This window comes from Psittacula echo (genome assembly GCF_963264785.1).
Source record: "Psittacula echo genome assembly, chromosome: 15".
Lineage (NCBI taxonomy): Eukaryota > Metazoa > Chordata > Aves > Psittaciformes > Psittacidae > Psittacula > Psittacula echo.
The window spans coordinates 2,530,086-2,669,583 of NC_137751.1; the positions used below are offsets into that span (position 1 = coordinate 2,530,086).

At 45.3% G+C, this 139,498-nt stretch overlaps 11 protein-coding genes across 12 annotated transcripts in view; 6 read left to right on the forward strand and 5 right to left on the reverse strand.

The window, feature by feature from the left end:
* Window positions 1-5,115: 5,115 nt before the first annotated feature.
* On the forward strand, window positions 5,116-14,517 carry LOC308227568 (argininosuccinate lyase; the record flags this gene model as incomplete). Its single annotated transcript, XM_080630255.1, has 18 exons — window positions 5,116-5,294; window positions 5,410-5,471; window positions 7,246-7,331; window positions 7,448-7,642; window positions 8,538-8,621; window positions 8,933-8,989; window positions 9,514-9,611; window positions 10,225-10,302; window positions 10,586-10,663; window positions 11,058-11,110; window positions 11,522-11,584; window positions 11,803-11,917; window positions 12,572-12,656; window positions 12,829-12,888; window positions 13,150-13,233; window positions 13,497-13,577; window positions 13,827-13,933; window positions 14,367-14,517. The coding sequence occupies 18 exons, from the start codon at window positions 5,116-5,118 to the stop codon at window positions 14,515-14,517; spliced, it is 1,716 nt and encodes a 571-aa protein (XP_080486381.1).
* A 7,485-nt stretch (window positions 14,518-22,002) lies between these two features.
* Window positions 22,003-33,323, forward strand: GUSB (glucuronidase beta). The gene is made up of 12 exons (XM_080629745.1): window positions 22,003-22,149; window positions 23,756-23,944; window positions 24,387-24,568; window positions 25,090-25,232; window positions 25,738-25,925; window positions 26,800-26,952; window positions 27,594-27,772; window positions 28,165-28,311; window positions 29,415-29,499; window positions 31,040-31,216; window positions 31,811-31,946; window positions 33,150-33,323. The coding sequence occupies exons 1-12, from the start codon at window positions 22,018-22,020 to the stop codon at window positions 33,305-33,307; spliced, it is 1,869 nt and encodes a 622-aa protein (XP_080485871.1). The 5' UTR covers window positions 22,003-22,017; the 3' UTR covers window positions 33,308-33,323.
* Window positions 33,324-36,059: 2,736 nt separating this feature from the next.
* On the reverse strand, window positions 36,060-52,128 carry VKORC1L1 (vitamin K epoxide reductase complex subunit 1 like 1). Its single transcript, XM_080629746.1, has 3 exons — window positions 51,841-52,128; window positions 40,234-40,343; window positions 36,060-39,551 (listed from the first exon to the last, which is right to left on the reverse strand). Exons 1-3 carry the CDS (start codon window positions 52,032-52,034, stop codon window positions 39,325-39,327), a joined length of 531 nt encoding a protein of 176 aa, XP_080485872.1. The 5' UTR covers window positions 52,035-52,128; the 3' UTR covers window positions 36,060-39,324.
* Window positions 52,129-55,132: 3,004 nt separating this feature from the next.
* Window positions 55,133-57,433, forward strand: CHCHD2 (coiled-coil-helix-coiled-coil-helix domain containing 2). The gene is made up of 4 exons (XM_080629758.1): window positions 55,133-55,295; window positions 55,774-56,011; window positions 56,561-56,720; window positions 57,183-57,433. The coding sequence occupies exons 1-4, from the start codon at window positions 55,246-55,248 to the stop codon at window positions 57,191-57,193; spliced, it is 459 nt and encodes a 152-aa protein (XP_080485884.1). The 5' UTR covers window positions 55,133-55,245; the 3' UTR covers window positions 57,194-57,433.
* Window positions 57,434-58,147: 714 nt separating this feature from the next.
* On the forward strand, window positions 58,148-64,857 carry PHKG1 (phosphorylase kinase catalytic subunit gamma 1; the record flags this gene model as incomplete). The annotated part of the gene is made up of 10 exons (XM_080630089.1): window positions 58,148-58,650; window positions 60,276-60,406; window positions 60,644-60,819; window positions 61,099-61,153; window positions 61,692-61,757; window positions 61,919-62,082; window positions 62,701-62,791; window positions 63,642-63,795; window positions 63,883-64,008; window positions 64,606-64,857. The coding sequence occupies exons 2-10, from the start codon at window positions 60,324-60,326 to the stop codon at window positions 64,855-64,857; spliced, it is 1,167 nt and encodes a 388-aa protein (XP_080486215.1). The 5' UTR covers window positions 58,148-58,650; window positions 60,276-60,323.
* An 808-nt stretch (window positions 64,858-65,665) lies between these two features.
* SUMF2 (sulfatase modifying factor 2) lies at window positions 65,666-69,838 on the reverse strand. The gene is made up of 8 exons (XM_080630139.1): window positions 69,645-69,838; window positions 68,518-68,632; window positions 67,911-67,955; window positions 67,552-67,702; window positions 66,996-67,051; window positions 66,571-66,655; window positions 65,929-66,094; window positions 65,666-65,848 (listed from the first exon to the last, which is right to left on the reverse strand). The coding sequence occupies exons 1-8, from the start codon at window positions 69,779-69,781 to the stop codon at window positions 65,743-65,745; spliced, it is 861 nt and encodes a 286-aa protein (XP_080486265.1). The 5' UTR covers window positions 69,782-69,838; the 3' UTR covers window positions 65,666-65,742.
* Window positions 69,839-71,295: 1,457 nt separating this feature from the next.
* CCT6A (chaperonin containing TCP1 subunit 6A) lies at window positions 71,296-79,119 on the reverse strand. The gene is made up of 14 exons (XM_080629776.1): window positions 78,968-79,119; window positions 78,641-78,704; window positions 76,608-76,742; window positions 75,870-76,043; window positions 75,618-75,721; window positions 74,970-75,080; window positions 74,259-74,418; window positions 73,914-73,996; window positions 73,406-73,502; window positions 72,859-73,006; window positions 72,408-72,541; window positions 72,195-72,297; window positions 71,831-71,903; window positions 71,296-71,653 (listed from the first exon to the last, which is right to left on the reverse strand). The coding sequence occupies exons 1-14, from the start codon at window positions 79,099-79,101 to the stop codon at window positions 71,581-71,583; spliced, it is 1,593 nt and encodes a 530-aa protein (XP_080485902.1). The 5' UTR covers window positions 79,102-79,119; the 3' UTR covers window positions 71,296-71,580.
* Window positions 79,120-79,353: 234 nt separating this feature from the next.
* Window positions 79,354-93,433, forward strand: PSPH (phosphoserine phosphatase; the record flags this gene model as incomplete). Its single annotated transcript, XM_080630121.1, has 6 exons — window positions 79,354-79,442; window positions 88,387-88,545; window positions 89,230-89,364; window positions 90,910-91,055; window positions 91,840-91,988; window positions 93,323-93,433. The coding sequence occupies exons 2-6, from the start codon at window positions 88,406-88,408 to the stop codon at window positions 93,431-93,433; spliced, it is 681 nt and encodes a 226-aa protein (XP_080486247.1). The 5' UTR covers window positions 79,354-79,442; window positions 88,387-88,405.
* A 3,935-nt stretch (window positions 93,434-97,368) lies between these two features.
* NIPSNAP2 (nipsnap homolog 2) lies at window positions 97,369-114,270 on the reverse strand. Of its 2 annotated transcripts, none has more exons than XM_080630305.1 (10): window positions 114,189-114,270; window positions 107,273-107,412; window positions 107,149-107,194; window positions 104,285-104,379; window positions 102,220-102,290; window positions 101,681-101,821; window positions 101,236-101,267; window positions 99,938-100,032; window positions 99,019-99,102; window positions 97,369-98,463 (listed from the first exon to the last, which is right to left on the reverse strand). In XM_080630305.1, exons 1-10 carry the CDS (start codon window positions 114,212-114,214, stop codon window positions 98,399-98,401), a joined length of 795 nt encoding a protein of 264 aa, XP_080486431.1. In that variant the 5' UTR covers window positions 114,215-114,270; the 3' UTR covers window positions 97,369-98,398. The 2 variants fall into 2 exon arrangements, with proteins under 2 accessions (XP_080486431.1, XP_080486430.1); XM_080630304.1 differs by lacking the exon at window positions 114,189-114,270 and adding an exon at window positions 111,442-111,539.
* Window positions 113,648-115,517, reverse strand: MRPS17 (mitochondrial ribosomal protein S17). Its single transcript, XM_080630306.1, has 2 exons — window positions 115,377-115,517; window positions 113,648-114,326 (listed from the first exon to the last, which is right to left on the reverse strand). The coding sequence occupies exons 1-2, from the start codon at window positions 115,497-115,499 to the stop codon at window positions 114,036-114,038; spliced, it is 414 nt and encodes a 137-aa protein (XP_080486432.1). The 5' UTR covers window positions 115,500-115,517; the 3' UTR covers window positions 113,648-114,035.
* Window positions 115,518-121,511: 5,994 nt separating this feature from the next.
* The window catches only part of LOC308227440 (merlin-like), a gene marked incomplete at its 3' end in the record, with an annotated part of 19,088 nt that continues 1,101 nt past the window's right edge, over window positions 121,512-139,498 (forward strand). Inside the window, exons 1-17 of the mRNA XM_080630037.1 lie at window positions 121,512-121,526; window positions 122,954-123,071; window positions 124,898-125,023; window positions 125,385-125,507; window positions 129,226-129,309; window positions 130,096-130,164; window positions 130,375-130,457; window positions 131,732-131,807; window positions 132,254-132,391; window positions 133,902-133,976; window positions 134,701-134,814; window positions 135,255-135,377; window positions 135,958-136,175; window positions 137,020-137,122; window positions 137,849-137,976; window positions 138,549-138,699; window positions 139,383-139,498. The exon at window positions 139,383-139,498 is cut by the window's right edge and continues 94 nt beyond it. Of these exons, the coding sequence (XP_080486163.1) occupies window positions 121,519-121,526; window positions 122,954-123,071; window positions 124,898-125,023; window positions 125,385-125,507; window positions 129,226-129,309; window positions 130,096-130,164; window positions 130,375-130,457; window positions 131,732-131,807; window positions 132,254-132,391; window positions 133,902-133,976; window positions 134,701-134,814; window positions 135,255-135,377; window positions 135,958-136,175; window positions 137,020-137,122; window positions 137,849-137,976; window positions 138,549-138,699; window positions 139,383-139,498 (1,853 nt within the window). The 5' untranslated portion in view covers window positions 121,512-121,518. The remainder of the gene's footprint in view (window positions 121,527-122,953; window positions 123,072-124,897; window positions 125,024-125,384; window positions 125,508-129,225; window positions 129,310-130,095; window positions 130,165-130,374; window positions 130,458-131,731; window positions 131,808-132,253; window positions 132,392-133,901; window positions 133,977-134,700; window positions 134,815-135,254; window positions 135,378-135,957; window positions 136,176-137,019; window positions 137,123-137,848; window positions 137,977-138,548; window positions 138,700-139,382) is intronic.

Here is a 139,498-nt window from a genome sequence, read left to right on the forward strand (position 1 = left end):
TGAATGCTGTGTTCAGTTCTGGGCCCCTCACTACAAGAGAGACATTGAGGTGCTGGAGCAGGGCCAGAGAAGGGCAATGGAGCTGGTGCAGGGCCTGGAGCACAGTGTGATGGGGAAGGGCTGAGGGACCTGAGGGGTTCAGTCTGGAGAAGAGAAGGCTAGGGGGGGACCTGATCGCTCCCTACAACTGCCTGACAGGAGGATGTAGTGAGGTGGGGATTGGTCTCTTCTTTCAAGTAACAAGCGACAGAACAAATGGAAATGGTCTCAAGCTGCACTAGGGGAGGGTATTAGGAAAAATCTCTTCACCGGAAGAGTTGTCAAGCACTGGAACAGGCCTAACCTGGTTTCAGCTGGGATGGAGTTAATTTCCTTTCTAGTAGCTGGTACAGACCTGTGTTTCAGCTCTAGTCTGACAACAATGCTGGTAACACACCAGTGTTTTAGTTGTTGCAAAGTAATGCTTACCCCAATAAAGGACTTTTCAGTCTCTCATGCTCTGCCAGTGAGGAGGGACACAAGGAGCTGCGAGGGAGCAGAGACAGTTCACCAGACCCAAACTAGCCAAAGGGGTATTCCATACCACAGCACAGCATGCCCACTATAGAAACTGGGGGGAGTCACCCGAAAGGCTCAGGTCGCTGCTTGGGTCGGGCTGGGTATGGGTCGGCAGGTGGTGACCAATTGTATTGTGTATCACTTGTGTTTATTGTTGTTTTAACTTTTCCGTTTTAGTTTTATATCCTCTCCCCTTGTTATTTCCCTTATCATTATCATTATTAGTTGTAGTAGTATTAAACTGCACTTTAGTTATTAAACTGTTCTTATCTCAGCCCGTGAGGTTTTCATTCTTTCCATTCTCCTCCGCATCCCACCCCATGTGGAGATAAGGGGGGTGAGCGAGGGGCTGCTGGTACTTAGTTACTGTCTGTGTTTAAACCATGACAAGGCTGCTCAGGGAATCACAGAAACATAGACTCAGCTGAGTTGTAAAAGATCTTGAAGATCATCAAGTCCAACCATTGCCCCAGCACTGCCAAGGCCACCACTAACCCATGGCACTGAGGGCCTCATCTGCACGGTTTGTGAACACTTCCAGGGATGGTGATTCCACCCTGGGCAGCCTGTTCCAATGCCTGAGCACCCTCTTTGTGAATACATTGTTCCTAATATCTAGTCTAAACCTCCCCTGGTGCAGCTGTGAGGCCATTTCCTCTTGTCCTATCGCTTGTTACTTGGGAGAAGAGACCGACTCCATCACCCTACAACCTCCTGTCAGGCAGTTGTAGGGAGTGATAAGGTCCCCAGGTCCCTTAGCCATTCCTCATAAGACTTGAAAAGTGGTGGAGCCCCTGGAGGTATCTGACAGACATGTAGATGTGGTGCTTAGGGACATGGTTTCTGGTCAACTTGGCAGTGTTAGGCTTACAGTTAAGACTCAATGATATTAAAGGTCATTTCCAACCTAAATGATTCAATGATTCTATGATTCTATGGAGCACAAGGCTGGATCCAGCAGTCCCGAGCAGGCCACATAATGTGCTGAGGGAGGCTTGTGGTGTGCCCAACGTGCACCTGATACTGCATTTATAATACACGCCACAACTCCAGCTATCACTGCCCTCCTTCACAGGACTATGCTTTCTGCTTGTCTGCCAACAGGGGAGATGAAGCGGCCAAAAGAAGTCTCCTCACCACCTGGGACCAAACTTGCATAGTGTTAGGCAGGATGTGGCCAGCACATCAACACACAGGTCGACACAAAGCCCCCTTTGGCCCCAGTTTCCTCAACATCACAGGGGTTGCATGGTCCCAGGTCAAGCTTTTTTCTGCGTGACCTGGCCAAGCTATCTGTGGCAGAGTGCTTGGAAAGACACTGGCATGGCTGGCTGCCTCTTATGAATCTTAATGCTATTTTCCTTCTGTCCTTATAGGAATATGATCAGAATAAAGACCAGGAGAAGCCTGACTTGGGGAATTAAATATTTGATTAAACAAACACCTGAAACATCATTCCCCACTATTGTTCTGCAGTGATTTCTGGAAGGAATATGTCTGCAACTTGACTTGAAAGGCAGAGAAAGAACAGTTGTTCAGAGGGAAAGTGCTGCAGTTTTCTTTAAACACTGAACCAGCCTGAACCTGGGACCCACAGCACAGTAGTGTTAGTTTTGTCATGGACAATTTCTTTGCTGTCACAGCATTTTAAAGGTGTTTTGCTCAGCACCCTGCACTCTGCTGATGCAGCAATGCATTAGGACTGCAAGACTGTAGCACAAACAGGTAATGGCAGTAATGCAAGCATTGCCTCACCATGTTTAGATTAAGGGCTACAGCACGAACACTACAAACTGCCATGAGCTAAATCTCCTGCCATTAACAAAATACCCCAGGACATTCTTCTCCCATGTGCTTAAAGAGAAAAATCAGCAACTGAAAACTTCCCTTTCTTCAACACTTTACCCTCAGTGTCCCCGTATTCTGATCCTGAACCTGATCTGTTCTGGCATTTAAAGAACAGCATATTTCAATCACCATTCCATAAAATTCCTTTGTGTTTGCTCTGTTACTTCCTGCTGTGTTTCTGTTTCAGCACTTGTGTCTCGCTCCCCAGACAGGTTAGCTGTGGCCAGGAAATCACTTCTGCACTCTTAGCTGATAGAGGAAAGGAGCAACAAAGGGAGAGGTGACACCAACACTGGACACCAACAGAGCCAGACGAAGGGATATCTCCTCATTTCGACTTCATAGTTCTTTTCCCTCCCATAAGTTTTCTTGACCTGTGCCACTCTCCCCTCTCTTTCCCTATTTGTACCTTCTACCTCCTTCTCAATACCTTCAGAGGCCTCAGCTGAACAGATTTTCTCTTGCTCGCAGCAGCAAATGTTTGGCATTGTTCCTCAGGGCCAGTGCTGAGTGACGCAGAGCTCTGCCAAACTGAAAGAGAAAGGGAGGTATTAGCAGATTATCACATCTCAGTCTCCTATTTAAATGAACAGTTCACAATCACTGCCACTTCCCACTCATCCACCTTCTCCTTAAAACTGTGAAATAATTGAGATTGAAAGAGACCTGTGGAGGTCTCCCAAGCCCTTTTTACAAGGGCCTGTAGGGACAGGACAAGGGGGAATGGCTTTAAGCTAAAAGAGAGGAGGTTGAAATGAGCTATTAGGAGGAAATGAGGGTGCTGAGGCGCTGGCACAGGGCGGCCAGAGGAGCTGTGGCTGCCCCACCCCTGGCAGTGTTAAAGGCCAGGGCTTGGAGCAAGCTGCTCCAGTGGAAGGTGTCCCTGCCCATGGCAGGGGTTGGAACTGGATGAGCTTCAAGGTCCCTTCCAATCCAAACCAGTCTGGGATCCTATGATTATAGGAGTGTGTGGCCCACAATATCTTCAGACTTCCACCATCATCCTATTACAACCCATTGTGATTTGGGTTTTTAAAGCCCTGACCCTTCCCAGACCCTTATCACAGGAAGATCTGTATAGACAGAAGGCTCAGCAGCTTGGACACTACTCTGGACTTGCTCTGGTCTGCTCCATTACAGACCACAGGAAGGCACTTAAACCAAGAATTCATGTAGGCTGATCATGAAGTATTGAAACTCTCAGCAGATGGCTATGTAACTCTGATCTGACGCCCAAGTAGATAATAAACCTACAGAAGAGCTCTTGAGACATTCCAAAAAGTAGTGAACTCTTCTTTGTCTCACCACCACCCCCCACCCCCCCCACCCCCCCCCGAAAAGATCTCTAACCTGCTTTTACACTTGGGAAAAATCCTGCGGAATATTTTGTCTCCTAAGCAAATTCCTGTGCCTGGTCCTTTTGTCCCCTAGCTCTCTATTGAAGAAGCTGAGCTAGTCATATTTCCCTGCCACAACAAGAGAACTGTGAGAACAGATGCACTGCGTGACAGCAACATCCCCTGCAGCCACCATGGATGAATTTGAGACAGCAACATCCACACGTGTCCATCTACACTGGACTCCTCTTTGCCAGGCAACACAAACCAGTTTCATTGGGATTCTTCAACCATTTCTATTCCTCACATTACAGAGAGATGCACATACAGATAAGTGGAAAAAATTACACAGAGGCCTGGAACTAATAGAACTGAAAGTGGAGCTTTCACTGGCATATTTAGCCATGGAACTGTTTAAATACAGGTAACATTTAGAAATCAAAGCTATCATGTAGCACACATACATAGGGTTAATAATGTGAAAACACAACTCTCAAAATAGATACAGGGCAACTCTGCAAGTGCCACAGAGATCCTATCTTCCACTTCTTAGCTCTGGGTCACAACTGGTCTCTGGAGGCCAATCTTTGAACAGGCTGTGCGTGTTCCACATAGCGAGCCCTAAGCCCATATCACAAACACCCCGAGGTAAAGCCTCTTCCTGTACATGCTTCATTCTAGATGTAACTCTAGTGCTTACTGGTTTTCCAAATCCTCAGCAATCTCTTGTCAAAGCTCAGAATAAGGACTCAGACATTCTTAAATGATGAACATTACAAGAGAAGCATTAAAAATGAGGGACTTCAGAAGAGGAAGGAACCTGACAACAAAATGATCTAAAGAGGTTTCCTCAGTGCAGCCAGTGTGATGCTCTGTGCTGCTTCAAGCCTAGAAGTCTGAAAGGGAACAGGGTCATCCCCAACCCCCCCCCCCCCAAAAAAAATATATATATATAAGTGGAAATGTTTGAGAAGCAGTGAATTAATACTTGGATCCAGATACAGACTTTGAGCATGTTCTGGACTGATACTGAAGGTGGCACACTGGAAATCCAGCTGCAAAAGGTACTTGCTCATTCAGATTTGGTAGCCAAGAGGCAGTCTGATAGTCACCCTGCCCATGCCTTCTCTGCTACAGAATGCAGCACACCCCAATCGAGCAATCCCATTGTGCCCTAGACTTCAGCTCAGAAAGGGGATGAATAGTAGGACAGAGAAGAACGTAGGAAAGACAGCTGGACCGGTCCCTTCCTACCTGAATTATCCTACGGCCCTGTGCCAACAGGGCTGGCTAAAGGTCAGGAAACCCAAAAGGGGACAAGAAAAGAGGGATGCACTTCCTGCAACCCTCAGAGGCCTCTGGCAGCGCACACATGGGACAAAACCCCATTGCAGCACATGCAAAGCTGAGCCCCCCGGTGCCGCAGGGTGGTACGAGGGGAGGGAGGACCGGAGCGGGGCCGGCCCCGCGGACACCCCGCCCCGCCGGGGCGGGACGAGCCGCCAGCCCCGCGCACAAGCGGGTAAAAGCGGGCGGCGGGGCCGGGGAACAGTGGGCGATCGGGGCTGGGCTGTGGAGTAGGCGAGAGGGGCCAGCGCTGGGACCGGCCACTGGGACCAGTATCAGGACTGGGCCCCTCATCTCACCTCACTGCGCTGTCCCACAGGTCGCATCAGCTGCGGGATCGCTGCAGGAACCAGCAGAACATCGTTCACAATGGCAGGCGAGGTGAGGGTGAACTTTGCTTCTCTGGAGGGGTGGTCTCGGGGTGCTCTGGCAAACACAAACTCAGATGAGTTAAAGTGTAAGTCGCAGGCCGAGCAGCCTGCCATAGCCTGCAGGTTCTTCCTTCTACCAGGGCAGGACTAATAACCCGTGCAGTTCATTCCTGATGACTTGTGTTGAGGCAGGAGGTACTGCACAGCCGGTCCTGAAAACGTTCCTCCGTACAAAAGCTGCATTTTGGGTTTCTGTGCTTGGTAGGGGAGACGTGAGCAGTCATCTCAGTGAGTCACGCTCTCTGCGTTCAAATGGCTACTACAGCCCTGGCCTCCTCTGCTCTGGGTTGCAGATGAGTGTCTGTCAACTCTTGGAGTGTAACAGCCACCTCTCAAATCAGAGTCCTGCAGCCAGCTAAAGTTAATCTTTCAGTTTTAATTTCCTGATTGCAAATGTACGTGTTGCAATGCTTCTGCTGACCCACTTCTCACTTTGATGGAAACCTGTAATACTGAAGTTACATCTGAATAGTTCTGTTCCCTGCTGAAGCACTCGGCCTCCAGTACTGGCCTTTAATTCAGCACCCCCTGTGCCATGCTCCTGTGGGCACCAGATGCACACTGAGGTCTCTAATGCTTTTCTTGCTCAATTCTGATTCCCCCTCTGCCTTCCCTCAGCTTTGTGATAAACCTGCCTTCAAGATGCCTACACCCTTACCTGTGTAGGCTCTCTCCTGCTGCGCTCTCAGCCACGTTGTTTCAGCAGGAATCAGCAGAAACATGGAGACAATCACTAGGAATCAAGTTTCTGAGGTTACTCAACAGTGCTTTGTCTGACTGACAAAGCCCTGACACAGACCAGCTTGCAACTGCCCCACCAGCTTCTTGCTGTCCATGGTAGTTACAGTGTGAGAAGAGACTGGACAGGGGTGTCTGAAAGAAAATCAGGTACATCAGTCATTACTACCTGCTCTGTGATGGTGACTGGATTTTGGCCCTTCCTTTAAATGACTCCAGTTTCTTTTTTGTGCCTGTTAGCGCTAGAGAGTTGCTTTTGAAATCTTGGATAATTTGTAAGGCCTCTGCACAAGTGAAATTCCATTTCAGTGCAAGTTTGCTAGAGTTTTGGGTGTCCTACCCAGGCAAGCAAAAAGTGACATATAGGTCTCTTAGCTGGTGAATCCATTCAGTTGCTGAGTCACTGGTGAAAAAGCTTACACACAACCAGCTGTGATGCATAGATAGAATTATGTACCTGTCTTTGGTCAGCCAGTGCAGTAGTTACGTAGATGACACATTCAAGTGTGTGAGGTTACTCTATGACTCTTGGTTATGGGTAGAAAACCAACTTTCATTTCTATGCATTTTAAAACCTTCCTGTTGATCTATTTTCCTGAACATTCTTGATGCTTGACTCCCTTTCTGGAGTCTGGACCTCAAGGAGTTTTATGCTAATTCTATGCCAAAGCTTGCAAGTGCATTGTGGACTCTGGAGATACCCCAAACACTTCATATTGTGGTTTGTGCTGGCCTCCAGCTCTTTGTCAATCAAAGAAACATACCTGTTAGCTCAACAGAACAAAAAGACCTTTGATGACACTGGCTTTCACTCTATTTGTTAGTGACTGCTTTCCTTGTTTCCCCCCTTTAAAAGGCTGTAAAAGGGTTGTTGACCTGCAGCTGCCTTAAAAGAGAAATCCATGCTGATCTTGAACCATATGCCCAGATAATAATTTCAAGGACTCCCTGTAGGGGTAAATTATCCTGGCGGATTCCTGAGCCAGACCTCACAGCCTGGGAGCTGAACATTAGTGACAATGACATGCTCTCCATCGCTTTGCCAAAGGTCCTGAAGTCCAGGGCTTTTCTGGTCAGTGCTACCACCCTGCAAGGACATAGCTAAGCATGGCCTCAGTACTGCATAAACAGATCATTGGATGTTACAAGTTATTTGGCCACTTTAATATGCTGCTTCCTTTGTCTCAGGGAGATAAACTTTGGGGAGGAAGATTCAGTGGAAGCACAGATCCAGTCATGGAGATGCTCAATGCTTCCATCAGCTATGATCAGAGGCTGGCTGAAGTTGATATCCAGGGGAGTATGGCTTATGCCAAAGCCTTGGAGAAGACAGGAATCTTACCTAAAAGTGAGATGGAGAAGATCCTGAGTGGCCTGGAAAAGGTATTTGTTTCCCTCACTGTCATGTGTGCTGGAATGAATGGCTCCTTCTCTGACAGCATCTCTAGTAGCATTCCTGAGCTGCTGTTCTGAAGAGAATCTTTGCATGTCCTCATGTCCTGTTCTTTGGAGCTAGGCATCTGCTGAAGTGCTTTCCTGAAAGGGAATGCTGCCCTAAGTCACAGACATGACAGGCCCACATGTACTGCACATAGGTCTCTTGGAGACATTCTGGGCAGGAGGTGGATGCTCAAACTGCATCCCACTAAAGGCACCAAAGCCCAACACAGTGGGATGTGAACCAGCTGAGAAGCCCCCAGTGAGAGCCTGAAACCCTGAGGAGCACATTGCCAATGCTCATCATGACAGCCCCAGTACCACGGTGAGGTGTGCTCAGTGTGACCTGCCCAGCCTCTTCACACTGCAGTCACCAGGAATTGTTTCCCTATGAATGAGGAATATTATTTTCCTGCTGGCAGCTGGGATCCTGCTGAGTCTGGCTGCCCGAGTCAGAACAGGTAATGCATAGCCTGCATAGAAGATATCCCATTGTTCTTGTTCACCCACCATGGACAATGGTGACTCTATACAATGTTTGTATAGGAAAATCCTGGTGGACAATGAGCTCACATTTGCTGCAATGCTTAAATCCTCCTATAGCCATAACACTGCAGAATCATCATGGGGAGAGAGAGGAATCCCATCAAGTGCAGTATAGAATATTGGGATAGTGCAAGCAGCCAGCCTTGGCCTGAAAGAACAGCAATGCCAGAGCTCACGTGAGACTTCACACTTTGACATCCACTGGGATGGCAGAAATTGGTATTTCCTGAGGACACTCATGCACAGCACCAGGGTAACTGTAGAGGCTGACTGGTGTTTCTGCTGATGTTTGTAGATCTCTGAGGAATGGTCTAAAGGAGCCTTTGTGGTGAAACACACCGATGAGGATATCCACACTGCCAACGAACGCAGACTAAAGGTTTGGGTCCTCTCACCTCTTGTTCCTGCTCCTCTGGAGCTGGATCTGCCTCACATGAAGTGCTTGTACCTCTGTTCCACTGGGAAATTCCACTATACCCCTACTGCACAATCAAGTGGCTCCAAGACCCCCCTTTTGTGGAAGAGGCACTGTACAAGTATAGAACCCAAACGTGCCCTTCCTCAGAAGGGATCCCATGGCTACTCACAGGATCCCCTAGAATCCCTTCCAGGCAGCGATGAGGTCTGCTTATGTGGAGTCTCCTGCTTAGAGTACAGAGATACTGATAGAGATCCTCTTCTTGCCCTCAGGAGCTGATTGGAGACATCGCTGGAAAGCTGCACACTGGAAGAAGCAGGAATGATCAGGTTTGTACAGAGCTGGTTGTTTTTTCTCCTTCTGTATTCCTCCCCCACCTCAGTTCCTTAATCATATTTCTTCATGCCATCTTTTACATGACCTGACAGTCTCCAGCATGTACTCTCTAAGGCTTTAAACTAGTGGCACTGCAGTGACTCATCTGCATGGGAGAATGGGCACTGCAGCATTGCTTCCTGGTGGTAAAAGCCCACAAACTTCCACTGACATTGCTTTGAAAGCCTATAGAAACCATGACGTTACTGGCTGGGTGCAACTTGCAGGAACAGACTTTCTAATGAAGACTGACTTGGTTTGGGATTTTCTTAGGCAAGGTTGACAATACCTGAGGAACCACTGAAACGAATGGGCTTTGGTTCTGTTTATGGAAAGCAAGATACAGTGTTTTTCACAAATCAGTGATCCCTTCCCATCACACAGAACAAGGAGGGGATAACTCTGCCAGGGATTTCTGCTGAACAATTTCATATTATGTCACATTCTGCTTTGTCTGACTGTGGCCAATCTCATACAGGTTGTGACTGACTTGAAGCTGTTCATGAGGAATTCCCTCTCTGTCATCTCCAGTCACCTCCTGCAGCTCATTAAGACCCTGGTGGAACGTGCTGCCATGTAAGTCCTTTCCAAATCCATGACCTCTGCCTTGCAGGACCAGGAGACTTCCAGGCTTGCTCTTTGACTGGCTCCAGTGAGGGCAGCAGCAGGGTCTCCTGCAGAGGAAGATACAGACAGACAGGCAGTGTGTGGTAGCACAGGGAAAGGCAATGGACCCTCTTTCCCCACAGTTCACATCACAAAGACCTTCCTCCTCCCCCAGTGTATCCAGGCAAAGGAATTGAGGTGGGAGGTCCCCACAGGACTTCAGAGCACCAAATCCATCTGAAGGAGTGGGGAACATGTTTCAGGTTGCTAAAGATGAGAAAAGCTCAGCTGTGTAAACTCCCTGTTTAACTCTGCCCCTTACACACTACACTCCAAACTGGTGGTGGACTGAGGAATCTTTGCCTGTAGTTTTCCAGAGAGGCCTATGGCAGATGCACCACTCTGGAAAACTGGGAAATCTAAACCCCATGTGCTTAGGTAGCAGGTGACAGGGAGACAGACCAGCTTCAGGACAAGCTAAAGATGTTCTCTTTGTGACCTTGCCAGAAAACCCTGGAGTGTACCTGCCACTGCTGGTATCCTCACAGCTGCTGATCACCTCTTTCTCTCCTTTCACATGCAGAGAAATTGATGTTATCTTGCCTGGCTACACCCACCTGCAGAAAGCTCAGCCCATCAGATGGAGCCAGTTCTTGCTCAGGTAACCACCTTTACACTTGGCTGCAGGGACCCTTCTCCTCACTTGGGGCCATGCTCAGCTGGAGCCTAGAAGGGCATCATCCTCTGAGGGTGCAGGCAGGGGTGGTGACAAACAGAGATAACCTTGCAGACTGGAACAGGAGCTCCCCATGTGGCCCTGACCCAAGCACTGAGGGGGCAGTGGAGACTGACTCCTGCATGCTCCATCCTTTGGCCACTCTCACCTCTTGGGTTGTGTGACACTTTCTGACATCAGGTGCTTCACCTCTCATGTCCTTTCCCAGCCACGCTGTTGCTCTGACCCGTGACTCTGAGCGCCTGGGAGATGTGAAGAGGAGGATGAATGTCTTGCCTTTGGGGAGGTATAAAGTTTACTTTGTGTGTAGTCCTTGGGTCTCACTTTGCTCTGTGAAATGACTGAGGCAGATCTTTGCATCCCTGAACCACTGGGGTTTGTATGATCTGTTCACTAAAGAGCTGCAAGGCTGCAATCCTTGCTTCTCTTGCCAAATAGAAGACTGTCACCACAGAGAGACTGTTCTTCTCACTTCCTGAAATTAGGAACTACAATCTTTTATCAAATAAACCTTCCTCTCATTCCAGAGTTTGTCAAGCTTCAGGCCACATTGTATGACACCAAAATCAACTGTGAGAGGGAAATCTTCAGAGAGGTGTCATCAGTGGGTGCCAGAGTTCAGCTTTGGTTTGAGTATGCAGGATGTCATACATGACTTCTGTTTCTTTCTCCCCTGGCAGTGGTGCTCTGGCTGGTCACCCACTGGACATTGACAGAGAGTTTCTACGTAATGGTAAATGTCTCCATATGACTGAGAGGCACAGGTCTGCTCATAATCCCTGGGACATAGGGAAGTTTTGACACATTGTCCTCAAGTTGCAATGTCTTAAACATGGACATGGAGAGTGTTAATTAAACAGAAATAAGTGTTATCTGATGCTCAGTGAAAGAGGAGGGAGGCAGCTCCTATTGACTTAGTAAGCCAGAAGAATTTTTACTGCAGTGAGCAGGTGCCTGTAAGGTAAGACCATAAACAGAACCAACTCTACTGCACACTGCCTGCCTGGGCTAATAACAAAGCAAGTTTGTGTTCCTGGTACTACTCAAGGGCTCACGGTTACGGGCATGCTGGAGCAAACTGCTATATTCTAGCTCCACTCATACCAAGCCTGACTTCCTTTGTCCATCATCACCTTCCTTACAGAGCTGGACTTTGCCTCCATCAGCCTGAACAGTATGGATGCCATTAGTGAAAGAGACTTTGTGGGTAAGCACAACTCATTCGCTTTTTCACACCACCATTCTAGAAGTAGCCTCCTGAGACCTTTCCAGTTAACTTCCCTTCATAAAGGACTGAAATCCTCCACTAGGAAGTACTTATACAGAAAACCTATTTGATAGTGTTTAAACTCTAGTCAGGGCTCCCTGGGTTATCAAGCAAACAAGCACCTGATTTCACATCCTGATTTCCTGACTTCTCTGCAGTGGAATTCCTCTCCTTTGCCACCCTGCTGATGATCCACCTGAGCAAGATGGCTGAAGATCTCATCATCTACAGCACCAGTGAGTTTGGCTTTGTGACCCTCGCTGATGCTTATAGGTAGGTCTCTTGACAAAGAACCCTTCCTTCAGCCTCTCCTCTTCTGCTATCCTCACCTGAAAGAGTAAGACAGTGTTTGGGGTCTCCCTGTTGCCGCAGGCTGACACAGCATTAAAAGGCTGGCAGAAAGGCAGCCACAGGGTGAATACCCCTCACTACTGAACACTTCTTTCTGATTCTGGCAACTCAACCAAGTCTGCATTCAGCACTCGCTCCTCCCCAGCAACTGCTGGCACAGACAACTTCCTCCTCTGCTGGCACTGCCTGCCAAAGCCTTCCCTGCCTGGCCAGCTTTGCAATCCTAACCGATTTCCTGTCTCTTGGGGCAGCACAACACAGCCCTCCCTCTGCGTTGTCAGAAGGAGAGCTGACCTGCTGATAGCAGCCATGGGGATGCTTGGGGGCAAATCTCTTCTTTGCTGCCTCTTTGAGAGGTGGAACTGCATGTTAGCTCCAACAGGACTGCAAAACCAAAGGCTTTGCTGTGGGAAACATGAGAAAGTTGGCACACTCGGTTCACTGCTTTCCTAGAGCCTAGAAAGAGAAAGGGACAGATGTGTTGCTTTTGGGGGGCTGTACCAGGATGCTGCATGATCTGTGTCTGTACGGGCTGGGGTCCTGCTCACCGTTACACTCCACACACCTGTCTTCCAGCACTGGCAGCAGCCTGATGCCTCAGAAGAAGAACCCTGATAGCCTGGAACTGATCCGCAGCAAAGCTGGACGAGTGTTCGGACGGGTGAGCGGGCTCCGGAGAGAAGGGGATGGGGAAACTGCTTATCCAGGGCTGAGGAATGTTCCTCCTTCTTGCCTCTGCTCAAAGAAAAGTGCCCAGTCTTGGTTCTTCACCTCTGCTGGGACAGTGTGCTTCTCCTCTTGTACCTAACCACCTCACCTGCTTCTCTCTGCAGCTGGCTGCCATTCTCATGGTTCTCAAAGGCCTTCCAAGCACCTACAACAAGGATCTGCAGGTAAAACACATGTTGGCTTTTACAGGGTCTCTCAAACACACAGATCTCTTCTACTCTGGAGCACTTTGCTAGTCCCTGTCCCTGCACAGGCCCTGCTTATGTGTAGGGGGTGAGGAAGGGGCTGAGGCTCAGCACAATGCACTTGGCACCATGGCCATAGAGGAGCCCCTGCTTTGCTGGCCAGGCTGCTCAGGCTCTTGGTTGGGCTTTTGGGCCGCAGCAGGTTGACTCACAGCAGTTTCCATCCTTGTTCTAATGCAGGAGGACAAGGAGGCTGTCTTTGATGTTGTGGACACCCTGAATGCTGTGCTCCAGGTGGCCACTGGAGTGATTTCTACCCTCCAGGTAAGGCTTCAGGCTCTCACTACTGAACATGGTTGGGGTGCACATCGCGTAGATAACATGGGTAAATGAGCTCTAGATGGGTCCTAAGATGAAGGCTCTTCAGTAGCTCACCCACGTTTCTCACTATGGCCAGCACTGTCAGCTGCTCAAGGGATCAGAGGGTCCTTTTAGAGCAAAGTCCTTTCCAGATTAAGTTCCCTCACTGTGACCACTGACATCCTAAAGGAAGAGGTGATGATGCCTCCCTCTCGCCCTTTCTGCAGATCAACAAGGAGAACATGGAGAGGGCTCTGAGCCCTGAGATGCTGTCTACTGACCTGGCTCTCTACTTGGTCCGTAAAGGGGTAAGTATCAGGGGGAAACTTGGAACTCTAATTCCTTTGGATGCAGAATACTGCTCAGCAAAGGCCTGAGATGAGGCCTTGTGTTCTGTCCCCAGGTGATGATCAGTCTGGGTCAACAACCCTGGATTCACATGGCTTTTTACTAAATGAAAACAAGCCAAGCAAAACAGAGAACACATCTCTTTTGTGTCCTTTGAGAATCACCCCCATTGCCTGGTCACTGACTGTGGCCTCTGCTTCTCACTGCAGATGCCATTCAGACAAGCCCACATTGCCTCTGGAAAGGCCGTCCACCTTGCTGAGTCTAAAGGCATCCCCATCAATAAACTCAACCCTGATGAGCTGAAGAACATCAGGTGTGTATCACTTTTACCTTGACTTCCCTCAACAGGGTGTCCTCCAAATCACCTGGGCCAGACAATACCTCAAAATCAATGCTGTTACTGCTGGCCCTCACAACACAGAATGGGAACAACATCACAACCACTCAGCTCCAGCAGGCTATGGGCAGCAGCTACTGGGAGGGAATGGATGAAACTCATGCCCTGACCTGGAGGCACCAGCCCTTCAGAAGGCTTTGGCTCCAGACTTCTGCCTGTGGAGCTGACTCTTTGGTCTCCCACAAACAGCTACTGTCAGGAACCAGAAGTGCCAGGGCTGCAGGAGGCCTTTCCCTTTCTGAAAAGGCTCCATGTCTACTCCTTCACCATCTCCACAGGCACTGAGCACTTAAAGCCAGGCACCAGCACCCAGTGCTCTCCATTGACACTCTTGTCTTTGCCTCCCCAGCCCCCTGTTTGGCAGCGATGTCTCCCAGGTCTTCAACTTCTTCAACAGTGTGGAGCAGTACACGGCCATGGGTGGCACTGCCAAGAGCAGTGTGAGTGCCCAGATCGATCACCTGAGGGAGCAGCTCAAGAGGCTGAAGGAACAGGCTTAGAGTGTGGGGAGAGATCCCGTGGATGCAACGTTGTGCCTATATCACTAACCTGGAGTTAATAAACACTGTGCTGTATGTAGCTCACTGAAACTCCTGTCTTGTGTCTTCCCTTCTTAGAAGTATGACTCAGTTGGGCTTCGGGTAGGCAGAGAGCAGCAGGAGCATCAGCACATGTTTGTTGTAGGCGATTCCCTTCTGAGAGGAACAGAGGGCCCGATATGCAGAGTTGACCCTCATCATAGGGAAGTGTGTAGTCTGCCTGGAGCCCGGATCAGGGATATCACCAGGGCGCTCCCCAGCCCGGTGCACCCGACAGACTACTACCCGCTGCTGGTCTTCCAGACAGGTGGGGGGGAAGCTGCTTCCTGCAGTCTGAGGAGGATGAAGAAAGACTACAGGGCCTTGGGGCGGATGGTGAAAGAGTCTGGGGCTCAAGTGATCTTCTCCTCACTTCTTCCATCTTCCAGTGATGATGTGGGACTGAATGGGAAAATTCAGTCCGTAAACAGTTGGCTACGAGACTGGTGCTTTAGGCAGGGCTTTGGGTTCTTTGATAACAGCTGGTTTTATAAGGCTCCAGTCCGGATGATGGCACGTGGGAAAGGTTTAACTCACAGAGGCAAAAGGATGCTGGGGCATGAATTAGCAGGGCTCATTTGGAGAGCTTTAAACTAGATTCGAAGGGGGATGGGGTTGTAACTGGGCTTGCCCCAGTGGGGCAGCACTCTAGGATTGATGAAGACTGGGAGGCCTCCTATAATCCTAGGGTGAAATCGGTGAGCTCAGCTCCCTCCTTGAAATGCCTGTACACCAATGCGTGCAGCATGGGAAATAAGCAGGAGGAGTTGGAGACCTGTGTTAAGTCAGGAGATTATGATCTGGTGGCAATTACAGAGACGTGGTGGGACAGCTCGCATGACTGGAATATAGTCATGGAGGGCTATGTCCTTTTCAGGAAAGACAGGCCAGCCAGGCGGGGTGGTGGGGTTGCTCTTTATGTGCGAGAGCAGCTGCAATGTACTGAGTTCTGTCCAGGGACAGGGGACGAGCGAGTTGAGAGTCTGTGGGTGAGAATTAAGGGGCAGGCTGGCAGGGTGATACATGATACATGATACATGTATCACAGTATCACAGTATCACAGTATGTTAGAGATTGGAAGGGACCTCAAAAGATCATCTAGTCCAATCCCCCTGCCAGAGCAGGAACACCTAGATGAGGTTACACAGGAATGTGTCCAGGCGGGTTTTGAATGTCTCCAGAGAAGGAGACTCCACAACCTCCCTGGGCAGCCTGTTCCAGTGTTCTGTCACCCTCACTGAGAAGAAGTTTCTTCTCAAGTTTAAGTGGAACCTCTTGTGTTCCAGTTTATACCCATTACCCCTTGTCTTATCATTGTTAGCCATTGAGAAGAGCCTGGCTCCATCCTCATGACACTCCCCCTTTATATATTTATATACACTAATAAGGTCCCCCCGCAGTCTCCTCTTCTCCAAACTATAGAGACCCAGCTCCCTCAGCCTTTCCTCATAAGGGAGATGCTCCACTCCCTTAATCATCTTTGTCGCCCTGCGCTGGACTCTCTCCAGCAGTTCCCTGTCCTTCTTGAACTGAGGGGCCCAGAACTGGACACAATATTCCAGATGCGGTCTCACCAGGGCAGAGTAGAGGGGAAGGAGGACCTCTCTCGACCTACTGACCACCCCCCTTCTAATACACCCCAGGATGCCATTGGCCTTCTTGGCCACAAGGGCACAGTGTTGGCTCATGGTCATCCTGCCATCCACTAGGACCCCCAGGTCCCTCTCCCCTACACTGCTCTCTAACAGGTCGTTCCCCAACCTATACTGGAACCTGGGGTTGTTCCTGCCCAGATGCAGGACTCTGCACTTTCCCTTGTTATATTTCATCAAGTTTCTCCCTGCCCAACTCTCCAGCCTGTCCAGGTCTCGCTGGATGGCAGCACAGCCTTCTGGCGTGTCAGCCACTCCTCCCAGCTTAGTGGCATCAGCAAACTTGCTGACAGTACACTCAATTCCCTCATCTAAATCATTGATGAATATATTAAATAATACTGGTCCCAGTACTGACCCTTGAGGCACTCCACTAGATACAGGCCTCCAACTGGACTCCGCCCCATAGACTACAACTCTCTGGCTTCTGTCCTTCAGCCAGTTCGCAGTCCACCTCACTACCTGATCATCCAGGCCACACTTCCTCAATTTAGCTATGAGGATGCTTTGGGAGACTGTGTCAAATGCTTTGCAGAAGTCAAGGTAGACCACATCCACCGCTCTGCCATCATCCATCCACAATGTTATTTCCTCATAAAAGGCTAGGAGGTTGGTCAAGCATGACTTCCCCTTGGTAAAGCCATGTTGACTGCCCCTCATAACCCTCTTATCCTTGACATGCCTTAAGATGGCATCAAGGATAAGGTGTTCCATCACTTTCCCAGGGATGGAGGTGAGGCTGACCGGTCTATAGTTACCCGGGTCCTCCTTCTTGCCCTTTTTGAAGACTGGAGTGACATTTGCTTTCCTCCAGTCCTCAGGCACCTCTCCCGTTTCCCAAGACTTGGTAAAGATGATGGAGAGTGGTCTAGCAATGACTTCCGCCAGTTCCCTCAGCACCCGCGGGTGCATCCCATCTGGACCCATGGATTTATGGATGTCCAGATTGCTCAACTGGTCCCTAACCCATTCCTCATGGACTAAGGCAAACTGCTCCAGTGACCTGACTTCATCTGAGGTCTCAGGAGTACAGTGCTCTTCAGGACTGCCTCCGGCAGAGTAGACTGAGACAAAGGCGGCATTCAATAACTCTGCCATCTCAGTATCTTCTGTCACCAGGGCACCCATCCCATTCACCAGTGGGCCAACCTTGCCTCTGGTGTTAGTTTTATCAGCTATGTATTTGAAAAAGCTCTTTCTGTTGTCCTTGACCCCTCTGGCCAGATTTAATTCTAAGGAGGCCTTAGCCATCCTAGCTGCCTTCCTGCATCCTCTAGCAGCAGCCTTATATTCCTCCCGAGTGGCCAGCCCCTCCTTCCATGACCTATAAACTCTGCTCTTCCACTTGAGCATACCCAGCAGTTCCTTATTCAGCCACGCAGGTCTCCTGGCCCTCTTCCTTGACTTCCTACGTGTCGGGATGCTCAGCTCTTGAGCTTGGAATAAGCAATCCTTGAATGCCAACCAACTATCTTGGGCCCCTTTACCTTCAAGCAGCCTTGCCCATGGGATTTCCCCTAGCAATTGCTTGAAAAGGCCAAAGTTTGCCCTGCTAAAGTCCAAGGTTGCAATTCTACTTGCTATTGTACTGGTCCTACCACACAAGATCCTGAATTCCACCATCTCGTGGTCGCTGCAACCAAGGCAGCCCTCAACCTTTACTGCTTCGACCAGACCCTCCTTGTTAGTGAGGATGAGATCCAGCAGCGCTCCTCTCCTGGTTGGCTCATCCACTATTTGGATGAGGAAGTTATTATCCATACACTGGAGGAACCTCCTGGACTGTGGCTGGGTTGCTGAGTAGTCCTTCCAGCAAACATCAGGGAAGTTAAAATCCCCCACGACGACCACGTCCTGTGACTGTGAGGCCGCTCTCAGCTGCCTGTAGAAGGCCTCGTCAACTTCCTCACCCTGATCTGGTGGCCTGTAACAGACACCCACAACAGTATCACCCCTGCCAGCCTGCCCCTTAATTCTCACCCACAGACTCTCAACTCGCTCGTCCCCTGTCCCTGGACAGAGCTCAGTACATTGCAGCTGCTCTCGCACATAAAGAGCAACCCCACCACCCCGCCTGGCTGGCCTGTCTTTCCTGAAAAGGACATAGCCCTCCATGACTATATTCCAGTCATGCGAGCTGTCCCACCACGTCTCTGTAATTGCCACCAGATCATAATCTCCTGACTTAACACAGGTCTCCAACTCCTCCTGCTTATTTCCCATGCTGCACGCATTGGTGTACAGGCATTTCAAGGAGGGAGCTGAGCTCACCGATTTCACCCTAGGATTATAGGAGGCCTCCCAGTCTTCATCAATCCTAGAGTGCTGCCCCACTGGGGCAAGCCCAGTTACAACCCCATCCCCCTTCGAATCTAGTTTAAAGCTCTCCAAATGAGCCCTGCTAATTCATGCCCCAGCATCCTTTTGCCTCTGTGAGTTAAACCTTTCCCACGTGCCATCATCCGGACTGGAGCCTTATAAAACCAGCTGTTATCAAAGAACCCAAAGCCCTGCCTAAAGCACCAGTCTCGTAGCCAACTGTTTACGGACTGAATTTTCCCATTCAGTCCCACATCATCACTGGAAGATGGAAGAAGTGAGGAGAAGATCACTTGAGCCCCAGACTCTTTCACCATCCGCCCCAAGGCCCTGTAGTCTTTCTTCATCCTCCTCAGACTGCGGGAAGCAGCTTCCCCCCCACCTGTCTGGAAGACCAGCAGCGGGTAGTAGTCTGTCGGGTGCACCGGGCTGGGGAGCGCCCTGGTGATATCCCTGATCCGGGCTCCAGGCAGACTACACACTTCCCTATGATGAGGGTCAACTCTGCATATCGGGCCCTCTGTTCCTCTCAGAAGGGAATCGCCTACGACAATGACTTTTCTTTCTTTCTTGTCAGAGGCAGTCTTGAGGTGCGAAGTCGACCGCCTTTTCCTATGTGACCTTGTAGTCTGGCCTTGCACCACATCCTCACTTACCTCTTCATCAAGATCCAGGGCCTCAAACCTATTACGGAGGGGCACCTGGGGAAGCAGGGCAGGAAGGGAGGAGGGTTGCCCACGGTTCCGAACTGGAACTCGCTTCCAGCCCTCATCGTCTTTTTGGTCCCTTACCTCTGCGCGACAGCTACAGGGCAGGGGCTGTCTCGGGTCATCCCCCTCTGTCTGAGAGGACAGGGGGTCCATCCCCTTGTGGGGGGTATCTCCCTGGAACCGTTCCTGCTGGCACGCCAGGGAGTTACTCCACCAGTCGATCTCCCTTTCACAGTCCCTGATGGTCCTCAGCGTCTCGACCTCCTCCTTAAGTTCTGCCACCAATCTAAGCAGATCTTCTACCTGCTCACACCTCACACAGGTGGAATGCTGGCCTCCCTCCCTCGGCAGCAGCAGGCTCTGGCACTCCCTGCAGCCAGAGACCTGAACAGCCACGGTTTGGGGCAGGGTCTCTGTCTGAGTTGCTACAGTCTCCTTACTGCAAGCTCTCCTTCTGGAGGCGACCATATTGGTCAGCAGTCTGGGACACCAGCAACAGAGTCCACAACACAACCTGCTTGTTCCTCCCTGCGCCCGGTGGGCAGTGACCGGTCGCTGCCCTCCCAAAGGCTCTTTCAAGGCAAGGGGCAGGGGTGCGGTCGCCGTTACCGCGGGAACGCCCCCTGCCACGTCAGCCGCTCTCTCGCAAGGGCTGCTGGGGCTTCGGGGATCGGGAGATGTCGGGAATCGCGATGTCTCTGCGCTGTTCCCTCTGATTTTCCTAATCTCTTCTGACCCTCGTGGTCTCTGCAGCGTGCCGGCTCCGGCTCTAGCTGGGCTAGCTCCGATCAGCTGACTGACTGCTAGGATCGAGTTGCAGCCGCTTTTAAATCTCCCGCCGCCACCGCGGGAACGCCCCCTGCCACGTCAGCCGCTCTCTCGCAAGGGCTGCTGGGGCTTCGGGGATCGGGAGATGTCGGGAATCGCGATGTCTCTGCGCTGTCCCCTCTGATTTTCCTAATCTCTTCTGACCCTCGTGGTCTCTGCAGCGTGCCGGCTCCGGCTCTAGCTGGGCTAGCTCCGTGTCTAGCTGGGCTAGCTATGTGTTGCAGGAGGATGGTGTATGTCCACAACGAGGGCTGCTTGATGTAACATCTGTAACACACACCACATCTCCAGCTATTGCTGCTCTCCTGCTAGCATTATGTTCCCCTGCCTGCTTTCGGGTAGGAAAATAGTCTCCTCACCCCCTGGCACTAGAGCTTGCATGGCCTTAGGCAGGTTGTGCCAACTCATGGGTCATCCCAACCCGTCACCCAACTACCTGTACTTCTTTCCTCTGTGTGCCACATGCCCTGATTTGCCTTCAAGCTAAGTTGGGACAGAGTGCTTTAAAAAGAAATCTAAATAATCCCTGGCATTGCATTGCTGTTGCCTCTTACAGAGATCATTTACCACCTTTTGCCCTTACAGAAGAAAAACCAGAACTAAGAGCAGGAACTTGCGGTATGAAGTGCCAGGACATTCCCAGGTCCTCTCCTGCTTACTGATGCTTCTCTCTGATTTAGTACATGTGTCTCACCTTCCAGGTAAGTTAGCTGTGGCAGGGAAATTGATTATGTACCCTTAATTCAGGTGGAAAGGTGACAGCATCAGCCAACACCAAGACTCAGAAGAGGGATTATCTCCTCCTTCCCAGCTCATGGTTCTTTCCTTTCCTCACATGTAAGAAGCCACCCAAGTGAGTGTTGTGTAAGGGCAATGACAATTAAAATTAAGCTTTCTCCCCACTGTTTCATCTCACATGTCTCAGCCAACTCAGCTTTCCCTTGTTCCCAGCTGCCATTGTTCAGCACCTTGGGGGGCAGCACTGTTTGAAAAAAGGAGGTGGTTTAAGCAGATTATCACACCTCGAGCTATTGCTTAAACAAACAGTTCATCATCATTGGTACTCCCGTTTGACCATCCACCTTTCTGATACTCTTATGTGTCACCAAACCGTTCATTGACCTGCAATAAACGAAGCCGTTTGTGCTTCTGTGATTGAATCAAATACAGCATGACCGACGACTGCTTAACTGCATGGAGGTACATGTTGTCATCCAGGAAGCAAACACAGGCTACAAATAAATATCCTACAAAACTAAAACCCGTCTGATGGCATTGCCTCCCTCCCTTGCCCCTGTGATACTTTTCTCCTTATTCCTAATGAAGTTCTTGGGGTCGTGGTCTGAATAGGAAAGTGTTACCGTGCTTCACAGCCGAGCCCTGACCTGGTTTTCTAACGCAGCGATCATCCTCCCGCCTGTCCCCACGATTCCATCCGGTCATCAGCGCTCTTCTGTGCCGTTTCCAACAACTTCTTGCCCTCCCGCTCCAACAAGTGACTCTGAGAATAAAGACGAGTGACTCAGAAAATAAAGCGACTCTGAGAATAGAGGAAAGCGGGCAAGCACATCAATAAAGACACAAAACCATCCTCGCCGCGGGAACCCAGTGAGCCTGGCCGCAGCCCAACGCCCGCAAGCGTTTTAACGCCACGCTTTGCCTACAGGCGGCTTCAGCCAAGACCGACGGCTGCGGATGCGCTCGAGCTCTCCGCAGGCCCTCCCGCCCCGCTGTGCCGGGGCAGGGCCTGCATCCACTGGTACCGCCCCGCGGCCGGGCACTGCCCATAGCGGAGATGGCGGCGGCAGCAGCGTGCGGCGGTGGTGCTGGAGCTGGGCTAGCGGGGGGCTGCCGCTTGCTGCTGCTGCTGCTGCTGCTGGCGCTGTGGCGGGCGGCGGCGCTGCCCCGCGGCATGTTGTACCCGCGGGACACCCCGTCCCGCGAGCGGAAGGAGCTCGGCGGCCTCTGGAGCTTCCGCGCCGACCTCTCGCCGAGCAGGGACGCCGGCTTCGTGCAGCGCTGGTACCGGCAGCCGCTCCGGCAGGTACCGCGGGGTGCGGGCGGGGGCTGCCCCGGGGCAGTCCGCAGGGCAGGGTCGCTGCTCCGCCGGGAGCACCGGTTCCTCTTTCCCTCCCCACTGGGCCTGCGGAGCGGCTGCTCTGTGCCTGCTCCTTACCGCTATGCAGAGGGTTCTCTTAAGAGACCTGCTGATAACCGACCGCCTCTGATTACCCCGCTTCGGCTCAGAGGCCTGAAAGCATTTGAATGAACTACAGCCACCTTTAGCGCTGCCTTGCACAACGTTTATCTATGATCAACAGCATCGGATAAACAAAAACGCCTGGAAAGGGCACTCGAGTGATTTTATTCCAAAGTACCTGAGTGCTGATAAACAATGCCAGTGTAATTGCAATCAGGTGTGGAATTAACACCATGACCTAAAAGGAATAAGTAGTCTATGTGTAAAATGTACATGTCCATAATTTCTCTTTTAGCCCTTTGGCCAGCTTTTTTGCCCAGTGGTGGAAGGAGAGGAGCTGAAAGGCACTGTGCTGCTGGAAGGATAGTGAAATGAGGCAGAGGGATCCTTTACTGTGCCCCCCCCCAGAGGGAGGCTTAGCCATGTACGCTTAACCTGCCTGAGACAGCAGAGACTCTCCCTGAAGGAAGTGCACATCATGGCCATTCCAGTCAAAGGATTTCCTGTATCAGATACAGGAAAAGCCACTTCACCATCCAAGGATTCTACTGCTAGGATTTTTTGATGGCTGATAAGGGTGCTGAGTTTCTCTGCAGCACTGGTGCAGTTCAGTGCTGAGTCAGCCACACACATGATGCTCACCCCTGGGCAACCAGACCTTCCTTGTTCCGTTCTCCATGGAAGGGCTTCCTGAGGAAAGGGGAAGCTGCTGCAGCAGCACTCTTCTGTGAAACATCATGAGCACAGCAGGTGCTAAAAATGAACAGCTCTATGTCACAATAGCATGCAGTTACCTCAATGTTAAATGTATTCCAACACTGCCTGCCTGTGATCCTTACATGAAGTATAAGTGAGTGAATTCACTCCATTGTAATCCCAAGGAATCTATTTTGCTTTCAGGGAATGAGAAAGGCTAGACTCATCCCAAACAGTCTCCACAAACTGTGGAGAATCTGACCCAAAATATCCATGTCTCGTGTCACCCTTCTACTCTTAGCCCAAAAAGCAGCACCCCACACCAGTGACCTGGCACCACACCACCAGCCTTGCTCACCAAACACCTAGAGCTGTGCAAGAGAAACTACTGCTTGTGCCAAGTCTCAAGCTGAAACAGTGACCTGGGCATTTTTGCCCCTCACTTCTCTGATTCTGCAATACCAGTGTCATTAATGAAAGCATTTCACTATACATCATCAGGGGAAAAGATATGAGCAGCTTCTTCCTGTAGGAACAAGCAGGTACCTGGTCCTAGTACTAAGTAGGGCTTGTACAGGACCTGAGACAGAGCACACTAGTTTCTAAACAGGTTTTCCTAAGTATTTCCACTGGACAAAGGGACTGTAAGGCTGTCAGTGGAAGCGGACAACTCCAGCAGTACAGGTTGGACACCCAAGACAGTAAAATTTCTTTAACTGATCTGTTTCCTCCCTTTCTGTTCCATTCCTGCCAGACTGGCCCTGTGATTGACATGCCAGTGCCTGCCAGCTTCAATGATATCACTCAAGACCCCAGCTTGGAGAACTACATCGGCTGGGTTTGGTATGAGAAAGAGGTGCTGCTCCCTCTCCGCTGGCTTCAGGATGACCTCAACACCAGGGTGGTGCTCCGCTTCGGCAGTGCCCATTACTACTCCATTGTGGTACGTTGCATGGGAGATGGTCCCTGTGTTTCCAGAATTATGCTGCACTAAAATCTGTCTCATGGCTTGTTCAGCGGCTACACCTCTGCCTAGATTTTATGTCTCAACTCTTGCCTGTTTTCCTCCAGCCGAGAACTTGGCCCTGTCTCCAGGTCTCTCTTCTTTGATTCTCCAGTATCAGGACTAGTAACTAAAACATTTCCTTGCTACAGGATCTGCCACTGTCATCTCAGTGACGCTTGCTTGTACATGACCCAGGCCTAGCACCCAGCAAAGGAAGGGCTGCTAAACTGATCCCTCAAGGAGTAAGAGCCCAGCACAAGGTTCAGTGTTACTGGGAATCCCAACTGCCCTTTGCTGGGCTCCTTCCCTTTGCCCTTCTACGCTTGCCATAAAAACCCAATAACCTGCTTCTTGGGCTCATGGGTGTCTTCTCTTGCAGTGGGTCAATGGAGTGCAAGTGGTGGAGCATGAAGGGGGCCACCTCCCTTTTGAAGCAGATATAAGCAGCATCATCCAGGACAGCCCAGGGATCCCCTGCCGCATCACTGTTGCGCTCAACAACACTCTCACCCCCCATACTCTGCCTCCAGGGTCAATTCTGTACATGAATGACACAGCAAGGTGAGTTACTTACTTACTGTACTGCTGAGCTTATCCCAGGACTGAGAGAATGGGACTTGATTCAGCTGCTGGTTCATAAGACCTTCCAAGCACCTTAGGAAAGCATGGGATTGTATTTATGCCAAAATTCATCAGTTGAGCAGGGAGGTGTTTAAGCTTTGCTGTTATGAGGAGTCTGCACTGAGTTATTACATCTGTTCTATACACAAGGAACTGAGATTAAGTGATTTGCCAAGTTGAATAAATGGCAGATTTGAGAAGCTTGAATTCAGCTGGAATATACAAGTACCAGCTAGCCTGAAGGACCAAACCTATTCGGTACATTAGATGTTTGTTAACTGGGAGCCCCCTTCAGTGCAGCAGCATCAGCACTACTGAAAGATAGATCCATCCTGCTGTAAAGACTTTTACCAGCCAGCATTTGTTATTACATGACAATTTACATTGCTAGCATCCATAGGCTGCCTTCAGTTCCTGTAATGAAACATAATGTAGCCTTTTCTCCTATCTTCCTCACTCAGGTATCCCAAGAACTATTTTGTACAGAACACCAGGTTTGATTTCTTTAATTATGCTGGAATCCATCGCCCGGTTGTGCTTTACACCACTCCTTCTGTCTACATAGATGATATTACTGTGACAACTACTTCATCAGACAGTGTTGGTAGGTCCAAAACAATTACAGCAGCTACCTGAGGCTCCAAATGGAGATGACTGGGACAGCAGAAGAAAATACCCTGCAAAAGTCTGATTCAGTTTGTTTCATAGTGGCTTTCTCTTGGACCTGAGCTCATCCATTGCACAGCTCAGCAGCTGCAAGGACATGGTAAAGAGTTCATAAGCAGTAGGAGAAGAATTACTTGCGAGAGACAACTGTTAAAGTGAAAGGATGAGCACGTGTTTCTTGAAGTGGAATTTCTCTGTAGGGGCAGCCTTCCTGCCATTAAAGCAGGATTATCACTAGCAGAGTTGTGTGATACACATATCTTGCTGGATTGGGGACCTCAGGACAGACAGTCTTGAGACTTTACAGCCAAGTCATGCCACTCTGTTGTTGTTCTGCACCTCCCTCTTTTAATGCTGCTCTGTGTGAAACCCCTCCAACGTTTGCTGCATGTATTTTTCCTTTCATGGCAGTTTCTGATTGTCTTTTCTTTCCTTTGAACCAGCAATGGTGCAGTATCAGGTGTCTGTTGTTGGCAGCACACTCTATTCCTTATCCCTGAGTTTATATGACCAAGAGGGGAAAGTGGTTGCTACAGGCGATGGGCCAGCTGGAGAGCTAAAAGTCCTGAACCCAAACCTTTGGTGGCCTTACCTGATGCACGAGACCCCTGGATACCGCTACTCCTTAGAGGTAACATGATGTTTCCTCCTTTCCATGTGCATTCACTCTGACTGCCTAATAGGGTTAAAGAACTGCCACATGGCCCATCTTCTGTACTCACCTTCTCACACGGGTGCTGTTCATGTAACCAGAGTGGCGTTGCTGATTATGCAGTAATCCAGCCAGGCTCTGCCAGCTTCTGGATGCTGAACTGAAAGGTCTGTTGGTGAGAAGGGCACGTGGGCACTCTGAGATACTTGCTCTTCACATTTATGGCCCAGCCCATTCATTGCAACAGGAATGTTTGAGACAGCACAGGGGAGGAGATACTGCGAAAGCTGAGTGTCTGAGGAGCAGGGCGCTGACCTCTTCCCCATGCTTTGCCGTGCAATGAGCTTTCTTCCCGCTCTGCAAGACAAGAGTTCAGTTTCAGCAGCACAAGGATCAGTAGTGACATTTAGATACAGAAGTTGGGGCAGATGAGTTTGCAGGGGCCCAGGTCCGTATCCCTTGTGAGCAGATTGCACTTCAGTCACTGCCTGGCGTCAAGGTGTGAGGGCAGAAGAGCTGTGCTGCTGTACTGCTGCTGTACTGCTGCCTTGCCTTGGGGGACGAAACAGCCCAGATGGGTAAGGGGAAATGAAACTGAATCTCTTGGAGTGAACAAGTCCCAGGAGAGTGATCCAGGATTCATCCTTCAGCTTCCCCGGCTTGGATTTCTATTGTCTGTTTAGTCAAACCTTGCTCCATCTCTGAGGACCGCAAGAGGTGGCTGAACCAGCAGTGAGGAGCAGGCTGGGGAAAGGAGGGGAGGTCGAGGTAGCCCTGATAATGAAGGGGAAGGAGGACAGGGCATCCTTGCAGGGCTCATCACGTCACTTGTGTCCTCTCCTTGGAACTCCAGGTGAAAATGCAAGCGCAGGTGAATGGGGCGATGCTGGAGGACGTGTACACGCTCCCGGTTGGCATCCGCACCGTGCACACCACCAGCACGCAGTTCCTCATCAACGGCCGGCCCTTCTACTTCCATGGCGTGAACAAGCACGAAGACGCAGATGTAAGTGCGCGCCATGGGCACCTCGCGTCGTGCTGCTGAGGTGGCGGCCGCTTTCGCCTCCCCTCACTGCTCACAGGGGCCGTGTCCTCACAGCCTGCGCCAGGCCTTGGGTTAGACGACACCATCCGCACTCCCGCCATAGCTGTAACACCGCTCGCAGGCGCGGGCCCGGGGTGTGCTGGCAGAGAAGCTAAACCAGGTCCCGGCCGTGGCTTCCAGTCACAAGCAGCGGTTCCCCGTGGCTGCAATGCCGGGATAACGTCAGGAGGGGCGGTGGGAGCCGCGGGGCTGCGAAGCGCGGCTCGGCCACGGGACGGCGCCACAGCCGCGCTGGAGGCTCCGTTCCCGCCCTCGCCGCTCACCTCAGGGCGGCGGCAGCTCCGGCTCCCCTGAGGAGCGCTCTTCCCGCCCTGCCCTGCCCGCCTCAGGGATAAGACCCGTGATGGGGAGGGAAGGAGCAGGCGGGCCGGGCACGGCGGGCAGCGGCAGTGCCCCTCATGAAGGCAAACACCGCATGGGGAGGCGTGCGGTCGGCTAGAAATGGCACCCAGGGCCGGAGGTGCTGTGGGAGTGAGCAGTGGTGCCTGGCTAACATGGCAGAAGCAGTGTGATGGGCTGCAAGGTCTCTCTCCCTCCCCCAGATCCGTGGCAAAGGGCTGGACTGGCCCTTGGTTGTGAAGGACTTCAACCTGCTGCGCTGGCTGGGGGCAAACTCCTTCCGCACCAGCCACTACCCCTACGCCGAGGAGATCATGGACCTGTGCGATGCCTACGGCATCGTGGTGATCGACGAGTGCCCAGCCGTGGGCATTAAAATGCTGTAAGAGAGTGCTCAAAAGACCCTTCCACTTGGCTGTGTGTGCCTTCAGAAGCATCCCCCTCCCAGCCCACGGCGCCCGTTGTCCTGATAATGGCAGTACTTTGCTCTGTGTAGCAATCAGCCCCTTGTGCCACGTGTGCCTGGTGGGGTTGGGCAAGCGGAGGGCGTTCTGCCACACGGCCACCGCGTCATCTGGATTCATGAGCCCAAACCGTGGCCCTGAACCTTTGGGTTCATCTATCTCCTTTGGGGAGATAGGGCAGAAGCCATACGCAGCATCAAGGCTCAGTTGTGCTTGTACATCCCAGGAGCTGGAGTTTCCACAGGGAAGGGCAAAAGGGATGGATTTTGCACCCTCACCTCACCAGGTCTTGCTTCCTTTTGTCTTTCAGTGAGAGCTTTGGGAACAAGTCCTTGCAGCATCATCTGGTGGTGATGGAGGAGCTCATCCGCAGGGATAAGAACAGGCCATCCGTCGTGATGTGGTCAGTAGCCAACGAGCCAGCATCGGAGCTGCCCCCAGCAGCTTATTACTTTAAGTAAGTGCATCTGCTTGTACAGAGAGGTGAGGCTTGGCTCTTGGCAGATGGTGCATCTTCTTCCTTGGGGGTGGCACAGGGAAGCAGTAAAGAGAGGGCAAGCGTTTTTTGGGAACCCTGAAGCAGTACCCACAAGTTGACAGTGTAACTGCTCATGTGTTGAACTGATGCTCAGCACAACACAACAGTCTCAACCTGCTGCTTTGGAAAATGTAAGGCTCTGCGGAATTAACAGGGGTCCATTTGCTTTGAGCTAAAGCAGACTTGCTGGGATCAGCATATTCCTTGTTACCAGTGGAAGACAAGTGCTAAATTCTTAGAGGATTACAGAAGAGCTGTAAAATAATTGGCATTTAATTCTAAAGACAAGGTTCTTCAGTTAGTGCTGGTTATTTGTTCTGCTGGGGATCATGATGCCCCCTTCAAAGCCACTGCTTTGCGTCTCTACAGCTCTTCCCTCCTCCTCCCCCGTTTAAAGAGATTTAAGCTTTGGTTTGCCAAGAGTCACCTCTAATGGGACAGCAGCCTGTCCCTAGTAGCTTTAAGTGCCTTCAGAAGTAACCATGAAGTTTCATTCTTCACAATGACACCACCCTCCTGCAATATCAAGGCAGCAGCAGAGCTTGACCCTCCCATTCACATGGACATATCCCCATTCCTCTACCTCCCTCATTCAGGGTTTCCTCAAAGGCTGCCAACCTTTAACTGCTGTGGCCTTGTGCTTTAGCAGGAACAGAGCTGTTGAGGAACTTCCCATTACCTTTCTTATGTGTTTGTCTTCAAACTCATCTCCATTTTGTCTTCAAACCCATCTCCAACTCCTGAGCTGCCCGTGCCTGGTACACTTCCACTCTCGTCTTTTTTCAGGTGGGATAACAGCCAGCTTTGTGATATGACATTTATACTCCTACAGAATGGGCTACATTATAGGCACTTGATAAATGATCACTAAGTATCCTCCAGTATTGAATTAACAGTACTCTGTCTGCTAAATCAGAACCAGCTCCAAATGTCTGTGAGGGTGGAAGGACAGAGAGCTTGGGGAAATGGGGCTGTGCTTCTCCATGCTGTTGCTGAACTCTTGCTTTACTGTTTGCAAACAGGACAGTGATAGCTCACACTAAAGCTCTCGATCCCTCCAGACCAGTAACCTATGTGACAGAAGCTCATTACGCTCTTGATCATGGTGTAAGTTCACTTTATTTTCTAGCCTTTTTTTTATTAATTGATGCATTAAATTTCCTCCTCTTGTCATTTCTATTGCTCTCCTTTCCCCCCTTCCCCCCCAGGTTTACTGGAGATATTTAATAGGGAGAGGCAGAAGAGAACTTACATTTTTGTTTCTAGTATAAAGCACCTTATCCTGTAGTTGTAGTCCAGCTGAGGAAAAAAATCTGTAAGAAAGAACAGTTCTTTGTCTTGAGTGAGGTGTGCAGGATCAGACCCCTGGATTCCATTAACATTGTCATGCTTTGCTATTCCATTGATTGTGTTCACTTGCAATTAAACCAAAGCTTAACCCTCTTTAAAATGCTTAATAGGCTTTGTGGAAGTCTAAAGGAAGGCAGCTTTGCTGTAATTCCTGCTTTAAAGTGCTCTAGATCTTCTTGGCAGATGTCTATTAACATTGAATAATCTATAAACTCTTCCAGCTTCATTATAAGTCTTAGAGCTGTATAAATATCCAAAAGGCACTTTCCTTGGATGTCTGTGCCTTAAGCTGGCCATAACATGAACCAAGGATCTTTAACACATACATTTGTTTCTGGGGTCGTTGCTGTGTCATTTTTAATTGTTCCAAGATGCCCTTATAGTACTTGTCACTACTGTACGATAAACACTTCTAGCAGGCAAGTCTGTAGGGATGTGATTCTACCACATGTCCCCGCTACAGGTTACACTTTGTATTTCTTTCAGGCTGTCCTGACATGGCCTCCCGTAGCTCCAAGAGCTCTCTTCCTCCCCACCCCAGGATAAAACCTGGTGGCCTTAGTATTGCAGGAACCCAGCAGGGATCTGCTCTTGGATATTGCTGCTGCATCAGGCACACACATGCCAATTCCTGACATCTCATCCCCAGGAGTGTGTTCTGAATAGCTTAAGGACACAGGAAAACAAAAGCAAAGAATAGATCTCATACACTGATGTGATATTAGAATTTTTTGCTTTTATTACAAAACATGTTAAGAGAACATTGAACAAGTTACATACAACATCACTTTATCTTTAGTGGGCTTTGTGCCCTTTTTATTGTACTGTCCATGTGGTAGAAATGGCATATAACTTGCAGAATGCTTAGTCCTAGTATTGCACTGATGCACAAATTTAGTTGCTAGTCAAAATATTTGACCACTAACTTGATAATCACATTCCAATACTCAAGAAGTACATCTAAATGTACCAGCAAGCCAGAGACATCTTGGAAACTCAAAAACTTCTAACAGACCTGAGGATGAAATGGGTTGATCTTGTCTAACTTTTTGCTGTGACTTCCTAAGTCTGTAAGAAAAATGCCAAATTAGTATGCTATTATTAAATTTAATAACTGCTTTTTTCCAGGGAACGGTTTTACGTCGGGAAGGCCTGAGTGATGGGGGGAAGACTTTATTCTACATGTAATAAAACTGGATTGCATTAAATGAACCAAACGGAGGATTCAGCTTTACAAGGGAAGGTTGTCTACTTTGAGCTCTGTGATAAAACACTCTCACCCTTTTCTTTTTTATAGGCTCCTTATGTGGATGTAATTTGTGTAAATAGCTACTTCTCCTGGTATCATGACCCAGGCCATCTGGAGGTTATTCCACTACAACTCACAGCACAGTTTGAGAACTGGTATAAAACCTACCAAAAACCCATTATCCAGAGTGAATATGGAGCAGACTCAGTCCCTGGACTTCACAGCGTAAGTGCTATAGATGCTCAAGATGGAAAAAAGCACTGCTCTTCTTACAGGGGCAGCAAAGTTTAATTAGAAGAGGTGGGTACCATTGAGCCTGACTTAGCTTTGAGAGCTTAGAAGTGTTTGAAAGACTCCAGAATTGTAATCCTGCTCCACTGAAATCAATGAGCTGTGCTACTAACAAAGATTAGATTCTACCTAGAGAAAAGTTTTAACTTTGACTAAAAGCACTGAGCACCAAAATCTGCACGTTAGCATTCACAGAAAATGCTTAGTTGGAAAACAGGACACTGGAGAGTGGACATTCACTTCATGAGGCTGTCACACAGGGAAGGGGTGGCACTCCTACATCTATTGCAAAGCACCAAGCAAAACCACGACTTCCCCCCAGGCATCCCTGGTATTATGTTTGTACTGTGCTTCCCCTTGCGATTTCAGTAGTTGCTAATTGTCACAGTTAATGCAGCTGCAATGAAAAGACCAAGCAGTTGTTGTCTTGAGGAAGCAGGTCCCAAGTAAACAGGGAGTAAACATACAGAGCTTTTGCTGAGATTAACTGTCACTTCATTCAAGGCCACCTCTTTTCCTTGGCTGTAGGATCCACCTCTGATGTTCAGTGAGGAGTATCAGAAAGCAATGCTAAGGGAATACCATTCAGTTTTTGACAAGAAGAGGAAAGAGTATGTGATTGGGGAGCTCATTTGGAACTTTGCAGACTTCATGACCAATCAAGGTAAGCTTATATTTATACTCTAACCAACTCTCCAGCCTCCATTCAAGCTTAAAATGGTTTATGACACACAGAGAATATTGTGCTGTAGGGTATGACAAAAGGGCCCTCTGCTTATCAAGCTGGTTTCTGTGACAAAGCCAAGAGGGAAGGTCCTGCCTGTACTTAATGCATCCTCCCTCCACATCTCAAGCTCCTAGATGTCCCCTCTGCAGAGATGCTCCCCAAAACGCGAGACAACATGCTAGGGCAGAATGCAAAGGAAGCTTGTGAGCAGACACAGATTACTGCTATTTCTTGGCTATCCTCGATTCAGAACCTCAGTCAGCTGTTAGGGACATGTCTCACTTGCTTCCTATTTCATCTACAACTGCCCCTGGTAACAGAGCACCTTAAATAATGTATTATTAACTTGGTAGAGGTTTAAGCACTAGAGGACCAGATGCCATTCTGGTAGACCCTCCATCCACTATTAATGTGCATTCACAAAGTACGGGGCATTACAGTGCAGACACAGAGAAATTAAACAATTACAGCTCAGAAGGAGACCTAGTAAGAAGGAACTAGTTGTGCATATGCCACCTGCAGTGAGTTAGGGTGGTGAACAGTCAGTGTTAATTTCTGGCAGAGAAACACCATTCATAACAACCTGTAGAGCACCAATGTAGGTATTAGAAAGCTCAATCAGCACAGAGCAGCAATTAGAAAAGTGCTGTTTCAAATAGGATGGAGAAAACACAGACAAGTTCACATACACATAGGCAGTTCCAGGCTTTCTACATGTTGCAGTTGTATTTTCTAGTTTCCCATGAAAAAGAGGCAAAAAGGACACAAACACTACTAAAGACAGCACAGTCAAACAGCACTCAACATTTTCACTGTCAAATTCAAGGTGGAACCAATGGTAGAAGGAATATCTGCTGTAAATACAATACTGATCAAGTTAATGGGCACACCTGAATTAACTGTCATCAACTTACCAGTTGTAACTACAATAAACTGCAGCTGCATTGCTCAGTTACACCATTAGTCTTGCCAAGATAATGCAAGTTACGTCTGCCAAGCTCCTCGTTGTACCTGACTGTGTGGAAGAAAGTGCATACATCTCTTCCATTTAACCTGATTTAGTACATACACTGTAACAGTTCACAGTAGGGGATAAGAGTATTTTATGTATACTTGCTTAATTTTATAACTTCTCTACAGGGACCACACGTGTTTTGGGGAACAAAAAAGGAATATTTACCCGCCAACGACAGCCCAAAGCAGCTGCATTTGTTCTTAGAGAAAGATACTGGAAGATTGCAAATGAATCAAGCTGTCTTCCTCCTGTAATAAAATCACATACCCTCTTTCTAGCATGACATCAAAAGGTATAGTGGATGAGTACTATGCTGAACTTGTTCATTAAACTTCTGTTTAAATAATATTTATGCCTGACTCAAGTCTTGCAAGTCTAATGCAATTTCTAGTCCACCTGAAGTAGTTACTATGATACAAAGCAGATCAGAAACACTAGTTTCCTATGCTTAGCCATGTCTGTAGGCTTCCTCTTTCCAGGTAGTAGAATGAATATTCAAAGTTTCAAGGAGCTGAAGTTAGAGATCCTGACTGAGGTATCTGGTTATGGCAAAAAAAAGCATTACATGTATTATATGATACAAGTCAATGCTGAAGACTTAAAATAATCCAAGTTACTGCAAATGAACATCACATCCCTCCAACGGAAATGAGGGTCTCCAGTTATACTACCCTAACAGTTACACTACTCAGATCACAGCAGGCTGTCTGCAGGATTACCAAAGAGCACTATATATATATATATAGAGCTTCTCTTGTGGGACAGAACATATGCGGCTGGCTGAGAAATTCTGAGAGTTCACAGCATTCAGGAATTGTACATAGTACTACTGTGAGGATACCCAACATACTCCAGTACAGTACAGAATTCACACTACAGCAGCAAGGTAGAATATGTTAGGTAGGTACTACATCAACTGAACTTTGCCTAAAACCATTTCTTTTACTCACAGTACCAGAAGAGCCATTAGTAGATGTGTTTTATCTTCCAGCTTGGAAGGAGGTCCGTCATGTTAAATTGTCACTATGTGTTACAGTAGTAGTAGTCTAGAGGGTAAGTTTGTTCTAAACCTTTTTGATACTAGCCTGAAGCCTTGTGGGGTAGGGCGATGTGTAAATTAATGTGCACATGCTACATTAGACAGTAACGTAGTGTAGAAACATCTCTTTCACACTGCCCAACAGGCTTAGAGGACTCTAAAGACCAGGCTTCAGACCGCACATGATGCCAATACTCAGAAAAGCTCAGAATATTCTGCAAACTTCTTATTGCAACATGCCAGGGTTGTCCTAAGAGCAGGGTCACCCACAGCAAAATGCTGGACTGGAGGCTGCCTGCAGCGTTTTGGAAGCTGGTACAATTATGTAGTTGTTTTATTCTGAAGCGCAGATACTTTGTGAAACTGTTGCTACAACTGTTCCTGCAACTGGCTCTTCTCCCGAATTCTCTTTCCTTTAGATGCAGGACGTTAGAAACCAGCACCACTGTCCACACTGCTACATGCAGAATAAGGACATACATGTTTACTGCAGACTTCAGAACAATTTTCTTTTTAAGGGAAAAGCAGCAGCATAATATCAGCACTCTCTACTGTGTTAGGTCTACACATTTTCTATATAACTAAAACTCCAGAATATAGAAGTCCATCCACAGTGTAAAGAAACTTGCTCAAACGTACCATGGTACAACAGCAAATACCATACCTCAGTCAACAATGAAAGTCATTTGACTACTCACTCTCTAGACAGAATTTCCTTTAAATCATTTTCTTCCCCATTTCAACAGACGTGACACACCAACAGCTGCCACATCAGAACACAGATAAAGGTCTGACACTGTTAACTCATTACAAACTGGGCCCAGATCCCTGTGGTTACACACAGGGCTTGCAGTTGCGGAAGGAACTCTGTTACTTTCAATCCAACACAACAGATGCAAAGTTTAATACCCACACATACAGTAAGCACACATTTCAGTCTTAGCTCCTGCTTGTTCTCAAGAGCTCAGTGCAATCAGAACCCCAAGCCACCTATCCAACCCTTCCCAGCAGCTCCTCCCCCCCCAAGTCCAGAAGAACACACAGCAGTTTCCAGATACTTTGTCATCTTGCCGGAGCAGAGGTAAAGCAGACCTACAGAACCAAGGAAAGCAGGAAGGGATAACAATAACACACTGAACAGGAAGGGGTTTTGCACATTGCTTAAAGAACTGTAAACAGTTAAAGCCTCAAGTCAATGCTGCTCACCCTTTACACACCCGTGTGCACACAACATTCAGCAAGACACGATGAAGCTGCAGAAATGCTCTGAACTGGTATCGCTGGGCACCCGAGTGCTTTAAATGTTCTGCTGCTAACAGACAGTATCTCTGAAAACAATCACAGCTTAGTGCATGTCTACAAACAGAATTACAGTACTGACTTTAAAAAACAGTTTCTAAGGCTCAGACTGAGTCCAAAAAGGCCTCCAATTGGGTTCATTCAAGCTCTTATGTTTGGAATGAATGCAGCATGATTGCAGCAAGACATCCACAGGTAATTTCTACATTTATTCTTTTTTATACCAAAAAAAGTTATGTGCAACAAATAGAATTCGTACATATTTACACTGGTTTACCTGTTAGCAAAATTGGATCCTAAACCTCCAATAGAGAATCTCTCAACCTATACTGATAAAAGGAACATCTGCCCAATGACTCCATTTCAAGGGATGTTTAATTTGGAGTTTAAAGCACTAGTAATAAATAGTCGATGGAACATACTGTACAGAACAAACACCTAATATTTAGGCCATGCTTAATACAGTTTTATGGTAACAGAATACATCTTTTCTGGACCAGTTTTGTCTAGATCACATTTAAACGATGTTGGCAGAACCAAAGCTATTAGATCTCTTTAACTTTAGCCCACATAAATTTAGGAGCATCAAGTGCTGCCCGAAGCACCTCACCAATCTTTTGGAACCATTGAGAGATCTGTACAGCAGAGACAAATGCATCCTATGGTATGCAGAAACCTAAGAAAGAGATTTATTATCACTTTAGATAGTGAAGGTGGTAGGGAATGTTTCATTGGCCTTAGCGTTGCAAACACTTGACAGTAAGAAACTTCCAAGAACATTCATTTCCAAAACGAGACTTGAATGCTTCGCTGGCCTTAAGAGTAGCAAGTACCTTACAGTAAGAGGATTTCAGGAATGTTTAATTCCTAAGCAGGTTTGGGGATGAGGTTTTTTGCCTTTCCAATCCACCCCACCATGGAATTTCTAAGAGCCAACTAAGAGGGGGGGAGGAGAAGCCCAAATTCAGAACCACTGTTTGTATATTATGATTTCCCTCCCCCCCATTCTCTTTGAGTGTTGAAACATAACCAGAATCTGTGTAACACCCTCCTGTCCTGCCAGACCAGGTATTAGTTACTGGCTTTTCCCCATAGTATCCTCAAGATTCCTCAGAATTTGCCTTCAGATTTGTAAGGGTCAAATTAATGTCAACTACATGTTAAATATTTGCCACAGCATTTGTTTTGGCTGAGGGCAGGCAGGGGGGCAGTTGCATGAAGCACTCCTCTGATTTCCATCACATTAACTAATCATAACCTGAGCCACTTTACTGGAAGAAATATGCTGGTCCTATCATTGGAAGCAACAAGGAAAGAGTCAAAGAACTGGAAGCAGAAAGGTCCAGATTTCTACTGCTAACATTATTTTGCCCTTTATTCAGGCCAACTGCATTTCTGAAGTACAAGGGAGGAAGTAGAAGAGTTAGGGCCATTTCTAGCAAATCACTTCCAGTAAAAAGTAACTACAAGAAAAGCACACAAGACAAAAGAGTTCACAATTAAGGATCAGACTGGCAAGTTTGTGCACAAAGTGTAGCTGCAAATTCTTCCAGACACCAAACTCGGTTTCTATTTGATCCCTATGGCCACACACACAAGGACTGCAGACACGACTGCGCAAAATCTGGCCCTAGACAAGTTTACTAAGCAAACTGAATTAACAGACTATGCCCACACAGACAAGCACAAGACACAGTGAAGTTAGTCAACACCTATACTTTCAGCTGATGGGGCTTTTCTCCTTTGTTTTCGGTGTGCACTACACCCAGAAATTGGACCAAGTAATCACTGATGATACTTGTCTCCATTGCTGCTTGTTCTGAGGGATCAGCGCTGCAACTAACCACCGCAGGCAGCACATGTTCACCTCTTCCTCTGATGAAAAAGATGCCTTAGAGTAGATCACAGGAATGCATCAAAATAAATCTGTACAATGTAATAAACAGTGATAGAGCCTCAAGGCTTGTAAGAGAACAAAGTAAAGCCTTGAAGGACCAGTTTAACATCATTCACTCCCCTCATATCAAAGTTCAAGGCATTTGAGAGACAGAACTAAACATCAAGACAAGCTTTAACTATACTCTGGTCAATACAAAACTCATTTAATGAGTTGTCTAAAACTGTTAGACAAGAGGGACAAGTAGTTTAGTGTTACATGCAACAGATGTTACTCATACCACAAAACTCTATACATAAAAAGCAGTTTCCCCCTACATCCTCGATACAAACCAGAAAATTACTTTAGTAATTTAAATAGTATTTTGTGAATTCAATCTAAAATGTCTACTTTTCTCTCTATGGAACACTGCAGGTTTCAGAGTCAAGTTTATCCTCAACAACTTAGTGTTTAGAATCCACCTAGCCAGACAACGTACGTGTCTCTCTGACATTCATGTTTAAGCAAAAATACCCTGAAATTAGTTAAGCTCATTCTTTAAATAAATGGGTACACAGTTGGAGTTCTTCATATTTAGAAGCTGGCAAGGGCAAAAATCAGCACAGCACCAACTACAGAAAGTAGCTGAACCGATACATTTTGGTGTCACAGAGTCTGAAACACAAGTACTTTAATTTCCCAAATTGCATCATCAACCTTCAATCACATTGATTTAAGCTAACTGAAACAATATTGCTACCACTTCTCAGTCTAAAAACTAAAACAGATCTCTTAATACTCTTCTATCCCCAGCAAGTTTGCCTGGGAATTGGTTTGTTTGTTCATTTTTAAAGCAAGGACACTTCTGCCTGCCAAGTTCAACACAAAGTATTTGGTTTAGGATTTTAAGACAGAAGGCACTTTTAACATTCAGCCTTAGCATACTGAGTGCAGAAACAACATTTATGATTTTGTTCCTTTGTTTAAATCTGCAGTTTAATTTTGTTTTATTCCCAGTTAGTTATTAGAAAGAGCAATGATAGCACTAGATCACATTTCATTTTCAGGAACACAGTTCATTTTCAGGAACACATTTACTTACTTATCTCACTAAACAGTGTGCCCTTCCAAGGGATCTTATGTATGTCAGGCCTAAAGTTCATTTCCCAATATAGCACAAACCAAAGATCCTGACGAAGATCAATTAAGGAACTGCTTCTTGGTTAAACTATTCAGTCAGTGCTTTCCACTGCAAATTGCAATTCTAAACTGCAGCATTCATATAACATCAAACGTTAGTAACACCAGCTGGCTGACCACAGGTTAAAAATGAAACAGCTTTGCATGGAAATTAAGTCCTTCCAAAGAATGTTGTACACCAACCCCCAATCTGCATGTAATATCCCGGTGGCAGCTTTCTATTGACCACATTAAGCTATTTCATTCTATACAGAAATTAATGACATTGTGTGGTTTAACAAACGTACTTCAGGTTTCAGCTTTAATTCCATTTCTTGTTACTGAAGACAAAGACAAAAGAGAATGGAACAAAACCCAACCATCATTCTCACGACAGCACTAGCAGCGAGTGCAGCAACTCAGTGTTCTACAGAGGTCACTTCTTCCATCACGTCAGTCGAGTATTAGCTGAACACTCTGACAGCTCCTAGGCTAGCAAAACTGATTGTACAGTGAGTTCTCCAGGGATGAAACCAGTATCTCTAGTTTTATTTACAGTATAAATCCTAGTCAAATCTAAGTCCATCAGCTAAAAAAAAGAAAAGTAATATGCATACTGTAAACATGGCAACATTAAATATGGTAAATCCTAGTCTAGAATATTTAATGTCATGATCACATCTTGTTATACCTGAATTTATATACAGGATATTTTATAGCAAGTGTTACCCACTTCACAAGTGGAGGGGGGACGAGAGTCTAGGTTTTGCTGTGGCTAAAACTCCTTCAAAGTAAAGTTAAAGCTTGTCTTGGATTGTATTAGAGCTTTATTTCATAACCACATTGAAGATTAGCACAGACTGTCTGAAGAAAAACACAGACTGTCAGTCAAGAGTTCAAACAGGCCTTAGTCCTGTTTGGGTTGGAGTTGCCGTTTCCAGGCCTCATTCAAATAAACTAGTCGTTTGTAGTTGATGATAAAGAGAATGAAGTTCAGCAAATATGTGATGATGCAGACAATGCAAAATTCCTTCAGCACGAAGTACAGAATGTATGCCAAGTACAATGACCCTACTACAGACACTATGGAGGATGTCATGAGGATTAGAGCTGCTACTGCACTTGCTGTCATACCTGCAACAAGAAAGAGAAAGTTACTACTGTTGCTCTCATTCCCCCCTTCCACACAGAGCAAAAAGACTAGGCACTCTAATTTAAACTGAAGGCTACTCAGCAAGTTGGTATTACATAGAAGTTTGTTTAAAATACCATGAGTTCAAGGTGGCTCCCAAATCACTATTTGAAGGGGAGCTTCTAGGTTCTGTATGACAGTCCTTTGATAAGAAGTATGTGTATTAACCATCTTCTGTATTCCTGAGTTATGGGAAAGTTACAGGTTGGACAAGTTATGTCTATCAATAGCTTTATAGCAGACCATATAGTTACAAAGAAATATGTAAATATTACACTTCATGCACTTGTTTGCCTGCTATCTCTACTAGTCCTGCAAAACTTGTGAATTCCATTTTTATTTCCTCTCTCTTCTGTCATGCAAGACAACGCTGAATACACTGAAGTGGGAATACCAGTGCAGCAACTGTCTTGATGCTTATATTAATAGTATAACAGGAGAAAAATGCAATTGCTTTGGTTATCAGTTGGGGTTTTAAGCCCTTTGGACAGATGTGTCATTAGACTGGTGCTAAAAAAGATAAAAGTCACATGCATTTGTCTGGTCTCCTGCAGATTACACAATGTGTAATACACTCACCACCACAGAGCTTTACTTTAGCCTCAAAACTGAATTAATACTTACCAAGTAGCATTTGTAGTATATAAAACACGAGTCCAAAAACACTGTTTGACTGATTTACTGCACTGTCCTTTCCAAAGACGGAACCCAACAGACCGAATCCTCGACCCCATCTGTAAAACAATGAAACTAATTAACTCGTATGCGGGTACCTGTTGTTTTACATCAGTATTTTCAGTTCATCACTGTTGAGGAATCAAGAAAACCCAAACCCCCACACCATATATTCTGACATGACAACCACAGTCCTATATAAAGTTCAGAGTTATCCTGGAAAACCAAGCAGCTTGCAACACGGGGTGCACTACATAGAACTTTATCCCGCACATTGCAGGCAAACATTATTTGACACACCAGAAACTACCAAAATCACACAGTTGCAACTTCACCAAATGCCATGTCTGCTTCCTAGGGTTGGAGTTTAAAGCTCTTTCATCAAATAAACACTTCCTTCCTTCAACGACAGCTTTAGCAGTACTTTCCAGCACAGTAAGTTGGACACCACTCACTATACAGCTGAGGGAAAATAGTACAACTTGGTAACTAGTTGTTACCACTCTACCAGCACTTCCCTAACTGGCCTCAGAACAAGTAAAGCAGAGCATGTGTTTGCATTCAGCTGTTCCTAATCAGTCTAACACCTTAGGAGGAACCCAAATCTGTCAAGCAAACACGCTGGAGATGGTACCATATAGGATTCACAGACCTCATGTGTCAGAGCCCTTGCACAGTGTGACATCTTGAACTTGTACCTTAACCACAAAGTGACTTTCAACTTTTTAGTGGTAAGACAGAAAGCAACACAAGCCCTATGAAACTGCTGCAGCAGGAAGGGGATAAGAGATTAAATGAGCAAATGTGCAACAAACCATTAATTCAATGCCCTAAGGCAGATCATGCCATTATTTGTTAAAAGCAAAGAGGAACATATTTATTAGTGCTTCAACACGCAACTGAACTCATTTACAAGAGAATGTTAGGATATTTGCCAGCACATCTCTGGAGCACCAACTTAATGTGAACCTAGCCTTTTATGCAGTACTTATCAGGTGAACTGTCACATATCTATGTAAATAACAGCACAATCCCTCCCTGCTGTTGCAGCAGCAAACACCAGCGTGCTACATGTATGCTCACACAAGTGCCATTTCCAAATAGCTTCTTGTACTAGTTAGAGGCAACAGCTCTAAACCAAGACACAGCACAGGCTTGCCCTCTGCATGCTACAGGAATGTTGCTGATATACTTTGCCATACATCTGAGACCAGTGAAAGGCTACCACCACATTACGAGCAGTTTCCTCACATGAGAAAGGTATCACAGGTACCTTTAAGATAGTCTCCAAAACACTTCATGATCTCACAACCATCTGTGGAGTATTTTCAAAATGTATTCAAATTGATCATTTTAGTTCAACCTTAGTAATTGTCTGGAATTAACTATTACACCCAAGTCTTGTGCTCTTCTCACCAAGAAACTGAGCAGAAACTTCTCCCCTAGAAAGCACGCTTACTGCATAGCATAAACAGTAAAAAAACAAACCTACTTTCAACCAGTTTGGTCTCAAATCTCATAAATGACTGAAGTGAAACCTCTGTCCAAATATAAAGCTTTAAGCCAGCACAGAGAAGACTGACACTGCTTTACCACAGGACAATGTCTTGTATCCTAGAGCATCAAAGGCTCAGAAAGACATCAAGTCTGGGGTGAGCAGTGTTGTGTGGCCTCGCTCCCTGCAGTCATCCCAGTGGAAGCCTGAGGCTACACAAGGCTGAGTGCACATCCTCCCTCCAGTACATGGCGGCAAACAGTCCCGCTTAGCATCTAGTGTAGTTTGTGGGTGAAGCAGCATCAAGGATGGATACCAAAGATCTGGGAAAGCAGCTGTAGAGATGCGAGTGCAGCACTTGACAGCTAAGGGAGCCATGCTTCCAAGAGGGAGGGATTTCAAAGCAGACCAAACACTGTGCAACAACAGATAAGCAAACATCATAAAGAAATATGCAAGTTCCAAAGAATCTTCGCTATGACAAGACTTTCCTCCCACACACTGAAGGTTATCTGGATCTCCAGTGAGAACTTCGACAAGATGGTCACAGCACATGACAACTGTCTTGTGTTCAGCTACCAAATGCAGTATTAAGGAGCCAAATACATTAAAGGCATCATCATTGTGCAGTGAATGGCCTGTTTTTACTGTTCTCTATTACCACATTTATAGGTGCTTCAAGTTACTATCCACAGGTGCATTTTCTTGTTGTAGTCTTCAAGTGAGAATTCTCTGCAGGGTGACTTTAAACTTTATTTGAACACACGCAGGCTTTCCTTATTGAGAGACTAAACAGTAGAACACAAAGTGTGCCTAAGTCTGCGGTTCCACATTAGCCAAGCTCAAAGTAATTGCAGGATGCTGAATTCCTACCCTCTCCCTGCTCTAGCTGTGTGCTCACCTCTTCTGTGTGCTCTTGAGATCCTGTCATGTTCGAGAGCAAACTCAAGCTTAAAACATCAGAAACTTCAGACTGCAGAATCTGACCCTTCAGTTATTCTACAAGTGAATAAAATGGGGCTAATGGAAAGATAATGAGTTCTGAGCCCTTCCTGATGGTCAGGGTCCCCAAGTGAACTGCTCACAGCTGCAAGAAGGTCAGAGCATGGTGAAAGCTTTCTCCACATGCAATAGCTCATTAAGTATCTCATTGGCTTTGCAGCAGTGTTAAGAACACAGAGTATTAAATTTCAGTCCATGGAGTACAACAGCTCTGATCCCACATCTTATTCCACACACTTGAAGACAGTCAAGAAGCCTGTGGTTTAACACGAAGCACTTTTTCCAACCTCACAAGCTTTGAAGTGGGAGGAAGTTTTCTGCATCAATCTGAAAAGCAAAATATTTTGACTTTGTGTATTTCCATTTCCATCTAATTTCTTTCCTGAAGAGGTGAAATCATCTCCTAATTCTGTCAAGGAGGTCCCAAAACCCACTTGGCACAACAAGCCAAGTACTTTGCAAGCAATTGGAGGAAGGTAGAACACTGAGTACAGGAATCTTCCTTCTCACACCTAAATCATGCAAATCACACCTGAGTTGTATCTTTGAAAGTCTAAAAACATGGCAAAGAAATAGCAAGAAGATTGCAGTCCTAACCACAAATTCCAAGTAAAAGATCAGTAAAAAGGACTAGAAAGAGCTCAGAAGTTCCTCACAGAACTTGTGTGTCTCACAAGGAATATGATTTACAAGACCTATTGTTAATTGAGATCAGTTTGTTGGCTACAGAACGCTAAGTAAAACAAACTGCACCAATTCAAGAGCTGTTTCCACAGCAAGATGAAAGCTTAGTCCAACACCGCTTTTTCCTGGGACTGACTTTGGCTCCCTGTCCCTTTCAAGTGCTGTTGTGAAACTCTTGCTGAAGCCTGTGTGATTCAGAGCACTATGACAACACAAGTGGCAAGACTAATTCTGCCACACCCCAGTTTCGCTCCTAGTAAGAAAAAAGCAAACTAACAAGGAAGTTTTAAAGTAAACCTTTTAGCCATCTTCCTGCATGTCTGAAGTAACTCCATTCCCATCTGTTCAAGATGACACTCCCCATGTGCAGGTACAGCTTTGAATGGGCTCTACAAATGCTTCAAGAAATCCAAGGCAAAGTGTTCATGTAGTTTGCCAATGCTTAAAATTGAATACTATTCACTGTACTGTAGTCAGTGACTTCTAGTCCAGTGTGCATCTCACTCTATCAAGAGGAGGAAACACACTGAAAATGATTAGTCAGCCTCTAAACAGTGTCCCTTTTGGGTTGTGCTATTTAACCAAAATCAGAAGTATCGCATTCTCGAAGTTTCAAGCTGCATTTGCATGCACTTGACACTTGTTAACAGGAAGAACTGAGGTCATTTTGATCCACAAGTGACATCTCTCAAATAAAATCATACTCTGTTAAATCATTACCTCTTCTGCACAATTATAAACATCCTCCATGTTCCAGAACAACGGATTGTGGGAGTACACTTAAACTCTATACATGTTACTGTCATTTAGCAGAGACAATACCATTGGCAGAAAGGCAACCAAGAGAACCACATGAAGTACAAGTCTCTCAGTCATTTTAAAGAACAAGTAAACAAGCTCCATCTTTAAGTTAAAAGTTGTAAGTTATCAGTCTTAGCTCAAAAAGCAACAGAATTTCAAGCCTGCCAAACACAGCAAGTCAAACAAAGTATATATGTAGCTATGAGTCAGATTATTGTCTTATCCTCTCTCTGTAAGAAATACTATACTGTTTGCTCTAGCCAACCACTTCAGTGCTTACAGTTACCTGCAGGAGATGTTTTTAAGGACTTTTACAAAGAGATCATTCCCCAAGATGCTCTTCTTAACCTCAGTCATCATCAAGAATCAGCTTAAGAAACTTCTGAACTGGGGTTTCCCCTGCACTAACATGTTCATTCCATCCTCATCTGCAGGTACAACTTTGAATGGTCTTTACAAACATTTTCAGAATTGTGATTTAAGAAACCCAAGACAAAGTGTTTAGAACTGTTCATGTAGTTTCCTAACACCCAAAATCAAATATTACAGTGACTTTTTGTCTTGCCTACCCTGAAGCATTCCTGAATGCACCTCGATGCTTTCTGAACACACACTTGACCTCCACAGCATCCTCCAGTGATGCCAGGATCACATCACTTCAATTTCACTTGGCAGCCCATAGCTCTCATGTCAAGAAGAGAACTAACCACTGTATATTCATTTTAACATGAAAATAATCATACTAGATCAGGTCGAGGCCAGCTAGCTTCAGAACCACGTCCCTGACACCAGCCAGTAGCAAATGCCTTGAACAAAGCACATGCACTTCCCAGTTCACATTCTAGTCTCCTGAACATTTAGTTGAAAATCCTCTCAAATCCTTCAGACCAGGTTATTAAATGGAGTGGATGATTCAAAAGAACTGCAAGTAAAGAACTCAAGTTTTGTTTTCCAAGTAATAGCAGATTACTTAAAGCCCCTCATTTCAGGATTGTTTTTCATCCCATAAGCATTATTTTACCGACAGCAAGCACCATTTACCACTTTGTAACCCTGAGGAAACAATAAATATCATTTCCTAAAATAAGCCTACATCTGGTAAGTGATGTGCCCATTTCCTGAAGTGTCATTTGACTTCTGAGGTTACAGTACAGAATGGAATTTCTCAGGAGGGAAGTAGAGTTGGCCTATGCTCACACATCATCACACTCAGTGAAAAGCTCATATAAAGGTCAAAGGAGGTGGAGCAATGTTAAGAAACTTTGGTTGCAGCTTCTTGACAACTTCATTAGAGGATTGTGGCTTAAACTTAGACCATGGTTACGAGGTTGCTTAGGCCATTCTAAGAGTTTTAATAAATTAAGTAAAAGCCTTCGATTAAAGCCGTAAGAAAGAAATGAGATTAAAAACTCCCAATTGTGAACTTGCCAAGAGCACTGAAAAGTTGTGATACTTTTCATGTTTTAATCTATGAGCAGGATTAGCATAACCAAATAGGATTTTGTTCTGTATCTCCTCCAGCTCTACCTCAGAAACAGTCCAAAAACCTCTCAGTGTCTAGATCAGCAAGTCTCAAGCAGAAAGTGGTTAATTATTTTATAGCAGTTTTCATAGAAACACTGGTTATTCAGGCTACAAGCCAACAGCATTGTTCTACACAATCTCATCTATTAAGCTATCATAAATGAAGCCTGAATTTGAACTATAGGCGCTTTGTTAAATTTACTTTGCAACAGGCAAAATAATTCTCAGCCCTACTGCAAATTCCAGTCAAGCTGGAAATGATGTATTTATGAAAAGCCAAAATATACATGTTCATGTATACACTGTAAGGCTGGAAAGATGTGAGGGTACTGCTGTATTATATAAAACATGGACCTCAGCCACTATGCATTACAGCAGCCTGAAGTGTTAAGTTACCAATTTTCTGTTAAAAAGATAAGGCAAAACTCACTTGAACTATCAGCTTCTGCTGCTTTGGGAACAGCCTCCTTTAGAGCCAATGAAACTGGTTTTCTGTAAGTGTTCCTGAAACGCCTTCCTCCCCCCAGCACACGGAATAACCTCTGGATCCCTCCCAGCTCACATCTTCCACAATCAAGTCCATCAGCTACCAGTTCTGTCCAAGTCCTGCTTGCACAAGTGCTGCCTGCCTGGCTGGCAGACCAAATGGGACAGGCAGCCTTAGTTCACATGGCAGGGTTTTTCCCTCCGAAGTTACTACTTTGAGTCTCTCCCCCTGCCCCTTTAGCATGGAATCTGTTTCTATAAAACTTTAGTAACTGAGAAACACAGAATCATTTAGGTTGGAAGAAGACCTTTATGATTGAGTGCAACCGTTAGCCCAGCATTGCCAAGTCCACCACTAAACCACATCATTAAGTGCCACATCTGCACATCTTTTCAACACCTACTTTAAGTTTTGCCATTAAAAGATTAAAAAATACACAATAAATTATTAGTACAGCACAAAGGCAAAATCTCCTCTAGAAACCAGGCTAAAAAAGCAGAATAACACAACCTACCTTAGCCTCAAGTTGTTTGCGCTATTTGGCTCACCATCCTTAGCTGTAAAACTTGTATCATACTCTTGTACCTACAGCTATGTTCACCATCACCCTGAACCTGCAGCATTCCAAATGCTGCTGAAACAAAGGCCTGACATACTAGATGGATTCTGCCTACACTGATTTCCCTCTGCCCAAGCTACAAGCTAGAGATCTTCAAACCTTCCCTCAGACAGCACAACCAATGAATCCTTGCTACAGAATAACTGAAGCAGCATCATTACAGCTGCTCTCTAACAATTGTAATCCTCAGAAATGAACAACCATCAATTTTATATGACAGGATAGATTATATCTGAGTCTCAGGAGGCAACATTTTCATGTAAACTATTTCAGTAGCATAAGAACCACAAATATGATTCCTGTTGAATGTAACACCAGCTGCTCCACATGCTGCCCTTCAGCAGTTTAATCAAACTCCTACCTTTTCCTATACAGAATGGAAGATGCCCAACAAAAACAATCTGGCTCAGGTTAAAGACATTGCTGACTAAAAAAGAGCAGAGACTTGCAAAACCAGGGAAGTTTAAAAAGCACATAGGTCTCATTTGTGCACACTGGTTCACAAAAACGGACTACACATGCTTTTCCCACTTCTTGCATAAAGCTTCTTTTACCCTTTCTCACCTTATATCAGTCACTAACAATTGTAGCTGTCAACCTCAAATAAATCTGAATGCTGGCTTGCAGGTACAGCAATAAAAAACATGCTGGGACATCAGGAACTTACTATTAATATGAAAGATAACTGCTATCTACTGTTCATAACCTGGAATCAAGCAAGCTTTACAAGACAAAGTTTATAGGAACTGCCCCACAACAGAATTGAAGGGGATATAAACATCATATATTCCATATCCACTCTGCAGAGAAGTGATCTCTACACCAGTGTAATTCTACTCACACAACATAGCACCACAGTACTGTGTTGCAAAGGCAAGCAGTTCAAATATAACATTTACACTAAAGTCTAAACTCACCGCTTGAAGTGATTGATGAAGGTGAGCAGAACAATACAATAATATACAGTCGACACAGGCTATGCATGGCAAATCCAGGAGAACAACTGCACGTCTGCACAGATCAGTCCACAATGCATGCAAAATGTTACACATTTTCAAGAAGCACCAGATGATTATTTTGGTGCACCCACTGGAAGACATAATGCAGACATGCGTATCAGACTTTCAGAATAGGCATTTCAGAGTGGCTCAAATGCACAATGACAATCTAAGACTCTGCACATTAGCATAAAGTTCAGAAGAAGGAACCCCTAAAACACATCATCTGCCACATTATATCCAGGTGAACACAGAACCTTAATATACTGTAGAACTTCTTCAGTAAGTCAGCTAAAGATGCTAACCTAGATCAATACTAACCATTTCCAAACCTCTTCCCTTACACAGCTGCCAATATTGCCGAAGATATAGTGGCATGTGCCCTTTGCTCATTCATGACATCTGTCTTCCTCTGTATTGAAGTTGTTACAGCATGAACACATACCAGGCTACAAAACTTGCTTCAAACAGAGCCATCCACTAAACTGCTTTGCAGGAACCTGAAATTAATCAAGACAGAAAGCAGAAACATAGTGGAAGGCCTAAAAGTCTCCCTAGCTCTGGGTCTGTTACTACTTCAATGTCATGTTTTCTTTAAAGCCATACCACTATCCATATTACTTGAAACTTGTCTATTAGCTTAATTCCCTCTGTGAAACTATTGTAACAACAAGACCAAAGGTATTTATCATGAACTGCTGTTAGCCAGTTTCATTACAAATAAAGCTATTCTTGCCACTTCATCATTCTCAATTATGAGACAGCAATTCACTTAAAACATCTACAAAACTGTCAAATGAAGGTATTAGGTGTTTCCCTCACACCTTCCCTTATATACAGTCCTTAGCTGGTTTTAAACTATTTCATGAACTTTCTCCATGATAACAGCTTGAAATATGCTGACCATGAGTATTTTGAATAAGGAATACTAGGGAGGTATCTCTCCAACACAATCTTCTGGATGAGTCAGACTCTCCTACAAGATTTTTCTATGCTCCTCCCTTTGCATGCTGGTAATCTTTACAACATTTCTGTTCTTGTTGTTGTGCCAATACCAGATTTGGCTTAAAAGCAAGACTTCGAAATGTTAACAGTTTATTAGTGGGGAAAAAAAAAAAAGCCCTCCCTAAAGGCCAGAATTTGGTTCCAAAGTAACTCAGCTCAGGCAGGAGTACACCGATTTATTCTAATTATTCTATACAGTTAAAATTAGATCCAACACCATGAGGTGCTTTTCAAAGTTCCACTGTTGGAGTCAACACTCAAAATGTGAAGACTGTTATATTACAAGTTCCATCACCAAATCTAGCTTAAAAAGTCACACAACCAGATGAATGCTCTAGAAGCCTGGTAAAAGCCACAAAGTACAAGTTTGTCACCCATTTAACTCTGTAGTTAACCTTGCCAATCAAAAACCAACCGATTTCTGACTGCCAGTGTTATATTTTAATGAGAAAAGAAACAGATGAAAGTTAAATCTGCATTACATGTGAAAATGCTGGACGACAGTATTTGCAACTCTACTATCCTGGTGAAATCTACACTGCAGTTAAAAGTTCCTTTCAGTAATCAAGTTTCAGAGAAACTCTGGTGACATGGTAACCAGGAATACTCTGTTGGAGACAGAATGACTGATGGATGGGGAGCTGTGGCAACATGGAAAATAAGATTCATTTCGTTCAGTGTTATTCTTACTTCAAAGTTCCGTAGCTTGCCCCCCCTGACTTACTTTTACAGCAATAACCTTCTTCTGCCTGTGCTGTACAGCATTGAAAGCACGTTCTTCTTCTCCAAATAAGGTCTGATTGAACAGAACTTGCACGTTCCTTTTCCACACAGTCCTTTTCCCACTTGCTCTAGTTATCATGAGCTGCAATACTTCAGTCTTTCAGCACGATTCTCCTAGCAACTGCTAGTGAGGTTTTAGCTGATTTTACCCCCAACTGTTCATATGATTATATAGAATTCCTACAGTAAGGTTTTTACAGGTCTTACCATGGCATACTCAACATTTCAGCTGCAGTGTTACTAATGAACACTGTGATTACCAAGCAGCATTCCATAATTAAAAATCTAAAGATATAATTGGAATTGTTTTACTTCTTCAAAGCATTTAGTAAACATCCATTAAAACTGTTACTTCAAATTCCCTATCTCAATAGTAGCATTACAATAACAATATAAAGCTAATGAAGAAACAACTCTACACAAGAACAGGAAACTTATAGAGGCTACTTAGGTGCTTAAATCCCTGTTATTCTCTTTTTACCATGATAGCTATGGTAAAATTTACTCATTTACAGATTACTGATGGTACTCATGTGGTTTAATCTCAGTAATCTATGCTCAACTTTAACAAGTTATCTAGCAAGCTAACTGAAGTCTTCTTCCTGTTTAGATTGAAATGTCTCATTTCAGGACACTTCTCAAATAGAGACATGAAGAAGCACCTTCACAAACTAACGATTACCAGATGGCAGACAGAAAAGCAGAGTTAAGGCCCCTGTTCAATCACAAGAGCCTCCTTTCAGGCATCCAGACACACACATCTCTTTGTAGCGTAACACAATCCCACTTCTGCCACCACAGAAATGGTTTTAAGAATAAGAGTTCCCTGTATGTTTTGCCTAAACAATTTAGCTGGCCTCCACCTTGACAGACAAGGGGCAGGTCCTCCCTCGCTGCCTTGTTATGATGATACAGCAAGTACCTCTATAAAAGCAGTGAAAGATTTGATGCAGGTTACACTGAGGGGGGGGAAGTATCTCAAGGCAGAAGTATTACACAAGGGGGAAGTATCTCAAGCACTCATTCAGCTGAAAGCATTAAACATGATAACTAAATTCTAACTAAAAAATGAAGCATTTGCTGAAGAACCAAACCCCTCCCCTCCCCAGCTCCTTACTTGTAGATGCCTTTGTGTATGTCTTTATATGCCTATATGTATATATATACACACACATATACACGCAGACACACATTTGCACAGAGCAGCTCCGATGTTGCTGAACAACTCATCTTACTTCTTTAGTTGAAATACTTGAGAATATGCTTTTAGGAGAGTTTCTTGGCCAAATTGCACCTGAAAGTATTTCCTGTACCACGTTCATCCTGGTAGCACTTGTAACTATACAGCAGGTTAAGTCTTTTCATTATTGCTATTCATTCAACTAGTGACTTGACAACAGGCCAAACCACCAGCATATTAGAACTTATGCATTGACTCTCTTAATAGAAATAAGAGCCACTGGCCTTTAAAAAGCAAGTGCTAAAGTAATTATTGACAGGAAGCCTGTAAAATAAAACAGGGCTTGGACTGGCCTTTTGCAGCTCTACAAATGTCTCTTCAATTAACACTCCTCCGTACCACAAAGACAATCTTCTGTGCTGCCAGGTGACATCCTCATGAAAACCCAATTCAGATACTTCAATTAAAGCAACACAAACCCAACCATCTACAATCGTACATGTTTATGTTGGCCTTAACCACCAGTCACACCTGCAGCATTTCACTGAAACACATTCACCACTAAACCGCCTGTCGCTCCAGCTAATTACCGGTGATTACAACACGCAAATTGCGGGTGCCTCACCCTCCGGCCCGCGGTGATCCTGACAAAACGCCGTTCCCACACCAGCCCTCCAGCGAAGGGGCTGCCTGAACCCGGAGCTCCGACCCCCTCCACCTCGGCCTACCCGCTCTGCACTCCCCAGCACAGGCCCAGCCGCTCGCCCCCCTTAATGCCCCAAGGAAGCGCTTCCAGTGATGGATGCCGGCTCCTGCCGCCCGCTCGAGCCCCCCTCACAGAGCTGATCCGGCCTCCCAGCACCCCCCACCTTAGCCCGCAAAGTACCGGAGGCAGCGCTCCGGGGCCCAGCCCCGCCGCTCCCAGCCCCTTCCCCGCACGGCAGCCTGAGGCGGCGACGCGTCCCATCCCCGCCTCACCTGGAGGTGATGGCGGCGGAGCAGCGGACCCGCTCGCTGAAGTCGCACAGGGCCTGGTAGTGGATGTCGTGGCCCTTCTCCCGCTCCAGGTGGCAGGCGTAGAGGGAGAGCAGGATGCCGGCCGCGCACACCGCGGAGCGGGCTAACCGCTCCCAGCGCGGCACCGACACTCGCAGCAGGACGGGCGTCGCCATCTTACTCCCTCCCTCCGCCTCAGCCCGCGACGCGCAACCGGCAACGGCCAGCCGCGCACGCGCGCACGAACCCGATTGGCTCAGCTGGGCGGGCGCGCCCCTCTCACCCCGCCCCACTCGACCGCGCCGGACGTGGCGCTTCGCGACGACGTCACGTCAGGCCCGGGGGCGGTGGAGAGGGGAGTGTGGCGCGGCGGGCGGGTGTGGCGTCGCCTGGCGGCCGTCAGGCAGAACTGCAGGGCGCCACGGCGGCCCGCCCCCCCCCCCCCCGTCTCATTTCAGCAGGAAAATGAGGTTTTCCACCCTTTTTCTTATGTCTGGGCTGTTCCGGGCAGTGGAACCCTCGCACGGCTGAGCGGCTGATGTGCCATTCGCTCTAACCAAGGCGGGGTCGGTGTCTGAGCCACAGGGTTTGGCCATGACTCTAGAGAGAATAAGTCAAACCCCACAGCCTGCAGACAGACAATCCCCACTTGGTGCCCCCGGTGCAGAGGGACCTTGCTGAGGGCCTGTTATGGTCCCAGAGTTTACCAGGACACTTCCTGGGACATGGAATTTGGGCAAGAAAGACCCAAAGCACATGAAGTTTGGTTTTCTCAGCACACACCACGGCCTCGTGCTCTGCCTGGCTCTGGAGCAGATGCCAATGGATCCTCCCAAGCCTCATCTTTGGAAGAATATGCTCCATCGTTGAGCAAATAGATTTCATCATCTGTTTCACAGACCTAGGATTACCCAGGTATCCCAACTCTAAATATAGCCATATGATCCATGAGCCAATAGTGCTGCTTGGAATTAGATGGATGCAACCAACAGCAATTAGGCTGGATCTTCTTTCCTTTATACCTTTCTATCAGCATTAGCATCAAGACCCGTCTGGCTGTAGTTTAAGAACCAGTGAGTGTTTCTGGTCTGCCAACACAAAAGTGGATGCAAATAACGGATCTTTGCTTGCTCTAACCCCCCATCACCAATGTTATGGTTTTACTTTGGGGTGGCTCCTTGCTCTCCATCCCTTCCCTGTTTCCATTGTATTGCTGGGCATCAGCAGATCCCAGATCAAGTTCAGACCAAAGCTCTGCTCCTTTTCCCGAGGAAGGCAGGAGGAGGAAAGACAATGGCAGCATTCACACTGCCCGTCACGCCATCCCTGCATGCATTGTTCTCCCAAACAAAATGCATTCAGAGAGAGACAGTTGCAAAATCACTTCAAGCCACAAGAATCCCTCCGCCAGCAAAGGGAAAATGAAAACTATTCATTAAAAAGGAGCTAATAATTATAAATAGTAATAAATATTAATTTGATATTAATAAATATTAATTTTAATATTAATAAATATTAATAAAAAGGAGTTGAGAAAACCATTCATTAAGAAATGAGTTGTCTGAACTCTAGCTGATGTATAAACTGCAGTAAAAACCTGCTCCCTACGCTGTGTTCTGCTATCAGAGTGAGCCAGGGAGGGGGACAATGGGAAGGAGCAGAGATGGCTGAGATAGAAGGGGGCAACCAAAAGATGTGCTAAAGCAGCAGAGAACTCAATCACCCTATCTCAGATGTTTGTGGCTTGGGCCTTAAATAAGATGAGGTCTGGGCACAGAATCATAGAAGAGTTTAGCTGGAAAGGACCTTAAGATCATCCAGTTCCAATCCCCCTGCCATAGGCAGGGACGCCTCACTCCAGACCATGTCTGTCCAACCTGGCCCTGAACACTGCCAGGGGTGGAGCATTCACCACATTTTCCTTTCTGGACACCAACCAGACACCATGGGATGTCTGGAAGTGTTGCTCAGAGGAAGTGCCAGGTCTGAAGTGAATTAATGACTGGAGTGCAAAGCTCATAGAGCCTCAGGGCATCTGACCAAACCCCAAAGGCAGAGCTGCCCAGGGAGAAGCCAGGATGGAGAGAGGCCAAGAGTGAAAGAACCAGAGAGAAGATGCATGCAGAGATGAGCTCCTGCATTGGCACCAGCAGCTGGAACTTGCGGATGCCGCCGTTCTGAGCATGACAGATCATTTGTATTTATCTCCTAATAATTTTGACATTAACAGCAACTGCTTTTCTGTGCTTGCGGATTGCCATACTCACAGTATTAATGCTTCATTCATGTAAGGGGATGTAACTACTGTCTGTTGAATGAGGTTGAAATGGCTGGTCTTGCACAACTCCCTTACAACAGAAGAAATGGTGAACAAGATATGTTTTATCATGACAATGGCTTTATAACCAAGTGACAACATTACAGTGTCATTTTGTGGATGAACGTGTCTATATGTGCTCTAAGGACAAGAAGCAAAATGCTTGCTCATAATGGGAAACAAAGTTGTTCAATGTCATAGAATCACAGAATGCTTTGGGTTGGAAAGGGCTTTAAGATCATTCAATTGCAATCTATTGAGCCTAATTAGAGAGATTATTAACTAATTGGAGAAATTATTAACTAATTGGGTCCAATTCTGTGTATGTTATATTCTTTCAATGAGGTTTAGATCATGAAAAACCAAACTTGTGTGCTATATTAACTGAATAAACAGGGATTCAGAACAATTTTTTCTCTGGATTTAGGCAGTGAACTCTACCTGGAATATATCTTGATTATATTCCAAGTTATATAGCATAACTTGCATTTTACCCCTTACCTTATTAAATAACTTACACCTTTCTAAAGCTCTAAGGCCCATAATTAACACCAGGTTCCAAAACTCATCGTGTTTTCTCTAGAGAACTCCATTTAAGCAGCGTTCCATTAACTCCATTTAAGTAAGTGCAGTGCTCACCTCAGTGCAACAGCTCGGGATCTAGTTACACGACTACCTTGTGGAAGATCTGACTTTTATTTCTATGAGCTCCTTCGCGGTGCCCCCGGGTTTCTCCATAGGGACCGATCCTCCGTAGGCGCACGCTTAGACACCGTTTAACCGTTTAGAAACCGTTCAGACACCGTTTAACCGTTCAGAAACCGTTTGGACACGGTTCAACCGTTCACCTCCACAACGGAAGGCTCCGCCATTACCCCCTAGCCACCGTTTCCCGCCAATGTGACCGGAAGTGGGCGTGGCCTGCCCAAGCCCCGCCTCCATGCGTGGCGTTACGGCGTGACGTACGCTCGCACGGCCAGTGCCGGGTGACCTTCAGAAGCGGTTGGACGCGGCCGGGATCCGCTCTTCTCCTCTGCGCTCCTCGCCTCAGCCCTTCCCTCACCGCCGCGATGCCGAGGGGCGGCCGCAGCCGCACGTCCCGCGTGGCTCCCCCCGCCAGGTGAGGGCCGCTGGGCCCATTTCCTCCTCTCCTCACCCGCCCCCCAGTGTAGGCCGCGGGCTGCGAAGGTCTCTCCGCCATTGCGGGGTTGGGCGACGCGCCGGGGTGGGAGTAACGGACGTGGTGGGGAGCGGGGCCCGGGTGCTCTGGGCTCGGTTAGCGGGGCACGGGGATGGATGTGGAGCTCCTCAGCGGTCGCTCGGCGATGGGGCCTGGGCTTTAAGGCCCGATTTAATCGGCTCCTTTCGGGTTGTATCTCGTTAACCGCAAAATAGCGCAGTGCTTTGGGTGAGGGGGGTGCTGCTGGCCTTTAAAACAGGCAAAAAGAAGCTCGAAAGCCTGACCTTGATGTGCATAAATCACTCGCCAGGACATTGAGTTCTTGCCGTCAGCGTGCAGGGTGTGATGAGGAGGAGCTTGTGCCTCTGCCCGGTGTGTTTGGAACCATGACCTGAGGTTTCTCTTCATGTCCTTGCAGTCGGGGGCCACAAATGAGAGCTCCAGCTCCGGCACAGGCGCCTGTCCCAGCAGCGGCTCCGGCTTCTGCTGTGGCCGCTCCTGCGCCGAAGCAGCCTGGTCTGATGGCACAGATGGCTACAACTGCTGCTGGAGTAGCCGTAGGCTCTGCTGTGGGCCATACCATAGGCCATGCGCTGACAGGAGGATTTGGTGGAGGAAGCAGCTCTGAAGCTGCGAGGCCTGATATTACTTATCAGGTAAGAGAAAGCACAACTGGACACCCACTAATGAGGTGCAGGTAACTTGGCAATGCAGTTGCATATAGGCTCAGGTAGTTGCTGTAAACATAAATGTAAACATACACAAGTCATATCTTGTCATAGAGACTCAACTCTCCAAGGTGGTTATCACAATCACCATATCCTAAAACTAGCTCAGAGGGATGCGTGGGTGATAACATGCTTGTGGCAGGGTTTTAGAGTTGTTTACTACTGTAGTATTCTGATTCAGGCAGGACTTCCATGTTCCAGATCTTATGATGGCAAGATCTAATGCGAGATCTTCTTGTGCTGCTCACACATTAAGATAATGATGTTACCCAAGTGTTTGTAATGTAGAAAACTGTTCAGAATGTGCCAAGCCAGTGCTGGAAGCCGATTTTGTCCTTCAGCCCATTGTTTTACATTTATAAAGCAGCACAGCATTTTGACTGAAATGCAGGGAAGAAACACACAGCAGCACCAGGGTGGTCTGGCCTCACAGGCTGGAGCTGTTGAAGGGTGCTTATGGGGTGTCTGCTGTTTCAGGAGCCGCAGGCAGCCCAGCCTGCCTACCAGCAGCAGCAGCAGCAGTTTGCTCCTTGCCAGTATGAAATGAAGCAATTCCTGGAGTGTGCCCAGAACCAGACTGACCTCAAGCTGTGCGAGGGCTTCAGTGAGGTGCTGAAGCAATGCAGGTTTGCTAATGGTAAGTGAGCAGTGCTCCAGGCAACTACTGAAGGAGCTGATCAGTAAAATGAATGTGAGAATAATGTCCTGGTTTTTTTTCAGTCCATTCAGTAAAGAATGGGGATACTTACAGCACATGTACAGTGGAGTCTGTTACAGCAAGCTGCTGTCCTGTTTGGCTTCCTGTATTGGTCCTGTCCATGTAGCTGGAGGTGGTGTGGTGTGGGGAAGATGAATTCCCAAAGCTTTTATGCATGGACTGAAGTTGACAGTGTGGGAGAGTGGTGGCAGCACACTTGGAGAATCAGCATTGCTGGTGTGTGGCCAGCACCTGGTGGCACCACAGACCTGGGTGGGAGAAAGGAAACTGCTGCTCATGTTTGCAGCTTACCAAATAGATGAGGGAGAAGAAACACCCCAGCAGATCTGTCAGGGATGCAAACCTTACTACCACTAACTTTGCCAACTCCTTACCTTTCAGGTTTAGCGTAAGCCTTCAGAACAAGGCTGCTGAAGACCATCTTGCAAGAACTGACCTGTGAATGAAGAAAAAGCTTCAGTAATAAAGCCTAAAGTTGATACTTTTACTAGTTCATATATTCACAGTCTTGTTCTCCTTGTGGCTTGATTCCTGCCATAGCTGCTACAGCTGCGCTACAACTTACAGCTGCAAACTGATTTAGCACAAAATGGAAGAATGAATAAAGTGAAATGAGCTAATTAGTGTTCACTGGTTTGCTGATTGTTGTGTTGAAAGTGACACGGTGTATAAATAACCTGCTCTCTCTGTTCCGATGTGAACACTTGAACCCTGGAGGCAACTTCTGCTGCTTAAAATGTGCAGTGACAGAGAGGTAGTGTCTGGCCCCACACACATTGTTCCTCATGTTGTGGGCCTTGGCTCCCCAGTAGCCTCCTGTTGCTCCTCAGAACAAGCTCTATTCAAGAGGTTCTGAGAAATCCCTCCCCTTGGCCAGGATCCCTGGTAGGATTACCTGGACAGCCCATAGGCTGCCATGCAGCCGTGTGCTCCAAGAACTTGCAGCAGAGCTGCAATTCCTGATGATACCAGCTGAGGTTTTCTCTTCCTCCATGTTGTGACAGGAGCCTGATAAACGATGGGGTGCTCCAGCCTTCTCTTTGCACCTCGGACAAAGCTGCTGCAGGAAGAGAACAAACCACGTCCGTCTAAACGGAATTTACCGATGGAGGGTGTGAGCCCTCCTTTTCCCATCGGAGGGAGCAGCCAGCTCATGCCCTGCTGAGCCCCTGCAACTGGTGGAGTAAACACTCGTGTGCCTCAGCTGGGCTGGAAGGTGCACGGAGGAGGGACCCTCACGGGGAGTGCGGTGGGAATGACCTTGCAGATTCCTGCTAAAAATACTTACACAGCGTGGCCTGGTTTTCCCGAACTGCTCCTATCCTCCATCTCGGATCTGCCGTTTCTGGAAGCGAAAGGATAACATCAGTGTTGGGAAGGGGGATAAGGACAAAACCACCTTTCCCGGTGTCAGCAGCCGCTTTCCTCCTGCGGCTCAAGCTCCCATCCCGGCTGCTCGGTGTTACCGCCCTGAGGAAAAGAAAGGAAGGGAAAAGGAAGAGCAGGAGCGCCCGCGGCGGACAGCGGGGAGGAGGCACCCGGACACGCAGGGGCCGGGCGAGCCGAGGCCTCCCCTGCACCGCCGAGGAGCAGCTCGGGGCCGGCTCAACGCGGGGTTTAGCCCCGGGACGGCGGGGGGGGGGGAGCCTCATCCGCGGCGCCGCCGCCGCTCGGCCCCGGCCCGGTCTCGCTGCGGGGTCGCTCCTCGCTTCCCCCCCACTCCGGGCCGCGCTGTATTTTTGGCTCGGCGGCCGCTCCTCGGCCCGCCCCGGCCGCTGCCCTTCGCCCGCCCGCGGGACGGGGACGGGGCGCTCCGCGGCGGCGGCGGACCCGGGCTGCCCGCGACGAGGTGAGCGCAGCGGCAGCGGGGAGGGGGTCCTGGGGGTGCCCGGGGACGTGGACCCCGGCATTACCTTGAGCGCTTTCTGCCCGTGTTTGCTCAGCTCCGGCCGGTTCCGGGGCCGGCTGCTGGGGGGGATCTGGAGGGGGAAATGAAAAGGTCTGGGGGGGCACTCCCGTTCCGGCCTAACCCCTGCCTTAGCCCGAGCTCTCCAGCGGGATCCCAGTGGGTATTTGCGTGTTATTGAGGATTCACCGAGGCAAAGACGCGAATCCACAGCAGCGCGGCGGACATGGCCAGCGCCGCCTCCATTTGCGTTCCTCCATCGCTGCCTTAAGACAGAAATCTCCCTGTGCCCCCCCCCCCTTCTTTTTTTCCCCCTTTCCACTCCCATGGAGCTCGCACAGTTCTGGTAATAAAACCGGTTTACCCTGGTAGTGCCCGGAGCAGCTGCTCTTCTATCAGGGTATATATATCAGGATATATATAATATCAGGGTATTATAAACGAGCTCCTCGCTCTTTCCTCCCCAGCCTCCAGCCCTTCCCCAAACGCCAACCCCAGGACTTGCAGTTTTCGGCTTCAAACCCATTCAAAGCCGATGTTTTTCCCCCACCTCGGAGATCTTTTCTTCTCCCGGCTCCTGCCTCTCCGTTGGTTTCAGTCCTGATTGCTCTGGCATTGCTCACAACACCTAAAACGTTATTAGAGCAAACCCGGGGCTGTTTAGAAACGCTCCAGCTCGCGTTAGACATCGCCCATAGCTTCGGTCCTTACAACCGGGTCAGGGCACTGATAAGATTTAAACTCAGAGGTGCGAACCTGCCTGGCCGCGTCCTGGCAGAGCTTTTCCCCCCTCGGAGATGAAGGCAAAGGAAAACCTGCGCTATTTGGGCTCTTTGCCCTCCTGCTGTCACCCCAAGGGGACAGTTTTGCTGCCCGAGCTGCTTCCCACGCGTGCTGCTTGGTCTCCATGTCCTTGTGGAGCAGCTGGACCTGGAAAATTGGGATTTCAGCAATGCTGGACACGGGAAGAAGCTGCTCGCGGAGCTTAAAGAGGAATGCCAGTGAACACCAGGGATCGGGAGGACTGGTTATTCCCCCTCCTCTGTCAAAGCACTGTCACGGCATTCCTCCCCCAGGAAGAAGGAATGGGACGGGAGCCTGGCGGGAGCTCTGGAGGCTGCTAGCAGCTGAGCATGAGAGGGAGCTCACTCAGCCTCTGCTCTCAGCCCCGGCTGACCCCGCAGCACTGGCTGTCCCCAGGCACCCTGTCCCCAGCAGCACCTCAACGCCCCCAGCTCCTCAGGCTGCTTCACCGCCCCTCGCACCCATTTCCCTCCTCACTCCTTTTCCCAGGTTGGAGGAACCAGGAGGAGTGTGGCAAAGCCCTTGGCACAAGGTAGGAGCCGGAGGACGATGCCCCATGAGCTGGGTGCGGATGCTCTACAGGAAGGGATGGGGTTTTGAGATGCTGCAGCACTTCCCAAAGCCTTGGTCCCAGCCAGGCTGCTTCTGTCCCCAGTGGGATCTTCCTTTTGTCTGCGGTCCAGAATCTTTCCTCCTCCAGAAGGGATCAAGGGTCTCTGCCTCATATGCAGCGAGTGCTCATCCTTGCTCTTTTCTCCTTGCAGCTCCTTTCCACCAGCAAAGCCCAGAGTGCCACCAGACAGGAGCCAGAGATGACCAAGGAAGAAGATCTGCCCGACTGGAACTCATCCAAGGAGTTCTATGAAAAATATGAGCCGAAGGAGGTTTTGGGCAGGTAAAGCTTGGGTTCGTGTTCCTGTGTGCTCCAGTACAGCGTTGCCTGGGAATCCAATGGGAACAGGGCCCGTGGCAGCAGGGGGTTAAAAATAGCACGAAGCAGCATTTTCCATCAGCTCAAAGTCTTCCATCCCAAGGGAGGGAAACCTCTTGTGCCTGAAAACACCGACCAGCCCCGGTGCCAATGGGCTGGCTGGGGGGCAATGGGAGCCCCCACTGGTGCTGTCCCTGGCAGGGGGGTGAGCAGCGTGGTCCGTCGGTGCATCCACAAGACCACACGGCAGGAGTACGCTGTGAAGATCATCGACATCACCGCAGGAAACATATCCCCCAAGGAGGTGCAGGAGCTGCGAGAGGCCACCACCAAAGAGATCGACATCCTCCGGAAGGTCTCGGGCCACCCCAATGTCAGTAAGTCCGGCTCTGAGCATCAGGGCAAGGGGGGGTCTGCCCCCTTTACCCCAGGAAGGGTTTTGGGATGAAATCCTTGAGGGTCAGACCTCCGATGGTCCTAATGCGATGCGGGGCACCCACTCAGAGCAGCGTTTGCTCTGCCCCTGCACAGACCAGCAGCGCTTGGAACACCTCCTCATTAACTGAATTAGCAACTAGATCACCGGTTTTTAGTCACTTAATGGACAGGAAGATGCTCTACACTGTTCTCACACCCCCTCCCGTGCTTTATTGCAGTCCAGCTGAAGGACAGCTACGAATCCAGCACCTTCTTCTTCTTGGTGTTTGACCTGTAAGTACCAGCTCGCCATCACCCCAAGCCCATTCCCACTCTGCAGCCAGCCAGCACTGGACCCAGCTTCTTATGGCCCAAACAGGGCACAGTGGAGGGACAACCAGCTCTTGCTTAGGGCAGAAATGAGCCTCGATTGCTCCCAGCAGTGTTTCCCTTCTGTCAGCACTGCTCAGGTTTCCCTGTAACCTTTGGTGGGAGCTGCTGTGCATCCCTGCGGGTTATTTATATGCTCAGTGGCACCAGGGTGTATGTGACACCACAACCCCTGATGCCAGGGCAGCTGGAGGGACATCAGTGGAGGATGATGGCACTGGGAGAGCCCCATCCCAGACCTGCCCTCTCCGGGGACAGGCCTTCCCCTGCTGCCTGACATTTTGCAGCAATATAAAGGCATTTTTACCCCTTTCTGATTAAGGAGCCAGCTTGTCCTGTTGTGCCGTGGGTGTGCTGGGTTGCTAAGGGGCACTGACCCTCCCCAGGGGCCAGTTTTCTATTACAGCTCAGCCACTGCCTCCCTTTTCCCTCCCTCCTGCAGGATGAGGAGAGGGGAGCTCTTTGACTACCTCACTGAGAAAGTCACCTTGAGCGAGAAGGAGACGAGGTAGGGCCAGATGCTGAAAATCCCATTGCAGAAGCAGAGGGTGCGTTCAAAGCACCCATGGGCGAAACAGGCCCCGGGGCTGTGCGCTCCCTGTTCCCACCCCCGAGAGCACGGTGCTGGTGGGCACTCGGGCTGGGAGAGCTGCTGTCACCCATCCCCAGGAAGATCATGCGCGCGCTGCTGGAGGTGATCCGGTACCTGCACTCCATCAACATCGTCCACCGGGACCTGAAGCCGGAGAACATCCTCCTGGATGACGACATGAACATTAAGCTGACAGACTTCGGCTTCTCCTGCCAGCTGCAGGAGAATGAGAAGCTCAAAGGTAGGAGGACAGTGAGGTGGGGGCAATGCCCATGGCCACCGCAAGTCATAGAATCAACCAGACTGGAAAAGACCTTTAAGATCATCAAGTCCAGCCTTTCCGCCAGCACTGCCAAGGCCACCACTAAGTCAGTGTGGTCTCTCCAGCCCCACTCTCCCCATGGAGCCAGTCTCGCTGCCATGGGTGCAGATTGGTGCCTCTCGGCTTAGGGTGCGCTCCTGCTCACACACAAGCCTGGCTCTGCCAGCACATGGCCCCCACGCCACACTCCTTGCCATGAAGAGGTACAAAACCATCCTGTTCTTTCCACTTCCCCTCCAGGCAATCCTCATCACCCCATCCATTTACTGCCCAACAGCAAGGTTTTTCCCCCCAACTCCCACCCTGCACAGAGCCATCTATCCAACAATGGGCATCCCCTCCACTGGCTTCCCCATTGCTCTCTTCACTTGCTTTTAGCTGCTGTAGTGCACCAAGAAAGGTCATCAGAGAGATTCACACAAGCCCCATCACTGGAATGATCCCAGCTGGGATCCAGCCCCCTGAGCACCCATCCTGGGTGGCGATGGCACAGTCCCTCTGGGGTGGCTCACGGGATGCTGTGTCCTGTCCTCACAGAGATCTGCGGCACTCCTGGCTACCTGGCCCCCGAGATCCTGCAGTGCTCCATGGATGACGAGCACCAAGGCTACGGGAAGGAGGTGGATATGTGAGTGAGACTCCAGCCCCCAGAGCACAGTGACAGTGGGCACGTGGGCTCCCATTTGAGTGTTGGAAGGAGTTAAATGAGGCACCAAAAGACAACCTCAGGGATTGCGAGGGGCTGTGCTGGTGACCAGGGGGATCTGATACAGGGCTGGAGAGAAGCAGGCTGGGGTCAAACCTGTCCCCCTGCTTTACCCTCTCAGGTAGGGTTGAATGCAACACTTTGTGTTCATAATGATCAGCTCAGGCTTGGCTCCAAGACACAGGGGCCTTTTAAATACCCCCCATAGTAAGACCTGAGAGAGAAGCCAGCTCAGAGCCTTGCAAGGACTTTGCCACCATCTCTGGTGGCTTCAGGCTCAGGTCTGCAGGGGTCAGAGATGTAACCAAGCACTCAAAACACACTGGAGCACTACAGCCCCTTTTCAGCTTCAACAGGACACTTAACACACCACAGCCTGAGCTGAGACAGCGCCAGAGCATCCAGCCTTGCTGTACCACTGTGTCCCATCACATCCCACGCTCCTGCACCCTCTCCCTCCCCTATAAAACACAAGGAAGACAAATACCTCCAACCTCCAGCTTCCTCGCAGCATCCGGGGGAGCAGCTCCACATCAGCTCAGCTCAGAAACCCCAAACCACTCCCCAGCAGCGGGGCAGCCCCTGCTCCCCATTACCCATCAGGGCTGATGAGCCCCAGCAGCACACACCAGGCAGGGCAGTCTCCTCCTGGTGTCCCAGGGAGGCAAAGCCACGTTGAGGGGAGCCCCTGAACCACCCTTGGGGTGCGGATGCTGCTGGGCGCCCCATGGGTGCCAGCCAGGGCTGTGGGGTCCATGTGGGTTACCTGCAGGTGGAGCACCGGGGTGATCATGTACACCTTGCTGGCCGGCTCGCCTCCCTTCTGGCACCGCAAGCAGATGCTGATGCTGCGGATGATCATGAATGGGGACTACCAGTTTGGCTCCCCGGAGTGGGACGACCGCTCGGACACCGTCAAGGACCTGGTAGGTGCTTGGGAATGGGGAAAGCCTTGGTGTGGGGAAGTTGTGGACACCAGGGATAGCGCAGATGGAGCCATTGTCCTGCTGCAGATCTCCCGGTTCCTGGTGGTGGACCCACGGCAGCGGTACACGGCTGAAGAGGCACTCGCACACCCCTTCTTCCAGCAGTACGATACAGAGGAGGTCCGACACTTCAGCCCTTTCCGCAAGTTCAAGGTGAGGTTGGGAATGGAGCGACCTGGAGCCAAGAGGTAGGATGGGGTTCCCAGCTGCGCTGGGGGAAACTGGGAGTCAGGATGACTGATGGACCTGGGCTTTGGCAGGATGCAGCGGTCTGGGAGGAGACACTTCTCCGAGCACTATTGTGCTTGCTTTGTGGTACTTCCTAAGGGCTTTTACACAGAAGGGAATCGAATAAGAGAAGGGAAAATCCTGCCTCCTGCTCCCATAGGATTCTGTGAAGAAATAACAAGATCAGTTCCAAGGGGGAATCAATGAAGCTGACATCCCACGGGTGCATCAAATGGTGCAAAAGCTGACAGAAGAGAGGAATCCTTTCCCTTCCCTACAGCCAGTCAATAGGGCAGTGCTAAGGCACTCAGAAGGGCATTAGGTGACACGTTTAGGACTGAGCTGTAGTTTTGCCATTAAGGAAAAAGCGCGTTCCACACACACGGGACTAAACCTGCACCAGGAGCCAGGCTCCCTCCTGACTCCTCCACACAGACAGCAGCCACATGGGGTGCATCGGGTCTGATCTGGTCCTGCTGTAGGACTGTCCTCACACCCCAGCCTGTGCCCGCTGTGCTGCAGGTGATCTGCCTAACCGTCCTGGCATCGGTCCGCATCTACTACCAGTACCGGCTCGTCAAGTCGGTCACCAGGGAGCTGGTGGTGCGGGACCCGTACGCCCTGAAGCCTGTCCGCAAGCTGATCGACGCCTGCGCCTTCAGGACCTACCGGCACTGGGTGAAGAAGGGGGAGGCGCAGAACAGAGCTGCTCTCTTTGAGAACACCTGCAAGGCCATCCTGCTGACCCTGGCAGCCGAGGAGGGGCTGTTCTGATCACGCTGTGTGAGCAGTGAGCTCCCTCACAAGGAATAAAACCTTTGAAAGCCAAAGGGTGATGGCTTTTGCTTTTGCTGTTTGCACTGGCCTCAAATCAGGTGCAGTGATTTGGCCCTGGGGTGTGTGTGTGCCCCAGGGATGGGTTTGGAGGAGCTGCTCTAACAGAGCTGTAATCGGCTCATGATGGGGAAGGCTCAGCCCTGGGCACTGAATTGGGACCCTTGTGGGGCAGTCACAGGTAGAGAAGGGATGAGCCATGCCCTGAGCACTGTCCTCACCCACAAATGTGCTCAGGGCTCCTGGTGCCATCAGGTTTGGTGGCAGAGTTTGTGCTGGTTGTACGACCTGGGAGAGGTGGGTCACTGGTCTGTGCTATCTGTGCACTTAGAAATGAGCAGAGACATCATTTTGCCACTGCTCAACAGTCAGTAAAAGTGCCTTGTTCTACTTCTGGGATGGCTCCACAGTTGGTACAGAGCTGGGAATTCCTGAGATGGGGACTGATGTACCAGTCCCCCCCTTCCAGGGATGTGCCCCCACCGCTTTACCCCATCAGCAGCCCCTCAGGACAGCCCCATGCCCATGGTAGAGCTGCAGGTCAGAGCAAACCCTGGTCCTGCATACATGCACCCCTTGGCTCTCTTAGAACAGACACCAAAAGGAGAGCTGTAATATCAACCACACCAAAAGGATGTTACAGACAAGGCACCTGGCCTGCCATTCCCAATCCCTGCTGGTGCCCAGGCGTCCCAGTGCGGAAAGCAGTTCTAGCTGGAAGTATTTAATGTTTTGAACTGGGGTTTAACAGAAGCGACTGCTGGGGGTTGCTGTTCATCTCCACAGGAGAAAATGCCCTCAGCTCTTCCTGAGTGAGTGACCTCCTCAGAGCTCAGGTTTGGTCCAGCTTTCCTTAGCCACGAGAGGCGGAACATCGGCAGCGCATCGGAAGCTGAGGTTGTCAGAGGCTGAGTCTGGTGTGTTCCCCATTCTCCCAGGGAAAAAGAAGAGACCGAAATCAGGGATCCTTCCTAGTGAACGCTTCCATCCCGGGGCACTGCCCAGACCTACCTGGTAGTAACATGAGCTTTATGATTTGCAGACCCATCGGCAGTGTCAATCCAGGAGGCACCTCTCAGGACCCGCATGTTCTGAGTGCGCTGCCTTGATGCCAGCCCTGGAGTCAGGTACTCAGATGCTGTCCACTCCCAGGTGTTCCCCAGCAGGTCGTAGAGCCCTGAGACATGGGAGGGTTTGAATTGTGAGAGCACATCTGCATGGGCTGCAAAAGCCCTTTGGTGTATGGAAGTGGGCACATCATTGCTGCAAGAGCATAGGTTAATGGTGAGACTGGGAACCAGCAGCTCTTCACTCTACTTCAAACTGGTCCCAAGTTACATCTGGACCTTTAACGTGTCCCATCTGTGAGGATGTGGCATCTGCTCCCCTCAAACCAATGTGCTTGTGATTTTCAGGTAAATCACACTGAAGTGCAAAATAACTGACTTTAGTCAGAAGCAGGGCATGATTTGGTGCCCATCATGCAGCCTCAGTAACAACCATCACTGCTTCTGCTGGGCTTGGTTACTCTATGAAGATGCTGACATGATCCCACTTCATGCCTGAAACTCTGCCACAGCTACAGGATTTTGTAAGTAGAGTTAATTTAGGAAGCAGATGCCGTTTCCCAAACCAGGGATGCCTGTTCCGTACCATAGTTGTTCTGAGGAGGGAACGCCGTCACCGGTGAGACGCCGTGATAACCATCTTCAGCCGTGTCGACCCTTGGGAAATCTCCCTGTGGGAAGAGAGATCATTCCAAAGACCACCACTGCCCCACTCTTCACAGGACTGTGTTACACCTGAACCAGGGAAGTAACTCTCCATTGCAAATTAACTCTACACAGCATTTCCGGCTGAGAGAGATCGCTCATCTCAGCTTCTCCCAAGACAACTCCCTTTCCAAACAAATCCATGTATGGATTTTTGGAAGCTGGAATCCTGGTTTTCCAGGGAAGCTGGGCTGAGCCTGCCCCCAGGGCCATGCAGTCACTTTAGGCAGCCACACAGAGTCTGCTCAAGTTAAACACCCCCTTCAGACGAGCTCAGTGTAGATGGGATGATTTTAAAGCTCTTACCTGCCACAGATTTGTACGGTTTGGCTGAAACTTGTTTCCCCAGGGATACACCCTTTCTGCAAGGAGGAAGAGCCACGTGTTACCCCGTGCCATGCCAACATCTCTATCTGCCTGTTTTTAACCAGGCTTTCATGTCTATCCTTTCCTGCTCAGCTTGGGACACGGAGAAGGGCTTTCTGGATGGGGCTTGTCAGTGTAATCCCTACAGACAGTGCCAAGGAGAGATGGGAATCAGCAACAGCTTCCCATTCACAAACCATCACTTGCATCAGGGAGTCCTGTGATCCCTTCAAGCAATCCCAGTGGCTGCTTTATGCCACCCTCAGTGTGTGGGGGCAGGTGGCTCACTCCTTGCCCCATTCCTCTGTTTATGAACATACATTAAGACCACATATAAGCCACTTCTTCTTCCATAGTAACAACCTGACTCCTGGGCAAAAGAGGTGGTTCAGCCCCACAGATTAACCTCCGAAAGCATCCCCTGATGGAGGTTTGGATCTGACACAATGAACACTGCTCAGTGCCTCAGTTTGGGAACAGAGCCTGGGGTACGTACGCTCCAGTCCTCCCCTGGCAGCAAATTCCCACTCCTCCTCTGCCAGGAGCCTCTTCCCTTTCCAGGCACAGTACGCTTGCGCATCATTCCAGCTCACATGCAGCACCGGGTAATCCAGCCTGTCCTTTATGCCGGAGCCAGGACCTGAGGGCTGGGAAGAATTGCATCAAACAGATTTTAATTGATTTTATGCATTTTTCAATTCAAAAGGGAACAAAGGACAGAACAGGGAAGGGAACATGCAGCAACCAGAGATGCTATTGTTTCCCTGGCTTTGGCCAGCAAGGTTCAGCACATACTAATACATGCATGCTCCCAGCATGGAGAGGACTCAGCACACCAGATCTTTACTTACTTACTTGTCGCCAAAATGCCTTCTCAATGGGCAGCCACCAAGGGGCAGACTGCGAAAAGAAATGACACCAGATGAAAGCTGAACTGGTGACCACCACCCCACAGCGTGGATGTTAAGAAGAGCACTTGGTTTAGCCTGGAAATGGTTAAATGCTGCAGTTGGACCTGGGTTATCACAGGCATTTTGATCGTGCTTTCCAACAGAGGTGTCTGCTTTCAAAAGTGAAAACAGATGAAGAAGCCCATGCTGGTTACAGTTTCTATTTCAAGGTTTGATTAATAAAGTACTTTGAAATGTTCTTTTCTCCCAGCTCACTGGAGCAAATCATGAGTCCAATCTGACAGTGTTTGGAGAGGATGTGAACAGAGAAGCACCATAAATCTACTCAGGCTCAACCCTGCTGTTAGGTTCAGAAGCAAAACAACCCAAAACTAAAGACAAACCACTGAGAACGGCTGGGCTCTGCACTGAGAGGCCGCTGCTACTCAGTGGAAAAGCAATACCAGCAAGGGTGTCCCCTCCTATGGTTTTATTCCATTTAAACCAAAGAGATCAGGAATCCCACCTCCATCCCCATCACTGAAACTCATCCCCATGGGGTTTAGGTTTACCTCTAGTTTCTGGGTGACCTTTTTCTTCAGCTCTTCGGATACGAAATCCTCAAAGACAAAGCTCCAGCCAAACGCTTCTGCTTCTGTTTTGTACTTCTTTTCCCTAACAAACTCCCTAGCATAAACACAACACACTCAGGTGGCTGGGGTAGAGCTCTTCAAGAGTCGCATCACCAAATACAGCCAGCTGCACATGCAGCAAGATCAGAGCAAGGCAAAACATACCCAGCCTACAGACACCCCATCTGCAGAGCATCCCGGCTCCTCCCCAGCACAGCTCAAGCCAGTTTGATACAGGTTTAACAGACAAAGCAGCCCAATTGCATCGGTTCCCAGAGGTGACAGGGGTTTCTGTTACCCGTGCGGGTAAACTCACGCTGCACTCTGCTTTTCCATAAAAGATAATGATTTCACAGACCAAAAATCCCTTAAAGGCCACTAAACCCACAGCTGCTGTTAGTAGAACAGCCCTACAGTGCAAAAACATGTCACATGCTGCTGAATAATCTCACCCTGCTTCTGCCCCATTTACTTCCTCACTGCTAAGTTGCAGTAATTGCCATTACTGGGTGTTGCTGGGTAGTCAGTGGTGCACGGAAGCATTGGCTCTTCTTAAGCAACAAGGGCTCAGCCAGGCAAATAAATACATTTTCCCCAATGGATTTATTAGTGCTCTGTACAAGGGCTCCTGTAAAATACATGGAGTGATCTAGTGTTTGAAAATGGAAATGGAACCTACAGGAACCTGCAATCTGAAGCAGTGCAGCCCTCTACATAAGAACACACACACACACACACACAAGTGTGTTTGCAAGGGAAAGGAAAAAAGAAAGGGAAAAGAAAAAGGAAAAAGAAAAGGGATAAGAAGAAGAAAAGGAGAAAAGGAAAAGCAGAAGGAGAAACAAAGGGGGAAAAGATGCATGTTTGTGAGCTATACTGGTAAGATGCTTCAGCTTGCACCTCTAGAGATGATTTATTACTGACAAACACATTCTTTTGTCCTCATGGGAGCATCCCAGGGTTGGCTCTTGGACCTGGGAACCAGTCCCAGAAGACCCAGCACTCTCCAGGCTACCAGAACCCTGTAACCCACGCAGAGCCAAACCTCCCCAACCCCTCAACCTTACCTGAAATCCCTGTTTGTGACGGGGTATTTGTCAACAGCAAACGGCTTCACTGCCACCTCCCCGACGGGCCCCCCTTCATTCCTCTTCTCCAGGGAGCTGGATCCCATCTGGAACTTCCCACCAGACAGCTGCACCATGCTGTCATCTTGGGCGAACGCTGAAAGGGAAGAAACTCAGGGTGAGAACTTTCATTGTTAAACACAACCACACAGGACAGCAACAAGTATTTGCCGTGAAGTTCCCTGATGTACTGGAGATCGGGTTATCTACTATATACATAACTATAGCGATATCAGGCCACATTTCCCATGTGTCTCGGGGCAAGGAATGGCTCCAACCGGGTGCAATCATCCCGGCAGCACCTTTAAAGGAGGGCTGCGCTCCCCGGGCTCACCATGCAGCGCCCAGCCGCACGCCAGCAGCGCCAGGGCCGCACCGTCCATCGCACCGGGCTCCAACCGCAATGACACGGAAGAGCTGCGGGAGTCAGGAAGCGCTTCCGGGATCTATCGCACGGCGGGAACCCGCGTGGGTTCCGGGATAGCGACCGCGTGGGTTGGGTGTGAGAAGGGGGCACTGAAACCCCTCCTGGTGCTTGGGACACCAACACAACCATCACCATCCTGAGGCACCGGGGTGGCACAGGCTAAAGGGGGTGTTAGAGGGGTTAGGGTTAGTGGCTGTTATTTAAGGATGCATTCATAGTCATAGCAGCTACATGTTAGCAGGGAAGCATGGCTGTTAACAAAGCACGACAGGGATTAAGAAAGATCATTCAGGAGGATAGGAACCCACTTTTCCCTTTTACCCCAGCAGCTTGCCTGCACAGGCTTGAGCTGGAGCTGCAGCTCTGCTCTAAGCCAGTTTATAGCCTTAGTTGTCCATTCATACTTTAATGCAGTAGTGTTAAAAAGCAACCATGTTGTAACAGGGCTGACAACATGCACTGGGCCTTTCACCATCCCTCCAACTGTGTTAACCTGCTCAGTTCCACTTGTAAGGAAGTACAAAGCTATGAAGTGATCAATGTAACCAGTTTTACAATGCAGCGAGCAGACTCCAGGTCTGAGCCCAGGCTCCCCCAGCAGCAGATCCTCCTTTTCTATGCTTTCCCTACAGTATGACCACCCTGAGAACACCTCATCTTGTCCAACCATGGAAGATAAACAGGGTCCGGCTGGAGTCTTGTCTAGGGTTAGGCCTATGGCCACACCACCCTGGAAACACCTGATCTCATCTGATTCTCAGAAGCTAAGAAAGGTCGGGCTCAGTTAGTACCTGGATGGGAGACCACCTGGGAATCCTGGGTGCTGTAGCCTTTTTGGCAGCTCTTGGCAGCTGTGAAAGAAAGGTTTTTGTACAAGGATAATGTTTTGAGTCATGCGGCCAACCGGACCACAACAGAGAAAGGCATCCAGTCTCAGAGAATCAGCCACTGTAGAGATGAGCTATCATAGGCTGGATGCTGGGAATGCATCCGTAGATCCAGCTGAAGTCAAATGTACACGACCCATGTGGCAGAAAATTTACTGTTTCGACACTGCCCTTGAGAGCCAAACAGCAAAAGTCAAGGCCTGCAGCCCGCTGGAAACAGAGTATTCCCACCCTTGGCCCAAGTGAGGTGAAGTTTTAAATAAGCGAGAGGCTAAAGCACAGAACATAAAGAGTTTATTGGGTAAAAAGAAAAGCAACTTCAGTTGTACACATCAGTGAAATGAAAAATAAATAACTGAGTTTTAGAGCCAAATGTCTGATCAAGTTGCTATTATTTTGACTGGCCACATGTTTACCAAAGAGGAGCTGCTTGTGACAGCAGAGGAGCTTTTGTTGTTGGGACAATCCACCACAGCCAAGGAAAACGCATCTTTGGGTGGATTTCTTACAAACATTCCATGGGGCACTTCTGGAGCTGACCATCACCCACAACAGATCCAGGTCAGCCTTTAAGAGAAGACAGTCCAGCACGCATGATTTCATCTACCAAGAGAATGTTGCTAGCGATCTCTGTGCTAGAAATAGAACAAATAGTGTTAGAAGAGCCACTTGACAGAGTTCAAAGACAGCTCAGCTTCGTTTCTGCCTTTCCAGACAGCTTCCCCTAAAAAGGATGCCTCCATTTCACCTTATCAATTGCAATGATCAAACAAAATATAACTATTTGAAGTGAAAATAGTGTTAACATTTACCATGAATGAAGCAGTTGCTTTTTGACATTGTAATTATCCCAGATTCCAGCTGCTGCAGCAACCATTGGCTCACCTGCAAAAGTACAATGGTCTTTAAATAACCGACTCATAGAATTCAAAGACTCTCCACTGTCTAATATGTGATACTGGTACGTCCAACACAGTGTTACCGTATGCTTTATCTTCACAAGGAGCTTAACAGAACGCAATGAAGTATCCCAGTGCACCAAGCCTGAAGTGCCAGGAAACCCACACAGCTTTTTATGGAAAGAGGGACAGCTGTCTGCACTCAGAACAACTTCATTCTTCCTGTAGCTCAGCCATGACAAGCTCCTACTAGAGCATTATTTGAGGAAGCTCTTACCAGTGTTCAGATCAACCCCAGTGAGCTGCCCCGACTCTGCATGCTCTGTCTGAACCTTCACTAGCGTTTCCTGGGGATCATAACCAGCGTTCTGAGCGAGAACCTGCAAGAGACCAGACATTAGTTCATGTTGTTAATTAAAAGAGACCTCCAGCAGGAAAAGCAATGGGTCTTGGCATGCTTTAAAGCCGCCTTATTCAGAGTTCCTCGTACCTTAGGAACGATGAGCAGAGCATCAGCAAAAGCCTGAACTCCAAGCTGGACTCTTCCTTTTACATTAGGTTTATGCTTAAGAAGAGCACTAGCTACTGCCACTTCTAGGGCACCTGCTCCTGGAACCACACATCCTGCAAGGGAAAACTTGACAGTGAGACTTCACAATCAGCACCTATCCCAGTTTAAACAGCTGATTTTCAGTGTAGTTTGACCTCTTCCTTTATCTTTTGAAAGACAGCTTGTGTCTGGTCAGGTGAGTACTTACAGAGTTAACTACTTGTAAAAACAAAGAATAAGAACAGTAATGGTAATTGAAAGCACTTCACACCGAAATACACTGAGCTTGGTGTCTGACTCCATGGGATACCAATGAAACTGATATAAAATTCACCGATTTCAAGGTTTCAACAGAAGATCCTTTATGTTCCTAAACAGAGCAGAGACTTACCATCCTCAATAGCATTTTTAACAGCACGCAGCCCATCTCTTACTGCATCCTTGATCTGTGTGAGTGTATGCTTATTTGGTCCCCTGATCAACAGGGTGACAGAGCGGGGGTTGTCACATTTCTCAATAAAGGTGTATTTCTCTTCACCCTGTGAAAAACCATAGGGTTACATATTCATGTCATTATTTGCTCAATGCATACACATAGTCAGAAAAATTGAACGCTTTCAGATTCAGTTCTGCACTCAAAGCATTTCAGAAAGCGATGAGAAGCACAAGAACCTTATTTCTGTTTTCTCAACTTGACAGATATTAAAAGCATAATATGGGAATAACAGGAAAGTACACTATGGTAAGAGCAAACATCCACATAGATGTTCACATTACAAGTGACACTGGCATGTGAAATGCCACCAGCCACTATCCACACTCCAATAAAGCTATTAAAGCACTTAGGGAAAATCCATGCACCGATGTATCAAGACAAAAGGTGGCACCAAATGAGGTGTACTCAACCTGGCTTCAGCTGACAACTGTGTCATACTCACCAATGTATATTCATAGACAAGCCCTGCATGTCCCAGACAGTCAACAGTGAGATCGTCCAAGGAATTCATGGCAGTACCACCACATGCAAGGGTCAATCTGAGAAACAATGTATACAGCTTAGCACTTGCTTTGCGTTAAGTACTATCTGAAGTCACTAATGTAACAGCAGTATTTCAGCATGCAGACCACCACACTGCTTGGAGCAGTTTGCTTCTATTCATGAAAGAGCTCTTTACAAAAAGTAAGCTTGTAGAATTAAGTCTCCTCTACGGGTATCTAGATGTGAAGAGTCAGACAGCTGCAATTCCTGCATTACCCAGTGTGCCGAATTCATAGTCCATTTCAGTCTCACCAGCTTTTGCTGGTGTTACTTAGGGTAGTTTGTACAAACTGTAGCAATTTTTAATGCAAGTCCTTAAAAGTGGATTCAAGCCAGACTTGACTCACTGCTCAGGTTTGGAAGAGCATGTTATTTAGCCCTCTCTCCTCCTCTCCACAGAAACTGACCTTTCCATGTTCCTCCTTTTAGCTCTCCGCAAAGCAACTATTCCTTCTTTTGCAAGTGCATCCAAGGAAACTGGGTCAATTCCCTAGAAACAAAGGAAGTGACCATCAGGATAAAGAAAAAGCTAAACACACCCTCTCTCAATCTGACACTAATGAGTAAATTCTCCCCCAGGGCTCAAAGATCTCAAATAGGAACTGTATGCATACATGCAAAAGTACATCAGCCTAAATTCAGCTATGTCTATCTGCAGAATGGTACACAAAGGGAGTCAAATAGCACACAGCTGGCCAAGAGAGCCAGCATTTCAAATTAATTTTTCTAGTTAGTTATATCCTTCATCTCACCTTCTGGTTGATCACAATAAATCCTTTATCTGAATTGCCACAGACTCTTCTTTTGAAGTCTGTTATTTTTTTCACTCTGTCTTCAACGAACTTTCTTTCTGCTTTCACAAGCTTCTCTCTCTCTTCAGCACTTTTATAGAAGAATCCAGAGCTCACCTCTCTAAAGGAGGAAAAAACCCCACAACAATAATGAAAAAGCAGTAAGAAAACTCTTCTCTATGCTGTAGAAATAAAACTATCAGTCCTTTCAGCAACACTTTAAAGGAATCAATATAAAACAGCCAAGCCACTCCCCCGCCCCAGACCAGCATGCAAAATACAGCTGTTCCTGTTGTCTGATTCAGAGCTTTTGCATTGCAAGAAGTAAGGCACACATTTGAAACTGAGCAAACTCCAGATTATGTATTTAGATGTTTCTTTAGAATATAAAATTACACCCAAGAAAGGAACGACTTCCATCTTTTTTCTCCAACGAAATAATGAAACTAAAACCCACTATGAAGCTCTGCCTCTCAAAGGCAGTTTCTCAGCCACCAGCTTCCCTTTGCCAAAAGAGGACAGAAGAAGGAGCACTGCCTTCCCCATTCCACCTTCTACACAACCTGCCTTGCTGTGGAAAAGCCTACGCAGTCTTTCAGGTTCTTATTTAAGCACACCTTAAACAAGTCTTAAGAGCATCTTCTGTTTCTTACCTTGCTGCTGTGTACTTACGTTTTCTCATATTCTAGAGATACATTGCAAGTAAGAACATAAGCATCTTCCATTCTTTTCTTCATGTCAGGATGACGAGCACCATGGTCCAAAACCAGCCCTCTAATCAGCCTGAAAGATTAGAAAGCATTTTGTGTGTCAATATACACATACAGGATACACATTTCATGGAAGTGCAGGCAAGTCAGAAAATGGACCAGTTGCATTGTCAAACACAAACTGCCTCTGTTGGGAGTTAACAACCATGTATTCCACTTCCAAAGGCATGCCCACTCATGTAAAAAGCATACCAGGCAGTGTGAAAAAGGAATTTATTCTGGCATAGTGTCTGACTGCATTAGCTACTGGGGAAAGCTAGTGCAGAATTCATCCATGCCTATGGAATTGCCAACTAGATGACTACAATCCAGTTCCCATTCATCAAATGCTATTTTGTACTTGGACAGATATGAGCCTAAAGCATAACTGAACTACAGACATTATTACTGAGAAAAAAGTATTTATTCAAGTTGTTGTGTAAAAGCCTAAGCCAGTGTTACTCTCTGCTATTCAAAAATCCAAGCTCTTCTAAAAAGAAAACAAAACTCCATAAACTACTCAAAGATCAGGGCACCATTAAACTGAAGCTCAAGGATACTCATCACTTACGTTGTGTCAGTTTCTGATTTGTGCTTCATCTCCATAATCTCTACCATGTGGAGGTCAATAGGCTCATTTGGTTTTCTGATTATCAAAACAGAATCTACTATAGCCTGGAAGAGAGGGAAGGGGGGTAAAAAACCCCCAAGACAACTATTAGCCTTCCAAAGTACAAGGTCACATCTTTCCATCCACCTTTCACTCAAGTAATAAGCACAGCTCTGTAAAACTAGAAGAAGCAAAAGACACACACAGACCTACCTCTGTTAGGATGTCAGCAAGCTCTGCATGAACTTTAGTACGGAGAGATGTTCTGGCAACATCTATGAGGGTCTCCCTGTCCATTTCCTTGGTTACTTTCACCTGCTCCAGAACTTCAAGTGCTTTTTCCTTTGCAAACTCAAATCCTTCTGCTACTATTCTAGGGTGCAAACCCTAGAACAAGGAAAGAAATGAAATCACTAGACAGCAAAAGACAAAGTAGTACTTTTTCCTGAAATAGAACCAGCAGTTTCAACACTCTATGTCAAAGCATCCTACAAAGCCAAGAAAATGTACTGTCCTTCTGAATACATGTAAAAGGAATGCAAATCCTTCCAATGCAGAGGAAAAGTACAGATTCTTCTAGCACAGAGTGGAAACCAAGGGAACTACAAAGCACACTTGGGTGTTCACTGTGCAGTACAAATGCCTATTCTGTAACTACACATCCAAAATAACTATCAGGGAAGATCTCCTTGTTAACACGGAAGTAAAAGCAGCATTTTAACTCATACAACATAGACAGAAGTGACACCAGGTATCAGACAAAACCTTATCAAAAGCTATAGTATCAATAATAAGTGGTTTTAGTTTTGAACCAGTCACTCATTTTAAAGTAGAAACATAGATTCACTTCCATTATAACTTAAGAGTTTTAAGCATCAGACAAAACAAGCTGAATAGTCTCAGATGAAGCTTCTAACTTGTATACCTACCAAAGAAATATTGCATACATACCTCAGAGATATACAAGTCTGCCTGCTTTAGGAGCTCACCAATGATCAAGACATTTGAAGTGGTGCCATCTCCAGTGATGTCATCTTGTGCTGTTGCTGCTTTTGCTATCAAAGAGGCTGTAGGGTGTTGTATTTGCTAAACAAAAACAAGAAACTGAGCATAAGTCTTCCTGCTCTGGTACAGGAAGCAAGTAATTTGCAACCAGCTAAATTAAATCTTTAAGAACTAGTTGATGTTTTCATGATTCATGTCTATCCAGCAGGTTTCAACAAACATCACCAATAATTTTGACAATAAGTGGATGGAATTAATCTGTGTAACACTAATTCCCCTCTCAGATTATGCATCTACACACAAAAAAGTTGAGTGCTAAGGGCCAAACTAGTCATCAACTCCTGATTAGCTTGGCCTTCTCTCCTCTAGGCAAAGAATGCACCATCACAACTGGACTGTTGCTGGCACTAAACCCAGCATGTTTAGAGCTAATTTAGGAATCTCTGCATGATCAGTGCTGTACATGCCCTCACTGGTGTGCTATTCCTTTGACAGTTTATTTATGAAACTAAAGAATATTCAATTAGTTTGTTTCTTGCCATGTGCTCTGCTAAGTAGTACACTTCGTGTTCCAGTTATGAGCATCATGCCTGCCCAGCCAGACTTCACAACCACCGTATGTGATCTTGGGTTACTTACAGAGAATACACAAATCACTTAGCACCTCCAATGGTTGCCTGAAGTGTATCTTAACATAGGTTGTAGCCTATGAACCTACAACGGTACCTACAGCTGAAAAGACTGGTGCTCAGTAATTGTACTAGAGTCCTGGGTTGAAAACAACCTTAAAGCTCATCCAGTTCCAAGCCCCTGTAACAGGCAGGGACACCTTCCACAAGAAGTTCCAAGCTCTGTCCAACCTGGCCTTAAACACTGACAGGGATGGGGCAGCCACAACTTCTCTGGGCAGCTTGTGCCAGTGCCTCAGGACCCTCATTGTGAAGAACTTCTTCCTAATATCTAATCTAAATCTCCCCTCTGTTTAAAGCCATTCCCCCTTGTCCTGTCCCTACTTGCCCTTATAGAAAGCCCCTCTCCAAGTTTCTTGTTGGCCCCTTCAGGCACTGGAAGCTGCTCAAAGGTCTTCCAGAGCCTTCTCTTCTGCAGGGTGAACAAGCACAACTCAGCGTGTTTCGCCGTAGCAGAAGTCCTCCAGCCTCTGAGCACCTTCGTGGCCTCCTCTGGACTCGCTCAAGCAGGTCCACATGCTTTTTATGTTGGGGGCACCAGAGCTGAACACAGCAGTCCAGGTGGGTGAGTAGACACAGCGAGACAGAATCCAATGGGACCATTTATTCTGTCATTTAGCTTTTTATTATTATTTTCCTTAAAGTACTACCTCTAGTATGAAAGAAGTGATTTAACCATGTTTTTCCTGTCTCCTAGACCACTGTGTACATTAACTTCAACACTTCACGCTGAATTACAACAGCTAGCAGAGTGCAATACTCCATAGGCACTAACAGGCCCTGCTCAGCTGGAGGCACACTGCAACCCAACAGCACCGGGACCCACCAGAGGCTCAACATGAGGCCCCCAGCATGTAAGGCCCAGTGTGGTGAGTGTCAGGGTAGCATCATCCCTCCTGTAATCATCAGCTCTATGGTGTGGGTACCGTGATACCCCTCCTGTCTCAACGTGCTAGAGCTATGGGCTGCATATATCACCGTTTTAAACACCACGGCAAACTCCACTGTCTTAAAAGTTGCTCAAGCACCACCAAAGTATGCTTTCTGTAAGCAAAACGGAAGACACATAAATGCCTATTTCATTAACGGCTCACATTTCCTTTTAACCTGCCAAATTAGCACACAAACTTCATTCAACACCTACCAAGGTGCCCTTATCTTCCTCCCAAGGAGCACTAAGCCCTCAACGAACTCCACACAAACGCAGACCGGGGGCTATGCAGGACGTGGTCCCCCTCAGCCCTAGGCACCCCAAGGCCCCATCCTCCTCGAGCACCAGCTCCCGCTCACCATTTCCTGCAGCAGCACGTTGCCATCTTTGGTCAGCTTGATGTCCCCCGAGGCCGACACCAGCCTGCGGGCGACAAGAGGCGGGTGAGCAACAACCTGGCCCCACCACTCGTGCCTGCCCCAGGGCCCGCACCGCTCCCCCTCCATTCATCCCGCTCCACTGGCCGCGCGGCCTCCGCCTTTGTTCCCCGCCATGCGGCAGCGGCGCCCGGGTTCCCCTGCCTCTCCCCTCACACTTCTCCTCAGCCCCTAACGGCCGCTCGAAGGAACCTTCCCCCCCTCCCCGCCCCCCAAACCCCAGCGGGAGGCGCACGGGGGTCCCCTCACATCTTTATGGTGCCCTTAGGGCCCAGGTTGGTCCTCAGCACATCCTGGAGACCGCGGGCCGCGCTGATGTTCACCGCCAGCGCTGCCTGAGCGCGGGCCACCTCCGCCTTGGGGTTAAGGTTCTTCACCGCCATACTCGCAGCACCACACCACTCCGCACTGGGCCAAGCCGGGCGGGGTAGACCTGGCCTCCCTCCCCGCCCCTTCTAGAACACTCCGAGGCGTGCTCACGCCCATTGGCCCGCCAGCACGCCAGCCGCGTTCCTATTGGCTGCAGCGCCTCTCGCTCCAGCGCTGGCCCGGCCCGCCCTGTCGCTGAGGCAGTCGGGAGGCGGGCGCGGTGGCTGACGGGGCTCCTGAGGGGGAGCGGCTGCAGGCGGAGGGGCCGGCACTGAGCGCCGTGAGGCGGGGCCTTTGAACGGGAATGGTCGATCGGGAATCGTACCCTTCATGTGAAAGGGACCCCCCCCGGCAGGTTGGCAGAACTGTGAGAATAAATAATTAAACCCGCGGATTTAACTTTAGAGGGATAGAATTAATAGTTAAGCGGCACGGATTAATAATCAAAATGATTCCTGGAAAAATTCAGATCTGAGGTTAATCAAAATGTGGAGATCAGTGCAACTTTGACAGGTGCCAGAAGCATTTGGCCTGTGTCTGTCAGGGCGCAGCCCATTTGTGTTTTACTGGATGTGGGCTCCGAAATGGAGTTTCCCTTGGGAAAGGAGCTCCTGCCATGGCTCCTAACACACCCTGCAGGCACAGAGTGCTCCGAGTTTGGCTGCCAACTTGGGCTTGTACCCCCAAACACCCATCTGCTACCTCTGAGCAAGTGGCAACGGCAGGTGTGACACAGCCTGCTTCTTATGTCAGGTACTGCATAAAGAAGGTGCCTGCTCCCACAATAACCATGGCCTGTGGTAGCAGGGGTGTGCCAGGAAGATCCAGGCTAAGCGTTTGTTGGTGTTAAAAACCTCTATCAGCTCGGGAGGGTGCCAATCCCCCACAAACAGGAACTATTGGTACCCAGGATTTGGTACGTCCTTATCCACCAGGCATGGGGATGGCGCAGGGTAAATCTCATTTCACTTGTTGCTGCAGGGAGCTCTGGATGCGGCCCTGGATGCTGGGTTTGGCACTGAGCAAGGATGCAGTGAGCTGAAAATGTTCTCATGTCTCTTCCAGTAGTAAAGCCTAAGCACGCTGTTGGGTACAATGTTGTTTTGGGAGAGCCTGACTGAAACAAGTGTCAAGTGTCAGGGCAGGTTTTGGCTATAGGCTGGGAATCTGGTGAGGAATTGGGTGAGGAGCTCAGGTTTCTGGGCAAAACGCCATACTGTGCAGGAGGACTGCCCTGCATGGCCAGGCAGAGTGACTCAGATAGCTGCCAATACGCTTGGGTTTCTGATTTGAAACGTTTTAGATGGAGTTGGTGTTTGAACATGATACAAGTTTGGAGGCCTTTTGTTTAGCTGAGCAGTGCATCCGTCTTGTGAAATATATTTAGTGTGGCAGCTGGGCTTTCTGTTCTGTTACTGTAATCATTAGAAATATACATTAAACATTGAAAAATGCAGGAAATGATGCTTGGCCTTTCAAAATTACCTCTGGAACCCCGTTAATGTTTAGTCTTCACTTTTGTTGGGATGCTTCCAGCCTGCTGAAACCATAACACCAGCCCAACCCCAAGAGGCTGCGGTATTAATATCTGAGGTTCCTAGATGCAATGCTTGGTTAAAACACCTGAATACCCAGCTCTACCCTCGATTCCATAACCCCCAAGTCACACACAAATACTTTGCTGTTCTCGATTCCCTGCTTTGTAATGGTTTTATCTCGATGCTCTCTCTCGGGGCTGTTCTCAGTAGAGGGCAGCCTTGTCAAACCCATCCGCACACCAGCGGGCACCTTGTATGTTTTCTTTGCTGCTGTTGTGACTCGTGTGGGTGATGTCCTGTGGAATTATCCATCCTAAACACCTGCGATGTGTGGAGCTGGCTGCTGACAGTGCTATGGCCATTGCCCCAGCACGTTCAGGTTTGTGAGGGGAATTATTACTGTAGCAGAATAGAAGTTCTGGGAAAATTTACTTTGAATTTGAGATGGGTTTTTGTGGGGAAAAAGCCGTTTTCAAAGATATTCTAGTCCTCTGCTTTTTGTACAAATGGAGAAGATGTGTAGTGATGTACAAGAGTTAGGCCTGTGCTTGCATCAGCTATCACACATCCACGTGAACTGTGCTTTTCACTCTAAAACAGCCTCTTAAAGCTTCCAGGAAAACTTCTCTGTGTTTCTGTGCTGGATCTGAGAATAGTTATTTTATGGTAAAGTGACATTTCTCCTTGGTGTTTTCACACGAAATCCCCATTTTGCAGTATTTTTCAGACATCAGGACAAGCTTTCCTTCATTTTCAGTCTTAGCTGTAGTTGTCGAACTGTTCTGCATGTTTGTTTTTAATGTTTAGTAAAAATACAGAGCAGATGCTTAGCAGGCCTGAATTGTCCCTTGAAATCAATGGATTTACAACAAATTACACCAGATTAGGATCAAAATATTTAACTGAATTAAAAGCAACGTGTCTGTTAAACTAAGCCAAGTAAAGGGAATATCCGTCATGAAATATTCAGCAGCGATTCTCTCAGTCAATTCATGCACTGCTTATCTTGGCAAAAAAAAAACCCCTCTGAGATTCTCAGTAAAAGCTGTTTTCTTTCATCTTTATCAAGATCTGTTTCCATTCAACCTTATTCACAGAAATGATTTCTAAATCCTCTTTAAAAACGTCCTGCCCTGCCATGATAAAACTAACAAACAGGACCAGGCTGAGCAGGGAACTGTCACCAGCTTTGCAGCAAAGAGGCTCAATACCATCTGTCCCAACACAAGAAGTTACTAATAGATGCTCATGGTGATAAATGTTCATGTAATGAGACTGTCTAAAAAACCAGAAAGGAAGACATGGGAGGAGAGGCACATGAGGCTATTGATTTTAACTAATGCATGCAGTTTTGAGGGGTGATACTGCCAGAATGGCAAAAGAGATCATGCATAGAATGTGACTGGTGCACCCAGTGGTGCAAGACAGTCTTTCACGATGGGCAGCAGTCATAAGACTCCCATCACAAGTGAATGAAAGACGCTAAATCAGATAAATCCGGCTTTCTTGACCTTGAACCAACCAACCAGCTTCATAGCTCTGGGTTGGCAAGTCTCCCATTTCCTAACCAATGTCCACAGTAATGTCTGAGGGAAGCTCTTCTATGGGATACCAAAACACAGCACGGGCAGGTTTTGCAATTTTCCCATTGCCTTTGGGGAAGCAAACCTGAGCCTTTCCATAGGCACAAGCTTAATTTTGCCATCAAAGCTTATGAAGAACATTGATTTTTTGTGTGTGTGTACCACACTCTGACGCACCGACTGACAGTGTAAGCCAAAATGCAATAATGCAATCTTAACTCGCAAACCCTTTCATCTCATCCCCAGGGAAAGGAAACTGTGTCCCTGCCTGGTCTCCCGGAGAACCCCCTGCTTGTCAGAGCCCTGCTCTGCTGGCATAGAGCGAGGTGAGTTTGTCAAGCCCCGTCCTGCTCCTCATGCCTGTGGCACAGGCTGTCTGCGGGCGGGCGGGCAGGCCAACTCCCGTCCATCGCATAGTGCGGGGACAAGCCGTGAGCGCCCGAAACCGGGCCCTGAGCGGCTCCTCCCCTTACCAGGCAAGGTTACACCTCTCGTCCCTGCGCCTGTCAGCGCACAGCTGGACTTCTCTGGTTACATGTGTGCAGCCCTTTAAAAAACACCCAGCCTGGCTTACTCAGCACATTATAAAAGAGTGACTGACAAAATGCGGCTTCCTTCCAGATCAGCCCGTGCCGCTGTATTTATGTGACTGAGGGTCTCAGCTCATCCCTTCTTTTCTTGTGCAGTCAAGAGCGGCAGCAGCAGCAGCCACGGCCAGTACAATACTGTAAGTCACCGGGAACGTTTTCTTCTCTCAGTTTGGAAGGGGTTGGTGTTTGGTGTAACGCTGTATGTTTCTAGCATAGAAAACACAGAATAACTTCTGCTGGGGCTGTGACTGTGCTGCCCTGCAAGATGCAGCAGCGATGTGGTGCCTGTTTTATAGCAGCAGCATGAATGAATGATGCAATCGTGCAGGGGGGAAGCATCATCATTTTGTCAGCACAGGCAAGAGGGGATTGCAGAGTTGGGAGGTGTATGTCAACATCCATCAGGTTCCTTCTGTCCCTTTCCAACTACTTTTTAAAAGGTGCTTAAATAAGTTCAGTTAGGCACTGCTGTTCAGGTATTAGTGTAAAGCTGCAAACAGTTCATCTCTTGGCTTGCATACAGGTTTGAATTGCTACTTTTAAAAACTGAACAGAAAACCAGGAAGTGTGAAGCAACCTCAGTGAGGTTAAGGACTGAATTGTTCTATTCTCATGTTGAAACCCACAGAAGCTCACAATTATAGATGGTTGGGTTAAACTTGTAAAGAGTAGTAGTACTACTTGCAGGGATATGAATATCAGTCACGATTTGCTTAAATATAACTAGTCTGTTTAAACATATCCTCTTTCCTCTAAAGCTTACAAAACATATTGCTAATACTGAATTGAACCTCAGCACAGAAAAGCTGTATCACTATATTACTTCCATTTTACAGACACAGAACTAGAAACAACGAGGATTAAGTGGTTTGTTTAACACCATGGGAACACTTCCATGAGCATCTTACAAGCAGGATCACTCTTAGAGGGGGAACAGGTCTTGAGAAAGGTTTCAAGAACTGTTTTCTCCAAATCCCTTACTCTAAGCAGCAGTTTCCCTTCAATGCAACAGAAAGAGTTTAACCTGGTTGTGTTTCTGTTAATCTCACACAGGTTCAGCACAGCATTGCTCTGTATCTCAGAGTGTATCTCAGTGCTCATCCTCACCTTGCTAAATGGGAAAGTCAATCAGAAACACCAGAAACTGTTTGCAAACCAGGATATTCCTGAGTGATCTGTTTCAAAAGATATTTTAGTTAATATTTCATTAAGATTCACTTAATCTTCATTTTTACACAGCAATAAACATCAACATAATGCAAAATACCAGTGTGGAAGCACTTCTGGGAGCTGAAACACTACAACACGTGAAGTCTAGCCACAATGAGGATTTTGAGATCTCATCAAGATCTCATCAAAATACACCACCCCAGAACACCTGGGGTTCCAAGTACCATCTGCTTGTTCCTTTTGCATTATAGGTAGCAGATACTGTGGATGTTTCAGTTTTTCACAGTGCAGCAAGTGCCCTTCTTTGAAGGGACAGCAAACAGAGAAGATTTCAGTTGTTTTCCTTTAACATGTGGCCTTACATAATTCCTGTGCTTGCTTCTGCGACTCCTCCCTCTCTGTTACGAAATAGAACTATTTCTTGTGGAAATGCCAGGGTTAGGGTTTTTCCCAAGTACCCTAATGAAGTACTTCATAGCCTGGAGGCAAACAGATCTCATGGGAATTCCACTTTTCTTTTGTGATTTCCTTTTTCTCCATCTTTAGCTCAAGTTTTCCCCTATTTCTCCCCTCTGCCAGTCTCTTCCTATGTCTTCTGTAGTCACTTCTTTGGCCACTGTTTCTTCTTTTTGCCATTTTCTTATTTTCAGCTTTCCCCCACAATATTTGATTATCAAACCTGTTGAAATGTTTGCTGCTTGCATGCTTTTCCAGCATGGAAATAGGATAGGAATAGATTTATCTGAAATTCAGTGGCAGAAAGATGAGAGATTTTCTACTCATGTTTTTCTCGTGGAGACAGAGCTCCTTATTTGTGGGAATTTCTTTTTTCTCTACCAGTTCATTAAAACATTGAAGCATATTTCCAAGTAAAAGTTGTTCTCATCTACATTTAGGGCTGGGAAAAAATAAATCACAAGTCACTGAAATTGGCATGTTACCATTTGGAATGGCATGTGCCAGCCTCTGGAGCTGCTGGTGACTACTGGAGCTCTGCCAGTAAGGACAGAAGGAACCTTATTTCACTCCAAGTGAGCCACGTTGAACTCTTAAGATTTGATTTTCCCACCAGCAAGATTCCCTACAATAGTTGAAGCTTCCTTCATATGTTCTTCTCTTTGCTCCTGTGTGAGCTTCCCTACTTCACAGTTCATCACAGGTGTGATGATACCTTAGCCAAACCCAGGTCTGTGTTTTCCAGGACCCAGTGCCCACCTATAGAAGAAAGTGGAAAAATTTAAGCAGGCTACAGGCCAAGGGAGATCAGGAACTACTGATGGTTGCTGCATTTCAAAACACAACCTTTCCAACTTGTCATTTTTAGGCACCATAAACCACAGCTTGAAACTCTTCTGAAAGAGTTACCTCATGGAAGAAAGAGAGGACAGGGTTAATTCCAACCATTCCACAACTGGGATCCATAATTCTTCCATTAACTTCTCTATTTGTCCATCAAAGTCCACCACAACAGTGGCCTAGTCATTGTGAGGAGCATCCAGAAGGAAAAGGAGTATGGGAAATGTGGATATCAGAGAGAAGGAAAAGTGAATGTCTCTTCCTTCCTGCTCCCATTGTGTGTTTCCAGTGATAACATTTTTCTCAGAATGATTAAAATTCTGATGTCTCCACAACTACATTTCAGGTTTTTCCCAAGAAAAAACAATCGCAGTGCAGTGTCCCCAAACAGTGACATTGCATCATAATGTGGCACTGTTGCAGCGCAGCCTCAGGTTAGTATAAGGCAATGTGATGGCTTTGCATAATAAGGAATCAGTGTTGGAACACTGTGACGCAGATATTACACCACAGTGATGCAATAAGTTTGTCCAGTAGAGCAAATCTCTATTATAATTGGCACCAAATCAATGGCTGAAGTTTTGGTGGATGTTACAGTGTCCAAGAGGCTGGAAAAAATTAATGCCTTGCCACTTAAAATATGTTAGTGGTTGTTCGGTTTCTTTTTGATCCACTGCACAAATATATCTAGCAAATGCTGTCAAGTCTTGCCCTGAAGTCAAAGCCCTCCTGCTCAGAAGTCAAAATCTTCCACTACAAATACAGACACAGTGCTGTGGAGCCAATGTCAAGTCAAGGCTAACACAAAGCGTACTCAAATTCGCGTGTCACCTGTCCACTCACTGCCGACTCTTAGCTCACAACCAGTCTCTTTATGTCCGTGACCACTTTAGAGAGAGAGGTTTCTCTGACGTGCCATGCTGCTGGCCTATGACTGTGATTCTTGTATGTATAGTGCAGTCTTAATAGAAAAACTTAAAACCCAACATGCTCTCTGCAGCAAATAATTCTTTAGTGATGCTTCTAAGGTTGGACCAGAGTTTTATACTATATCCATGCACAGAACAGCTCTGATGCACCAAGACCTGTCAAACTATGGGTCAGTCCTTGTGCCTGCCCTTCCCAGAGGTTGGGGTTGTAAAAGCCCTTTCCTGGAGTATCTCCTCTTTGCTGCATAGCCACTCACCTTTCCTTGCCGGCACAGTGGGGAGGTTGAGCCCAGGCTCTGTCCTACCTTCCCATACCTAAACCGAATGCACAGGAGAGAAGTGTGGGCTAGGTGATACCTGCTCACCCATCCTTACACCTGCAATACAAATGAGCACTGAGGAAGCTACTTTGGTACCTCCTCAGGCTTGTGCAAAAGCCATGAGCCCACTTTGGTTACTACAGTAATATGTTCACACCAAAGCCTCAAAACCAGCTAGAATGACCCTCTGAGGGCAGTTTCATGGCTGCTGTTGGATAGCTTTGCCTTTAATGTGACTTGATCTCTCTGTTTCTTGCTATTCCATATCACCCATTTGTGAAACAGAGATTATCTCTTACAAATATGGCTCTTAGCTGTTCACAACAGGTTTCACCACTTAGGTTTGGCGGCTTCTTTTATAGACTTCTAGTTTTCAGTGAAGGACTGGAGTAGTCTCTTTTATTCTGTACCTGAACAGATCAAAGATGAGTGTGTGTTCTTGTGTTCTATCCATTTTTGCAGTGATTATGGTAATTTTTCAGAAAGCCTTTTGTATCCCAGCATTCACCAAACAGTTACTAAACATCACAATAAACCCAAAGATTCCTATTCCTGCTTTGACCAGTAACTATTTAGCTGTGATCTGTCAGTGAGTACACAGATTTCACCTCAGGAAATAGCACTGGTGCTTACCATGTGGATCCCTGGATGACTCCTGCCTGGCCATGAGCTGTAAAGTTTGTCCAAAAAGGGCAAAAAATAGGTGTTTTTGGGGAACTTGTGTGTATAAGACCTCTCACCATCAGAATTCATGTGATATATAGGAGAAAAATAAATGAGCTCAGGAAGATGAAAACAAAAGATGAAGGTATAGAGCACAAGGAAGGTAAATAACATGCTGATAGATGGTATTTTTTCCCCTATCCGAGAAAAAGGGAGAATCTGCTACCCAGATCAGTTACACAAGATGTGTCCTGAGAGACATCTAAGAGAGTGGAAGAAACAACCAAAAACTTATAAAAAATCTGGGAAGTGAGATAAATAACAGCTTTCTCTCTAAATGTCCAGATTGATAAATAGTGAAGTCCACACTGAATTCCCTTGTGGAAAGAGGGGAGCACAAGATGAGCAGGGTAGAGTAAGGAAATACTTGATTAACACCTCATGCTTCTGATCTGCAGTAAGAGGACAGATGAAAAGGGAAGAAAATAAACTTTTGTCAGGCATTGTAATGGAAAAAGTTGGCATGATGATGTGGTATCTGAGCAGGTTGAGTGAAGTTACCAAAGCCAAAGACTTTAATGGGTTTTAGACTAATTCCCAACGCTAATGGCCAAATGCATTCATGGATGATGAAAATATTTAGTTTGTATTAATAACGACAGAGAAAAGAATCTAAACCTTCATGATTTAGGGACAACCACACACTGATAGGTTTAAGATAATTATGTCTATTGTGATCAAGCACATCCTTAAGGGCTGGGTGTCTTTTACTATCTCCTGGGGCAACTAATTTGACACACTAGACTGGGTCTGATGAGAAATCAAGATCCAATTGAGTGATGAGGGCAAGATGAGGCAAACAGTTGCAAGTCCCACACAGCAGTTGGCAGTCAGATGGTTCAGCAAATGCCAAGTATTACAACCTTGAACCCCATGTGAACATCAATGGGCCGAGCCTGCAGAGAGCAAATCAGCAACTGACCAAAGCTCCACGGCCCATCTGTAATGTAATTTGAACATCAGTAGGCAGCAACAGCAGAGAGCAAATCAGCAACTGAGCCAGACCTCCACCACTGCTCCCCCTTTGATATAAGATGCCCACCAGTCTGTGCTCGTCCCTTCTCACAAGAATCAGAGCAGTTGCGCCAATGGCTCAAGACGGAGTGCAGTGCTGCCACTCAGAGAAAGACTTTATCTTGTCCCCTCACAGTAAGAAGGTTCCTAAAAGGATGGCATCCCTCTTGGAGATGAAAGAGATCTTCCGGAATGCTGATGCAGTCTGCTTTGACGTGGACAGTACAGTCATCAGGGAAGAAGGCATCGATGAGCTTGCGAAGTTCTGTGGAGTCGGAGATGCCGTTGCAGAGATGTATGTGTATCTGCTGTTAACTTCATCGGAGTAGTGGTAAAAAATGAGCATGGGTAAGGGTAATCTGTGACAATGAGTTTACAATAGGGATTAATTCTGTCATAGGAGATTATTATAGTTTAAAAAGGATTTTAGGAATAATAAGTGGAATTAATGCATAAAGTGGAATAACTTCTTTTGGAACAGTGATGCCACTCAACAAAACTATAATGAGAAACTGTCTAATGTATATTTCTTTGATAGACTTAAGATCAGCCCTCATCATTAAACTTGGATAAGCACTAGGGAACTGTATTATGAGACAGTGGAGAGGGGACAACTCTCTTATGATTTCCCTGAGGCAGATGTCGTTTCCGTTGATGCTTGTAGCAAAAGTTCTGTTAAATTCAGAGAACGGCACCTCAGCTGCAGTTTAGGAATACTGGTCCCAGTGGCTCATACGCACTTACAGAGAGAATAAAGCAGTTTTCCTTTGCCTTTCTGGTTCTCACAAGAGCTCAGATCTGTGGAGATCTTCCCCCACTGGTTGCTACCAGTCTTTTCAATGTACCAATGTTCTGTACAGTATAACCTAAAACCTATGGTCTCTGACCTTGTTCCTTGTCATGCTTCTTTAACTAACTGTTCTTGGGAGAAACCTCAACTTAAGTGTCACTGATCTGCTTCCTTTGGCTCACCATGTAGGACACGCAGAGCTATGGGTGGCACTGTGACATTCAAAGCAGCTTTAACAGCACGACTCGGTCTCATACGTCCCTCCTATGAGCAAGTGCAGAAACTAATATCGGACAACCCACCTCAGCTAACACCAGGAATACGGTAAGGAGAATTTCAAATGAGTTCACTTCCAAAAGCACAAAAGGGTGTAAATCAATAAAATTCAGTGACACTGGTGAGGCTGTAAGACCACAGAGCTGGTTTAGGTTGACTTTCTGCTCCATTTCCATGTTGTTTGTGTCTAAAACTTGTATCAGGAGCTTATAATGGCTTGAGTCCATGTGAAGTGGCTGAACATCCATGTAAAAAGAAAACTGTCTTAGGTATTAACTATCATTTTGGCTAGCAAGCTCAAATGCTGGCTTGAGGATTAAACAGCATGGAAAACAATCTGTTCAATCAGGTCTGTTTTTTGATGGGTGATGGAGATTTAATACCCAGTATGAACTACTGGTTTGGTCTATTCTGCAATTGCATTACCTCTTTCTTACACTTCCATGTGCAGTCACATCTCTGGACTCAGCTTAGGAGATCCACTGTTCAGAGCTACCCATGCACTGAAGTCCCTAAAAAAGTATTAAACAGTCATTAAGGGGAAATAGATGTATATGCGTGTATTCATCCATCTTTAGGTTTGGAATTAACTATTTAAACTGAAAAGTTTGGGGTTTTTTTCCTATTCAAATTGTTTCAAACAATTGAAAAGGATTTCTTTACTACAAAGCCTGCCCAAAGCCCTGAGTCTAAAACATTGTTAGCACATACAGTAGTTTGAGGTGATAATGTGCTTGTATTTTCTCCTTGAAATTAAGCACATGCTCAGCTTTTTCTGTAGAAGGCATAGCTAGAATGCAACTACAAAGAGAACATTGTTTGCTTGTTTGGAATCACATGATTTCCCTTTTCATTCCTTCCCTTTCTTCCTCCTTTTCTGTGGAGCCTTCTTTGAGTGTTCACTTTGCTTTATAGCATTCAGCATTTCTGCTGTTCCTGCTGCTTCTCCAGCTCAGCACAGCTGCATGCTGATCCTCCTGCTTATGAGCCAAAGCCCATAAAACTTTTAACCGCCTTCAAGCCCTGTTGACATTAACTTGGTCCAAAAGCTTCTTTTTCTGATTCCTTTTGTGTTGCTGGTGCCCTCTTCTAAAGATGGCACCAATGTCCAGTGTCTGGGGAACCAACTCCAATGTGTGCCCTCTGCATACTTCTCAGCCCACTTCAGCATTGTGGTGCAGTGGCTTTCTCTCCCCATTCCCTACCTTTTTCCTGCATCGTAGATTCATTGTCTTGGTGTTGTTTTACTCCAGCAAAAAATACCAAAATTGGGTCCACTCTCATTTGAACAAATGCAAACAGTATGAAAGTGTAAAGAAAACACTTCTAGGAAGTGCTTGTTTCTGGGCAACTAAACATCCATTTATCTCTAGATGAGATGGGTTTGTTTAACTCTTTTCAAGCAAGTGTATGCACAAACCCAAGGGAAAAAAGGAAAAGCTTTGGGCAGCAGAGATGAAAGCAGCACATATCTGAACTAAACTGGAATAACACTACATAAGGACAACCTTGTTTAGGACAGATGTATTTTACCCTTCCTGTTATCCCTGCATGCTGCCAGGCACTCACACTTGTGATGCTCTTTCCGCCCAGGGAGCTGGTGAGCAGGCTTCATCAACGAGGGGTCCAAGTATTCCTGGTCTCTGGAGGGTTTCAGAGCATTGTGGAGCATGTGGCCTTGCAGCTGAACATTCCTACAGCAAACGTCTTTGCCAACAGGCTGAAGTTTTACTTTAATGGTGAGCTTCCCATAAAATCTCTTCTCTCTGCTCAATGATGCCACTTTTTTGGTTCAAACTGCCAGATATTGAGCTACAACTACTGCCCAACCTACACCTCCTTGCTACCAATCCAGCTAGCTTCAAGTAGGAAAACTGCAAGACCTTGCCAAAAACATGAGTTAGGTCACTTTCCAGTCATATAAAATAGAGCTGTAGTTACTTTTTAAGTGCAAGCTGTGCCAAAGGTAAAGCACCTTACAGTTGCTGACAGCAGAGTTTCATTTTCTCTTGCTCCTTCAAGTTGTAAGTGTCTTTTCCACTTACCTGCTTTCAGAGGCACACTTCGGTTTTGGTGACTTTGAGGTACGTGTGGAGACTGATGCACTTTAGTAGAGCTGCTCTGGTCTTTAAGCTAGTGTAATCAAGCAGAGCTATAGTTAGTGGTTTGTTTCTTACTCAGTGTTTCATACAATCTATACATCATACTGGATGCTGCTTTTGGAATGTTTACACCAGGGTGACTGGGAGTGGATTTGTAACACCACCCATACGGGTTTCTACTTTTGTCTTAGCATTTTGGGTCTTTAAAAATATCCCCACTGGAGACTTGAGTAAAATCCTCGTCTTCACTAGGATTTTACCAGCTTACCTTCTAATTACTTTTTTGGGATGCCGATATTGTGAGGCTTACAGGACTGCACGTAATTAGCCATTTTCTGAAGTAAAGACCATAGGGATATAATCTTTCTTCATTTACAACAGAAATGCTGTGTGTCTAACTTGTTCTTCCACTGTGCTCTAGGAGAATATGCTGGGTTTGATGAAACACAACCAACAGCTGAATCAGGGGGGAAAGGAAAGGTTATTTCTCATCTGAAGGAACAGTTCCACTTTAAGAAAGTAGTTATGATTGGAGATGGAGCTACAGACATGGAAGCCTGTCCCCCTGCTGTAAGTATTAAAGAACTGGAATTCTAAATTCCTTTTGAGCAAATCCTTTGCGGACGGGACGGGGGGACGGGGATGGACGACGACACACGGACAGATGAGAACTGTGGTTTGAATTCTTTATAGGACTTCAGGGAAGATCTTTAGCACATCCCACAACTTAAAAGTGATCTGTGTAGGTAGTTTTCCTCTAGAAAGCCTGCATCATGCAATGGTTAATTTCTCTTAGTTCAGATAACCTCAGTAAGTATCACCCTCTAAGGCAGGATGCTGCTGGGTCTAGCAGGACTGTGTAGCAGCCAAGCGACCTATCTTAAATCAAGGTGATATTATCACGTTCTCCTTCTCCCGTGTCCCCACAGCAAGTGCTCACTTCGATGCAGAGGTCATATCCTGCCAAGGTCCTAGTTCTGAACACTGATTAACGGTGCTTAGCATGAAGGTCTGGCACAGATCTGGTGCACATTTACCCAACACTGGCTTAGCAAGTGAGTTCATGTCACTGTATAGCGATGACACCTTTGACAGGATGACAGTCCTGACAGGGTGAAATAACAACAAAATGAATAGACAACTTTTATAAATGATCATTTTGCAGAAGAGATCTTAATTCCATCTCCCCTTTAGTGACTTTTTCTGTGTAAAATCACCCTGACACCCCCTCTGAGGGACTGATCCCCCAGTGCATGGAAATGCACAGGAGCAAACTCTGAGAGCTGCTGCTGCTGGAAGTCATGACAGCTGGTCCCTTACTGGTAACATGAGCACGATCAAAGCTGCTCAGTGTGTGCTTCATGCTTTCTACCTAAGGGCAAACCAGCAGCAGTGGAAATTTTAAACACCCCACTTTCACTGCAGATGGTTTTCTAAGATGTAGACATGATGATTGCTCCTGGTTAATGATTGAAGCCATGGTTAATGTGTACGCTGGGTATCTATCAAATGAGGTAAACAGAGTTAAGGTAAACAGTATAGGGATAATTGTGAGATGCTGCATGCACGTTGGGATGTTAACTCATTCTTGAGTAGTAAGGCCTTATGCTGCATCACAGTTCACATCAGATCTGCAGTAAAATCTCAGATCTGAACAATCTTGAAGCCACTGAAACACAACTTTCCTATTGGAACAAAACTCCAATAACCAAAGTGGTGCAAAATCAAATGTAATGAAGTTCTTGTTAATGAGTTTGAAAATTGACTATGCAGTGTAAAGCAGGGGAAAAGGCAGAGAGGAACAGTGGTATTTTAAAATCAAACTGACTTGCTGAGAAGCTCCATTCCACTCCCAGTACACGGGACTGCAGTGATTTATGTGCCCTTTCTTTCTGTTTTGCCAGGACTGTTTCATTGGATTTGGAGGAAATGTAATCAGAAAGCAAGTAAAGGAGAAAGCTAAATGGTACATCACTCACTTTGACGAGCTGCTAAAGGAACTGGAAGAGCGATAAATTATACAGTAAAATAATATATTTAACCACTCTACATCCATTATACAATGCAATTAAACATTTATTTGTTTGCAAAGTTTTGTTCTGGAGTTTGTAATGATTCTGGGGGTTGGGTACCGTCATCTCTGGCCTGAAACTTGTGTTGCAATTGACACCATTCTACTCAAATCTTTTGTCATGAAAATGGTAAGATCTTTGAAGTATCTTTTCCAAGGTGGAAGAATTCAGTTGACTATTCACTCAGAGTGAAAAGCAAAGGTAGAAAATCATCAGGGATGCCTCACACTAGACCATGTCACCCAAGGCTCTGTCCAGCCTGGCCTTCAACACTGGATGGAGCATTTGCCACTTCTTTGAGCACCCTGTTCCAGCGCCTCACCACCCTCACAGAAGAAGGGCCACAAACAAGAAGTTTACATAATTAACAATAATATAGTCTAAAAGGAAAACAAAATGGTACTTTCCATTCCAAAGGCTTTCAGAACTAGGCTGAACAGTGAACAGACAGATAGGAAACATTACTAAGTATCTCTGAGTTCATTAAAATAACATCTACAGGAGAACCTGAGATGTCATCTGTGACTCAACATCACTAAACTTCAAAAGGGTGATCTTGTAACATAGGCACACATCATTTACTTCACTGTTTTATTTATTTAACAACCCATCCCCATCAACCTGTAACTGGGTGGAAGCTAATTCATCAACCTTTAAAAACATGGTCTACTGATTCACAAAACACTGTGACACTTATCCTCTGCCTCAATGTGGACTGACCACACTTGAACTGCTTGTGCTAGAAGTAAGTCTGCCCTGTTCTAAGTAGGTACCACTCTGAGCTTCACCTAAAGAATCCCAGTTTCTTAAGGATTTGCCTTTTGTGACTGCAGTGTCTGATCCAAGAGGGTCCTTACACAGAGCACACTTAAATGCTTTTTGCCAGCAAGTTCCTGACAACTCTCCTGAGTATGTCTTTATAAGCAGCTTTGCTGATGCATTGTGGCACTTTCCCCGACTTAGATGAATCTCACTTCAGATAACGTGAAAAGCTTTACTAATGTTAAAATGTATGTCACATCTCCCATGTCCTTCATTTACCTAATACCATCACAGGAGAAAGATGGGTAGATATGACAAGATTTGTGCTGGAAAAAATATATCTATGCAGGCTCCAATCTCCTGGGTGCTTACGAACAGTGCCAGGATTTTTCTGGGAACTGAAGATTAGGCTGAGTGTGCTAATGCTCTTTCATCCCACCACGTATTTCATAGATGAGAAACAAGTGCTGTGCCTGCCTTTCCAAATCTCACACTGTCTCCACATGATAATCCCAGGTTTGCACAACTTGCACTAGATTTCCTTCATTTAATGAGGTCAAATCAAGGTGCAGTGAGAGCTCCTTGTCTGAGCATCACCAACAGTTAAACCAAATCCCAGTTCTGTCCATTCTGCACCATCATTAGAATGTATATAGGGGAAAGTAGCATCAACAGAGCCCCAGGGAGTGAGGAATGGAAGCTCTCAGTGATGCTACCTAACATTTTTGGTGACAAGTATGAAGCAATAACCCCTTGAAGTTACAACAGCACGTTTACATATGAGAGAAGTAGAAGGGTTAAATGAAACAAATCCAGAAATACACTGCTTTTTGGAGGAAGGCAGACATATTAACAGCAGTACTGAGTATCCGAGTTTAAAGAACTCCACAAAGCCAAGGCAGACAATAGCTGGCAGGCAGCTCACAGAATGCTGCTGGGAGTATCAACCATGATCTCTTTTGAATTCTTCCTGAGAAAAACCTCAGCCAGCTCCGAGGGCAGCTCATGTACAATCATGCTTTTGTTTAGTCAAGACTGCATGAGTAGAACAAGTATCAACTCCTTTGGCCCTCACTCAGTGTGTTCCTCTGCAATTCCACAGTTAGTAAGCACAAGGGGTGTCTGTTAGCTGCAAATAAAACAATCTAACATCCAGCCCATCAGCTATAGCTACCGGCCCTGCTCTGACAAACACTGTGATGTACTTTGGTGTGTCATTTCACTAATAGCACAGTCAGAAGACCGTGCCCAGGCTCTGTGCCACAGAGATGTTAACATTCACAGCGGGATCTTCTGCCAGTCGGAGTGCTATGGAAACATGGTGTCGTGCCAGTGATTTCACAAGAGCTCTTTAGGTCTGACTGGCTTGAAAAGAATACCACCCCCCTTCCACTGGGCAAATATCAAGCCTGACCTCTAGAGCAGGAGGCACCAAAAGGATTACTTGGCTTAGAGTGGCTAAGCTCTTTTGTCTGTAAAACACTGGGAAAAAAGAGGGGGGAATAAAGCAGCATGAGGGAAATTCCAATGCCACAGCCCAGCTACCAATTCACCTGAACATGCCCCATCACAGCAGAGTGTGGAGAGCAGCACGTCAGGCCAGTAGTACCTGGTCTGTAGGTGGGTCTCCTGACACACCACTTCATATAAAGCCTCTTATTTATTTATTATCCAGCTTTAAATTATATATTCAATTTGTATGAGGGGACTTGTAGTTTGCAGCTTTTCTAAGAAGACTACAGCAAAACTAAACCTGAGTTTTAATTGTGTCTTTGTTACAGTGGAACAAGAGACCCTTCCAGACATTGTTCCCTACTCCCTAAGCACTGCAAAGTGACTTGAGTTCTGCACTCTACAAACTGTGCTCTAAGAAATGCTGGCATATTGCTCACCAAAGGAAAAAGGCAGAATCAGCCACGAAATTAAGAAGTGAAAATCACAATAGTGTTTACAACAGGGTAAAACCCAGCTTCAGAGAGGGCTCAGGCAAAGGGAAGCAAGAAAGATCGGCATTACTTACTTATCTACTGTGGTACATTCCAGTTTACATAGTTATCTGTAACCAAATAACAGGAACCGGTCTCTCTCTGATGACAGCCAGAGAACTCAGAATGACAGGAGGCACTTTCATAATACATGACAATACCACTAGTGGGAATTCAAATCTTAGGCAGTGTATAAAGACTGAAGAGTTGTGTGATGTCACCCTGCAGAACATCCAGCTATTCCTTGAAAATTCCAGTTATTCATGTAAAACTTGGTGATCCTCAAACAACAAGAGCTCTACCTTTTGTCCCTGACTGAGATTGCTGGTTGTAAGGGGTAAGTTACAAGGAATTCTCTAGGAACAAGAAATATGGGAGGACAAGGGGAGAAATAACTAGGACTGGAAGCTGATACTGTCATCTTGTTTTCCTTTTGCTGCTAAACAGTAGAGTCAAAAGCCTGGAAAAATGACAGCCCCAGATGACAGTACTGCTTGTGGCTGATTTACAAGAGGGAACAGCTGCCTTGATGTACATGGCCCATGTGTAAGCCAAGCTGAGAACTTGAAGCTAATTTAGTACAGCATTTTACTCAGTAAAATCCCATCATCAGTTGGCAGCAGGAGGAAAATCTGAAAACAGCCAAGAATCACATCAAATACTGACTTTGTACAAGATGAAATTCAAGCAAAGGAGTAACTCACATGGGAATACAAAAGAAATCAAACCTGAAATATGAAGTATAATTTGTGGAAACAAATCAAAAGGAAAACGTATTTTGTATTTAACACCACAGCACTTAAGATCTCTAGAACCTCAGCAAAACAATATGTATAATGGAGATCCTGTACATTTGTTTTGGGGAAAGAGAGCAGGATACTGGGAAATGCTGTCCCTACCCCAGAGAAGTGACACCGGCTAACTGAGCTGTAATATTCTCCACAATTATTCACGTTTTCCATAATTACTGCAAGATGAGAGAAGACACGGGTGGTGCAATACATACAAGGTGCCAGTAAAATGTGAAAAGTAAAAGGATTTTATTGACTGATATGTTCTTCCTGAAAACTCACTGAAATGTACAAACTGGACATTGAGTAACTGATTTGTAGATTCTGTAAGTTACACTGATTCTTGCAGCCACTTGAAAGAGAGAATATTATTTTCACTTACAGGATGTTCACATCATTGCAGACACCAAAAGGGTTGATACATTCTAGTCTAAAAGTGAAACCAAAATAGAACTGGACATAATGGTAACACTGCTATATGCCAATCCTATTGACTCAACATGCGGCAGTTTCACACATCGATTTGTTAAGTACCTACTGTACACTTAGTGAAACACCCGATCAAGCAAATGTCTGAAGTCATGATTGCTTATTAAATTAAACCCCTTTTCCTAGACTTCCACCTTAGCTGTAGAGAGAAATGTGTTTAACTGAACTTGATTCCCTGCAGAACACTCAGACAACTACGCCTGGTCAGTATCTCTTTGAAAACCGTCGGTTACACTCCACAAGATTCATTGCGGGTATAGAGATCTACACAAAGATGTGGTTATTGTCAACAGGCTTCAGAGCCCTGGCGAAACAGAATGCCCTGTTCTCTGTCCATAAGCTATCACCTGGCAGCCAGTACTATCCTCAGTTCATGACTGCCTATTGGCTGCTTACTGACTCAGGCCTGCTAGAACACTGAAGGTGTATTTCAGAGCTGCCTGAGGGCTTCAGAGCTTCAAATCCCAGAACTTCCACATTTGCTTTTAGAATCTGCAGTCACATAACGCTAGACAAAGGCCACAACAACTGTAACACTTAACTCTGTTGCTGTTATTGAACACTGGGCATTGTCTATGTAACAGAAGATATTAAATACTGTACGCCATACTTAACCTGAGAAGCTGTCTCACAGAGGAACTCACGTATGTCTTTGTACTTGTTTTCAATTAACCAAGATTTAAGTCCAGTCCTGTATTTCTTGCTTTCTTGGTACAATTCTAAGAGCAAAAAGTCATTAGGTTCTGAGGAAAAGAGGTCTCTTTTATAAGCTCAATACAGTACTTTTATATTTCAGACTATGATATACAATGTATACCATAAATTAATTTAAGACAAATACTTGTCACTTTATCTATGTAGGCACAAGTAGATCAGTGACTTTACTGAAGCGGAGAAATCTTCAATGGTATCATGATTCTGGACTCCATTTCCTGAATAAGGGGCACTGAAAAAAAAGGGAGACAGGGTTTAACGTCACTAACAGAGATCACGAGCAGCTCGGCACACTCAGTTTGAACTGCTATTGTTACCCTCAAGTTACTCTCCTAGCTAGTGCATGCCAAGTCACCAGCAGCTACTGACATTCCTATAACTGAAGCATTTCAGTTCTAGTCCTTTCCACCATAATGAAAATTATCTTACATTTTTCTGGTATACTTCCTTTGAAATGCACCCTGTGGTACCCAAATGTGTGGTGCTGAGCATACTTTGGTGAGGTTTGTAATGAAAGCTATCTTTGATCTCAAAGATCTCCTGGCTTCTAGTTCCAAAGCTGAAATTCCCTTCTCAAAGGAATGCATTTAACAAGGTTCCTGTACTGCATAAAATACTATAAAGAATAATTCAATATAAATTTCACTAGTGGCTCCCTGCATTTTGGACACAAACAGACACAAGCACCAGAGATGCAAAACTTAGCTCTGTGCAATGTACTAGAGAAGAAAAATGATGGCATGCACAAAAGTCTACCTCCAGCATTTCAGTGAAGTTAATAGGTTACCTGTGTAATAGACTAGCTCATCCCAGCCTGGTTTATGCCATGCAGCATTCCTTATATCTTCTCTGGTTTGGAGATCTTTGTAAGCTGGTGAGGGAAAACAACAAGCACAAAGCTTAGAAGTAATTCTTTTTCTTTCTACACATGAATAGCTCCCTTAAAAGTATTCTAGTGCATAAGTAGGAGGCTGCAAACACTGGGAAGGAATAAAGCCAGAAGTTCTTCTCCACAAAAACGAAGCGCTCCCGAAGTCACGCAAACAGAAAGAACTGGGGAAAGGAGGGAATGCCTTAGACACAGGTAAGACAGATAAAGCAAGAGGTTACATGAGTGCTGTCAGATTTCTAATGCTGGAATGTAATACTTGGAATTGTTGAGATGTGAAGATAATACTGTGTATCTTCTGAACTAAATATTAGATGATGAGTTTCTTCAAGTTCAAACAATGGCAGAAGCAGGTAAAGCATTTGTGGAGACTGACACACAGAGAAAGCCAAAACACCTTGATGTAGTAATGTAAATAAATGCTTGACTTTCCTTTTTGTAGGTGTGGTGTATGTGATGCTTGAAACTAAACTGTAAAAACCTGACTGCAGCATGAATGGTGATGGAGAAGAGATGGCAGGATATTGCTTGTCGTGCTTATGTTATTGAAAGCAAACAAGTAAGTCCCTAATAAGAAAGGGCCATGAGAAACTGTGGATGGAAAGACAATGAAACATGAAATATTCACTTCTGTTTGCTTGTTTGAAGAATAAAGTTACCTACACAAAAACATCAACACTGTCAATGTAAAACAAAACAATCCCAACAGCCTTTAAAGATATTCCTTTGCCTTTTGTAAAAGCCTTGTCTCCTGGGCAAAGGCAACAGTCTGTTGGGGGCTGATTCAGTGAGATGAAAGCAGAGAACACAGATTTACCCCAGAGGTGATGAACCATATACAGCTGTCCAATTTGTGAGAAAAACCCTCCAACTGCTTCATTATTATCCTGTCGGAAACGAATTGCACGAGCCCTAGAGAAGAGCAAAGCAGCCATTAAAACCAGCAGATCTGGGTAGGAAATAGGCGATAACTAAAAGGAAAACAGCATTGAAAGCAGGTGAAGTGTTAAACAGCATCTGCAGTATACTTCCACAATTAAAAATAAGAAAAACCTCTGCAATACACTGCTCCTCAGCACTAAGCATTTAAAGTATACCTAAGTATCTTGTTACAAAGAGTTAAAATTGCAGGCCCACGGTTTTACTAGCCTGTGCATCAATCCTTCATCAAGGTTAGATTCAGTATAAAGGTAACTGCTCGACCAGTGGAAAGTGGCATGCCATTGTTATAGCAGGTTCTTCTAAAACAAAATCCCTGAGTTTCAGTCATATCACCCTCATTTAAAACAGATTTTGGGGTAGTGGAATACAACTCTTTAATTCACACAGACCTTCGAATGCAGCTGTCTTATGTAACACTCCATGATTTGTTGTGTAAATAAGATCAATACTTCTCTTAAATATTAACCTGCTGCAACTTCTGAAACAGATTGGCTACCACTATAGATATTAATTGTATCAATTACAATGACATGTCTGAAAATCCAAGTCCTCACCTTTGTCAAACTACTTGACAATACTTGAAATGGTGTCTCTATCAACCATTAGAATTGCAAGGACAGTGAATACAAACTGAACAAAACTTACACTGGTTTTCAGTAAGACAAAATCAGAAGCACATAGTCAACAGAAGGCTGTCTCAAATGCTTTTAACCTAGATATTAAAATGGAAATGTGCTGCTCATCAGCTTTTCAAGACGCAACTGGACTTTGGAAGATTAAAAGAGCAAAGATTTACCCTATTTAAACCAAAAGTATGTCAGCTTCTTGTGGTTTGTGAAAGATCAACATTGTCTTAAGGAGTCAACTGCAACCCTTCACTAGGCTTTTTGATGAAAATAAAAGGTTTCTGCTATATTACAGCAAACTAAAAGGGTTATATGAAGGAAAGCTGATCTATAAAGCCCTCAGTGTTGTTTGCACACAGAATTCCACTTTCTTTCCTTGAAGGATAAATTAAGGGTCAAAGAACTGTCCTACAAGTTGTGTAAGTACAGAAGCAGGCCATTAACTGGGTGACTGAAACGCTTTGGTACCATCCTGCCACCTCCACTCCATGATTTTTTAACATACATCTCCCAAATAGGAGAAAACAAGTGCTAAAGCGACACTTACCAGTAATTTCCCCACTCAATCATTGTTCCAGGCTACAAAAACCAAAACAAACTGTTAAAACTGTAGTTGAAAGAAAGTTAGAATATTTGGAAAGTTGTCACAACATTTACATATGGAAAACACTATGTATTAACAAAATCACTTCCTTTGAGTGATAAACATAGTATAATCATCTGTAATTACTCTGTTTACTTACTGTATTACTTCTTTCTGCCTGAAGTTTCCTTCAAATGAAAACAGGGGTTTCAGCCCTGCAGATACTAGTATCTTGTTGGAGCCTGCCTTCATTTTGGACCCCCCACTTTGAGACCAACTCAGACACCAGCTTTGATAAGAACCGCATTTCTAAGATGAGGTCTGTATTCCATCTATATTGTATAAACATGCTTTGAACATTTTGTAACAGCATAGTGCTTAAAAAAAAATAGAAAACAATTAAACTTACTCTAAGTTGATAGGATCTCAGTTCATAAATATTAGGCCCCGCTCTGGGAACAGGTTCATTCCAGAAACTAAACTCCAACAATAACTGGTTCTTGCGGGACAGGAGCATGTTACCTCTTTCTTTGCGGAACTCCGTGAATTCCTAAAAACCAATGAGATCACTGTCAATGTGTGTGTTCTTTTTCAACAACAAAAAGCAGTCTACCATGTGGTGGCATAGGGGTTTTTAATGCTGTCTTGGGATTCTGGGACATGGAAATCCTTTAAATTGCAAAGGCATCTAAATTCCCCTGGCATATTTGAAGATTTCAACTGGTATGTTTCCACAGCACTAAGTGAACTTGTTTCAGAAAGTATTCAGGCATTAAACCTCAGTATTCCTGAATATGAGAACAGACCCCTTTCCAAAGAGGTTTCTTTCAGGAAGGGATGAGATACTGAAGTAAAAGCAGGTACCCAAATGTGCAGTTTCTTGCTTTGACTATTATTTGTTCTCTTCTGAGTAAAATAACCAATTGTAACAAAATGAACACATTTTACCTTATTTTGACGGAGTTTATTCATGACCTCATTGAGAGCTGGATACCCTCCCTCGTATCTCCATAGATGAACTGAAACAGACAAACGGAAGCTTTTTCAGGGATGTCACAGACCTGTGCTAAATCTTATGGAACGTCACAGTATAAAATGCTGTTCATACTACAGAATTATACAAAACCCAGAAATCAGGTAACATGTTTCAAAGTAAATGGCATTAAAGAAAGCACTACACATGCTTTCTTTGGGAAATGGGAGCATTTTAAGAGTAATGGAATCATCTGCTTTTGGAGAAAGGTTCTCTTGGCAAATTTTGCCGTCTACTCCGAAGATAACAGGGCAATTTCTGAAAGGGCTTTTTGTTGCCATGCTTTGGGATAACTTTATGTGACTGTAGTTTCAAGTATCCTCAATTTCAGAGGATAATTTAAGTCCAAAAATGTGCTTTATACCAATTTCATCTCAGAGCAACAAAGGGGTAGACTTGTTAATTCAGTAAATTACTCAAGCACAAAAAGCAATACACTTTCTGTAGGACATGAAAAATGATGCAAATGATGGTTTTGAAGTAAACATTACATTAAAAAAGGCAGAAGGTATCTGAACGTGCCAGAATTGTTACATTTGCTAGGATCTTCCCCATAAAAACATATTCAGAACAGGTATCCGCGTTTAAGTTTTTTCAAAGCATTCTCTCTTTAATAAATCATAATAGATGTCTTTAATAAATTATAACAACATGTATTTACAAGCATTTAATATAGCAAGGCAACAATATTTCACCTCAAAGAGTCACAAAAGCTATTTTCTCTCCTCTAAAGCAGTCCCGTGCCTGTTCTCTCCAGGAGAGCAAACTGGAGACTAATGTAAGGCACTTCACTATGATAGCAGATTCATGCAGTGCGTCTGCTTCTGCTGTCTTATCCCCAGGGTAAATTTGATTTATCCACCTAATATTAACATAGCCTGGGCACAAATACTGAACAAGTCAAAACCCAATACTCTGCTTCATTACACCGCTAGAACTGCTGCAATAACATTTTCAAGGCAAGCTATGGATGCAACTACAGATACAGTCAGTGTTAATATGTTACAAAAGCAACAAATGAGACTTGGCTAAAATATTCTTATTTCAACTGTCTTCATTCCTCAATTTCCCCCCAACTTTAAGACTTGTTTCTCAGACATTGCTTGGTTTATCTACTGCTACTTCTTTGCATTTGTTCAGTGTCAATATTGCAATATGCTGTGAATGCACGACAAATTCATGTGTTGTTCAATGTAGTTTTAATAACGAAGCAATTACATTGATATTAGCATAGCTCTAACAATGGAGCTACATAACAAACTAGGTAACAAATATCAGTACACCACTCCGTGGCTTCCCATTCCTTCGATTTCCAAGAGTCTAGGGAATTTTTCAGGTTTTCTCTTTACACTAGACTCTGTATTTACCTCTGTAGCAGCTCTTCAGTCATTTCTAGTTCCAACATACTTTCAATCTGCACAGTTAGGCAGTATCCTTCTACGAGCATGAACAGAAATATTCTTACTTTCCACCAGTAAAGGCCTAGCTTATGGTTGAGTTTACAATCCAATCATTTCTTTTTCAGATGACATGAATGATTTGTACTTCGTTATCATACAGCAATTACAGTATGAAAGTCTGAGTAAAGCTTTTCATGCTGGCCAGTGCATGATAAACTCTGTCTTTGTAAGCTTTTGCCTTTACCCTAAATATTCAGGAACATGATCTGTGCCCACAACATATTAGAGGACCACATTTCACAAGCATTTCCCAGATCTGTTAATGTACCGCCTGGAAAACATGAAAGTGTATTATCAATAGGACAAATTTTAGGAATTAATGCTTTACTGTCAAATTCAACAAGACAAAAAGCAAGCACTGTAAATGTTAATATGACTATTGATAACTGACGCACACACACCCTCGCTGTATACATTGCTAAAGGTTCACTGTCAACAGAGATGATTTAAAGAGAAGAAACCTGCCAAGCACACGTTTCACTTGTATGGTTTTACATTCTGTTGTACTTCTATCTCCTACCAGCCTGATCTTGCTCTCCGTACCACGTGTTCCAAGTCCCCACCAGTGCACATGGGTAGTGTTTTTCTTCATGAATCTTTGGCAGCACCTCTTGACTTGAAAACAAGGAATACAGACACTATATTGCATTTCCTTCAGGGAGGCTACAGTTGATATGTATAACAAATCACCACACGTTTATCATTATGGTATGAAAATTCATAAGCTCTACTTTTCAGAAGAGAAAGCTGAAATACAAAGATCTGCTACACAGGGGAAAGGTAGCTACAACACTATGGAAAATTAAGGGAAATGTTACCATTTCTTAAGACTGTATGACACATACACAGCATAGTAGAATTCTTTTGATGCAATACATTATGTCTGTCACCTAAAAGGCTATCCAACACATTAGGAAAATAAATATCAGGATATCTCACTTACAGAAAACACAGATTAACTACATGGGTGATATGCTCTGGGACAAGCTTTCCTTTATCAAGGGAGGTAGAACACACAAAAATAGCAAAGGACAGTCTTCTGTATCAGTTCCAATGCTATTAACTGTGGAGGTGAATGAATAAAACCAAGTATTTTGACAGATCAAATGATTACTGTACTTCACAGTATACCGCCTTATTCCTTTCTGCCATTTCAGAAAGTGGTTTTCATTTGAGGTAACTTACCCATTGAAGCATCCAGTGAAACTGCCTTCAAAATACGCCCAACCCAACATTTCTGTTTGACTATTGCCAGTATTCCTAATGGCTTTTTCAAACTGTAAAAGTGGCCTACATTAGCTTCAGGAGAAGTTTCACTGATTGCTGACTCATTGAAGACAGCTTTCCTAGCACTGTACTTTGACGAATAAGGCAATTAGCCTGGTTGAACTTCACCTTTTCCTATTTTCCCCTGAATAATTACCCCTTGTACTCAGTTTGGCTCATAGGCAATGAGTCTGCACAACAGCAAATAAAAGGCTGGCCTTGGGCTGAGAGTATTAGATAGGAGTTTTCCTCTTGATTTTGGCACTGACTTTCTAGACAACTTTGAGAAACTCTTGTATCAATTTGTACCTCACCATTTTTGACTACACATTGTAACGTAAGATAGAATGACTCTCCAAGGCTGTTTCACCATTGGTTCATTTTTGCAAAGCATAGTGAGGTTCTAAAAAGGCAGCTTTCAACAGCAATGTTAGACTACTACAATAACCCTAAAATGTATTTTGTTGCAAATTATAGAAAAAACCCACCACATAATACCTTAAAACCTTAAAAAAAAGATGCCATCTTTTTCCTTTTTAAAAATAACTGTTCTTAATTCTTCTGGAGGGGTCCTTACCAACAGTCATTCATTAAGTTCTCTCATAACTGTCTTCATTACATTATTTCTTTATTAATACATAATGACCAATCAGTATTCTGATGTGCTATAAAGAATTAATCTGTTCATCTTTTATTTAGTGAAAGGAGGGAGGGGAGTTCAGAGAGGCTTTTTTTTTGGGTTTTTTATTCCTCTATTCTTTTCTCCTTCCCCGGAATACTTACATTTGCTCTGGATTAGGATAAATCTAACCACACGTACTTCATTTGATTGCTGTCAGTAATTTCCTTCTTTGCTACTGTCTCTTTCCTTGAAAATAAAAGCCTTTGCTTTCACTCAATATTTAGGTAGCTCATGAGATAATGCAGAGAGATGGTTCCATCTTGTATGACTGGACATGTTTATATAAAGCTTTTAAACAGAAAGCTGGCTGAATGCTAATTTTGCTTCTCTCTGTATTTCGTTTTTAAACAAAAAAACTAAATATACCTTATGACTGAGTGTTATTCTAGGGGATTTCTATGTTTGTATAGGAAGGAAAAGAGTTTTGGGTTATCTAGCCAAAGGCTAGTTCAGCCAACCAGTAATAGAGTAAAGGATGTAAACTAGGAGTTGTGAACTTCTTTCCCACCCTCCAGCCCAGATGGTGTTCTCACTGATATAGCACACTTAAAAACACTGGTTGCAGTAGGGTATCATTACGGTAAGTATATTTTGTCTAACTGGCAAGATGATCACTGTCAGTGACACAGCACTGCTGTTTTGAAATGAGGCTCACTGCATTTCCAAATCTAAACACACAGCTCTTGAACAGGCAGTTGTGCTGGCTCCAGAGCAGTGGTTATAAAAACAGAACAGGACCAAGATTTCTGCAATTTCATCCTTGAAATAGTAAATTTAAAATTTTACTAATTCATACATTTTATAAAGCTGTAACTTTCTGGAAAAGCCACTGCTCCCTTTGAAGATATGACCCCAATGCCAAGATCCTGTTCAAGGATTTGCATAGCTCTTTAGGAGCAGATCTCAGCAACATTACTTTTATAAAAGGACATAGATGAGCTGAGGAAAAGTCAGCCCCTGGGTTTTTAAAATCTCCTCAAAGTTATACTTCAGTTTCATACTAGCATGTAGTTTTACTTATCACTGACCTCTGCCTTTCCTTCCTGTATGCAGACAATCACTCTCGACACATTCCTACATGGCAGCTGGAGTGGGACATCCTAACATACCAGGATCTACCTGCATGGACCAGCAACTGTAAGACAACTAAGGGAAGGGGCAGAGCTGTTCCAACAAATGTCACCAATGTGTTCACAACAGGCATCATCCTAAATTACAGCTTAGGAAAATGATACCTCTAAGAGGGAAGGTAGGGGGTGAAATGAGTAAAGTATCTATTGCCATTTCTCTCCAAGAAAAATATGATCTATTTAACCCCAAACCCTGAAAGTAAAAGCAGAATTCTTCCACCTCCCCTCTAAATAATTATATTTGCCAATACAGTTTATGATCAAATCAACATGTCTAAACCATGAAAACGTAACACACACACTTACCAAAGCTTGTTGTAGGCGTCTAGATATTCTGGTTTTACATTGTGAACTGAAACAACAACATTACGTGAGAAATGCAGGAACAGAATGAAGAAATGGGAATAGGAAATATAAAGGTATCACTCACTCTGTAGTTTATACAGACTGCTGGTCTCTCTTTTGGCTAGAAGGTTGGAGTGAGCATCTTTCCTTGGATCGACTTTGCGAACAAATAGCGACTTTAACCAACTGTCTTCACGAGGTCTGCTAGCTGAAGATGCCAGCCCCCTACATGTTAACAAGTACATGAGACTGTCACTGAGCGTGTCCTGAAAATGCCCACAATCAAGTTCAATGCAAATAGGATCATAACACACAGTTACATACATCTGTTACTAAAACTTGCCATGGAGCCACTTGCTATAAAGGTAAGGGCAGTTCTTTCCCCACTGAGATTCACCCTTTCACACACCATTTTAGTAGATGAAGAGCCAAACAGTTAACCATACACCATCCACATTTATTCTTTGTGTGCATGGCGGGGAATGGGTGGATGGCTGCTTTTGCTGCCTATTCATCTTCTTTTTAATCCCATGTCTTTACTCAAGAAGGCTGGGTCTCTTCTGATGTACACAGACAAGAGTGAAAAAGAGCAAAAAGACAGTGTGCATAAGGGAGAATGCATACAGCGTAAATGGGAAAGTAACTGCCATATGTTCCTTAAACATAGCTCCAAAAATGAAAAGCTGAATAGCACATCTTTCAAGACAAACAATATAATGCAAGTTTAATTTGGGAAAAATTACAAGTGGCAGGAAACAGCCTGCAAATATTCCAATTCCAAATCCTGGCAAGTGTACTATGTAGGGGTACACATCCCATTCTTTGTGCAACATCCATGATTTCCTGTTCTTTGAAACAAAATTTCACTCTTTTTCTATGTACACTTTATGCAGTTTCTATTCACTTCCAAAATAGCACCACTTCTCCTCACATCACAGTACACAAAACATTACCATTAACTGTGTTTTTTTTAAATGATGTATTAAAGGAATTATGCTTTTTTCCAGCTGACAGAAAAACCCTCATTCACCACAACTTGTGTGCAGAAGGACAAGAAGCTGATGTATTCAACTGCTTCTCTACAATGTATGACAGAGGACCCCAAGCTCAAATGCCTTCTCTGCTTTCCATAAAAAGCACCTCCTTCAATTTGCCTCTTTTGGATATGGGGTTTCTCCTGAAATACTGTAATATTTCTCTGACATACTAAAAACGTAGCACCGCAGCTGGAAATTTAAACCTTTTCCCACCTCAGAAGTCAACTTTTCACTGTTAATTACTAATAGCTCCCGAAGGTAGCTATCAATTCAATCTTCAGCTATAAAGCTGTCTTCCAGATAGCAAAAGCTTGTGACAATCATTCAAGGGGGGTGTAAAATATAGGGAAATAAAATCTCAACTTCCTTTAGGAAAAATACCTTCATGAACGTGCTTGTCTGTATGATATAGGAGTAGCTCACAATAGCCCTGTTTTTCAACAATCAACCTTTTAGTCTCAGTGTCTGAAAAGAACATAAAGAAGTGGTTCACCCTGTGGGAGCAGGAAGGAGGAAACAAGCTATTTCATAGCAGAGAAACAGTGACAACCAGAACAACTCCAGCTGAGCTGACCTTCAATGTTAAGAAATAATGGGTAGATACCTTATTGGTGCACTTACTGAAAAGGGTGCCTTCTTTGGCCCTAGGCAAACACACAAACATGTTACTGTGCTGAAAGCTGAGTAGCTATTCCCGAGTACAAGCATTTAAAAGGGCATTCCACGATAAGGCTGTTGTCTGCAGTAGTGTTGTCACAGGTGTCACAGGAACACAAGCTGCCCCAGATGATGCGGGGCAAACCCTACCCAATAAACCCAGGTTGGTTTAGCAATCTTCCTTACAGTAAGCATTAGTGCTCACTGGACAGCAAACAGGGCTCTCGGAGACAGAACCCAATCCCAATCCTGCAGTGTCTGGTTTTTCCCAACTCGGATCTGTAAATTATCACCATTTCCTACCCTTGATTAAACAGAATTAGCACACTAAGATTTAGAATGCTCTTCTATGAGGATTATTGTTTTCAGCAACCTTTGAGGATGAAAGAGACAAATAATCACCTTCAGCAGCAGCAAGAATAAGCTGGAGTTATGGGGATAATACTGAAACTGGGAGAGTTTCATGTCTTGGATGTCCAACTGAACCTAAATCTGGAGGTATATTTAATTTCAATACAATGAAGCGAGTAATACTTTACATGTATGTAAAATCTTTCACCTAGCAACTGTAAAGTTCCTGATGAACAAGGACTAACAAATCATAACTATCCACCTAAATATACACTTTATTTACAATAAAGAATGCTATTTTTATACATACATATAAATTTATTCAGTTTATTATATTTATGAAATATTCACTGCACCCAACCTGAGATGCTGGGGCTCTATTTTTAATGCATATCCTTAGAGAAGTCCTACACTACTGGCCTCCTTCTAGACACCCACAAATCAAGAAGTCCTGCACTGATTGCTGATTCACTTGTGTGGGCAGCCTGTACCCAGGATTAGCAACTGGACTGACAGTTGTAAGCATCAACCACAAATGAGTTCAAAACTAATCCATCATCCAAAAGATCTACTTTTAATCAACATAACATTATGCCCTACAATATTATAATACCTGTACCAAATAAACAGATAATAGAATCAAATTGTTTTCCAAAACCCGAATACCACTAACGAAAATGTGAATATACACACAGAATGTGTATGGAATTACCATCACACTTCACAGTTGTTTTACTTTCTGGGAACAATACTGATTAAAGGCACTGCTTGGCTTGCTAACATGTTCTTACCCTACAAATATCAACTATGGGCTTAGCTTTCTTGCCACAAAGATTTGGGGCTGTGAACACAAAAGGGTAATGCTGAAGAGCTTGCTTAGATTAAAAACAATGGTGAAAACAACTCTATTTCACTTAGCTTCTGCTTTAGCACAAACTGGGTGGGAAGTATCTGAAGAAATGCTTAGATTTTGTAATAACCCATGTCTGCCTGTAAGAGAAAAACAACTTGTCTGTAATTGGCAGGTTTTGATCTGTGGTCCAAACAAAGTTTATTTGAAACTAAAACACGCACATAACACCTCGCCACATACACACTCCACAACTCTCCCCGTTCTTGTTTTAAACAGCTGCTTGCAGTGATGCCTTTAGCCTTGCACAGGGGCTGCTGCCCATACTGAGGTTTGAGGCAGCAGGGAGGGAAAATGTGTGTAGATCCATCCCAGCTTTGGCGCTTCTGCCTCCATCGCGCAGGGAGCATGTGTGTCTGCATCCTACACCCAACATGTGTACACATCTGTGCCCTGAGAGCTCTGGGTGTACCCTTGCCACCCAGGAGGTGTGCATGTGTCTGACCCTGCACACATCAGACACGTGGGCACGCAAGTATCTGCACCCCAAACGTGATGATGTGTCTGCGTGTGTGCCCTGGCACCTGCAGGGTGCATGCACCTGCACACATCCCAGCTCCTATGGGAAGGATGAACACATGTTCCCTCACACCCAAGGGGTACACACACATGCATAAGTCCTTGTGTAACTGTGCACGGTCAAGGCAAGAAGATGCTGGTGCCATGCACCCTGACACTGGGGGAAAACATGGCCGCTGGGCAGGGGTGCAGCCTGGCACCATGTGGAGAAGCTGTGCATGCCAACACCAAGGGGTTTTGTTGTTGCGTGTGGCCATGCACCCCAACACCAGAGGACATGAGATGCAGGGTGCCCACGCACCCTGTTGCTTTCTGAAGCTGGGATGCACACCTTGACCCTGGAGGGATGTTGGGTGCAGAGTATCCATACACCTGAGCATTAGGAACACATCTGTGCGGGGTGCTATGGACCCCCACACCCGGCGATACGCGGCCGCAGGGTGCCCCCCCTCCATTGCAGGGGCGCGCTGTCGGTGCAGTCCGGACTCGGGGCACAGGTGGGGCGGGGCAGGGGCGGACTTGGGAGGAGGGAGGGGAAGGGGCTGGCCCTGGGGCCCATGACCTTGAAGGACACCCCCAGCAGATCGCACTCCCCGCCCCACGGGAGGGCCGCGGGCCCGGCTCCTCAGCTGCTCTGGCGAGCGGGGCGCCATTTCCAGTCGGGAAAGGGGGTGGGGGGCAGGCTACGCGGCGGGGCGAGGGGAGGCGCGGGCGGTGTCAGCTCCGTCTCCATCCTCCCTCGGCGGCCCGCTCCCGCCCGCCTCACCCCCTCAGGCTCACCTGAGGGCCAGGCCGCCGCTGGGCGGGAGGCAAGGCACGGCGCTGGCTCCCGCCAGGCTCCGCCGCAACAGCACTCGCGCCGCCATCTTGCTCCGGCCGCCTCCCTCCTGCGCCGGGGGAGGCGGGGGGGTAGGTTTGGGGGTCTGGGTGCTGCAGCGCAGCCGCCGGACGCGAGGGGCGCACCACCCGCTTGTGCGCATGCGCGGACCGCCCCAGGGCAGGATCCCGCGGTGGGATGCATCCCAAAAACCGTCAAAAAACGGGTTTAGAATTATGTGTAAACGCTTGTTTGTTATTCACCAGACGCGTCTTTCACCCGGGTGCAGCTGAAGTGTTGTCTTTGCCCTGTGCTCAGCTACAGCCGTGTTTCATCTGGTTAAATTGGTGGTGTGTAAATTGGTACCAGCATCAAACCTTTAAATAGCTTTAAATATAAACTTGTAATTAGGCTAATAGTTAAAGGTCAGTTCTAAAAGCAACTAGCCAATACACACCGAAAAGTTAATGAGCAAACCTTGCCTTCTGCAGAGCACCCACATCAATCACATCACTGTTTCTATTATGAGCAGTCAGAAGCACATGTGATGTGCTTTAACATCAGTGAAATACAATACTTGTGGTGACTTTAAAAGCCAGTTTAACCTACAGTTGCCATCATTCTTTTAAAAAACAAGTTAAGGCTAAGTACATTTAACCACACGTTGAGCTCTACAGCAGCCCTCCGAGAGCCCACCTGTAAACTGGAAACCACATGCAAGCTTCTGTGATTGAGCAATCTTCAAACAAAAGAGTGATATTTCAACAGCTAATCAAGAAAAATCACAGGAGATACAGGGAAAGATTTACTTCCCCAATTATACGTAGATGTAACTCATAAACCAAACAGGAAACTATTTCTATTTCTTACAAGCATTATACATCTAGCTATTAGAACAGTCACATCCCAAGTTCTGAGGGTTAAGTGCCTTTACTGCCCGCTCAGATACAACTTCAGTGTATTTCCCACAGCCTAGGGCTGTGCTCCAGCCTGGGTCACATTTCTCTCAATCTCTGCTAGGGATGGAGTTTCACATTTTACATTCGCTCGAGCTGAAGTCAGAGCCCAGATTTCTTTCCACTTCCACAAGAACCTTAATGAGCCAGCAGTCATTTTCATCAACCTAAACCACTTCAACATACATACCAACAAGAATAACCTACAGCCATATGTTTAAGACACTTCTTCAAAGTCAGAGACTATGTTCACATTATTGATTTACTCAATTTGTAGTGCCTTGTCATCCTGGGACAGGACTTGAGGACCAGCATTCAAAGAGTTGGACTTTTTGGTTTGAAGCACTGAAGAAAATGCAAGTTTCTCCTTCTTCCTGGCCCAGATAATTTGCTGAGTTCAACTGAACTTTGGCAGCAAACCGCAGGCAGCTGAAACTGATTTCGTACAGGTGAAGGAAACTGAAGGGCAAATAATAAAAGAGAACACAACTACCAGCATAATATGGCTCAGTTTCTTAAAGAAAGGTATTTTAGGTCAGAGGAAGTCTGTTCAGATAAACCTTATTTAGCTTCTGATCTTAAACAAAGACCAATTCCACAGCCAGATGCTTCAAAAAGGCTTTCTCATAGCTTTGATATATCACTCTCCCCTCCATACAGGGACATGGAATGCTGTCCCCACAGTGCTGCATTTTGAGGCAGATGCCCCTTTAGACCTGAACAGAGTTGGCAACACAAAGGGGCTGGAACAGCCATACGCTCTTCGTTTGCGTTATGTCCTGGAAGACAGGACACAAGACTCCCTGAACTGTAGCGGGATAAAGTTATCTTTAATCATTAACTGCTAAGGCCTTCTAGTTTTATATTAAAGTATGCAACAATTCAGCACCTGTACCTCTCCCAAAATGTGTTGTTTTAATTAGCTTTTCTGGCATCTTTACATCTGCTTTTTTGGCTTTGTATTCCCATCAGCTTCTATTTCCTGCTGGCAGCAATAAGAGACCCATCTCTCCCACAACTAAATATTTCCTTTGGACATGTTATAAAGGCAAGCATGCTAAGCTACCCAAAGTTTTTATTCTCACTGCCATTATAAAGGCAAGTGACAGTGTTTTTGAGAGATTTTGGAAGTCAGAAGATACTGCAATGTGGTATGAGCAACTGTAAGAGGAAATGAGGACACATGCAGGTAGCTGGTTTTAAAATTCTACACTTCCTTTTAAAAGCTTTAATAGCATTACCTTAAGTAATCCCAGAAACCACAAAAGACTGTCTGAAATACAGAATACTCAAATAATATAACCCTCCCACCAAACCTAAAAATTATACAGTTATATGCTTGTCTTTCTCCATACAGAAGAGTCATTTCAGGTGAGCAGTTGGCTTTTAGAACTGTCAAGGCTTGGGGCAAAACTACATGCAGCAAAATGAAGTGTTAACACTAAACTCATGTTTTCTCTGTATTTTAATTTAAAGATCTGAGGTGCCTATCTGTAACATCTCTTCTTATAAGCAACTACATTTACTATTTATTTGGACTACAGATCTCACTGAAACATGTAACATACAACAGCAGGGCTCTCTGTTTAAATATTTCCCCCCTATTTGTCTGTTGAGCAAACTTTAAGTTCCTGAAGTTTTTCACTGAGATACGTAGTATCTGCCTCTGTCAGATTTTCTGAATCTGACAGATTTTCAAGGAATCTCGTTCCTGCACAGGGTTTCCCTGTTATTGGATCTATGACTTTTCCAACCTTGAAAACAATTTCAGCCAGTTCATGTTTCACGTGTTTGCTCCTTCGCTCAGGCAAAGCCTTCAGAAGAACAATGTCTCCAACAACACACTGCTGCAACGGATCATGGGCAAAATAGGTTTTTCGTTTGTTAAAGAACTGTAGAAGGAAAAAAAGAAACAGTGGCATTAGATTTTAAAATTAAGCAATTGGCAAATATATAGTTAATATAGAACAAACTAAATTTCACTGAGGAGTAAAGCTTTATATAGTGTTTAAAATTAGATGCTCTCTTGTTCTGCTGTGTTAATTCTTCCCCTCCTTAGGATGCTTCACACCAGCATTGCTTCAGCAAGACAGTTGCCTTGGCTCTTCCAAGCTGAATGACTTCCCTGTGCAGTCCATGATTCAAGAACTGATGTTAATTTTTATTCGTCCTACTATGTTTTAAGTTCACCAGTCCTGAAATCAGTATTCTGATGTTTGTCATTTGAGTTTTCTTGCTCAGTTAAGTTTTCTTTCATATAAAAATTCAGTATTTATTCTTAGTGGAGTGGCAGAATTCAGAACCTTTCTTTTAAGAAAGAAATTAACAGGTTCTTCTGCTGCAAAAAGTAGTGGGCTGATTATCTAATCTTGACTCTACCCATAACCTTCTGGTCAGCAAAGGCAACTTATTCCACCCACAGGTATCAAGGCTTCTGTATCTAAAAATGGAGAAAATAATAATTTTAACCTCCCTGTTTGAAACGCATTAGCAAGAAGTGATAAACACAAAGCTCGTATACACATCACGGTATAGATTCAAATACTAGCTATGCCTACAATGATGCATACAAGGAAAACTGCTACAAAATTCACTGTAAAAGTGACTAATGTCAACTTTCCAAATCAAAGCATACTCCAATATGAAAAATTAAATCAAAGTGTGAAACAACAAAAACTTACCTTCTCAACTGAGATCAAATGAAGTGCATTAACAAAGCTCTTCAAAGAAACACATTTAGCAGGTAATTTGTAAGGAAGTGCCCTAACAACACACTGCTTGTCACCCTTTGCAGTCACCCTCACAACTGACAATCATTAGGCATGTTCCTTAAGGAGTTTGCCTTGTAAAGAGCTATCAAAAATCCTGAGCCAAATCAATGAAACATGCCTCCAGACAGAACAAAAATTACCATGCAAGACAAGTTGTTAACCAGCTTTTACCTTTAGCAAGTACGGATCTAGCACAAGCCTTGTCACTCTCACTTTGGCAGTTTTCTGCATTTTGGTTCCTATTACTTTCCCTACTATCCATTTTGCATGGACAGCTCCACGTGGTACAGACATTGTTTAGGTATGGTCATACAGCGCCTGGCAAAAAGCAAGCAGACATGTTATTTTAACCAAAATCCTCCCCCAAATCAGTTTCTGATCAATATCAAAATTATGATTTCCATTTCAGACTAACAGCTTAATTAGGTCATTTTATTGGAAAACCAGGATAGATAGATGCAGCTCAAAACTTCATATAGTGCACTACCTCAGCCTTGTTTTACAGTATAAGAAGGGATATCAACATGTCCCCATTACCAGGGAAAATTACTTCAGGATGACAGTAAAAATGGACATAATAACACAAAGATGTGATCTTACCCCACAAATTCCACAGAATTCCTTTGAATGGTGCCAATTGCCACATGACCAATACCGAAATGTGTAGCTGGGGAAGTTAGGAATTTAACTATCACTCCAGTAGCTGTTTTTGCTGGAGACCTGTGTATCAGGTCTGGGCATAACCAGAGTTAATCCGAACAGAGAACAGCCTGTAACTTTGGTTCAGCAAGTGATTTGCTCCTGTGTGTCTCACTATTATCTGAGCTGATGAAACCTAAGGAAGTTAATAAGCTTCTCAAGGCATAAATGACATATCAGAGTTGCCTGACCTACAGTAAGTGTAATCACTTTTGAGGTAGTTCACTCCTCTAAGTAATTACACTCCATTACCTTATTTGATTTAATTAGGGTGAGCTTTCTATATCACTTTTGCAAGAGCCATGGGCAAAACAGATTGCTAAACATTGTAAGACTAAAACCAATATTAAAACTGATGGAGACTAATGACCTTCTCCTCTCCCGCCCAGCTATGTCCTATTAAACACAACTGACCTGTTCAGTTCTCCTTTTATCCAATTTCTAAGATTATATGACACTTGCTTTGATGTCACAGCACATCAAAAGCAAAGTTTAGGGACACATAGACACTCGCATAGAATGAAATACTCCAAACAGCAATGCTCAGGGCAACTTTTATCATCCTTGACTCAGCTGCGTGACCCACAAGGCTACAGTAGGGAGCGAGAGGCTCTCCTGTCCAACAGGACTAAGCACCCCCAGTCACAGTGGCCAGGCCGAAGAGAGGCAAATCCCTATCTGTACAACACCCTCAGAACACAATGGAGCTGCCGGGACGGCAAAAGGCAGCCAACATCTCCACAGCAAAGAGCCAGAAGAGGGAATTCAAACAGGCCTGGAGCCTTCCGCCCCTCGGCTCTCCACAGCGCTCCGCACCAGGCCCAGCCTCAGCTATCCCCCTGCCATCAGGGCTGAGGAGCGGACGCTTTCCCGCGGATGCCGGACTGTGCCTCAGCACCCTATAGAGCGCAACTCCAGCCTGAGAATCACCCCACACCTCAGCACCCCATAGCCCGACACCCCACAACCCCTCACCGCCAGCGCTACCGCCGCCACGCCTCAGGGGCCCTACGGAACCGGAGTCGGAAGCGACAGAGCCGGAAGAGCCGCGCGGCAGCGGGGCGGGGCCAGCGGCGGGAAGGGGCGGGGCCTCCTGGGAGCATTTAAAGGCGCAGGCGGCGGGCGGCTCCATCAGTACCGGTGGAGGGTCTGGGATGTTGTTTGTGTTCTGTGCTTGGGGTTGTCTCATCCGTCAGTGAGAGCTTGAAGACGATAGAAACGGGGGTCTTATCATGTCCTAGGCAGAGGGAAGCCTGCCTGAGCTTGTAGCTAGGGGAGACTGCTGCGAGGGTGCTGGCTGTGGGCTCTGCTGCCTGTGGGGAGGCCTGCCCTGTGCCTGCCCTTTGGGTTCACACAGCTCAATCCAGCCTGATTTTTGGTATAAGTAACTGATGCGGGTGTGCATTCTGCAGCGGTCGTGCTGCAGGGCCAGACACAGCTTGCAGCAGGACTGGGGCTGGTGGAAGGAGGAGAGGAAGCTGAGCTGTGAGGCCTGAGGTGCTGTTGTTCACCCTCAGGGTGAAGCTGGTTCCCAGGCCAGTCTGTGTGGAGGTGGCACACAGGTACCTCAGGAGGCAGGAGACTTGTGCTCCTCCCCCTGCTGTTACGGAGGTGAGCCAAATTTTGAGGTTTTGCCGTGTAAATACAAAATGTTTGTAACATCTATGAAGGGAGAGCTGGCCTGTTGTCCTTGCTTATATGTACCCAATTCATTGTCTGTATCGAAAAATGGAGGAGAGGGGGGAACCCACCAAAAAATCACTAAATAAGGGAACAAAACCCCCACCTTACAAACTAAATAATGGCAAAGAAAAGGTCTTTACTCTGCTGTTGCATTTGAGGTAATGTGCCCTGGCAGCTCATGGAGCTGGTGGTTTCCTGTGACTTCAGGTTATGACTATCCCTTCGGGCAAGTACTTTGCTCCTCAGTTTTCAGGCTCCTTGGGTATTATTGTCCCATCAGCACTCACCATAGAAGAGGGCAGGTGAGGGAATCGTGTTTACTTAGCAGGACAACACTGTGTGCCTTCCCTTTTTAAGGTGGTTGGGTATGGTGCAGCAAGGCTATTGTTTGTATGGCTGCAGACAGTGTTGAAATCCTTTGATAGATACGTTCGAAGGAGTTATTTGGAAGCTTATTATCAGTTCTTGCCGATCTCCAAGGCAAGATTCATGGGTTTCTCTTATTTTAGTGCCTTATTGGGTGAATTACAGTAGCGAGAAGTTGGGAGGAGTCTTGCTGGCCCAGGCAGGAAATGGTTAAGAGCCTTTCATATCACCTGGGAAAGCAATTCTTTGATTTTTCAGAGGGCGCTAACATGCTGCAGTTCATAGGAAACAAAGGAAAGGGGATCAAGTGTAAAAGTTGTTCTTGGGTTTTATTTTCAGCGGCAGAACTTGTGAGGGCTGGATGTTGATGCCTGCTGAAAAAGATGGACATTTGGATTCAAAAGAACTGATTTTTCCTTATCTTCTTACCAAAAATCATCTGCGAGGTAAGTTTTGATTCCAGCTGGTGACTTTAGATAACTTTTTTTGTAGATTGGGAACTAAGGAAAAACCTTTATGTCGTTGACCCATTTTAAAGCAGCAAATTCTTTGCTTAAATTGCTACTTGGGCAGGGCAGGGAGGGCAGGAAGAAGTGTGAGTCAACAATGCTAAAAAGCCCACAGAGCTTTCCTGTATTGTCTGCATTCAAATGGCTTGCATTAATTTCTGAGCCTTAAGTATAAAGATTCAGGAGCTGGGAGAATGAGTCGGGAATTTCTGATGCTGAGGAGCAGTAAATCCCTCAGTGATGACAGGAGGCATTCAAATTGTAGTAGGAGCTGTGTTAATGTACTTTTGCAGTTGAGGCTTCGAGCATCTTCTATTGGTGCCTCTTAAAACTCTTCTCAAACCTTGTTTCTTTAAACCATGCTGCACTCCAAAGGGTTTTGTATTTCTAGCTTATGTAAGGACTTTGCTAGCAGATGGTACAGTTGCTGCCCCCTTGCAGTACTGGTCTTTAAGGGCAGACTGCTTTTGGGGGGGTAAGAGAGGGGTCTCACAATTGCTATTAATTTTTAACCTGTCTGCAGCTGAGAACAAGGAGGTCTCACCTTAAAAAGCGTGGTTGGCTTTTTCTGTTTGTGTGAAAACAGATGTTTTTCACTTGAGTGTGGCTGTGACCCAAGTGTGATTGGATGGTAATAGCTCAGTGTTGTCACTGACAGCAAGTGCCATGTGAAGGGAAATGTTTATACCCTGTAGAGAGCCCTGCAAAGCATCCTTGGGAATGTTAAACTGAAAGTAAATGGTACTTTTACTCTTGGGAAGGTTAATTGCAGCTTGCTCACTGGGGTATTTACCTGTCTCTGATGTACTGAATACTGGTGAATTCATTGAGCTTTGTGTATATGTGTGTGTGTGCTGATTTAATTTTGTTTCCTTTTTGTCATTTTAAGTTAATACTGGAAGTGGCAGCTGATGTGTGGGTTATTCCCCGTATTGATAGAATGCAGTGGAGTGATGTAACACCACTGCCCATCTAGTGCTGTGGTAGATAAGCATCAGCCCTTGCAAGAGTTGCCTTGCCAGTTCTTCCAGCTATTGCCTGCTGTTCCCAGTTTCCCTTGCACCCCCATGTTTCACTCAGGCATTAGTTTGCCATCATCAAGACTGAAGAAGGCTGTAATCGAGTCAAAGCTGGTGCATGGCAGCTCTTTCATCTTGATGGGAACACCCTAAAAGGCAGAGTCAGGACTGTTTAGTTCCTGCAAATTATATTCCTCAGCACTGCACTTCTGTTCCCCTCATCAAGCAAAGCTTTTATCATCTTTCTGCTGGTTTTTATAAGGTGCAGGAAAAGCTGTGGACGTTCACAGCTTCTGAACTCTCTGTTCCCACATTCTGGCTGGACAGGAATGTTTTTATCATCCCACCCTATTTTGGATTAATGTGTTACTTGGTGAGGATATGGCACACTCTGATCTATCGCATTTCACTGCTTCTGAGTCTTGAGCTTAGGTCCCTGTGGCAACTGCAGAAATAAATCACTTGGAGCTCAGTGACAGAAACTCTATCTCGAAAACACATTGCACGTGATTCACAGTTAAGTGTTGTTATTAGCAGGGATCTAGAGGGTAGATTGCTTTTGCACTTTAACAAAAGATTGCAGACCCAGATTGTCTTATTCAGCAAGATTCCTCTGACTTGGATTCTTAGGAAATAACTTAGGAAAAAGTTATTTTCCTAAAAAACTTGACTGTTAAGTGCTTTTGCTTATGTTGTCAATATCTGACATTCATTTAAGCTATTCAGTGTGAAAACATTTTCTATTTCTTTACCAGTGCTATTGATTAAAATGCAGTTTACAGTTCTTGGGAAAAATCTGATATTCAAAAATGTATTTTCACTGTGAGTCAGAATGTACTTTTCCATGGAATAAAAATTCTGGAAAGGAGAAAAAAAAATGCTACTGGAAATGTTGAACAAATTATATTGCCATTTCAACCAGGTTATAGAAGAAAAAGGAAGAACTTCAAAGGCAAAATGAAGGGCTCCAGTATTTTTGTCATATTTTGAGAAAATGAGTACATTCTTCTGCAGTTCAATTTTATTGGTTCAGCATTTTCCATATGAAACTCTTTGAGAATGTTCTGTACTGGCCCTAAACCCAAGTTCCTGTTTAAATGAATAGACTGTTTCAAATTACATCTTAATAATGAATTGTGAAGCTTTTTTCTTCTTTGACTTCATCCATTGGTGCTTCTTCTAGAACTAACAGAAGGAGTTGTTTCCAGTGTTGTAGTTTGTAGTTCTCGTGCTTTAACTGCTGTATCCAATGGTACAATTATTTACAGTGAATCCCTGGTTTTGAGGAAAACTGGCTAGGAAAGGCCTTTGGAATGGTTAACATGGAATTTTCCTGGCAGCTGTGCTGCAGCTTGCAGATTAGAGATAAACAACATTACTGGAATAATTACTGCTTTTTTGGGTGCCTTCACATGATGCTCCCCTTGTTAATATTACTGTGGCCACATTACACCATTCTACTCTCATAATTTTCGGGGTTTTAATTATTCCTTTTCCCTTAATTGAAAACACTTGAAGTTGGGGAGAGTGCTTTAGGGGGATGTGGTTGCCTGCGTCTTGAGGGGGGAGCAGATACTGTCACACTGTTTGGATAGAAGTTCAGAAAGATAGAAATTCTATCCTATGCTTTTCCAGCATCATCATATTGTTATAAGTGAATTTCTCTCAGCCTGTCTGCAATTTAATTAAGCCTATTATTCCTTGTTCTAACCATTGTCATCAGGAAGAGTAGATGTTACAATGTTTTATCACACTTGTCCCTTCTCTCTACTAACCATGACTTTCATTTTACCACAGATTATTTTCTAGCCCTTGGACCTCTCCTTTGGAGTTTCTCCAGTTTGCCCATTATCTTTCCCAAGTGTGTTGCCACAGCCTGGACAAGACTTCAGCAGAAGCTTTACCAGAGCTGACTGGAGGGAGAGGCCACCTCAACTGGTCTCAGTGGTGTCAGAAAGATGAATTTCCTCCTAAGCCCTTCTTCCCTACTCTGAGTTGTCTCAAGTACTTGGTCTCAACTCTGCTGCTGATGTCCATATGATTTGGTAACTGACTCATCTGTTCTCTGCCTCAGCTTCCCTACAATTTGAGAAGAAAAACTTCCATATACCTTTTACGTCCTGTTTAGCTACTTTAAATTCCTGGTTGAGGGGCACATACAGAGTAAGCTGAAAGTAATCAGTACATTTGCAATCCAGTTTTGAGATCAGCAAGAAGCAAAGAAGGGGACAAGATAATGTATAAAATCCTGGAAGGTTCAGACAAGTGGAACCTTTCAGTTTAAACTGGAACTTTATTTTGGAATTCCTTAAGGAGAGACTGGAAGTCTGCCACAGTGTAATAGTAGTCTTATATTGTAGGAAACCAAGAATGCCTCAGCCTCTTCTTGACCTATATAGTTCACAGATATTAACTGGGTTGTGCAAGTCTGAGCTGTTATTTTTATAAAGTAAAAAGAAGAAAACTTTACAGGCTGATTTCGTGTGCTCAGAAATAAACACCTGAGACCTGCATAGTTCAGATTCTCACTATCATTTAACCCCAGCTTTTAACATTTGGTTTGAATGGTATCCACAAAACCCTTGTGGCTGTGGAAATAGCACATCTCATCAATTTTCTTGATGGCATGCAGTCAGTTGCTCTTAGAATATTAGATTTGTGAAGGCATTTTCTATAAGCTTCTGCAAAATTAAATTAATTTCACAACAACCCCACTGGGAAAATTAACTTTTATCATTGTGAGTTAGTATGCCCAAGAGAACATGGTAAATTCAGCTTAATTTCACTGCAGTTATTCTTGGCATTTGTATCATGTCAAGGAGTGAAGATCTCGTGTTGTAAAGAAACTCAGTAGGTTAGTGGCTCAAGGAGCCATAACTAGTGAAAAGGACTGAGTTGGATTTGGCATCATAAGGTTTTGCTGTGTGATGTAGCACTTTACTGTTTTACAAGTGGAGCTTCCACTGATGCATGTAGAACTGGTACATGCCACAGAGACCTTTGAGAAAGGGAATTGTGCTTGGACATATAAAAGGGATGAGGAACGTCATATTTCTGTTGGCATTGTTGAAAAGCCAAGTATTGTATCCATTGCAGAGTCTTCTTGTAAGAGACTGCTGAATTGCATGGATGTAGGTGCTTGTATGGAGCATGAGGACTGGACTGAAGGTTCCCTAGATGTCCTCAGCCGTAATGAGAGGCAGGCCCCTGGATCTTGCAATATGAGGTCTGAATGATGTTCTTTCTAGCACTGTAGGAACCCAGTGTTTGCCAAGGTCTGAGAAAAAACTGGAATGACATTTTGGAGCAATTTATTTTCAGGTGCAAACTAAATTTAAAGATCAAACTGAATTTTAAATGCATATTTAAAGGTGACTTTATTCTGCAAGTTAGGATTTGTCCTGCTGTGGAGTCTAGCCAAGAAAACATTACTGGATTTCCAGCCCTGAAGGTAATGCATGTTTGATTTCAGGTGTGGCTGTCCTCATAAACTAAAAAATATGTCCATCCGAGGCCTGAAGAAGAAACAACCAAAGACTTTTAAAGTCAAAATTGTAACAGTGGATGCTGAAATGGAGTTCAGCTGTGAGGTAAGAGTCCTCAGCAGAATGCCAGAAAGATGGAAACTGACCTTTGTATGAGCAAGACATACATTTGAAATGTTCGGGTTTATCAGTTCATGGATGGTCTTAAAACTGATCTGTTATTTTTAGAAGCAATGAACTACTCAGGCTGAGATGCATTCTTTTAAACAGCACTGGTCAGGATTTAAAGCTGTTCCGTGAAATTCATTTGACTGTGACACTGCTAAGTAGGCAGTAAGCCTGCTTTCTTCATAAGCATTCCAGCACATGATGCAGGACTTGTTTGTGTGTATACCTACTATGAATCATAGAATCACAGAATCATAGAATGGTTTGGGTTGAAAAGGACCTTAAGATCACCCAGTTCCAACCCCCCTGCCATGGACAGGGACACCTCACACTAGACCATGTCACTCAAGACTCTGTCCAACCTGACCTTGAGCACTGCCAGGGATGGAGCATTCACAACATCCTTGAGCAGCTTTGACAGAGAACTCTGGTCAGAGCTGATCCTAAGATGTTGCTTGTAAAGTAATTTATAAAATGGTACTTTTGTGCTCAGCTGATACGGGAGGTTCTCTTCAAATTTCCCATTTGTAAACTCCAGTTTATTTCTTTTAACTACTACGGCTGTTTTGTGTCTCTGGGCAGAAGGCAAAAGTGATCAACTGAAAAAGCTACCTTTTCTTCTGGTAGTTATGGCACTCTAGTAAATTGGATAGACAAATCATGACTGCAGGAAAATATGGAAGAAACTAAATGCAGCAAGTGATGAATTGCTAAATGAATTTGGCTGTGCTATTGAGGAGGCAGAACTGTGCCTGATTAATTCCTAATCATCCAGCAAAAGCAAGAAAATACACAGTTACTGGGAGAAGAGGAGTTAGAAAACTGAGGTCCAATGGGATTGGCAAATCTAATAAGACACTGGAGTGTCTTGTGGGGCATTTAGTATCTTCATTTACTATGGCCCTCAGAGACAGAATAGATTACTCACAAGCAGCTCACTGCTGTGACCTACAGCTCTGCCTGCAACTATTCTAGATCAGTGAAAATAAAGGATTTGGAAAATTCGATTTAGAGATTGAAGTTCTTGTTAACAAATCTAGCTTAATGTATTCCTTAATGTATTCCCCCTCCCCCATTAAGTTTTTCATGGTGGACCAAAGCAAATAGACAAAATCATCTTTTTAACATGTAGCCAAATAGAAGAAACAGATGTGCAGCCTCCTCAGTGCAAAAATGAGGCCTCATATGTGTGTGAATTCTGGAGCCTTTAAGCAAAGTGTGCTGTCAGTGGAGCCTGGCTACTAAATTACTCTAGAAGACAGGCTTCTGCTCATTTAAATCAGAGTAGCATAAAGGCTTGGTGCCTCAGAAATAACTAAGGTATGTGAAAGGTGGATTTGCTTTCAGTGTTTGGCATTTCTTCCCTGTGCCCTGACACTCCTTTGATTTCCCCTGGCCCTCTCTCAGTCTCTCCAATTTGTATAAACTATTGAATAAGATTTTTACAAATACTAATGAAGCCTTGCCATGTCCTAGAACACCGATAGTACAATTGTCATTCCCCATGCTTGGAAAGTCCTTGATGCTGTGGTTAAAGGACTATAGCTGCTCTGTGAATGTTTCTGTGGAGGAGAGGAAGAGGAGGTGGAGCGTGGTAGCTATTGTACCTTTGTAGACAGCAGTAGGCATATTTCATTGAAAAGCTAAAGGTGTAATAGGAGTTCATAAGAGAAAGGCAAATGGTAGCCTAGTTGGCCTGACTAAAATGAAGCAAATTCATTCAAGACATACCTGTTTTTCTGAATTTTCTTTTTCTCTTTTAGATGAAGTGGAAGGGAAAGGACTTGTTTGACCTGGTGTGCCGAGCACTTGGTTTAAGGGAGACTTGGTTCTTTGGCTTGCAGTACACAATAAAAGGAATGTGCACCTGGTTAAAGATGGACAAAAAGGTATAGGAAACAAAATATCAAAGTGGCAGTTTTCTTCTTATAAAACAATTTACTTATTTAAGCACAGGAACTGAAGGGGAATGTGTTACATGAAAGCTCCATTTTAGATGGTATCATTATTTTAAGACTGAAGTTTGTTCTGGTCTGATTTCTTCTGTTACATGTGACCTGAAGGATCACAGAGCAATCACCATTAGATGTACTGATTGCTAGTAGATTAAAGCTCAGCATTGCCCTCTCTTAAAATATGTAAAGGATGCATTGAGTGGGTTATTGTCTGCTTTCTGATTTTCCCCTGGAATATTATTTTGTGACACTTATGTACTACTTTTGCTGCTGATTTTATTTTATCTGTAAACAGGTTTTAGACCAAGAAATCCCCAAAGAAGATCCCATTAGCTTTCATTTTTTGGCTAAATTCTACCCAGAGAAGGTAGAAGAGGAACTATTACAGGAAATTACCCAGCATTTGTTCTTCCTTCAGGTCAGAAACAATTTTTAACCATGAATTCCTTCTGTATTTACCCCAATGCTTTTGTATTGTAGTTGATCTTGTTGGCAGCTGTTAGTCTCAACGATTTTGCTGGCTTCAGCTGTATCAGTGCCTCTGTAAAGATCTTGTTTTTATGAATACAAACATCTCTCCTAACTGGTGTGCTTTTGTGTGGTGGTAAAGCTGAATGTTGTTTGCCTTCTTCAGGTTTTTGTTCTCTTGATGGTTTTTCTTACTGTTTGTACTAGGAATGGGAGTTAAATTGCTGAGACCTGTAGTTCCATGTAAAATGACTTTTACACATCACTTTTTGGGAGATAATTCCCCATATGGACATTCCAGACTTGTTTTGCTCCTGTAGTATGTATTTAAAAAGAAAATCTATGCAAGGTTGGCTCTGCTTGAAGAACTGTGTGGCTTCTGCACTAACTGGTCAGTGCTGGAAAAGGATGAAGCCATCATTTTTATCAGCTCCAGAAGTTATCTTGAGAGCTGGTGTAACCTCTCATGAAACCATTCCCTAACCTACCTCTTTCAAAATGAGCAGGATTAGAAGAGACCTGTTATTAGATGTACACAGTGTGGGGGACTGACTACACAAGCAGTCATGGTGGCAGATGTGAAGGTGGAGAAGGGGGAAGGGATGGTGGTAAGCAGTTGGGAGTGAGAAACTTTTCCACCCATATCAGCTGCAGATAGAACAAGACCTGTGACTACAGCCTATCCCTGAAAATAAAACTTGCCAGTTCCTAAAAATAGCCCAGGGGATTACTGGGAGATCTTGTGTATGGCTGTAGAAGGCACAATCACTAGAAAACAAGAACTCCTCACCTGTCCTCCAACTTTCATTTAGGACTGTGGGGAAAAAAGATCATAGAATTTGATAGCCATTCTGAAATGCAGGTTTGTTCATGTAGCAAGTTTCAAAAGGAGTGGAGCAGCACACACAGCTAGGACTCAAACAGAAGACTGACTACAATGTGTGATCCTTTGAAAGACAAAGTATGGAGACATCATCATATTGTCTGATAGCCCCTGGATGAGAAATGTTCTTCCCTTGGTATAGGGGTGGTATTCTGAACATCCAGACTTGCACACACTGAGTTGTGTCAGTGACATTAGCCAGTTTGAGTTGTCCTCCCTACCCCATTGAACTGGATGCATGCTGCTCATGCTAGCAAGATAAATACCTAGCTCTGAGAAATCCTCATTACAGATAACAAAACCCATTTCAGCTCTGCCGTAGGGCATCTACTGAGGAGCTGTAGGACAACAGTACTGTCCTCAAGAGCAGAGCTTTGCTCTGTGAACACAGCTTGGTCTGTAGACTGTGGTGGTGCTTACAAATTCCCACAAGATGAAAGCCAGTAAAGCCAGTAATTAACCCCACACATGCAATTATGGTAGTAGCTTTGCAGAGGCAGCTTTTTTATTTGCCACTTGTTTTCTTTTGTCCCAGAAATTGTTAGGGATCTCCATTTAAAAAGCAGATGAAGGAGCAAATTCTTGGTGTGCAGTGCTTTGTTATCAAAATTAAGATGCATCAATGAGGAAAAGCCATGCTGTGGCTCTGTAGCTGCAGAAGGAGGCTGTATCTGTAGCAATAGATAATCAGGCATTGAGTTTTGGATGGTTAGCTGTTTGTTCCCATGTCTGTGACATCCAGCTTCTCTCCTGAGTTGCTGTGGAGTCTGTCTGCCAGTTACAGCCTCCTGGTGTGTTGCTTTATGCTGGTAGCTTTCAGCAGTATGTGCTTGTGCAAGGAGATTGGGTGTAAAGTCTGTCTGCATCTGTAAATAAACACAGTAAACACACTTCTTCCCTGAGGAGGAGGTGTTAATGAAGTAATGGGAAAATGCTGTTGTTCTGAGGGTTAATATACTAACTAGAACTTCATCCAGAGCCCTTAACCACTTGGCAGTTTGCTTCTGAAGCTAATTCTGGAAAAGAATGAGGGGCAGAACTCTTTTCCTAGTTTTTTAATCCTGATTTTGTTCACTTTCTTCTCCTTGAACCTGCCTTGACTAGCAGATATGCAATTAGCAAATTCCTCTCATTCCGAAGGAGAAAAACAAGACTGAAACAAATTTGAACTTGCAGAGTTTCCGGACTATAAGAACTTCAGATCACACCTGGATGCTAATAGGAAAAACATGTACAGGCATCTGGATGCCTCCACATTTCAGCTCTTCCTGACTATTCAGACCTTTACAAATTAATGTGGCATAACAGCTTTTTGCAAAAAGGTGTGAATAAATGTAAATGACTAAAGCTAAACATTGTCTATCTCTATATCAGGTAATTTGCTTCTTCATGAAGAAGCGTAACAAAATGCCCTTGTAAGAACTGATTTATCTGAAGTTGTTCTGAATTCTCAAATGTATGATTTGCACCATGGAGTATGAAAGTTGGAGCTTTCCAATTTGGAAGAAAAGTAATTTAAATCTTTTCATTCTTTCCATTTTAACAGCTTACAAAGAATTTTCCCTGTACTATTACTCAGGTTCATATATTGTGCTCATAAGAGTCTACATTTAAAACAAAAGCTTTTTGTTACCAAAAAGATGGTTCATTTTGGTTCACAATACCTACAGCACTAAAGTGTATTTGTAAAGAGAGCTCCATGCTATTGCAAGTGATTTTTCATTTTGGAAATGTTTAGGACTGTGCATTATGCAGAATTTCCTTGTCTTGTGCTTGTTAGTAGGCTGAATACATCACACCTGAGAGGAGGATTTGTGAAGATTAATTTCCCCTTCCCTCTAGGTTTTCAAGTAAAAATTACACAGCTGATGTAAAATCAAGCAGCATCTTCCAAACTATTACACCTCTGATCTTGGTAGCACCATGGATACAAAATGAATGTTAATAGACTCTTCACCATTTAAACTGGGCTTTTGGTTTTAAGCCCCTATGTTTTTGTTGTGCTTAGGCCACTGTAACTGAAGAAATTAGGTGGTCTGTTGTGGGGTCTCCTTTATTCTCTCATTCTGAAAAGCTTGAGAACATAAGCCATATTGAAAACTGTAGTGATACGACAAGGAGGAATGGGTTTAAACTTAAATGGGGGAAGTTCAGGTTGAAGATAAGGAAGAAGTTCTTTACTGTGAGGGTGCTGAGGCGCTGCACCAGCTTGCCCAAAGAAGTGGTAAATGCTCCATCTCTGGCAGTATTCAAGGCCAGGTTGGACAGAGGCTTGGGTGACATGGTCTAGTGTGAGGTGTCCCTGCCCATGGCAGGTGGGTTGGAAATGTTGATCTTAAGGTCCTCTCCAACCCAAACCATTCTATGATTATGGTTTTCAGTATGTCTCTGGCCTTGGCAGCATTAGTCAGGTGGACAGCCCTGGATAATCTGGTCTAGTTGGACCTGCTTTGACTAGACGGTCCCTCCCAGTCTAAAAGTTGATGTTTTACATGTGGTACAGGTAACTTTTTCAAAGCAGGAAGAGAAAGAATTGTTGAAATGAATTAATAATAATTAACAATTTTATAATACATTCTTTTTCAAAAGGTGGGATTTTTTTCCCCATTAAATGCAATCCTAAGTAAAAGCTTCCTGTGTTTCTGAATGCTGTTTTGTTACTGTTATTAATTCATAATGGTGATGTTTGCCAAGTTAGTCCGGGCATGTCTAGTTTCATTTCAAGCCTGATATTAAGTTCCAACTTTGAACTTCTTTAACTTGCTCCCTTTTTCTCTTGATTCAGGTTAAGAAACAAATACTGGATGAGGAAATCTATTGTTCTCCAGAAGCAACAGTTTTACTGGCTTCTTATGCCGTTCAGGCCAAGGTTTGTGCATAAAAGTGCTCTTTTTTAAATATATTTTTTTGTCCTTTTTTAATCAGCACATTTACATGGTGGTGTGTAAAACACAACAGTGCTAAAATTTGCTGTTAAAGAAGTTGGTCATCCTGGGAGGTACAGGCACAGCTAGAAAGATAAGCATTAGATGCCACTACAAGGATTTTGTATTATATACTATGCTTTTGCAACTTAAGGGATTTCTTTGGACCTAATGATGTAAAGTAATCTTTCTCCCAGCCAGAATTACTTCCTGTTGGTTTAAAAACTGTCCATGGATACAGCAGGTGCTGACACCAGAGCTCAAAATAGAAGGATTTAGCATCTCTCAGTGCATAGTTCACTTTGTGCCACCAAGAGCCGAACTTGCACAGTGGCAGGAGGTGAACACAAGCTCTTAGCAGTGCTGGCCCTCTGCAGCAGCCCAGTATATAGAGTAGCTATAAGGGTGAGTAGGAGAGCCTTACACCCCTGAATGTAGCCTGTAGTTCAGAGGAGGGTATGAAGTTGTGGAAGATTCCTTCATATCTGCAGTTACCAAAAGCAGCAGGCTAAGGCTGAAGTCTAAGGTTACAGACCACCTATGCATGGAGCCACCTGCGCAACACAAAGACTGGAAGGAACTTCCATGGACCTGTTTATTAGATGTTACCCCATCTACAAAAGAACTAAATCAAAATTTGTCTCAAGCAGTTGCATTAAACTGTGCAAGTGACAAGTTCTTCAGCATTCTGAATCTAACAAACTAAAGTATCTTTTCTTTTCTTGGGACAGTATGGTGACTATGACCCAAATTTTCATGAGCCAGGCTTTCTAGCCCATGATGAGCTTTTACCCAAAAGGGTAAGTCTTTATAAAGCCAAATCTTTAAGTCTACTCTTTGCAACACATACATTGCTGTGGAATTAACCAGAGCATTAGGAACTGTTTGCATCTGCCCTGAGCTTGGCAAAATGACCAAGCTGTGAACTGCATTGCTGCATTCATGTTGCTTGGGAGAGGCATCACATGTATTTGTATCTTCAAAGGAAACCAAACTCATTTTCTCTGTAGGTCCTCAGGCAGTATCAGCTGACAGCAGAGATGTGGGAAGAAAAGATTACTGCTTGGTATGCTGAGCACAGGGGTATCGCCAGGTACTGAAATTAATTTCACTCTTTGTAAATCCCATGCATTTCAGTAACTGGTGGGTTGCTGTCTTCAGTGAAGTTTGGCCTTTGCAGAATGAGCTAAGGGATTTTGGTTTCAAAGCTGTGCTGTTAACAGGTTAATTTGTAACTAATGGTGAAAACAGCATTCTGGGGAAAAAAGCATCTTTACATCATCTGGTGTAAAAAGTGTTTTGTGTAGGGCTCCATATGCTTGTAAACTGGGTTTGCTTTGAAGTGAACAGAGAAGCTGAGGGCTCTTGCTGAGCTTCATGACCTAACATGCCTAAACCAGGAGTCCTGTCTCATCAAAGTCCATGTACGCCAGTAAAGGGAAGTTCCTGCAGAAGGTCTGAGTTGTGTTGAATTTGCAATTATCCCTAAGAGTTTCATTTAAGGCCATTAGCTACCTGGAGTTGGTGGTGTGTCTGCCCTATGCAGCAGCTGCCTTTGTGGAGCCTTATTGCACCAGTCTTCCCCTAGAATAAAAAGAATGAATCTGATGTGTTTTATACCTTGTGAAAATTGTGGCTCAAAAGTTGGAAGTGTACTTAGCAGGGAGTCAAAACAGTAAAGACACAGCACCATAATTCCAGGAGTGAGTTTTAGTGCTAGTCCATGTGGACATACAGCTACTTTGACACATTCAGCATGTCTGGAAATTCAATTAAACAAGAAGTAGGAGCTGCTGGCTCCCAGAGGCAGCCTTTCCTAGTATTTCAGTTCAATTTCTCTTTGGCTGTTCTAGATACTTCTTAGCACTTTTCACTGAATATTTTCCTCAAGACTTACTGATGCCTCACCTCGAAGGGAAAAGAACATTAGGTGGAGAGATTCTCCCCCTTCTTTGGTCTCTGCCCAAAGCTCTGTTTGGAGTTTGTTCAAGACTCATTTCTCAATTAACTCTTATTTCCTGAAAGAAATACCCTCATGTCATGGAAAACAATAGTAGGGTAGGTTTCCAAGATATAATAATGATGGAGTGGCAACATTAACATGAGGATAAGACTGGACTTGCATTTTAATAAAGATTACACTATATATATATATATATTCCAAATAAGTACAGCTTGACTTATTTGACATCCTTAGTGATTCTGGTTTTTACTATCCTTTTTCTATTATTGAAAGTAAAATGGGAAAACTAAAGAAAGTACAAAGGAACGGATTGCCTCTTCTTTTCTAAATGGGAAATGTAGAGTCAGCTAGGAGAGGAAGGTTGGAAAGGAATCTCCAAGTATAACTGTGACCTTATTTGCTAGGGATGAAGCTGAGATGAACTACCTGAAAATTGCTCAAGACTTGGAAATGTATGGGGTCAATTATTTCCCAATTGCTGTAAGTGCTTTATTTTAGCAGTTTTCAATTGCTGTAGATGATGGTACTGTCCTGTGAAAACCCTCCAGTGAGTTTGGATCTGGGATTCTGACTTCTGGTTTTCTGTGGTGATAGTGGGTTGTCTACTGATTGTCCTTACTTGGCTGAATTGCCTGCCAAGTGAGGAGGTGAATAAATCAGTTAATGTTTTACAATCTGACAAAGGTCTTGAGTGGCTCTGGGTATGTAAAGGGGAAGAAGGAGAAGGATGCTAAAAGTTTGAGCTGCTTTAGGCAACCTGGAAGACTGGGTTTATTAGCTAGCAGTGACATTTTTCACAATATTCTGTGGAAACATCAGTTTCCTAAAAATCCAGATAAATATCAATGTATTAGAGTGTGGTTCTTGTCTGTGGTTGTTTAATGTCACTGTAAATGGCATTTACTGGTATGTGTTGCTTTTTTCAGCAAAATAAAAACCACACAGATCTCCTACTTGGAGTTGATGCCAAAGGTATTCATATCTACAGCATTAATAACAGGTTCTCTCCAAATAAGTCGTTTGAGTGGAGTGCTATCAGAAACATTTCCTATAGTGAGAAAGAGGTATGATGGCTTTGGTATATTATTCTTTTTATATGGGCATGGGTGTGGACTGGGATTCTTGGAACAGGCTGAAAGCTGTCTCTGTTTAAAGAAACTGGGAGAGAAGGGGGAAATCCTGGGGAGCTTTGTTACAACACTAGAAATAACAGACCTGCCTTTCAGATGTGCTGCATATCCTCTGTTCCCCCAGGAGACAGAGGCTGCTGTGAGCTCTCCAAACTTGCAGAGCCCTCTGTTCTGGTTCCCTCCCTGCTGCTTGTCCTTTGAAAACAAGTGTGTTGCTGTCTAAAAAAGATAGATGTTATGAATGCCACCTTCCTCAGTTATCTCAGCAGGAATGAGATGATCTGTTGAAATTGAATGCCATTTTCACATGCAGAAGCTGTCCTTGTAGATGAGGTTTTTGAAGCACAGTGGCAAGAGGAGATATGCAGGGAGATCCACGTTTTCCTGCCTGAATTCTGTCAGATTATCTGAATGATTTCGGTTGTCAGCACAATCCTACCGTTGCAATTCCACTGTAATTTCAGAGCCTACCTTTTACTTGTAGGAAGTACTGTGGGGAGTGGGTGAAATTTAGTCTCATTACAAATCATGTGGCCACATGGAAGGCCACCTAACTAACTGCGTTAGCTCCCTAGTGCTGGGAAGTTGGGCGGTACTATATTAAAGCTCCACTATATTGAGTGACACATTCACAGCCTGTTCCTCACCAGGCAACATATTCAACCAGTTGTTACCTACAAGGTGAAACAAGCTGTAGGATGTTATGATCTTGGTGACTCAGCTGGCCTGAAATCATACATTGCATTGTAAATGAATTGTAGGAATTGAGTGCTAGCTAACCCATGAGTCACAGCAAACAGGATCTTAAAGAATGGAGCTGTATTTGTTATGCAGCCAAACTGTGCACATCTATAAGAAGTGAAACTGTGTGTGCTGACCTGGCAGCATGAAAGCTCTTCGTGTCCTCTGGAAACAGCTTGGGAGACAGGACTGAAATGTGAGGAAGCAGGAACTCCAGGACTGTTATGGTCAGAAGAAGTCATCCTTCAGGCCTTGATACATTAGTTTACACCTGCAGTGATTGCTATTCAGAGATGTTTGATTTCTCCCTGACTTTTAAGTATATGACTGCTTCTGGGGATTAATGTATTCTGTTTTCCTGATAACCTGTGCTTGTTCCAATGTTCTCAGTATAGTGTGCAAGTGCTCAGGTGGGTTTATTATGAAAACCACCATCCAAGCTGGCACCAGGGTGGTCTGTGGAGGCTTTATCTTCTAACATAGCCAGCTGTGGGAGCAGATAAGGAACCTGAGTAACAGCAGCCCAGGTTCTGATTCTTTTGAGCAAAAATATTTCTGCATCACTCTCTCCACACTTGTGCCATAAATGACTGCTTCCCTGGAGAGAAGTGGAGATGGGCTAAAGTTTGCTTTAGTATTAATAGTTTCAGCTTTGTTTTTCCTCCTTCTCACTGTGTTTTCTTTTTCTCTTTTGCCTGTATAGTTAACTATTAAACCTCTTGATAAAAAAGCAGAAGTCTTCAAGTTCTTTTCCTCTCAACTCAAAGTAAACAAATTGGTAAGTGTCCTGCTTTCCTTCTTTAGAACTGAGTCTGGTAATACTGACTGATATCCGAGTAAGAAATAGTGTTTGTAACATCTATTGAGCTTCAGCATGTGTTTTCCTGAGGATTGTTTTGTCCAGGAAGTCAGGGTGCGTACATTTGTCTTCTCTGGGAAGGGGAGATGATGGGTGAAAAGCAAGATGCAGAAGAAGGCCCGAATCACAAAAAGGAAATCCAGATACTGGAAGCAGAGGGTGTAGCATATGGAAAGGTGCAAAGCCTATCTGGCTGCTCTAGGTTCTTAATTAGCAACTGCTTCTCCTTTGCTGCAACAAGGAAGGTACCTAATCAGATGGCTAATTGTATCAGCACTGATTGCTTCCTAACACAACTGCAGGGGCTGGGGCACTTCTCAGCTTGTGGAGGAGCCATTGCAGGTGACTGTTCCCACAGCTACATCTTTTGTACTTATGGCCTAGATCTATGGCCTGTTCTTATTCAGGAAATGGAAGAAGGACAGAGGGAACCTTCCTCCTGTTACGAACTTTTCTGAGCTATTATGTACCTGGGTATGCCTGCCCTGGGTGCTGATTTGCTTGGAAGGGAAGCAACTGTCAGTACTAGTGCTGAAGTCAGAATAGCGAGTTTCTGTTGTGTGAGGCCAATGTGGGGCTCTTCATATCTCTGGCTGGGGCACAAGTACATCAAAACCACATTTGCTTTGCTTTTCCTATTCAGATTTTGCAGTTGTGCATTGGAAACCATGACCTATTTATGAGGAGAAGAAAAGTGGACTCAATAGAGATCCAGCAAATGAAAGCACAAGCCAGGGAAGAAAAAGCTAGGAAAAAGGTAGATTCTTTCTCCTCCTCTATTGTTGAAAATACAGATTATTGTTCCAGCTGGTGCCCTTGCTTTCCATGCACTGCATCGATATGTGTGGGAGGTTAGCAAGTGCAGCAGGGTTGGATGTGGGAACAGCTCTGTGTGTACACTTACATCTGAGGATGTAAGTGATGTTTGTGAAACCGAATCAGTGATTGCAAAGGTTTGGGGTATGTAACAGATTGATCCAAGTGCTCTGCCAGTGGTCTGAAATAACCAGTGTTACCTGTTAGAGGAGTTCAGTGCTGCAAAGTGCAAGCAGCTTCAGCGCTGCGTCTCTGGTGAGTATCAGTCCACCAGCTAGAGAGCAGCCCGTTCTTCATTAGATTCATTTGCTGTGCTGCCTCAGGCCAAGATGAGATTCTGCTGCGACCCCACAAACGTGGTATTGCTCATTCTATTTCCAGATGGAGAATCAAAGGCTGGCCAGGGAGAAGCAGCTCCGAGAAGAAGCTGAGCGAGCCAAAGAAGAGCTGGAAAGGCGTCTTTTCCAGCTGGAAGATGAAGCCAGGCAGGCCAATGAGGCCCTGGTGAGTAGCACATTAGTCTGAATATTCTCATGCTTGACAGCCTTTCTTGGTTTAGGAGCTTTTTTTTCTTATGGTTCCTGTGAGACACCAGGAATTATGGCTCAGACAAGGCTGGAGAGTTTCTGACCACTAGTGGAGAGGGCATGCTGGAATTCCTGGGAAATCTTGATCTGCCATAATCTCCGTTTGCTGGGAGCCATTTGCTCTCTGTATATTTGGTTCAGAGTGCTTTCTTCATGCAAAGAGGGAAGAAAGGAAGCAACCTTGGAGCTGAAATTGGGAGAAAGAGCCATGGTGTACTGGCAACTGAAGGGGCCAGCTTCAATTTTTGGTTGATGTGTTTGTCCAGCTCCAAGCAAATGTGTCTCCTTGTTTTGTAGAGGTGAGCAGCAGGAAGGAAGTTAGGCAATTCTGGATAAGAGGAGGAACATCAGACCCTATAGTTATGTTTACTGTACTTTTTAAGGAATAACGTTTTTATCACTTGATCTTTTGGGAAAAGGTGTCCTCTTCTGACTGCTTGCAGGGCTGGTTTTGTAGATGCTAGACAGGGTGACTAAGAAAAATGGTTTCTTCTTAGCTCCGATCCCAGGAAGCAGCAGAGTTGCTGGCTGAGAAAGCTCAGATTGCAGAAGAAGAGGCAAAGTTGCTGGCCCAGAATGCTGCAGAAGCAGAGCAAGAGCGACAGAGGCTGGAGATCACAGCTCTGAAAACCAAGGAGGAGAAACGCCTGATGGAGCAAAAGATGCGGGAGGCAGAGCTGATAGCAGTGAAGCTGGTGAAGGAGTCTGACCGGAGGTTAGGTTTGCTTGAGTGAGGTTGTGTGGCTTTACAGGGATGCCTGGGTGGAGAATGTGCTGCTTTTCTCAGCTAAGCCTGGGAGGAAGAGTGACTAAGCCTTCCTGCATTTTATTTGTTTCACCTGGTACAGGGTGGTTGTGATGCAGGTCAAGAAGTTTCCAGAGGATCAGATACAAAGCTGTAGAGATGTTTAGTATTACAGATCCAGAATGCAGATGCATTTGCTGTGGAGTGTTATCAAAAGAGCACTGGCTACCTAGCTATCTACCCTTACCAGTTTGTATACCCTGTGAGTTAGGAGGCTGTTCTTATTTATTAGTACCAAATGGTGGTCTCTTATATCCCTTTAAGATCTCTGAGAACTGTAAATCAGGTAAACTCCTGAGCATGTTCCTTATAATGCCTGATGATTCAGAGCAGACTACTATTGACAGAGGATGCTTAACTTGATATTAAGGGCCTTCTGCTTGTTTTTAGAATACTGCCAAAAAGCTTGCCAAAATAAAGAGCAGATTATGTTGCACCTTTCCCCACCTTGGGAAGGATCTCTGACAGCCTGGAGCATCTGTATCAGCAGGTCATAACTGAGCCCATGGAAATTAGGAGTAGGAAAAACATGTTCATTCAGCCAGTTTGAGCAGGATTGTCTTTGAAAGCAATCCTGCTGTGTCCACTTAGTTCTCCATCTGAGCAACCCGCTGCAAGTATCTTTGGGTAAAGGAATAACTCACAGTAATGGATCTTGTTCTCTGGAAGCTAGTGAGGTGCATAGCTCTGAAATCCATGTCTTGCTTTATACTGGAAATCATCAACCATTCATGACAGGATATTTGTCTTACAGAGCCAAGGAAGCAGAGCATCTGAAACAAGATCTGCATGAAGCCAGAGAGGCTGAACGGAAAGCTAAGCAGAAACTCTTAGACATAACCAGGCTTAACTATCCTGTAAGTTCCTGCTCTGTTGGGCACCACTTGATCTTCAGAGAGAGTCAGTAGTTGATCGCATTTTTATAGCCCCCATCAAGCTCAGTAGTGGCATGTCTGTGTCCAGCTGGGGGACAAAGACCTAAAGGACCAAGTGGTGCTTAAACACAGTGTAGCTAGGATGGAAATTGTATTTGTTCAGGGCAATGAGTCAGGATGATAAGAAAGGCAAGACAAAAGTTAAAAGCAGGACTGCTGTTGGGACTCAGGAAGCAGAGATTGTCTTGCTGTCATTCATACCCAGTATTGACTTTGTGCCATCTCAGTTGAGCAATACGTTGTGGAGGTGGTTGTTCTGAGCCAGCTCTGTGGTCCTGGTGTGTACATAGCCCATGAGTGTCTTTAGGCAAAGCAGATGAAGCTGTCACCAGCAAGAAGGCAGCTGTGTGCCCCAACTCCCTCCTCTGCTCCAGTGTTGCTGGAACTGGATTTCCATTGTCTGCTGAAATACATAAGAACATTGCAGCCAGGATACTTCTCAGCCCTTGTATCTGTGTGTTATGGACTTCAGGAATTCATCTGGGGCCACTCAGGTAAAGGGGAAGGGCTGCAGGAGCATCAGTGTGTCTCAGAATCCATAGGTAGCTTATGGAATGGCTCAGCATGGCATTCTTGCAGAAACTGGGGAGATAAACCCCAAACTGAACAATCAGATTTCATTGACAGTGCTTGTGTCACCTCTTTCAGCACATGGTCAAGTACCCACAATACTCGCCAGTTGACACCAGAGATGCCAACTTTGACAAAGGATCCGTAAAGCTGGATTTGAAGGACATTGACCTCAAGAGACTATCCTTTGAGATAGAGAGAGAGAGGTATCATTATGCTTAGGGTGTAAATAAAGGAAGTATGTTCATCATGGAAAGTACAGAACGGAAAAAAAGTAGTATCTGGGAATCACAGTTCATCCTCTTAACATTTCAGGATGGCCTCCTACTTGCACATACATCTGGAGCCTTTTAGTGAGCTGGTGTGGATTATGTCTGTGTAAGACTAGCTATTTGCACAGACGAAGAGTGTTCTGGTGGCATCAAGCCCTAAGTCCAGAACCCTTCTATCTCGGAGAACTTTAGGTCAGGGGCAAACTTTGCTGGTTTAATAGCACGTTAGAGGACAGAGGTTTCCCTCTAGTGTTGAAGTGTGGTATTGCTTTGATCTAATTCGTGAAGAGGCATTCCCTCTTTTGGTCTGAAAGGAAATGCTTGGTAAAAAGTTAGTAAGTGTGTGAATGCTGAAGGGTGGAAGTGAACCCCCTTCTTACTGGGTCAGGGGGCTGCCTATCAAAACCCCAAAATGTAACTAGACCTTCCTCTGTCCTCCTTCCATGCACACCAGTTCTTGAGCTATGTCATGCCAATAAGCTTTTTGTCTCTGACGTGGACTGCAGGCTAGACTACTTAGAAAAGAGCAGAAAGTTTGAAGATCGACTGAAAGAACTGAAATCTGAAATTCATGCTTTGAAACTAGAAGAAAAACAGTCTGGGCTTTACTCTCACTGGAATGAAGTCCTGGGATCCTTGGATCGCTCCTTAGGAAATGTATGTATACCCCAAATAGCTGCCACCTTTTCAGCTTGAGCCATTAAAGAGAATAGTATGTGTGTGCCAAATATAGTTGCTGTGTTTCAGTTCAAGGCGCATGCTGTAGTACCCTTGATAGTAAAATACTAAAAGTGTGAACACAGACAAGGAAAATTTCATGTCAAAACATCCAAGAAATTTTTCCTGGGCAGGATACCAGTACCATAAGCAAAAAATACCTTATTTTACAGATTATGCAATCACAGTAAGGGCTTAAGGTCTTGGAGCAACCTAAATTGTTGTAACTTAATAACACATTTAAATGTGGTTCCCCATCGTTTGCATCACATTCTCATTCACGTGCTTTGTGGTTGCTGAAAGTCATGAGTCTTGGTGTGGGTTTTTTTTCTCAAGGCAGTGAGGAACTAAACCCAGATTTCTGTTGGAAGTTTCTTGTTATTTATATAAACATTCCAGCCTCTTCCTGAACCAGTGCAAGAAAACGTCTGGATTTGTCTTTCCAGGTTGTTCTACATGTAGCAAAAATGGCTCCAAGTCAATGGTTTTAGAGGGGGAATGGAGGCTTGGAAAAGTGATGAGGGATGATAGCCTTTATTTTCTGTCTCTGTATCTGATGTTCTTTTGGGCTTAATAAGAGTTGAGATAGAGAGGGTATTAAATTTCCATGTGTTCTTTTAAAGACCGCATCGTGGATGAAAACCTTTGAAACTGGAGATTCATTGGATATAAATCTTCGAAGACCTTTCCCTACTTACTTGTTAAATACTACTAGCAGCTGGCCTTGTACCAACAAAAT

Excerpts from the sequence above, each read along its gene's own strand:
- MRPS17 (XM_080630306.1), bottom strand. The coding sequence starts at position 115,499 with ATGTCTGTACCACGTGGAGCTGTCCATGCAAAATGGATAGTAGGGAAA. Across the intron at positions 114,327-115,376 it reads TAGATCCGTACTTGCTAAAG|TTCTTTAACAAACGAAAAAC; the intron begins GTAAAAGCTGGT and ends TTCCTTCTACAG.
- CCT6A (XM_080629776.1), bottom strand. The coding sequence starts at position 79,101 with ATGGCGGTGAAGAACCTTAACCCCAAGGCGGAGGTGGCCCGCGCTCAG. Across the intron at positions 73,007-73,405 it reads TTGTCTATGAATATACATTG|GGTGAAGAGAAATACACCTT; the intron begins GTGAGTATGACA and ends GGTTTTTCACAG. Across the intron at positions 72,298-72,407 it reads CTCTGCTCATCGTTCCTAAG|GTTCTCGCTCAGAACGCTGG; the intron begins GTACGAGGAACT and ends GGTCTCTTGCAG.
- NIPSNAP2 (XM_080630304.1), bottom strand. The coding sequence starts at position 111,527 with ATGGCGGCGCGAGTGCTGTTGCGGCGGAGCCTGGCGGGAGCCAGCGCC. Across the intron at positions 104,380-107,148 it reads GACGCCTACAACAAGCTTTG|TCAAGAGGTGCTGCCAAAGA; the intron begins GTAAGTGTGTGT and ends CTTGTTTTCAAG. Across the intron at positions 98,464-99,018 it reads TGAGCTAGTCTATTACACAG|TGCCCCTTATTCAGGAAATG; the intron begins GTAACCTATTAA and ends CTTTTTTTTCAG.
- SUMF2 (XM_080630139.1), bottom strand. The coding sequence starts at position 69,781 with ATGGTGCAGCTGTCTGGTGGGAAGTTCCAGATGGGATCCAGCTCCCTG. Across the intron at positions 67,956-68,517 it reads AGGTCACCCAGAAACTAGAG|TCTGCCCCTTGGTGGCTGCC; the intron begins GTAAACCTAAAC and ends TTCTTTTCGCAG. Across the intron at positions 66,095-66,570 it reads CCCTCCTCAGAACAACTATG|GGCTCTACGACCTGCTGGGG; the intron begins GTACGGAACAGG and ends CCCATGTCTCAG.
- VKORC1L1 (XM_080629746.1), bottom strand. The coding sequence starts at position 52,034 with ATGGCGACGCCCGTCCTGCTGCGAGTGTCGGTGCCGCGCTGGGAGCGG. Across the intron at positions 40,344-51,840 it reads TCCGCCGCCATCACCTCCAG|ATGGGGTCGAGGATTCGGTC; the intron begins GTGAGGCGGGGA and ends ATTGTTTTACAG. Across the intron at positions 39,552-40,233 it reads TATACTACAAATGCTACTTG|GTATGACAGCAAGTGCAGTA; the intron begins GTAAGTATTAAT and ends TTCTTGTTGCAG.
- GUSB (XM_080629745.1), top strand. The coding sequence starts at position 22,018 with ATGTTGTACCCGCGGGACACCCCGTCCCGCGAGCGGAAGGAGCTCGGC. Across the intron at positions 25,926-26,799 it reads GATACCGCTACTCCTTAGAG|GTGAAAATGCAAGCGCAGGT; the intron begins GTAACATGATGT and ends TTGGAACTCCAG. Across the intron at positions 26,953-27,593 it reads ACAAGCACGAAGACGCAGAT|ATCCGTGGCAAAGGGCTGGA; the intron begins GTAAGTGCGCGC and ends TCCCTCCCCCAG.
- CHCHD2 (XM_080629758.1), top strand. The coding sequence starts at position 55,246 with ATGCCGAGGGGCGGCCGCAGCCGCACGTCCCGCGTGGCTCCCCCCGCC. Across the intron at positions 55,296-55,773 it reads CGCGTGGCTCCCCCCGCCAG|TCGGGGGCCACAAATGAGAG; the intron begins GTGAGGGCCGCT and ends ATGTCCTTGCAG. Across the intron at positions 56,012-56,560 it reads GGCCTGATATTACTTATCAG|GAGCCGCAGGCAGCCCAGCC; the intron begins GTAAGAGAAAGC and ends CTGCTGTTTCAG.